The 144,179-nt window shown below is 41.1% G+C and overlaps 1 long non-coding RNA gene across 1 annotated transcript; it reads left to right on the plus strand.

Annotated features, from left to right (window-relative positions):
- Positions 1 to 21,267: 21,267 nt before the first annotated feature.
- Positions 21,268 to 101,946, plus strand: LOC133096299 (uncharacterized). Its single transcript, XR_009701762.1, has 3 exons — positions 21,268 to 21,528; positions 92,008 to 92,105; positions 101,831 to 101,946. It is a non-coding gene; the product is annotated as an uncharacterized LOC133096299 (long non-coding RNA).
- The last annotated feature ends 42,233 nt before the right edge of the window (positions 101,947 to 144,179 follow it).

The following is a 144,179-nucleotide window of genomic DNA, read 5'->3' on the forward strand; positions in this document are numbered from 1 at the left end:
GAACTTCTGCTGCCAGTGTCCTTGTCCCCATGGTGAGACACAGCCACCCCCCGCCTCTGCAGGAGACCCTCCAACACTAGCAGGTAGGTCTGGTTCAGTCTCCCCTGGGGTCACTGCTCCTTCCCCTGGGTCCCGATGCGCACACTAGTTTGTGTGTGCCCTCCAAGCGTGGAGTCTCTGTTTCCCCCAGTTCTGTTGAAGTCCTGCAATCAAATCCCACTAGGCTTCAAAGTCTGATTCTCTAGGAATTTCTCCTCCCGTTGCCGGACCCCCAGGTTGGGAAGCCTGCTGTGGGGCTCAGAACCTTCACTCCAGTGGGTGGACTTCTGTGGTTTAAGTGTTCTCCAGTCTGTGAGTCACCTACCCAGCAGTTATGGGATTTGATTTTACTGTGATTGTGCCCCTCCTACTGTCTCATTGTGGCTTCTCCTTTGTCTTTGGATGTGGGGTATCTTTTTTGGTGAGTTCCAGCGTCTTCCTGTTGATGATTGTCCAGCAACTAGTTGTGATTCTGGTGTTCTCACAAGAGGGAGTGAGAGCACGTCCTTCTACTCCGCCATCTTGGTTCCTCTCTGCTGATTTCTTTAACGTTTACATCTGCTCATGGAGTGAAATTATCATGTGGGAGCAACTGCTAGGAACTCCAACTCTTTCCTTCAGTTGATCTGATACCTAGAAAAAGATTAAACTAACTGTTGAACTGACCCAAAGAACTTACAGGGAAAGTACAAAGAGCTTGATTTGGAATGCTTTTGCTCAACTTTTAAAATAATAGCAATAATTATAATGCTGATTAGCATTTATTAATTTGGCTGCTACTCTAAATGCTAATGCTTTACATACACTATTCCATTGATTCTGAGAACATACGTATGAGGGAAATAATAGTATCTCTTTTATTATACAAATGCACATATGTAATATAGAATAATATTATTGGATGAAAAAACTAAGGCTTAGAAGATTAAATGGCTTTCAGTGGCCCACACTGCTCTTTCAAATCTAAGTCCACCTGACTTTGGAGCATTCACTAACAGTGATTATATCATAGGATGTAGGGCCTTACTTTTCAAAAAATGTAGAGAAATACGAAAATGTGAACTGTACCCTAGCAAATGTAAGTAAAAAGTTACCTTCAAACTAACAATTCTTTGTGCATATATGTTCATCAGTCACTACTTTCCATTTAATATTAAAGGTATTTTTACAGTAATAGGAAAGGAAACTAAAATGATATTTTTTGTGTTTCAAGTAGATAAAAGGGAGCAATGGTTGAATCCATTTGGATTCCATTCTGCTGCAGCCAAGCCAGTACAGCAATGAGGCTGTAATATAAATGAATCTACCCTTGTACTAGAGGGAAACATACATAGTTTTTAAAGTTATTCAATTTATATTGCTACTCAGTTGTTAAAATGTTGGTGAATATAGCATGTATATAAATATGACACCAATGACAACTATAAAGATAAAACTTTTACGTTGTAAGTTCTCAATTTAAGCACACAAGACTAAATTTGGGGAATAAATCATGGTAACGGGTAGCCACTACATTTACATGAAAATGAATAAATGTCTTATACTATCAGCTTATTAACCTATAATGAGTAGATACTTTATCATCACTTTGTAGATTTTTTGAAATACCTTGGCACAGTTGTGTTATAGGTAACGCAGACTCATCTAGTTGCTAAGAAATTAATTTTATTACCTAAGAAATTGATTTTCTCAGCACTCAATAGTAGATTGGACTGAAAGAATGCGTGACTGAACCAACACATTAGCCAGCTATGTGACAAACCCAGGGGGAGTATGCTCAGTTATATTCTTCCTTTCTCTGGAGGAGATAAGAAGGGATAAAGATCATACATAGGCAGGGAGGGAGATTAAAGGCAATAAGAGCCCTCAGGGCACAGTGATGAGGCACCTCCAGGAGCAAGTTCCCAGGATTCTTCCATCTAATAGATGTTATGGGAATGCTTCCTATATAGGGCGGGAGGGGAGGGATCCACAGGCAGCCCCTCATATGGTATCTTGTGGTCAGCCATTTCTGCAGTGTGAAATGAGGGTCAGCACAAGATCCTTTGGCCCCATGTTTGCCACTATGACATACCCTGTTGCTTGATGGTCCCATTAATTTGGTTTTGCCTAGAGATGAAGGTTTTGATATCCGGAAGCTCTGAAGTGCAAACACAGAGCTTTTGAAATAAGAAGATTGTTCAAAGAATGACCCCAGGACATTCTCTGGGTTGCATGGCAACAAGCTAGCTGAGACAGTGAGTCCCCTTCCCTCTAGCTGGAGAGGCTGCTCCCCAACTTCACTTTCAAAGAACAGGACCCAAGATCTCCAAGTGTGGGGCAGCTGGTACTGCTCAGCATCCTCTAAAATCTAGTACCCCAGTATGACTGGCACCTGAGTCTAACGTTTCCTGTGCAAGAACTCTCATATTCACCCTGGTAAAAGGAAGAACAACAGAGAGGGTGGTCCCGCTCCTGGAGCGTAGCCCCCAGTACACCCAGCCCACCTCTCTGCAAGGGGCTAAGAGAGTAAGGGACACCTGCCTCTGCCGCCTCTTCTGTCCACACATTCCAGTCAGGTTTTCCTCTTTCCACTCAGAGCCAAATTCATGCCCCCCATACCCACCTCAATCAAATTTATAGGGCTTTATGGCACATATTCTGTGTATCTCTTCCTACCCATATCCTTTCCTTCATATCCTTTAATCCTATAATCTTTACATCAATTTTGGAACGCAATGGGGTAAAAATTTACAAGACACAAAAGTTTCATTTTCATAGATATATAAGAAGAGTCTCTCATCACATTTCTGGGGAAAGGAAAAGCCTCCACCTCAACCTCCCAAGTACTTCTAGCCGCATTAGAGCCTGGTGGATGCAGGGAGGGAAGGGCTGCTGTGCTGGGTGCCAGGAGAATCAGAACAGCACATTCCAGAGAAGAGCCTTGTACCTCTTGAGCAACACATGAGCAGGAGCCACGCTGCATTCCCACGCACAACAGTCCCTGGCACATAGTAGGTGCCCAATAAAAATTTGATGAATGACTTGAATGCCTTACATAGGAAGAGCCTACTCCGTGAAATGCAAAGGAACACAGTGCAGAAGGAATCCTGGCTTCCCCTGGATCCTTTCTCATCTCCACTTACGCTCACAAGTTCCCCTGGAGATGATGCAACTTAGTTACCTGAAACAACAACAGGCCTGGCCTCCCAGGTAATGACTGACTAAATGAGCAAGTTGTGAGTTTGTAAACCGTTAACCAAAAGGTTGGTCCATAACCCCTTCAGTCATCTGCAGATCCATGAGGGTGATTAATTGGAACCAACCGACCACGTCTGAATTGTTTTTTCATGTCAAATTTGGAGGTAGCCCCACCTCCTGCCATTGAAAACCATAGCCAGAAGGCCTTTTTCAGAAGGCATCCTGTCTGTGTTACCCTGAGATGCTGAAGGAAGGCTGAGAAAATGAGCCCCGACTCTTTGCCAGCTGACTTCAAACATATTCAATCTCAGCTCACTGGGGTCGGCAGGATTTAGCAGCTGAAGTGCAGTCAGAGGTCACTGCAAATCAGCAATCTCTGCACAGAGACCTTCCAGGCTGGCTGCTCCTGGCATCCATCCACATCCATCCAAACAGATATGCAGACAATGTGAATGACATCTCCCGCTGCCCTTTAAAATGCTTTGGTTACCAGAGCTCTCAGCATCCCCATCTTAAGCCACTCAGGTACACACAAGTCCGTCAGCAGTTCCAATTAGGGCATCAGAAAAGAAATGAGTAAGACTTCTCCCAGATGGCTCTAGTGTGAGAAGTGAATGGCATGGATCTCACTAACAGATTTTCCCCCATCTTGGGATGAGGAGCCAGACAGGCACAAAGTGCCCATTAAAGGGCGAGCTGGCCTTACAACTCCCTGCCTTCTCATCAAGACAATTTGGCCACACATCGCTCTGGAGCCACTTTGCTTGCTGAGCTCCCAGCCTTTATTTTATCACCACCAGCAAACAAGGTCTGTGAGACCTTGCAGAGAAATTATCTGCAGGCTGTGATCCGAATTCTGCTATTTCCCCCGAGTCCTCCACTTTGCAAAGATTTTCTGGGAGGTGATGCCCAGAGAAGATTTGAGCAACCATGCCAATTAGCACTGACCTTCAGCCTCGGGAATGAAGAGGAGTAATGCTATGGGTGAAGGGAAAAATCGCTTATCGGAACGGAAAACACATCTTGCAGCACAAATGGTGCCATTAGTACTCATATAAATAGAAACTTTATACCTTGGTATGAAAGAGTAGAGAGAAGAGGTCCCCAGACGGTGAGTCAAGCCCTATCCCTAATTTATTTACCAGGGTCATGCCTCCCCAACCCTTTTAGAGGAAGGAGGGACAAAAAGGAAATATAATAAATATTGGCAAGAGTATTAGCTAACCATTCTGAATAACAAACCTTCTAAAATTTTGTAGTTTAACCAACAACCATTAATGATCTCTCCCAAGCCTAAGGGTTGGGTAAGTGATTCTGCTGGTGGTCAGGGCTTGGCACACCTCAGCTGGACTTGGTCGTGCTTCTGCCGTCAACTGCCAGGCTGGCTGGGGCCGGTGGGGGGGTGGGGTGCTGTTCTAGAATGGCCTCAGAGGGGATGACTTGGCAATCTCCCACTTGGTTTCTCTTCTTGCAGCCCAGGCTTGTCCTCATGACAGAGGCAAGGTTCCAGCAGGGAACTGAGGGCTAGGCTTGGAACTTGCGTGCCAGCACCTCCAATGATTTCTAATGGCCAAAGAGAGGCACGTGGCCAAGCCGTATCAAGGGGTGGGGAATTACATCCAGCCTCCTCTTCATGCCACAGCTCACATGGCAAAGGGCATGACAACAGAGACAGGTGGAGAATTGGGGCCATCAGGGTAACTCATTTGCCATGATGGGAGAAGGCAATGAAAGAAAGAATTCGGGGAAAAGGAGAAATAGCTCCAAGGTGTTTAAAAGAATGGGATTGCATCTAACTCCCGCTGCCCTTCTTTCTTCTCTGCCCATGCCGTCTTTTCAGCCGTCTCCTCAAGCATTGGAAGGTTTAATGCATATTTGCCTAGGAAAAATTTGACCAGGTCTCATGACCTGGGTTATCATCCAGCTCCTCTCTGAGAAATGCTGTTGGCTTCCCCCAGGCACAGGGCACATATCTCAGCAGGCAACATTGAAGCCAAACAAGAGAAAGTCCCCTGGGGCAAAGAGGGATCTCTGACCTGCGGAGGATACTCAGGCCACTTTTAGGGAGGAGTGGGAGGGCGAGGGGGAGAATCTTAGCATCACCCCGTGAGATCTGACCCCTGCCTACCTGTTCTGCATCATCATTTGCCATTTCCTCTCATAGGCACCTGCCACCTGGCAGGCAGCATTACCTTCAGTTCCTGAAATATGCTGTGAAAACAGCCCCACATCTGCACATACACTCTTGTCTAGAACAACTCTACCCACCCAGATGTCTCTACTTCACCCTCCAAGTTTCAGTGTGAAGGTCATACCTAGAAGTGCTTCTCTGTGTTTCCAGAACTTACCTCAACCAGAGCACTCATCACTCTGTTGTAATTGCTGACTCTTCTGTATTCCTTATGATTTTGTCAGTTCCTTTAGAGCTGACAAAAAAAGTTTTTAGTCCTCATATTCCCAAGGTGAACCAAGCCTTTAGTCTCCATATTCCCAAGGTGAACCAAGCCTTTAGTCTCCATATTCCCAGGGCTTAATTCAGAGCCCACAGCATAGAAGTGCTTAATAAACACAGCTTCACTTTCTCCTCAGGAAACAATATAACCTCTATTTATGGAGCAAATGCAGGTTTGTAAAAGACTTAATTTACTTTCCCTATGCCTCTGCAGCAGAGCTGACTTGTCTCATTCCAGCTTTGTAATTGACTTGGGCAAATTTTAACTAATTTGCCTAAAATCGACTAGCTCCTAAGTGACAAAGCAAGAACTGAAATCTCCGTCTTCTAAATCTTAGCCCAGTGTTTTTTCTTTTTAACCCCAGGTTTAAAATGTATATACTTAACTTTTAATGTCCTTACTTCACTCCAAAAGAGAATTTATTCAACAGACATTTAAGCATCAACCATATATTGGGCACTGTTCTTCAAGCTAAGAATATAGTCATACATAAGACAGAGCAAGTGGGGGTTAGACAATAAACAGTATTTAATTTAATTATTTACAGTGAGATACTTAGCATTTAGTATGTGCCAGGCACTATTTTGTATGTTTTTCATTTACAGATGAAGAGATTGAAGCACAGAGAAGTGAAATCACTTGTCCAAGGTCACACAACTGGTAAGTGGAAACGTTGGAATATGAACGCAATCTGCTTCCCGAGTCTGTGCTCATAACCACTCCTCCAGTCTGCCTGATATAAAATTTTCTATAATGTTAGGTCATGATAAAGATTCTAAAATAAGAAAAGCAGGGTAGGAGGCAAAAGGAATAGGGGATGCTGCTTTAGACATGGTGAACAGAAGCAGCCTATCTGAAGAGGTGGCACTGGAGCAGAGGCCTGAATGAAGGGAGTGGTGAGCCTTGATGGGGAAGAACATGGCAGGAAGAGGGAACAGCAAGTGCAAAAGCTCTGAGATAGAACAGTGCTTGGTGAGTGTAAGGAACAGCAGCAGCCAGTGTGAACAAGGGGAAAGGTGATGGAGGATGCGTTTAGAGGGGTGATCAAGGGCAACGAGAGAGAGGTTGGTTTTTGCCATACTAAAGAGTTTGGATTTATGACTTATGGTAGCTTACATAATTACAAATGATATAAAGAATAAAACAAAATCAGATAAGTGAGAAAAAGATTGGAGATTGGGAAAAAGGTAGATAAAATTAAGCAAGGGTAAGGTTAGATATAAAATTTAGACCTTACATTTTGCTACCGTATGTAGATCATACACTTTGCCACCAGCATCAGTCTGCAAATTTGAGCTTGAGCTTCCTTGTGGCCATTGCAAGAGGGAAATATGGGCCAGTCCATGCTTCTTAGTATCAAAAGATAAAAAGAAAGATGTTGTTTAGAAGCACACCTATTCCTAGTACTGAGACCTTAGGGAATTCACTAGCTGACAGAGAAAGTGAGTTGGAATCCTGAATTGATCAAAAGAAAAATTAAGGCATTTTGTAACTAAAAAGAGGTATTTTATAACTACACTGAGATGTACAAAGTTTGAATGGTTTACCCATGGTGGAAACATCAAAACTGAATATTAAAATCTTCCTGTGTTTCTTTATATACAGAAGTTTCAGTCCACACAATTTACAAAGACCACATTTTGAGGCTCAGATCATGTCCATGATAGTAAAGTGGTTGATCTAGGAAATGGTTGATTCATTGGTTTAGGCCGATGCAAAGGTTGGGGTGGCAGGCCAGTGATGGTTGAGAAAAAGAAACGGACCACATTGTAGCCCTATAGAGGCCAGGCAAGGACACACTGTTTCTCATATCTAGCATATGAGGAGAGAGAGGAATCTGCTCTTTTACTGTATTCTCTTGACAATCATTACTGAAAGCCAACTTTTTTTCTGCTTAGTAAAAAATGGAGAGAACAGGCAGATTGGTTGACAAGGCCATGAGGGGGACGTTTCTCCACTAACCTGTGGGCTCGTTAATACTCATAACAGCTCCTGTGCTTTGGGCATTTACTCCATTCAGACAGGCTTGATTTCTTTCCATGCATTCCTAAGTAAAGCTCTTTACCTTCTGGAGGCAGGCACTTGATAGGATTTAATGGGACGAGGAGCCTCACAAGCCTTGGGTGGTGTGCCTTTATTAAGTCCCAAAGTTTTGACGACATGACAGAGAGAACATTTGAAAGCCATGCAAATTTTTCAGGCTATTCATGAACTACATTACAAATTGTAACACCAGAGCCCTAATGGTCTCTAGTGACTAAAGAAAGGCCAGGGCTGAGGATGGAGAACCTGGGATCATGCACAGAGGCTACTGTTGATGACTGCTCCAAGGAAGAGAGGAAGAGAAAGGAACCCAGGGCCATGAGTAAACCCACACTCTTGATGCAGTCCTCTTCAGGCCCCTTCTGATTCTTTGCATTGCCTCAGTCTTTGGTTCCCCTTCATACATTCTTTCTCTTGTCAGAGAGGAGAGGAACTGAGAAAATACCTTTGGGTTTGTTGTTAAAAAGTCATGGAGCCTTTCTTAAGGGCAATCTCAGTAGCAGGAGAGGTGGGAACCAGACGCAGAGAAAGCCGGTGGCGAGGAGGTGGAGGTGGGGAGGACTCACCCAGAAAGTGGCAGAGATGGGAAGGAGAGAAATCACATGTGGGTTAAAGATGCAGTGGGGTCCAGAGCTATGCTCTTTCCAAAATAGAGGAGATCTGCTGTGCACGGACAAAAGGTAGAGTTCCAGAGGATAAATGAAGGACCAAGGCTGGAGTCAAGAAGGAATGAACAGGAATTAGCCTTATGTTTATCCTCAGAAGAGAAACAAGACACTTCTGAGACAGGTTCAATAGAAGAGGACACAAGAGCTGTTATTTTGAGGAGAAAGGAACTCTTGTTGTCCATGCAGCCTGATTCTTCTCAGGAAAAATAGGAGTGTGGTTGTGTGTGTGTGTGTGTGTGTGTGTCGGCGGGGGGTGTTCACCTACCAAGCATGAGGGAGGGGAGATAAGAATAGGGACTAGGGCTGGGGGGAAAATGGAAAAATGCTGAGATGGCTTCTGTCACATTGCACAGAGCTCTTAGGAAAGGGCTGGATGAGAAGCAGTTTCTCAGTACAGATGTCTGGAGGTATCTTGGTACTGTTGAGAAATAAAGAATAAAACTCAACCCTGACTGGGTATAGAAACGAACAGATTTTCTCTGCTGAGGACTCAGGTGTGAGCAGAGTGAGGGGGAAGAAAAGGCCTTAGCAGATTTGGGAAAGATCTCAACAAATACTAGCTCCAGTCAAAAGCAACAACAAGGAAAGTAAGTTTCTAAACCTTCTAGCTATATTCAAGTATATAATGCATTTTCCTCCAAATAATTGATTTACTCTTCCATAAATATATCATTTCTCACTCTATTTCTTCTTTCCATTCTCCTGCATTTATTAAGTACCATTGGACTGTGAACTGCACCAGAGACTATTTCTAATAATACTCCTGCATGTGTAGGGCACTTTCTTTCCTATTCACTTTCTCATTTCATCCTCTTGAAACCCCTAACAGGACAGTAGGAAGGGCAGTTGTGTCCATCTCATTTTAGATGAGGAAAGAGACTAAAGACAGTCTCAGGAAAGTGACTTCTAGCCCTCCAGTTCCCTACATGCTCCCCTAGCCCTGACTTTCCCCTTCACAGCTCTATCACGTCATAATTATTTATTTGTGTAATTATTTACTTAAAGTCTGTCTTCCCTGCTGGGTTGTAGCTCCATGAGGGCAGACTAGGGGTCTTGTTCACTATCATTTTCCTAATGGATCCTGTTATCACTGAATTTTCAATGTCTAGACTCACAGTAGATAATCAGTAGATTTGCTGTTGGAGGGTCCCCCTAATCTTTTTTGAACAAATCCTTTTCTTTAAAGATATTTTACAACTAAAAGACCCTTATAAAGCTATATGAATTGAGATTCTTGAGCTTTTACATTTTCCCCAATATTTTACAGTGGTGTCGCTTAAACTTAATTTAACAGCATATCTGACATGTAGCAGATGGTCAATAATTTTTGCTGTGGTTCAAGAGTGATTATATCTGTGAAAGAGCCAGAACCTGAGCCTCGTGCCCTGACTCAAGTTTGCATTTGTCCTACTTTTCTCTGCTTCCGCAGTATAACTAGAACAGTCCTGGAACATAGCAGACAACCAATAGATAACTATTTAATGAATCAATGAACTAGTATCACTTGATACGGAATTAATGTCTGTGCAATTAATTGTTTGCTGGTTCATTGTGTTTGAGTATCTACCAGTGACACCTGTGATTTTTAAACTCCATTGTTATTGTAGCCAAGAATGATTTTGTTCGCAGTAGAAAAATAGGAAATGGACATAGGCAATAATAAAATGGAACCAGAGAGCTGAAAAGTGCTTCTCCCACCAGGGACATCATTAACCCGAGGGAGAGGACTTCAGTTATCTTTGTTTACCTCTTTGATATTAGAGAAATAAGATAATGAATGTATTTTTAAAAATTATATAGCAAGCAATGGATTATTGCTCAGCTGAAAACAATCACTAGACTAAACTTTTAAGACTTGCCACACTTTCCCCAGTTGGCCTAACTTTGCCCCTACTAACTTCCCGACCTCAATTTCCCCATCTGCAGAATGGGATGCTAGTGTCTGCATTACCTGCCTCTCTGAGTCAAATAAGATGGATGTTTAGTAAAAGCCGTGTTTTACCAAGCTTGGTGGCAACTCAAAGGATGACTTGTTAACTGAAAATTTCCTTATGGCAGAGAATCATAGAAAAGGATAAATATATACCACAGGCATTTTATCTAAGTGTATATATCTAAAACATAAACCTGTATCTTCAATGACCAAGCTTTTCTCTAGGACATAGGTCTCTTCTTCCAGTATGGATTTGCCAATAGGATGTTCCCATGGTCTTTATGGCTTGGATCCATTTCTTATAAAGAAGTTAAAACTTAAAGACCCTTGTAAAATGATATAAATTAAGAGTCCTGAATTTTTAAAACATTTTTCACCAGTATTTTACAGTGGTCTCACCCAAACTTAACCTGACAGATAGCACGTGTTTTGGCAACTCATTTTATGAAATCTTCCCAAATCATTCAGCTCTATTTTTGTGGAAACAACTCTCTGCCTCTTCACATTCATAGCTCATCAGTTTTAAATTAATCAAGTTAAATTAGTATAAATACTAATATAAATTAAGTACAACTGCTAAAATTAAGTTGAGAAATAACTGTAACTTGGTATACCACACAACAGATAGGAATAGAGGCGCATGGCATTTTAGAGCAGTAGCTTTCAAACTATTTCAGTGCACATCCAGAGTAGGAAAGACATTTGCTGTTGCAGCCCCATAGACATGCACACATACACATGCACACACACACACACACACTCATACACATACAAAACACACAAGCTCCTCAAACAAAATTTCAGAAAACACACCTAACCTTGCCGTTATCATGTGTCATGTACTTTGACGTTTCTTCTTCTATTTTACCTATTGACTTGAAAAAAAATTCTGGATACAACCTTCTAAATTGTTTTCATGATGCACTCATGGATCTCAACATGGAGTTTGCAAAGACCCTGTCCTACAGAGTCAGTTTTAATCAAGAGTTTTGAGTATGATATGGTCCTCAGCCAACACCTTATATGAAGGAGGTGGAGAGAGTCAGTGGGACTGGCAAGCAGATAGAGTGGAGGTTGGCTAAGAGACTTTCTAGTGTGTATGGAAATGTGTTGTAAATGTGTGAGGAGCTCTGCCAGTGTGAGCCTTGGTTTTCCTCTAGAACAAGGCTCCCTGGTAATTGTTCTTAAACCCTGTGCTAGGGCCCCCAGTTGTCCTGATAACTGGGTATGAGATGGATTTTCTGTGCCCCCCTCAGGGTAGTGGAAATCAATCCAAGTAGAAGTGGTGTGCTCTCAGCCAGTCCACAGAGAGACCAAGGATGGTGCTGGAGACAGTGCTGCCAGCTTTTTACCTGCCTGCACATCGCGCTCCTCCCCTTGAACATGGCAGTTCACGAGTGTATGTCACACGCTGAGACGACTGTCAGCTGGACCAGGGCGACTCATGGACCTCTCACCTTTAAACCTTTAACTCACTCATCAACCCTGATGGAATGATCATTCGGCTGTTTGTCTTTCTTGTCAGGCCATACTGAAGCCTGCAAGATATAATCCTAACACTTCCTACCAAGTCTGTGATCTGTGATAGAAATATGGTTTAAATCCCAAAATACAGTAGGCACATTGGCCAGGAAAGACTGAACTACACTATATTAACCAATGCCTCCAAAATCTCAGTGGCTGACAACTACTAATGTTTGCTTCTTCTTCATGCTTTATGCCCCTTACTGGTCACCAGGGGGGCGCCCCACTTATCCAAACTGAGAAATTCAGCCAGTATCTTGAACCCAGCATTGTGGGTTGCCATGATGAGAGCAAGGAGTGCTTCAGGAAAATCTTGACCCAACAGTTAAGTGCTCAATTTTGCTCAAAATGTATTGGTCAGAACAGGCAGGTCACATGACCCCACTCAATCACAGGAGCCATAAAATTAAATTCTAGCATACGTCTGGAAGGCAGAGAGCTGCAACTGTTGGGTGAGATACTAATGCCTGCAACAGTAAGCTTTGTCACCACATTACAGGTGTTACCAACTTTCTGGCCAGGAGAAAGGGAATCCTCAGCATTCCATCCCCCATCCTGACTTAACCAATTTCATGTTATGTTCATCCCTTGCAACTCCCCACCTCCAGGTGTTAATATCTGCAATATTGAGGATTATTCTGGTTGCAAGTGACAGAAAACCACTTTAAATTGGCTTTTGAAAATATGGAAATTTTTGTTTACATAATTAAGAAATCCAGAGCTGCATTGAGCTTTGGGACTAGCTGTAGCCAATAACCCAAATAATATCTTTAGGAGAGTGGCTTTCTCCATTTAATTTTTTTGGCTTTGCTCTTCTCTTTGTTGGTTTCATTCTCAAGAAAGATCCTTTATAGGGTGGCAAAAATGGGCACACATACCCCTAGGCTTATTTTCTAGCTATCTTTGTGGAGAGAATGTACTGATTTTCCAGTAGCATTAGCAGAAGTCACTGATCCAGCTTAGAACACATACATATCACCTGTCACTGTAGCCAAGGAAGTATGGTGCCCTGATTGGAAGTTCTGAGTCATGTGTCCAACCCCAAGCCTAGAGGGAAGTGGGCTCCACCAGGACTTTATGGGCCAAGAACAGGAGAGGGACAGTTCCTGAGGAAAAGGAAATGACCTGGTCTAGAAGAAAAGAAAATGCATGACAGATGGGCCAAGACAATAGATATTCACTACAATTACATGTCATTTGTATCCCCATTTTCTGGTTGAGGATATTGAGACTTCGTAAGATTAAGTAACAAGTCCCAGATCTTGCAGTGTAGACCTGAAATTCAAACTCAAGTCTGATTGCAAATGACATTTGATTATTTGCTGTGCTCAGTTGCCTGCTATACATTCCTTTTACTAATCTAATAATCTGGAAAGTATGACAAAAATGTAGCATGAGCTTTTGTGAATGTTTAAATTAAAAAATGAGATCTACAGTACTTCTCAATATTTAGAAAATGTTGATGAAAAAGATGACTATAATATGATATGAAACCCCAAGCAATCTAAATCTTTCTACAAATAGAAAAAAAAAACATGAATTTTTTTAAGTTCATGATCTCCTTTAGAAAAATTAAATGGTGAAAATGAGTTAATTGATAAATACAAATTCCTTTTTAGAAAGGACACAGATTTAATATAAAGTAATTGCCTCTTTATGACTGATTTATCTTAAGCCTGACTGCTTTCAAATTATATTTTGCCCTTATTCAGACCTTATCTAGGAAAATAAATGAACCTTTCATTCTGGAAGGAGATAGAATGGAGAATGCCCCATGAGGAGACAAAGAAGAAATAGTCTGAGTTCTTAAAAGATGAATTGAGATCCTTTTTTTTTCTCCTCCTGGTTGGTGAGGAAGACATACATATCCCACTGCAATAAATCCTGAGTCACTCATAACACAGTCCTTTCTAATGTAGATCTATTTGGAATGCCTTCCCCCAACCCCCCAGAGTCCACCACCGCTGTCTTGTCCGTCTGAGCCTCCCCTGGGAGTCTGATGTGCAGTCATCTGCTCCAGGGCCCATGGAGAGACCATTTTGGTTGCTGTCTGTTAAGACAGGGTGCAGCTTGCTTGGCTCCTAAAACTCCATTTTCATGCTGTGCATTTTCCTTTGAAGTAAAATATGTGACATTCTAGACCTTGGGCCTTTCTCCCCAGGAAAAGGGAAAGCAAACACTGAGACCATCGCTAACATCCTTCAAGGTCAAATAGCTCCAACTGAGGCCAGGAGGGTGGGGGCCAGCGGAAGCAGAATGTCTCGGTTATTTTACCTCTTTGCCTAAACAGTCCAAAGTTACTGGATAGTTGCCGATGAACCCCTTTGTATGTGTAGACCTAGAAAAATTTACATTTTCAATTGAATGGACTTAATTGTCTCATAAAATTGCATTGTACAAAATAAGGGCTAGATATGCAGCATTATCAAATTTGGGGAGCACATGGGTAAAATCTCTTTCCTTCCATTTGTGATAGCCTGAGTATTTCACAAACAGGAAGTTTAGGGACAGGTCTCAGAGGGGCAATAGATGGCATACCTTAGGCTGGGTACGTAGTTGTGGTAACCAGCATGGCCTTCATTGGTGGCCTTGACCAGAGCTATTTCTCCAGAGTAGTGGGGGTGAAATCCTGGTTGCAGTGGATTCAAAAGAGAATGAGAGGAGCAGAAATGGACCCTTGAGTGTAGAGACTACTCTTTCAAGGAGTTTTGCTGTAACTGAGAGCAGAGAAATCTGATAATAGCTAGAGGGTAATCTGAGATCAAGAGCGTGTTCTTTGCTTTGTTGTACAGTGGAGAGATAATGGTACAGTTGCATGCTGATGGGAACAATTAGGTATAGAGAGAAGAGCTTGAGTAAAAAGAGGAGGTTGCTGGAGTTGTGTCCTTGAGTAGGAGAGAAGGAATAAGACCTAGTGCATGAGTGGAGGGATTGACCTTGGACAGTTCACTCATCCTAACCAGAGGGCACATGATACTGACAGTATTGGTGCAGAGAGATGGGAGGATATGGTGATAGGAGCCTGTGAAAATTCTCTTCAGATTGCTTCAATTGATTAGTGAAATAGAAAATAAGCTATTTATCTGAGATGAGGATGAGGGAAGGGGCATTGGAATTTGAGGAGGGAGGAAAATATGAAAGATATGAAGTAGTCATCTAGTTGAATGGCAGAATGAAAGACTTAGATGAACAACCCAAAGCAGCCTATTTCTGGATTTTTAGGTGATAAAGTTAAACATGACCCCGCACAGACTCAAGCTGTCAGTACGCGCTTTGAATTCTGATTGGAATTGTCATGTGGTAATGAAATAATGCCTGACGCACAGTGGGGGAAGGTCTACAGGTGGTGGATTTAACCTCACAGTCTTTCATTAGTCTATAAAACAAAAGTATTCTGAATTAAATAAGATAAAGACAGTCTCCCTAGACAAGGATAGACCTGAAATAGAACGCTTTGGAAGATGCATTAAGAAACATTTCAGGCTTGAAGAAAAATCACTGCAAGCAAAGAAGCCAAAAGATAATGCAGCTTCCAAAGGAGGAAACATAATCTAAATCAGAATGTTGTTTAAATGCTGGGGGAACAAAGCCCATCAAGAATATTTTTACAGTATAATTTTGGAAATGCAGAACACATTAATATTTAAAGCAACATTTATAAATAAACTTTTAAATAGTGTTTTTGACCTGACTTGCTCACTCCCCTAGGATGGCATTCAGATGGTCTGCACTCCCTGAATTTGCACACCGAATGTTGTATGTATATGAGTATGTGCATATTTCTGGAAGTGAGCACATAACTGTCATCGAATTCGCAAAATAGACTCTGATTCCAAAAGAATAATGACTTCCTTAAAAAAAAGAATGATCTACGTCAGAAACTTATTATAGAGGCAGAATATTTTACATCAAAAAATTTCTGAAATGAAGATTTAGAAACAGCTTGGAGTAGTAGGAAACACAATGGACCGGGATTCAAGAGTTTGGATTTTAGTTCTAGCTTTGCTTCTTTGCTTCTAATAAGCTGTCTGATAATGGACAAATCTCCTCACTCATCAGGGCATCAGCTTCCTCCCCTGTGAAATAAAGGAACTGGAATGCCTGATTGCTAAAATCTCTTCCGGTTCTAACATGGTAAGATTCCATGAACGTGTACCACACTGCATCTTTTTTATTAATAAAAATGAGAAGGACTATCTTTATCTAAAATAAAGACTGTGGAAGGGCCTCATGGCCCCCTGGGTCTTCCTTTTCTTCTCCCAGTAAGTCACACTGACAAACCACCCCCTAAATAAAGAGAAAAAACAAGTTGATATCTAGAGGATGCCTTGGCTGAGATGGTAGCACTAAGTGACACTTGACACATTACCCTCTCAGGTGCTTACCAAGAACAGATTTCTAAATATTTACATCTGACATAACAAAATGACAGAGGGGGTTATTTGTAATTCCAAGACTGAAGAACATGAAGAGACTGTGAGTAAGAGTATTTCCACATGAGAAACATTTGAGTTCCTCCTAATCTTAAGTCCTCTCCACAGTGCATATATTATTGCAACTTTCACTGACAGAGCAGTGAATTTGGTGATGGTGCATGGATTGCTGTAAATTGTCTGCTGGGTTATCTGTTCCTACCATCTTAGAGCACACACACCTCAGTTACTATGGAAGCCAGCCTCCAAGATGGATCCCAGTGATCCTTGTCTCCTCATATTTGCACCTTTATATAGTCCCCTCCCACAATGCATCAGGGTTTGATTGTGTGACCAATAAAATATAGCAGAAGTGAGAATATATGGCTTCCAAGACTAGTTCATAAAGGCACTGGAGTTTTTGCCTTGGTCTTTCGGATCACTTACACTGCAGGAAGCCATCTGCCATGTCATAAGGACACTCAGGCAGCTCTGTGGAGGATGAGGTGACCATCAGGCTATGACACGCCTGGTCACAGGTAGATTCATCAACCTCAGCCACTCAGTGACAGATTCAGTGAAGTCCTAGAGAATATCCATCCCAATGCCAGGAGGATACATGGGTTTTCCCTGCAACTAACCAAATGCCTCTTTGTGCAGGAAGATGTAAGGGAAGCCCTTGAGAAGAAAGAAAGTAATTATTCCAAAGAGGCTATTATTATTATCAGAAGAGACTGATGGAGCTTGAATTGAGAAGATCAAGTGTTTTCTACCATCAACAGGAATAGGGCCTCATAAACAAACACAGCACTCCACTGAAGGCAAGCCCATCACAACTCTCGGTCTCATCTCTGTGAGGCTCTGAGTTTCCACTACTGTGCCCTAACCTCCCACAGCTCTCAGTGCTCCAGATCTTTCCAGTTGGAACTGGAGGAGGGAAAGGATTATAAAGGGATTTTACTTTGGAGGCCAATGCACTGGTCCATGTTAGATATGTCACTGCCCCCATTCATGACCTAATCCAAAGCCACAGCCAAAGAGTAACCAAACAACAAATGTGTTTGGGTTTTCACGGCAGCCACTGGGTCCTCTGTACCAGCCTTCTGAGCCAAGCCCCAGCTCTGCTGTTCACATGCTGGGTGACCCCTCATACTCTTGGCCTGGGTTTCCTCATTTTTAAAGTATGCTGGAGGTAATAGTGGGAGGGGGTGGTGGAAGATTTTGTTTCTGTTCATTTGTTTGTTTTGTTTGCTTTGTTTTTTGATCTGGGCATGGGGAAATGGGGGAGAGGATGGGACCAGATTAGGTTCTCTCAAATGATTATCCAGCCATAAGACTCTAAGGCTTTGTGTTATAGCATTTTCTCGTGGGAATGCTGTAGCTTCCAGAGACCACTGCATAATCTACACTTTAATTACTTTATAAACATAACCTGAAGATGTTCAGCAAGTAGACCAAAGGCAGGAAAGCAGCCCCTTAAACTCTAGCCGCTGATGGTCTTCATGGTAGAACAATGAGGACATACCTTGTTTCTAAACTTAATTAACAAAACTGTTAACTATGGAAATAGGCAAAATTACTCCCTAATAGCTGGTCCCTAAGTAGCTAGTCTAATGTAGTCTCTCACAGATGGGAAAGGCCAACAAATAGAACCTAAGTGAGTATCCCAGCAGGTGGCCCGCCCTGCTAGGTCTTTCTGTACCCTACAATCTAGCCGTTGTAATAACAGCCAACCAAGCCCAGCACTCAGATCACAGCCCAATGCAAACAAACTCACAGACTGTCTAAATCTTCTAAAGAAATAAAGATGAATGAAAATCAACTGACTTCTTCAAACTTTAAATAGAGAGGTAGGTAGGGGAAGGAGCAAGATAAAATATTTTATCATTTGTGACCAAACGTAGTCATGTAGGAAAATATTTTTGCTATATCAGTGGCTAGGCTCGGTAGTGTAGTATCCGTTTTAACTTTTTTTTTGCCAGTTCTCCCAAAGGTAGTTTTATTTTGCTGAAAAGGCAAAGAAAGGGGTTAGAAAAATTAGCATTAATTAAACTTTATTTCCCTTGGCCACAGGCCACACAGTTCAAAGAAAGTGCAGCCTCTAGCCAAGTCCCCTCACAAGCAAACTTCAGAATGCAGGGCTTAATTCATGTATATTTCATTTGTCTGATAAGAAAAAAGAGGAAAAGGGGGATAAGGATAGAAACAGTAAGAAGGTGAACAGGAAGTATGTCTTCTGTTTGGCATCCTTTAGTTTTCTGCTTTTAGAGTAAACAAGTGGTGGGTGGGGCAGAGCAGGATATAAAATTATTTTCAACTATATAAAAACATATGCAGGTATGTAAATAAACAAATATAATATATTCAGTGAACGAAAGCTCCATTCAAAATGTTATCTTCTGACCCCTGCCTCACACATCTCTCCAAACTGCTTTGGAAATGGATCCAGATCTGATTGCTTCTCACCACTTCACCACTACCCTACAGTCCAAGCCACTATCATCTCTTCAGCAGAATATTTAAACAGCCTCCTAAACTGGTCTCTATGTGTCCTTCCAAGGATTTGTTCTCTAATAAGTCTGATCTGGCTCCCTCTCCTTCTATGACTTCATCTGCTATTCTCCCCTTCACTCCTTCTGTTCCAGCCATGAGCTTCTGTTCCTCAAACATGCTAAGCCTTCTCTCACCCCAGGGCCTTGGCACTTGATTCGCCTTTGCCTAGAACACTCTTTCCCTGGGCTTGCTTCATGGCTTGCTTCCCTACTCTGTCAAGGCTCTACTGAATGCCTCAGGTTATCAGAGGTCTTTCCAGACCACTCTACATAAAATGGCAAATCTCCATCCAGTACTTTACAGCTCGCTTGCCCAGTTTTATTTATTTTGCCCATAGCACACGCTGCCACCCAACATACATCTACTTGTTTATTTATTGTCAGAATCTCTCCCGTTAGAATTTACACTCCTTGAGGTACTGTTTTGTTTATTGCTGTTTCCCCACTGCCTACAACGATGCCTGGCATATAATTGATGTTCAATAAATATCAGTTGAATAAATAGATGAATGAATGAATAAATGACTAAATAAAATGCGTACATATGAGAGAAAGTGAGGGAAGGTGGAGGAGAATGAAGAGGAAAAGAGTACACAACCTCCAAATAACATCTCTCTAAGGTAATAGTATAGGTGAACATCTCATGCTTTTCTCAATTTTCCTAAGTGTATAAAATAAAATGTGTTACTTCTATAATAAAAAAATAATTAATATTTATCTTAAAACAATTTTGTCAAATTTAAGGTTTAGCTAAGATTTGAGAACAGAAAGTAAAAATGTTTTTTTTTAAACCAATGTTTCACAGTTCTAGGAAGATAGACAAGTCAAATTGTAGGTAGGCTTCTTGAGATGAAGCCCCAGATTGTCTCAGTGTTCACCCACCGAGCTGTCCAAGCCAGACACACAGGCTCCTTGCCACCAGCTCTGTCTCCCTCTGGGCGCCCACGGTCACTGGTACCGTCTATCCTCTACGGCTGTCATTCTGTCCTTTCCAGTTCCTGCCTCCATCACCTCCACAAACATCCAGGAGTGATTTTCCTTCCTCGCTCACTTCCCACTATAGACGTCAGTCAAATCTTCTCAGTTTTTCTTCCTGCATTTTTCTCCAATCTACCTCTTCTCGTCTCCCCACACTGTCGCCACCTTAGGGCAGTTCTGGATCCTTTTTCCCACTAAATTCCTGCTTCCTCATTCTGCCCCCTGTGCCTAACCTCTCCTTCCCAGGCAGACTCCCTGCTGCTGCTGGAGTGGTTTTTCTATAACACAAATCTAATCATCACATTATCCATACATCTAAAATCCCTCCGTTCAGTACACAGGGCCTCTTCCAGACCTGACCCTGCCTGTCCCACTAGTCTTCCTCCTGCCTGGGCCCGTTGCCTTCATTTCAGCCCAGCCCAGCTCCAGCACTTGTGGCTCGTTGGCCCTGAGCATACCTGTCTTCTTGGAATGTCAATCCTTGTCCTCTCTAGGGGGCACCTACTCTTTAAAACTCACCTCTCTTTCCACCCTCTCTGGAGGATTCTTTCTGATTCCCATGGATCTAGATGCAATTCCTCTGGGTTCTCTGAGGAATGTGTGCTCTATTTTAGTCAGTGATTTACTCTTTGGAATCTTACATTGGACTGTTAGCCTCCTAAGGAAAGGGTCCAAGTCTCAGACTGAATTTTCATTTTTACATTTAACTCAGTGTTTCAAATCTTGTAGAAATGTAATCAATACTTGTAAGAGGAAAGGGCCAGAAAAGAAAGGGAAGTCAGCTAGGTAATTAGATAGATTAGGGATATAAATACGTTGAGGGAAAAGTCCGTAAGATCTTAAGATGTGCACACTAAATCTCCATTGGATGTTTGCAAACCTTGGACCTGAGATATTTAAAATGAATAACATATGATGGTTAAGAACAGACAGGCCGCGTGAATTTCAATTCCAGTTGAACCGCTTAGTAGCTAACTGACCCCAAGCACATTACTTAACCAATTTGAGCCTCAGTTTTCTTATCTAATAAATGAGAAGACTAATATTGTCTCCCTGATAAAGCTGGTGTGAGGTTAAATAGGGTAATTCACGTAAAGGACTCAGCACAGTGCCTGGAAGCAATGAATGTTCAATAAATGTCATTAATGATAACGATGATGATAATCATTAGGAAACAAGACACTGAATGTTTTTAACAGAACAGTAAGAGGAGGCCCAATTATAAAACTATTCAGTATGTCGAACTGGAATTGCAATGAATGGTATTTCAAAGGCCAGCCCCTAAATTAACATCATCATATGAGGGCCTGGGGATGCCAACCAGCTGCTCTTTAGAGCATACAAGCCAGCATTACAAGAAAAGGCAGCAGGCTGTTAAATTTTTGCATGATAAAACAGCAGTTTCAAGACTGTGTATGCAGAATAGTTCCACAGGATGGCAATGTGTGTTACGTGAAACAAAGTGTTCCAGAATCAAATAAGATTTTGAGACTTTGTAAACCAAGTCCAACAGTGATATTTTTCTGCAAGACTCCTCTGAGCATCTCTGAGAAGGGGATGGCAGGATTCACCCACCGCTTTTAACCATAGCATCCTGTGTTTTTCAGATTACCTCCTGGGACTTTTCAAAAATGCCCCAATTAAAGGAAAGCTCCAAGGGTCTAGCACTTATCATCCCAGGACAACTGAGAAGAAGAAAGAGAAGGAAAGAAGAGAAAAGAAAAGAACAACAACCTTCAAATAATAGTAAGGGTGAATATTTTGTACTTTTCTCAGTTTTCCTAAATGTATAAAAGTATGTTACTTCTATAATCAAAAAACCAGGAAACATTTATCTTAAAACAATTTTTTCAGATTTAAGATTTAGCTAAGATTTGAGCACAGAAAATGAAAGTAGACATTTTTTTAAAAAATCAGTGTTTCACAATTTTAGGAGGAGAAATATTCCTGTGCATTGTGAACTAACAGAAACAAGAATGGCCTAGTTAATAAATGCGGAGTCCCAGACAATCTTAAAACAGCTGACTCCGAGGGCTGAGAGGTACTCAGAGACGCCCACAGGGCATATAACCCTACCTGGGCCCCACCTGGGAGGGGAAAGGCCAGGTCTCAGCAGACGCCTCAATGGGTAGATCTTCAAGAGAGAGCTGTGCTGGTCCTAGGATCCCAGCACGCCTTGACTTTTCCCCCTTAACCCTCACAGCCTCCAGGAGGGCACCTCTGATGGCCTGGAGTCAGGCTACTGCAGGGTGGCGCTGAATTCAAGCTGGGCCAGCAAAGGCTGCTCACCTTCATCATTGCTGAGGTTCTGAGCTCTCTTCTCTCGTATTCATTTGCTTTCAAGTATCTTTGGTGACTCTGCAAGTTTCTCCCTTTCTTTGCGAATTGGTTTCCTGTCATTTTTATGAGAAGGAATTTACTGGTGCTTTAAAAATATATAAAAATGTCTTTATGCCTAAATCTTTTCTTATCAGGCTTCTCTACACTGTTTGTTCTCTATCCTGGGTTTTTGGGTTGTTTTTTTTTTCCTTTTCTGAATTCAGTGCTTCTGGGCTCAACCAAATGGAAATGGATCTGGTAAAGGCTGGAGCATGGATGTGGATGGGGTGGGGGGGGGGGGGGAAGGATAGCCAGGCCCTGGGGCTGCCAGCCGGGAGCTGCTGCCCTTGCTAAGGCCCATTACTCACTCAGTCACTTGGCAAGACTCTGCCCCCAGGCAGCTCGTCCCCCTGCCTCTCTCTGAATAATACACACACCTAGCAGGGAGCCATCACTTACACAAATAGCTGAGAGCACCTCCGGACTACTGTTCAGCTATTAAGAGTTCAGATGCCCTGGGGAGGCCAGATGGAAAGTGCCAGCTTGAGGTCTGAGCCCGAATCTGCAGGCACCTTTCTAACTGGCCTCACAGGTGTTTCCTCTGCAGGGCAAAATGCCGGTCGTATCGGTGCCAGGGCTGCCCTCCACATCCTAGGGAAGGGGATGTGCACTTTGCCAGGGCTAAGCAAGCGGCCTCCTCAGGGTCATGGCAAGTGGTGGGTTCACCACTGGTGCTGGGGTGAGGGGGGTGTTTGGGGGGTGCATGCCAGTGAGCAGTGCCTTGTCCACTCCGCGGCTCCTTCAGGCAGACCTGGCAACAATCTCAAAGGAAGAGTGCATGGCGTGTGGCCCGCTCCCCAGCCCCACCCAGGCATCACACACTTATATTTATGAAGACTCCTAGGAAGGAATACATAGGGAGGCTTAAAATCATTTTGACAAATATAGGGAAAATGCCTTCCATAAGGCTGAATGGAAATGAGCAGTTTTCAGAATTGTGTATACCACAATTCTGACTATGTAAAAACGATACCTCTACGATATACATGAGGAAAACAGGAATGGATAAAGCAAAACAGTTTACTCTGTTTAGTGAGATTGTCAGCAATATTTATTTTTCTCTTCACAAATTTCAGCTTCTAATTTTTCTACAATGAGCATTCTTACCTTTATTAGCAGAAAAGGTCACTAAGCCATTTGTTCAAAAATCTGCCGAACACCTCTTTACAGAGTGACAATTATGGATAAGACAGGTATGTGTGTGTGCGCGTGGGTGGGTGTGTGTGTGCGTGATGCTTATATAGATACATATACCATGCACGTATATAAATAAATGTGAACAAATGAATATGCTCGTGTCTATGACTATATAAATTTTACATATATATATATATATATATATATATATATATATAATTTCATGATTATCTTCAGAGATCCACCAATACAGAAAATTGACCTACTGGTAAACCCACAGAAATATGTCACACGCAGGAGGCCATCAACAGATCAGACAAAGAGACACAACCACTAGCTGTGATAGGGTCTGTCTTCATTTTCTGGGGTTAAGTGACTGTTGCAAAATAATCTATTTACTCTTTGTGAAGATGGCCATCTTGACAGAATAAAATGGGGAAGATCCTGCCTGGAGCAGAAGCTGTGTGCCACCATGGTGACAGTGATCTTAACAGATACTTATGCCCAGGGCTGGCTTCTCTCTCCTCTTCCTCTTCCCAAGTGAGAAACTGCACTTCACATGGATGGAACAGGGTAGGGTGTTTTCTCTCAGAGCAGAGCAAGCCCAGTGCCAGGTACAGAACACCTTGTGTGCTCGGCTGGCCTGGCTGCCCCATCCACCTATTCTGCGGGTCACCGACCAGTGCTCCCTCTGACAGGTACCCATGTGGCACCCCCCAAGGATCCTGTTATGGGAAAGAGCCTTGGGACTGCCTTGGCCAGCAGCCTCGAGCACTCAACCTCCACACCTGAGAGCTCTCAGGACTTGCACCTCAGTATATGCCCCACTCTCATCCTGGAGGCTTTGTGCAGAGCGGGGTGGAGCCTATGAGGAATAGGCTCATTACGCATGACCTGATCCTTAGAGACACAGCGGGAAAAGGGGGGACCTCAGAGGGAAAGGGGAAGGGATGCTGAGCCAGATGTCCGAATTTCCCCTCTGGAGTTTCTTCTTCCCTTTGGAGTTCTTAAAATTTGATCCCACCTTTGTTATTACCTATGGGGGAATGGCATGCTTCCTTAAACAACATGTTAAACAATCATTCCAAATATTTTCTTCAGAGAGCTTTTGCTTTTTTTCTGGTTAATCCTTGTAGGACAGTGTTGGGGTGCGTGCGTGTGTGTGTGTGTGTGTGTGTGTATCTTCATGCATGCATGGTTAAGAAAAATAGTTGTTCACTTCAGTAACTCATTGGCAAGATGGAGGCTTCCAGTAGGTGCTGGGTGATATCTGAAAGACTTATAGCCCATCTGTCTGTTCAATCATTTGTTCATTCATTCTAAACATATGATGCAAAGATTGGTTGTAACTAGGTGCATAATGGGCTTGGAAATCCAAGTTATAGTCAAAAGATATGTTTACTTTCTGCTATATAAAGTACTATAGGCCTTTGTTACTAGCAAAAGCTAGTAATTATAAAAATGAATTTATAATCCATTATAAATATTTCAATTTTGGCCAAAATTTAAATCAGAGCAAGCCCAATGAAAAGCCTTAGTTTTTGTCAGGACTTTGAGTAGTAAGAGAGATTCTATCCAACTAGTTTAGAGTACAAGAGGGAGTCCATCCATTCCCATAATTGGGAAGTCCACAGTTATGGGATTTAAAAAGTCAGGTTCTGCTGGATCCAAGGGCTTAGATGACATATAGGGTTTCTTTCTCCCTCAGTCTCTCTTTCCTCTCTCTCTTGCTCTTACTCTTTCCCTCCAGTTGGGAAGATAGTACCGGCAGCTCAAAAACCATATCCTTACAGCTATTGCTCCAAATTGATCAGGCGTGCACACTCTCTCTCAGCATCCATATAGCAAAGTTCAAGAAGAATGACCATTTCAATGCCAGTCATTCTGGTTTGGGAATAGAGGACCTGGACTGGCCCATCAGGATCACAGCCCCTTCTGCATTTGGGGTCACGGGGAGTGCTAGTGGCGTGGATTGCTGTGGGATAGGGTGCTGGTGGGCTGGGATGCTGCTCTGGGATTTGTAGATATATAGGATTCTGTGGAAGTGTGGAATCACAGTTCTCTAAAGGAAAAGTAAGCTGTGCTTACCTGAAGAAGGGGAAGGGAATGCCAGATGGACAAATAATTTCTCAAAGCATTACTATAAAATGTACCTGGAAAGAGGTTGATCCTGATGAAAATAATCTCAGGAAACTAAAAGTGGGAACAGAGAAAAAACTGAGATGATTTAACAGTGTTGACTAGAATATTATCATTCAATTATTATTGGCTCAAGAGAGTTTGCTTCAGAAAATACCTTCACAGTGAAAATTCAGGAAAAATGGTATCTTGATTAAAGTGTTTGTTTTCATAAAACAAAGTCCAAATAGCCTCAGAGTCAAAACAACTTTTCCTGGAACTGAGGTATTTTTTCTCCCAAAGAAGTCCAAATTTAATTAAGATGGGATAAACAGCATCTGGACATTCCTGATCTTATATCTTGACATAATTTAGCCTCAGAGGCAGTCACATTTTTCTAAGAAGATGATCCATTCATTCCTTAGGATGTGCTTTGCCCTTGAGTGGAGGAGAGAGGAGAGTTGCTGGGATGTGTCACAGGCTTGTCACCACTGCCCATCTTCTCTGCTTCAGGGGACTCTGCACTGGAGGCAGAGAGACCCAGTACTTCACAGAAGTATTCAAAAGGCTCTTCAAAGTCATGGGACTCTGAAGGGGGGGTGTCTGTCACCAGCTGACTCTTGGCTGTCCTGCTTTGCAGTTTTATGACTTCTATTTCCATCAGTTATCTTGTTTTATGGCTGTAAATGATAAGATAAACTGGGTTCTCTCTCTCTCTCTCAGCTGGTCTGTAAACCAAAACAAATCATTCCACAAACCCATGCCCTCTCAGATCTCTTGTAATCTCACCCATAACAACTCATGCAGGCAGAATATTGAACTCCAAAGCCTGTCTCAAAGGGCAAGAGACTAAGCTGATGCCAATTTTGAAATAGGTTTAGCAAAGCTGTCTCCCTCAGAGATCCCATCATGCCTCTTTGACAAAGCCAATCTCCCTTCTGGTCCTGTGTGAGCAACTTCTCCTTAAGTCTAAAGCCCATCAGCTGCGTGACTTGAACGAGTTACTTCACCTCTCTGGGCTCATCTATGAAATGAACAGACAGGATTAGGTGATTTCTGTGGCCCTTCCAGTTCTAACAGCCTGCAATGCTGTGACATCTGGATGCTATATACCACCACCATGATGTAGGGAAGTTCTCTACAACCATAACTCTTCCTGGTGTCTCTCAGATAAAGGCCAGCCCTAACCTCACCCGCAAAGGGTATGTCTGCAATTGCAGGAACAAAAGCAAGGACAGACAGGGGGCCAGGCACCAGCTATATTCAGATTAAAATTGGTAAGGTTACATCAGTAGCATCCTTAATAGTGTGGCCATTTCTTTCTCCTTCTCGCCTCTGGGATTAAAGCTTGTGTGCTGACTGTTGAAAAATCAGTCATTAACAGCCAGGAAATGACTTCCTCATCCATCAGAACACTGCTCAGCCATGTTTCAGCTTTTTCCCCCTTTCCCTGTGTAATTATTCTCATCCACCACTGATTACAGTTTATAATAGCCATAATTCTCTCCGAATCAATCATTACTTCACTTTACCACGAGGTTACCAGAAGAAACATGAGGGAATGCAGATAGCCCCGGCTGGGTTTTATTTTTTGGAAATTGCCTGCTTTTGTCTGGATCTCATTTAATCATCTGGATGTTCAAAGAAAAGCTAAGATTTTAATTCAAAGGCACTTTTTTTCTACTTGCCCTTAACTCTTTTTTTTTTTTTTTTAAGAGGAAATGATGGCTGGTTAGCGGAGGCTAATGCTGTGCAAAATCTGCCACTGGTATTGTTTGGAGTGACTGGTGGGGGACACAGTGGGGATTCTTGTCATGCATCCATATGCTTCTTTGGCACTTTACCTTCCTGAATGTGGTTCAGGCTACCCATCCTGAGTGGTTTCCTGGAAGGTTCAAGAATTGTTATTTCCCTCCTTGGACCAATTAGAGCAAAAATTCCTACTGGGAAAAACAAAGTTTTTTCTTACACATTCTGGAGAGGTATGACAATCAGTCATGTACAACTTAGTGAGAATTTAAGACAGTTCAGTTTTATTTAGTATTTACCAGACTTACTATGTTCAATATAATCTGCCAGTGCTTCGGTAAGTTAAAAGAAAAAAAGAATACCATGTAGTCCTCACATCCAAAGCTCACATGGTAATGGGAAGTGGTAGGAAGATAAACATAAAAATAACCATTTCAGCATTCATCACATGTGCCTTGGATTTGGGGGTTACAGAGTGCATCAGGAAAATGAGGAGAAGAGGCTATTTTTATGCTAGGGATCTTAGAATTCCTAGAGGAAATGTGATTTGAGCTGAACCTTGGAGGAGGGGAAGGATTTGAACAAGTAATCATTCCAGGAAGGGGCAGCAGAAATTAATCACAAAGGCCTGGGAGGTGAAGAAAAGATGAGGGAGACCGGTGCCCAGGAGGAAAAGCCCAGAATAGTAGAATGACTGGGGGACATGGGATGGTGTGAAGGCCCAATGGCTGGCTGCAGCATCACGTTACCCCCAGGAAAGCTTCAGAGAACCACATACGCTCTTCTCAGGGAGTTCTAGAAATACTTGCTGAAGCAGCATTGGCAAACACGAGAGGATAGTGCAAAACATCACGTAATTCAGAATATATTACTGGAAATGTGACGTCATGGTTAGTGAAGTTTGGGACCTACTAGTTATGATGATGAAAGGAGTAATTTTACAATATTGGACCCCCACCAAAAAAAAAAGTGGTCTTTTCTAACCCAAACAAAACCAGGTTGAAGTTGAAGCTCTAATGAAAGACATTTTATTTTTGAAGTTTTAAAATATTAACATAATGTTTTGGAAGTACTGGATCAGCATCAACAGCGAATGTTCTCAGGCCTATTTACACAAAGGAAAGGTTGAATCAGTGGTGGGAGTGGAGGCAGCACACTTGACCTTGCATCCCTCCTTACTAGTACACTGTTGGTTTACTGGGGGAACCTATGAACTCTCATAAAGCTCCTTTCACCCTCATTTGCCATATTCACATGTATAAGAGACATGAAATAATTTATGCAGCAAAAGCCCAGGGGTCTGTGGTCTGGGGGAAAATGTTCCAGGTAGCTGCTAATATGGAAGTTATTTACTTTCCCCAAACAGCCTGGGTGGTCCATGTCAGTGGTTTCCAGCTTTTTTATTTCATGAGCTGGTAAAAATAACTTAAAAAAAAAAATTGAGTGTTAGTTGGGGGGGAACATGGGTTTGCCTACTTTTTATTTTTCCAAGTCAGGCCATAAAAATAAAAAACCACTCCCATCTACTCTCTCTATTGTTTCACACACACAAAAAGCACATCTTGATACCCCAAACATAAGGAAACCATAATCTCAGCACAGAGGATAATCCTTTCAATTAAAAGCTTTGTTGAAAAAAATCTCACTTCATCATCCTTACTTATCTCATTTTGCAACAGAATGCTCAAAGATGCGTTTTTGAAGGGCTTGTGCTCCCTGAGAAATTCTGATCTGTGTGAGTTCTCTCTCTGGCTGCTAGAAGGTAGCTCAGAGAAACACAGTTCTGAGGTCTCTTCTGTGGACATGCATAGGAAGAAATAAAAGGAACCACCTCATTTTCCAGCATTGTCCAAATTGATGAGGAAGCAAATCTGGACTGCATTCTCAATTCAAACTCCCAATGTGATATTTGAAAACAGCAGGAGACAGAGGCTGAGAAATAGGTCTTTTCATTAATATATCGGCCCTGTTATGGAGCCTGTTATGACCCAGGCTTTTAGTCTTTTTGTGGATGAGGGCCTGTGGGGCGTAGAAGACAAGCCAAGTACACGAAATTAGGACAAGAACGTCTTAAAAGGTTGGAACAGAACCTGGCCAGAAACATCTCCTTTTTTTTTTAACATCTTTATTGGAGTATAATTGCTTTACAATGGTGTGTTAGTTTCTGCTTTATAACAGAGTGAATCAGCTATACATATACATATATCCCCATATCTCCTCCCCCTTGCGTCTCTCTCCCACCCTGCCTACCCCACCCCTCTAGGTGGTCACAAAGCACTGAGCTGATCTCCCTGTGCTATGCGGCTGCTTCCCACTAGCTATCTATTTTACATTTAGTAGTGTATATGTGTCCATGCCACTCTCTTACTTCATCCCAGCTTACCCTTCCCCCTCCCCGTGTCCTCAAGTCCATTCTCTACGTCTGCGTCTTTATTCCTGTCCTGCCTCTAGGTTCTTCAGAACCATCTTTTTTTTTTTTTTTTTAGGTTCCATATATATGTGTTAGCATATGGTGTTTGTTTTTCTCTCTCTAGGTCCATCCACCTCACTACAAATAACTCAATTCCATTTCTTTTTATGGCTGAGTAATATTCCATTGTGTATATGTGCCACATCTTCTTTATCCATTCATCTGTTGATGGACAATTAGGTTGCTTCGATATCCTGGCTTTTAAATAGAGCTGCAATGAACATTGTGGTACATGAGTCTTTTTGAATTATGGTTTTCTCAGGGTATATGCCCAGGAGTGGGATTGCTGGGTCATATGGTAGTTCTATTTTTAGTTTTTTAAGGAATCTCCATACTGTTCTCCATAGTGGCTGTATCAATTACATTCCCACCAACAGTGCAAGAGGGTTCCCTTTTCTCCACACCCTCTCCAGCATTTATTGTTTGTAGATCTTTTGATGACGGCCATTCTGACCAGTGTGAGGTGATACCTCATTGTAGTTTTGATTTGCATTTCTCTAATGATTAGTGATGTTGAGCATCCTTTCATGTGTTTGTTGGCAATCTGTATATCTTCTTTGGAGAAATGTCTATTTAGGTCTTCTGCCCATTTTTGGACTGGGTTGTTTGTTTTTTGGATATTGAGCTGCATGAGCTGCTTGTATATTTTGGAGATTAATCCTTTGTCAGTTGCTTCATTTGCAAATATTTTCTCCCATTCTGAGGGTTGTCTTTTCATCTTGTTTATGTTTTCCTTTGCTGTGCAAAAGCTTTTAAGTTTCATTAGGTCCCATTTGTTTATTTTTGTTTTTATTTCCATTTCTCTAGGAGGTGGGTCAAAAAGGATCTTGCTGTGATTTGTGTCATAGAGTGTTCTGCCTATGTTTTTCTCTAAGAGTTTGATAGTGTCTGGCCTTACATTTAGGTCTTTAATCCATTTGGAGTTTATTTTTGTGTATGGTGTTAGGGAGTGTTCTAATTTCATTCTTTTACATGTAGCTGTCCAGTTTTCCCAGCACCACTTATTGAAGAGGCTGTCTTTTCTCCATTGTATATTCTTGCCTCCTTTATCAAAAATAAGGTGACCATATGTGCATGGGTTTATCTCTGGGCTTTCTATTCTGTTCCATTGATGTATATTTCTGTTTTTGTGCCAGTCCCATACTGTCTTGATTACTGTAGCTTTGTAGTATAGTCCGAAGTCCGGGAGCCTGATTCCTCCAGCTCCGTTTTCCTTTCTCAAGATTGCTTTGGCTATTTGGGGTCTTTTGTGTTTCCATACAAATTGTGAAATTTTTTGTTCTAGTTCTGTGAAAAATGCCATTGGTAGTTTGATAGGGATTCCACTGAATCTGTAGATTGCTTTGGGTAGTATAGTCATTTTCACAGTATTGATTCTTCCAATCCAAGAACATGGTATATCTCTCCATCTGTTTGTATCATCTTTAATTTCTTTCATCAGTGTCTTATAGTTTTCTGCACACACGTCTTTTGTCTCATTAGGTAGGTTTATTCCTAGGTATTTTATTCTTTTTGTTGCAATGGTAAATGGGAGTGTTTCCTTAATTTCTCTTTCATATTTTTCATCATTAGTGTATAGGAATGCAAGAGATTTCTGTGCATTAATTTTGTATCCTGCCACTTTACCAAACTCATTGATTAGCCCTAGTAGTTTTCTGGTAGCATCTTTAGGATTCTCTATGTATAGTATCATGTCATCTGCAAACAGTGACAGCTTTACATCTTCTTTTCTGATTGTATTTCCTTTTATTTCTTTTTCTTCTCTGATTGCTGGGGCTAAAACTTCCAGAACTATGTTGAATAATAGTGGTGAGAGTGGACAACCTTGTCTTGTTCCTGATCTTAGAGGAAATGCTTTCAGTTTTTCACCATTGAGAATGATGTTGGCTGTGGGTTTGTCATATATGGCCTTTGTTATGTTGAGGTAAGTTCCCTCTATGCCTACTTTCTGGAGGGTTTTTATCATAAAGGGGTGTTGAAGTTTGTCAGAAGCTTTTTCTGCAACTATTGAGATGATCATATGGTTTTTATTCTTCAATTTGTTAATATGGTTTATCACATTGATTGATTTGCATATATTGAAGAATCCTTGCATTCCTGAGAATAACCCCACTTGATCATGGTGTATGATCCTTTTAATGTGCTGTTGGATTCTGTTTGCTAGTATTTTGTTGAGGATTTTTGCATCTATGTTCATCAGTGATATTGGCCTGTAGTTTTCTTTCTTTGTGACATCTTTGTCTGGTTTTGGTATTAGGGTGATGGTGGCCTCATAGAATGAGTTTGGGAGTGTTCCTCCCTCTGCTCTATTTTGGCAGAGTTTGAGAAGGATATGTGTTAGCTCTTCTCTAAATGTTTGATAGAATTCACCTGTGAAGCCATCTGGTCCTGGGCTTTTGTTTGTTGGAAGATTTTTAATCACAGTCTCAATTTCAGTGCTTGTGATTGGTCTGTTTATATTTTCTGTTTCTTCCTGGTTCAGTCTCAGAAGGTTGTGTTTTTCTAAGAATTTGTCCATTTCTTCCAGGTTGTCCATTTTATTGGCATGTAGTTGCTTGTAGTAATCCCTCATGATCCTTTGTATTTCTGCAGTGTCAGTTGTTACTTATCCTTTTTCATTTCTAATTCTATTGATTTGTGTCTTCTCCCTTTTTTTCTTGATGAGTCTGGCTAATAGTTTATCTTCTCAAAGAACCAGCTTTTAGTTTTATTGATCTTTGCTATTGTTTCCTTCATTTTTTTTTCATTTATTTCTGATCTGATCTTTATGATTTCTTTCCTTCTGCTAACTTTGGGGTTTTTTTGTTCTTCTTTCTCTAATTGCTTTAGGTGTAAGTTTAGGTTGTTTATTTGAGATGTTTCTTGTTTCCTGAGGTAGGATTGTATTGCTGTAAACTTCCCTCTTAGAACTGCTTTTGCTGCATCCCATAGGTTTTGGGTCATCGTGTTTTCATTGTCATTTGTTTCTAGGTATTTTTTGATTTCTTCTTTGATTTCTTCAGTGATCTCTTGGTTATTTAGTAGTGTATTGTTTAGCCTCCATGTGTTTGCATTTTTTACAGATTTTTTTCCTGTAATTGATATCTAGTCTTATAGCGTTGTGGTCGGAAAAGATACTTGATACGATTTCAATTTTCTTAAATTTACTAAGGCTTGATTTGTGACCCAAGATATGATCTATCCTGGAGAATGTTCCATGAGCACTTGAGAAGAACGTGTTTTCTATTGTTTTTGGATGGAATGTCCTATAAATATCAATTAAGTCCATCTTGTTTAATGTATCATTTAAAGCTTGTGTTTCCTTATTTATTTTCATTTTGGATGATCTGTCCATTTGTGAAAGTGGGGTATTAAAGTCCCCTACTATGATTGTGTTACTGTTGATATCCCCTTTTATGGCTGTTAACATCTCCTTTTTAAGTCACTCTTGGCAAAGTATTTCATTAATCCCAAAAGTGGGGGCAGAGGGAAGGAAAGGATTGTTGGGTAATAATAATTAGTATTGAATACTTACTGTGTGCCTACTACATAGTATATATGTATATATACTGAATACCTACTATGTTCTATGCTAAGACTTTTACCTACACCTTCTCATTTAATCCTCAAGACAAATTTATAAAATAGGTGTTCAACACAACTTTTTTTTTTTTAACATCTTTATTGGAGTATAATTGCTTTACACTGTTGTGTTAGTTTCTGCTGTATAACAAAGTGAATCAGCTATAAGTATACATATATCCCCATATGCCCTCCCTCTTGCGTCTCCCTCCCACTCTCCCTATCCCACCCCTCTAGGTGGTCACAAAGAACTGAGCTGATCTCCCTGTGCTATGCAGCTGCTTCCCACTAGCTATCTGTTTTACATTTGGTAGTGTATATATGTCAATGCCACTCTCTCACTTCGTCCCAGCTTACCCTTCCCCCTTCCCGTGTCCTCAAGTCCATTCTCTATGTCTGCATCTTTATTCCTGTCCTGCCCCTAGGTTCATCAGAACCACTTTTTTTTAGATTCCATATATATGTGTAGGCATGCGGAATTTGTTTTTCTCTTTCTGACTTACTTCACTCTGTATGACAGACTCTAGGGCCATCCACCTCACTACAAAGAACTCAATTTCATTTCTTTTTATGGCTGAGTAATATTCCATTGTATATATGTGCCATATCTTCTTTATCCATTCATCTTTGATGGACAGTTAGGTTGCTTCCATGTCCTGGCTATTGTAAATAGTGCTGCAGTGACCGTTGTGGTACATGACTCTTTCTGAATTTTGGTTTTCTCAGGGTATATGCCCAGTAGTGGGATTGCTGGGTCATATGGTAGTTCTATTTTTAGTTTTTTAAGGAACTTCCATACTGTTCTCCATAGTGGCTGTATCCATTTACATTCCCACCAACAGTGCAAGAGGGTTCCCTTTTCTCCACACCCTCTCCAGCATTTACTGTTTGTAGATTTTTTGATGATGGCCATTCTGACTGGTGTGAGGTGATACCTCATTGTAGCTTTGATTTGCATTTCTCTAATGATTAGTGATGTTGAGCATCCTTTCATGAACACAACTTCTTTTTTATTTAGAGATAACAAGTCTAAGAGAGGTTAAGTTCTCTGTCTCTGAGTACACAGAGGTAGGAGCAGAACTCATATCTGCCCAACCTGAAAGTCTGTTCTGACCACTGCAACAAGAACCTCCCTGCAGGATTTGTGGTTTGTTTTGTGTAATCACCTATCTATACATATGTATGGCCTGCAGTTATATATTTAGCAAACTGTTTATGGTGTATTACATCATATGGCTTTTCTAAGTCTCAGTGAATCCTTTGTCATTTTTATAAAGTTCTGGATTGAAGGACGGTCTTCAGACATTAAGGGATGAGTTTGCCAGGGGTCTGGCATCAGTAAGGCTGATGAGGTAACAGTGGTCCTCATAAAATGGGCCACACTGGGTCTCTCTGCAGACTCGTCTGAGTAGATTGCCCTTGCCATCAGGACTGGATGGCTAATGATTTCCAGGGTTTTGAGAAAGCCTCTACAGTCCTGCAGGCTCTGGCCTCCTCTGTCTGCTGTGTCTCCCGGGTTGGCTGCAAATTCCCCAAAACATGAATCACCTTCTTTCCTGTAGGGCTTTGCTCCATCTTTGGCCCCAAGTATTTCATAGCAGCCAGCGCCAAAAAGAAGCCCTGGGAGAGAGGAAAGCTTGCATATTAATTCCGGAGGCGACATAATGAGAATTTTATTCGCTTACTCTGAATTCCCTTGTGTACCCCATCCTCCCCTTGGTTCATTAACTCTCTGTACCTTGCCCAGCTGCTGAATCTCAAGAGAACAAATGCACTCTCTGTTCCTCCAGCAGATCACCAGGTCCTCTCCTCCCTGAATTTCCCCCAGGACCACACACGTGCATCTATTCCTGCCCCTCACAGAGGTCTTTATCCAGGCACGGAGTGTGCATTCCCCTCTTCAGGAAAGGATAGCCTCCTTACCTCCTTACCACAAGGCTTATTCTCGGGTTCTGTAATCCTTATAGGTTCTACCGGGCTTTCCTTCTCTGATATTGGGGTGTGTGTGTGTGTGTGTGTGTGTGTGTGTGTGTGTAGTTCTTACCACCCCCCAACAAAGCAGACGTAGTCATTTCAGAGAGGGACCTAACTCAGTTGTAGTCAAAAGGGCAAAATGCTTCCCAGTAATCTGAGTTACAATTCTGGATAAGATTTAGAAGTATGAGAAATTGTGCAGGGATGGTTGGAGAGTTGTGGTCTGGGGAGAGAGCATAAACTAGAATTTAAAATCTAGCCAACGTAGGTTAGAGTCAAAAGGTGACAGTTTCATTCTTAACTTAGATAAAGAAGCAAACGTTGTTTTCACATTAGAAAAACCTCATTTAATCTCTGCTAAACATTTCTACCAGGGGGTGTCTCTGAACTACCTATCCAGGTGTGTGTGTTTGTGTCTGTGAATGGCCCCATAAACTAGGGCATGTAGAGGAAGGCACAGTTCCTCCCCATCCTGCAGACATGCTCCGTGCTGCTCTCAGGGTGGCTGCAGCACTGAATGCGCTCTCCAGGCTCTTAAGAGGCAGGGTTGACTTCATAGGCATGTGCATTGGGCACCTACACTTGGGCTCTGTGCTTGGTTTAACGCTCTGCTGCCGCCATCTTAAAATTCTTAATAATGTATGACAAGGGCTCTGCATTTCCCTTTTGCACTAGGCCCCACAAGTTATGTAGCTGATCCTGTTGAGAAGCACATCACAGATAGAACAAGGCTGCACCTTCGAATCACCTGAGAGGCTTTGGAGAAATATCAGTGTTCTAGAATCCATTTGGAAAGGGGCCCAGCATTGGTATTGTTTTGAAAGTTTCCTTTGAAGTTCTTCAGGTGATCGGATGCACAATCATTTCTGAAAACACAGGCTAGAGGATCTCTAAGATCTAAGAGCTGGCTTCTGTGATCAGGTGTTCATTTTCTTTTGTACTTGTTAGCATTCCTGTGACTGCTATATTCCATTCCATAACACAGTCAAGCTTGTTTTAATATAAAACTAACACTTAAAATTTTTTATTACCTAGTAAAATTGACACTCAGGAAGGTGCACCATGTTTAGTTTCTACATAACTCGTGTGGCTTTGTGCTCTCAGATGTGTATGCAGCCCACTTTGAGAGGGCCAGGACTAGACTAATGATAATCTTTAAAAACCCTTATTTCTCCAGTATTCTTCTGCATCCATGATCTGTCTCCTATAGATCTTTCCACAGAGGGCCACGTTCATGTGAGAAATTAATTCCTTAGGTGTGTGTCTTGACCTGCTAACATCACTAACCCTGGGCCCTCGAAAAGTTCAATGCATATACCAAAGGTTAAGGTCAAAACAGGGAGTGATTGGTGTAGGACAAAGGGAGGAACGTGAGTTCTCAGCTACTCCAACAAGTTAACAAGATTCCCACCTTCAGTCACACTGGGAAACACCAAGACTGTTGAACAGTTAATACCAAGTTAGATCTCTTGCTACCCTGGGATTACTCTAGACAGAGACATGGCAAAGGGAAGTTTGCCTTCCATGTCCCTTGTTCTCTGAAGGATCCTTCGAAATGACCAAGGCATATTCTGCCAGCCTAACCAGACCTTCCCACTAGGGGGTTAGTATATTACATGCCCCAAACCATCTTTCTTCTCTCACATAGCTGCCCTTAGAATAGGATTTGATACACTAATTCTCACTACAGTGTCAGTGACTGATGTGGTCTACTTAGTTCTTTCCAAGTGTAGTGTGTTGCAACAGGGCTGCTATTTACTTAATCCAAAAGAATATGGTTTAAGGTAGAATTTCAGGCATGAGTAGTAAGCAAGGAAGGGTATAGTCAGACCTAGAGCAGGCTTCCTGGACCCCCTTGAATAACACAGCTCCTCTGGCAGCGGGCCATATGTTTGTCATTTAAGCAACAAATAATGCTATCAGCAAACAAGTCTTTGAACATGTGAAAGCATGTATTAAAAAATCAACCAACCTGAGTTCTCAGCTACTCCAACAAGTTAACAATGAACAGAAAAGCCCAAAGATGTCATTTGAATTCCTATTCAGATTGCTCAAAGATGGAAAGATGCATTAAGGGTGCTTCAGTAAACCTGGCATATAAACAAGGAGTTTAACATTAATGCTGTGAAAAAGAATAAAGGAGAAAAAAGTGAACTGCAATTGAGAAGGATCTAAGCAAATCACTCGTGTCCCCAAAACACTTTGGCCCCAAGAAACCAGCTAAGGGAGACATGTGAAAGATTTAAGAGAGAAACTAACCAAGGTGCCCTATGGAGAGGGAGTAGGTGCTGAAATGCAGCCCACGTTCGCCTCGCCAGACCCTGGATCCTCGTACACAGATATGTTCACCCAGAGGGGCTCCTCTTTCTAATATGTCCATCTGGAGGGAATGCTGCATTCTAATTAGTCTGTCAGAAGAACACTCTCCTAATTTCGACAAAGATTACTTTTAGGCCAGCAGCAGCCCTGGAATCTATCCCACTTAATCTGTGGTCGGTACACAGAAAATTTTAAGGCAAAAATAGCCAAAGGAAGCAGAATCTCATAGGAATTCGGACCTAGACTCAACAAAGAAGGCATCAAAAAAAAAAAAAAAAAAAAAAGCAAGCAAAGGAATAGAGACTGGTAAAACAAACACATTTAATGGGTCTCTGAAAAATTTTCAAGGTATCAGGTCACCAATTACCAGTCAACTCTTGCCTGGAACAGACGAAAAAGAAGTGACCTGTCTCTCCTTCCTGCAAGGACTGACCTGTAATTTGGGAACAATGTAAAAGAAATCAGAGTGTAGGGCTAAAGGGGTATCTCTGGAAATCTACATGTCAAAGAAGCCACCCTTTTTAATTTTGCTAATTTAATGTGAAAGTGAAATAGGTTCCTTTGCAACCTTGACAGCTAGCTTTCTGGAAAGGTGTCTGATATTGGACATAAAATGGAGACATCAATCGATGAGACTCATTAATATTCATAGACAGCAGATTAAGGTTGGTGGAAAAATTATTTATGAAACAAGGGTATTGTCTTCCTCTCACCAAAAGGATTTTGTTTAGAGAGGATTGGGTTGGGTGACAGAGCTATGACAGATTAAGTATGAATTTGCAGATTTCTTGGTTTATCTCCCAAGGAAAAGAATCTAAAGCAAAGAATGTGCAAGCAAAGAATGTGCTGGTCTGAGAACAGTAAATGCTTCAGCACCACGCACCAGTAGGTGTAATGAGCTTCAGACACCACCACCGTGATGGAAAGCACTCGGAAGGAAATGAAAGGATGGATTGCGAGTGTGGTTATGTAACAAAGGAACAGGCTGAAAGCAAAACAGGGCTCAGTTGATGTCGAGAAAGCTGGGGGTATAAAACATGGACGGTTTATTTTTTATTTATGTATGTGGTGGGGGAGATAGCATACAAGTCAATAATGTAATATGTAATTTACTATTTCTTTTCTCACATTGCATATGTATTTGTGGTGCTGCATAAGAAACCTTTGTGTTATTTCTGACTGTAGTTAGTGGGTGCTATTTTATAATCTAATAAAAACGAGAGTGAAAGTCCGTGAGTTAAGAAGTAGTCTGAGATCCTCAAATGAACTCTGTTAACAGTACTCTATACTTACACAGTTTGAGGATTTATTGCTAGTCCCTTATTTCCATGAGCCCTTTCCTCCTTTGTCTTCCAATCCAGTGGAAATAAGCTGTTGTGATCTGCTGAAATTTTAAAGTGACAGGTGAAAAAAAATTTTTTTTCTGAGAGTGGCATAGTGAGAACCTTAGAATAAGACCTTGAGTTGTTCCCTAGGGCATACAAAGTGCCATGGCATTTTTTCTGTTGATTGCACTTCAGAAAATTCAGTCTCCTATGCATGGGCCCAGCCCATCATAGTTTCATTGGTTGCTATAATGTTGTAAACAGAAATTGGAGAAGAGAATGTAGCATTCTATTTTAGATCATTGACACACAATGCTTAAATTAGATAATATCTCCAAACCAATTTAAAAACATTTTTGGTGGACTTAAACAGATGGAATTTAAAAACACATGTCAGGAATTGGACAGGTCAGTTGTTTTTTTTTTTAATTTATTAATTTATTTATTTCTTCGTTGCTGCATGCGGGCTTTCTCTAGTTGCAGCGAGCGGGGGCTACTCTTCGTTGCGGTGTGCGGGCTTCTCATTGCGGTGGCTTCTCTTGTTGCAGGGCATGGGCTCTAGGCGTGCGGGCTTCAGTAGTTGTGGCTCGTGGGCTTCAGTAGTTATGGCTTGTAGGCTCTAGAGCGCAGGCTCAGTAGTTGTGGCACACGAGCTTAGTTGCTCTATAGCATGTGGGATCTTCCCGGACCAGGGCTCGAACCCACGTCCTCTGCATTGGCAGGCAGATTCTTAACCACTACGTCACAAGGGAAGCCTGACAGGTCAGTTTTTGAGGACGGGAGACCTGGAACTGAGTCTAAGCAGAACTTTATGCAGAACGACACAGCAGGGCTAAAAGGAGGTGCAGCAACAGGGTTTGAAAGCTGGAAGAAACCTTGGCCATAATCTGCCCTAATCTCTTCATTTTGAAAGTGTAGACACGAAGACTGAAAAAAGGACTTGGCCAAATGGATAAAGAGTATGTGGTACATCCATACAATGGAATATTACTCAACCATAAAAAGGAATGAAGTGTTGATACATGCCACAATATGGATGAACCTTGAAAACATGCTAAGTGAAAGAAGCCAGACACAAAAGGCCACATATTTGACAGCTCCGTTGATAAGAAATGCCAGAACAGGCAAATCCATAGAGACAGAAAGCAGATTAGTGGTTGCCAGGAGCTGGGGGCGGGAGAATGGCAGTGACTACTAACAGGTATTGGGTTTCTTTTTGGGGTGATAAAAATATTCTGGAATTAGATAATAATTCTTGCACAACCTTGTTAATATGTTAAAGCCCACTGAATCATATACACTAATGCAGTGAATTTTATCTTATATGAATTTTATCTCAATTTATTTTAATTGCCCAAAAAAAGGGCAAAAGGAAAAAGGAGGTGGGGGGACTTGACCAAAGTTTTCCGTCAAGGACCATAATCCAGGCCTCTTCATCTGAAAGGAATGCCCTTTCTATTCAAAGAGTTTCTTTTCAGAATCATGTTTTTAACGTAAAAAATACCATACATGGAATGACAAAGAAAATGCCGTTATCAAAATATTATTTTAAAACCAAATTTGTGATCTAGTAATATATGTGCTTCTATAACAGCACATTAAATAACAAGAACTAGCAGCTGGTCTGAGAACTACTGTAATTTCAAAGTCGTGATGAACATATATGATTTTATAAGATGTCTGCAATGACTGTTATTTGATATGAAATCTGTGATTTCTATTAATGACAAAATCACAAGTACTAATATTGGTTTGTTGCTGACACTCAATTGAAGGAAATGCTAAATTTCAGGTAAGAAGTAGCAAAAATAAAAAAATATATATATTTTTTACAGCCAAGATCATAGACCCTCAAATTCTATGCATGGACCGCTTGGGGGTTTATAGACCCCAAGATCAGAAGCCCTATATTGCACCACTTTGGGGGACATCTGGGAGTAAGTGCAAAGGACTCAAAATGTTTAATAAGCCATTATCGTTTAATTAGGGAGATGATTTCCAATCTCAACAGCTAGCAAATAGCAAAAGTAATATCTAAGTAGACTTTTTTGTCATTCTATGCAGAACGCACAAAAAACTACCCAATTTAGTAGGCAGATAAGTCCCTTAAATGGAAATAGTTTCATTGTGTTTGTGTCAACTGCTCTCAGGTTGTAGGGAAGGCTAGTGTGCTGTCTTGAGAACAATTTTGAGGTTCTGTTCCCTGCTAGGGGTGTTGGTGACTTCTGCGATGGGTTAGTGTGATTATTGATGTCTGCTCCTGAGCCCGGAAGGGGCGGAGTGGTGACCACCTGATCCTATTAACTCCCAGCCCTAAATGCTGAGCCTCCTTCCTAGACCTGCAGCCTATCACTTAATGCCCCTTGCAGGCAGGTGCCTTGGCTCAGCAATTCAGGCCTGCTGAGTAAATTCTACACCAAATGTGTGAAGTTAACACATAAAGTAGATTAGCCAAAGCAGACATTCGGTGTGGCTTTTCCTTTTAAAAAGCAAATCCCAGTGTTTTGTATCACAATATACTACCTACTAGTGAAGTGCAATTTATTAAGAAGCTGTCATTTGGAGAAAGATATTAACATGTAGAGTTACCTCAGAAATGTGACACCTTCTTATTTAAGATACTGTTAAGGGACGTCCCTGGTGGTCCAGTGGTTAAGAATAAGTCTTGCAATGCAGGGGATGCTGGTTCGATCCCTGGTTAGGGAACTGAGATCCCACATGCTGCAGGACAACTAAGCCCATGCCTCAACTAATGAGCCTGGGTACTCTAGAGACCGCGCACCGCAACTAAGACCTGATAGAGCAAACAAATATTAAAACAAACAAAAAAAGATACTGTTAAGCTCCATTTTTTAATTTACTCAAGCCCTGCAGGTCCAAAACCAATCAAAACTCATGGTGAAGCTTCCAGACACCACCAACATCCAGGTTTTGATCTGCTCAGAGCCACTAGGCGAGTTGCTTCCCCAACTCTGTGGCTTTCACTCTGAGGCCTCAGAGAGTCAACAACTTCCCCTGAAGTCAGTTTTGAGGTACCTGACCAACAGGTGGCTGCTGTCTAATCTGGGGTGTTGGTTCACTGCCTTTGGTCATTTGTCTTCAATTAGTTAGTGAAGATAACAACTACCCCACCCAGACCTACAAGGGAATATGGCCTCTGGCACTACATTCTCTAAATTGTTCTCCTCCGTTTCCAAAATAGATGATGCAAATGGATGTGTATGATCTGTGTGTGTGTATATTATGTGTGTGTATGTGTGAATGTGCGTGCACATATATATCCCTCTCCATCTTCTTTCTACCTTTGGAATGCTTTCCCTTCACTGTTCATCATGGGAAGAAAAAGAGCATTAGCTAGCTCATCTCTGGTGAGTAATAGTCCCAATTGCCTGACCCTTAACTTTAAATCAGGTTAACTGGACAACTTAGTTTGGCCTCTGGCTTCTGCTTAGCCCTTCTTCAGAGCCTCCATTCCTCATACAGCCTTATTAGCAGTGAATTGCAGTCAGTGCTTCCAAAGCCTGAAATGGTAGTGTGTTTTGAGATTGGCAGGACGCTCTCCTCCACCTACTTATCTCCCTCATTGGTGAGTCTGAGGTTTTCTTGACTTTTGACACTTCACCCAGCTCCACTTAAAGTGCAAACACCTCAGTGGGTGCAGTCGAAGGGTGGAGATGCAGCGGGGTATAGCAACTGCCCTCCTCCCTCCCTCATCCAAGGCAGACCAACTGAATGCAAGACTCTTCCTCATGAACCTGGATCTAGCCTCAGAGTCCTTCTGAACACATCGAGCCAAAATATGGTAGTTGACACATAAGGGGAATCCTACTTACCGACCTTGCATTAAACCCTTGTTAATGAACAGGGAAGGAGCGAGGTTTACATCACTGACAACTAGCTCTTCGTGCAGTGAAGGGCTGCGTCCCCCAGCTAACGCTTGAAAGTCAGTATGTGTTCTTCCTAAGCAAGCAGCCTAGGTGAGCCTGTTTAAGAGCTTCTCTTAAACCACAGCAAAATGTCCCCATTGTCCATTAACATACGTGGGAGTGGAGGGGGCTATTGGAGGAATAGGAGCCAGAAGAAATGTGTCAATCCCCTGTGCATTGGGAGTGTCACTGCCGTTCCCCTGGCAGGTGGAGCAGGTCCTGGCACAGGACAGGCCCTGTGTCCCCCTCGTTCAGTGCACTGCCTCCTGGCCCCTGGGGTTGGCCTGCCTGCATCGGCCCAGTAGTGCCAGCTCTCCCATTTTCCCCTAGACCTCCCCTGCCTTCTCCTTCTGAGCATCATTTGTCCACCTTCACATGAACCTTGATCTCTTCCGTTTCCCCACTATCTTCAGTTGCAAACTTAGTTTTCTAGCACTTCAGGCATTGTTTTAATCACTAGCATGTTATGATATCATTTCATTATCACAAAACACCCCCTTCCCTCTGGTCTGTTTCCACCTCTCTTTACAGCATTCCTGACCATCAAGTCAGCCATTGGAAGGCATCCCCTTGCTTAAGAGAGGTAATCCCCTTGCTTAGCAGAAGTATTCATTTATACTTTTCTACTCAATAACCCTTTGTCATAGATGACTCTCCTGGAAACGGATTCTTCTCTCCAGTCCAAAAACATGCCACAGCACAAACTCTCCACCCTGCACCATAAACTTCTTGACTGTCAGATATTTCAGGCAGCAAAGGATCAGCGCCACTGCTGAAAGCAAGCCAGGCAATAGGGTCAGCCCCATAAATGAATGGCTTATCTTAGCTGCAGCTGTATCATCTGTACAAAAACCCTTCTCTCTCAATGTTATAGGCTTCCCAGTGCAGGGAAGAGAATAAGGAATTCATTCTCCTTCCCTTGGCTCTCACTCAGGCAAAGAAGGAATTTGAACGGCAATTTCTACTCTCAGCTGTAGTCTTCTGGAACACCATTTAGTCTGGGGTCTCCTGAGCCTCCTAGCCAGTGAGCCTAACTTGGGAATCTGAGAATCTGTTTGTGGGGTGCCACCCACCACGCTTCTCCCCCTGGCAGCCCAGAGAGGTGAAGCAGGCTCAAGACAATCAGCCAAAGGGATCAACTGCCTGTTTCCCAGACGCAACTCTAGTAAATGCTGCAGCAAAATGTAAAGATGTCAGGCAGCGAAGAAAAACATGGGTAATCCTGAATGTTCACATTTCCTCAATTTCAAATTGTTCACAGTGCCTTTCCCACGACTGCTATTCAACAAGCAAGGGACTGCTGGGCCATGGAAATGGCCCTGGCTTTGGCATGAGAAGACCTGGGTTGAGTCTTGTTCCTGCACTTGCTGGTGGTGTGACCTTGACCAAGTCCTGGGCAGAGCAAGCTTGTGGAACCCAAGGGCCCCATTAGTAAACGGGGATCATTAGAATGTCCTGCTCTTGATGGCTTTGCGGTTCCAATAGCACAATATAGACTGCAAAGCTGATTATATGCTGTAATGGCATTACAGAAGCAAGGAGGACTTTTCCTTTCTTTCCATAATTCAACAGCCCACCATCCACCCGGGAGAGTGCCTCTCCCCACAGCGCTCCTGCCTCGCTGTTCCCAGCATCTGTGGGGCCACCGAAGGCCTGGGTAGTGGGGTGCTCAGTGGGGTGAAGTGGGGAGGGTGAGTTCGTGATGCCTCCATCTCACCCATGCGGATGGGTAAGGCAGCTGAAATTAATGACATTCTGAGCCACTGCGGTGCTCATCTGCTTAACAATCCAATTTCTAGGACGTTTTAGAAGTTGTTAGCTGACTGCCAAAAATGAGGATCATTAAAAATAGATTCACAGCTGTTCAGGAAGCCAGAGATATAATTTCACCTTCATTATGCCTTATTGCAGGTGTTATTGATTTAATCTCATTGCATTTTACCGTGTAATATCAATTCACACTGTCTTTGACTTGGAAATCGGGAACTGTATTTATTCTTCTTATTCTCATAGCAGAAGATATGCTGAGACTGACAGCCACAGTGACAGGCTCCAAGGTAGTGACACTATTTAGGCAAGGCCTAATTTGGGGTGTGCAGAGTTGATCAAATGTAGCTGGCTGAGAGAAAAATAATCTAAAAACAGGGCCATGATTCCTTTTAAGTGTGGGTCTACACACACAAATAGTTTAAATAAATAAATCAAAAGAACCCTTGGTTTTGCTCAGGTCACAAAAAAAAGTTGTTTCAATGACTCTTTTGCTTTTCTGTCAATTCTTTTATCCTGAAAATTTCACACTGAGAATTGCTAAAGTAGAATTTAATCTGAAATAAATTAGGATGCATTAGGATATTGTTTTCCAAAAGGTGTTTCTCAGAACATTTGTCTTGAGGTACTCTATGATTTAAAAAAAAGGTTCTGAACCCAAAAATTGTGGGAAATCCTACATGATAAACCCTCCTTATAACTCCTTAAGGAGTTGTAATATACGGTGGCATATTAAAGGTTCCAGGCAGGAAAGAGATTTGGTTGACACCAGCATTTTGCAAACTAATCTAATGCAGAAACATTTGTTCTCCCCATCCATTAACATCCCTGAGGGCCAGTGTGCTGAGGAACACCCTTTGGGAATCAGTGCTCTTAGATCTGGAAAAAGGAAGGCCACTTCATTCCTAGAAGTCCCACACCTTTGTGGATGGCCACTGTTGCCACCATCTTGAATCGAAATGAGCCATTCCTGATTTACAAAGGTTTTGTTCATGAACTTTTGCTCCTGAGTGTCTGCTGCTTCATCTGTATCCCTTTCCCTTGTTTCACGGTCTCAGCCTCCAAACCCAGGTTCTAGCCCACTCAGTTCCAATTTCCCACTTCCCCACGCCTCCCTACCCCCAACCCTGCCCCAGGAGAACTTGTCACATCACCAGGCTCATCTCTCACAAGTGCAGTGGGGCTCAGGGAGGCCCATGCCTACTCTATTTTTACTAGGTTCAGCCACTTTTTCAATTAAGTAACTCTCACTAGTGAGAAAATTTGTTCACACCATGTATTCCAAAGCCTGTATGACATCAGGTACAAAATGATTCCAAGTTTGCCTGCTTTTTTGTAACACTAATATGTTCCATGGCCTTCAGCGGGTCATTTAGCCACTCTGTTGTGGTGAACAGTTGGCATCGCATCCATAAAGATGCACAACTCTTTCCGCCTGCATTTAGAAGAGTTGAGAAAAGAGGCCCATGTTGCCAACGTTGCGTTTGAAGGGGTTCCATATGAACGGCTGGGTTTGATGAGCTCACACTGGCGGTTTTACCAACTCCTGTGGACATCATCAGGGATGGCGTGACTTCAGGATTTTTACTCCGTTTCTGCCCACTGCCTTTCAGACTTCCAGACACTAGCTTCCAGGCTGGTGAAGGTCCGTGGGAACCTAATATACTTATGTCAATGCCATTTTCTTTTGTTTCATAGAAAATATAACCCTTCTGATATCTAACATTTGCTTCCAGTTGGCAGAGAATGTTAGACAATTTCATTACTACCTCTCTCTAGCCCCTCCCTGCTCTTTCCTGCCCCCAACTTGCTGATTTCTCCACAATCACCCAGTCCTCAGTAGTGATTTCACTTCTCAGGATGACAGCTGTGGGCAAAAGCATGGCCAGGGTTTAGGCCAAAGGCACAGACCTGATCTCATTTGTCACTTATTCCCCATTACCAAGTCACTAATAACAGACAACTTGAGTCCCCCGTAGATTGTGACCTACCCAGTGCCTGGCCTTTTACTTCTCCACACATGCATCATGGTGTCTAGCTATTTGCTAATTAATGGATTAGCATCTCCCAGCCAGTAAGGGATGGAGCCAGAGTTGGATTCAGTCTCCTGATAGGCAGGTCCAGCATGCTGAACTAGGTTTGTTCCATGGGTGTGATTCTGCCCGAGCAGTCAGCTTATGCCTCCGTGTTCAGACTTCATTCTCACAGGACTCCTGTAGAGTAACGTGGATTGGAAAGCTAGATGGGGCTTATAACTGCATGCATTGTGCCACTGAGAATTATTCAGATTTTTTTTTTAAGTCGTAGCTTATGCATGTATATTTGGGGCAAGCAGGGGGCACAACTATGTTTATATACTCATAAAATCATAACTATTCAAATTTGAAAGAGGAGTTTGAGGACATTTGGAAGAACTTCCTTATTTTTATAATTAGGAATTTGAACTCCAAAGAGGGGTTCAGACACACAGCTAATTAACTAAATAATGCTGGCGAATTCCTCTTTACACAAACCCAAGGAGGAGAATCCATTTTCAGTTCCTGTAATGATACTTACTTTTCTTTTCAGCATTTGAGTTTTGTTCCATTTTTGCAGCTCTGATATGATTCAGAATTATGTCTCTTAAAATCAAACCAAAATGAAATCTCCAACACAACTCTAAAGAATCTGGGACAAAGACAGACCAAAAAGGAAAACTTAATTTGGACTCATATTTGAATGTCCAGAAAATTACTGCAAAAGCAAAATATACTATAAGGAAAATATACTGATGAATACAATAACTAGTTCTACTTTCTTTATCACACTTTTATAAAGGCATAATGACTGACCCAAACATATTAAGAAAAGGATAGAAAAATAAAAATGCTTTTTTACATGACTACAGCTAACCTATTCACATTGTTCCCAAACAAAGGAATAAAAAATAAGAATTTAAAAACAGACGTGAAGAAAACTAGCAGAGCGGCGCCACCTAGTGTCGGTTATCTGAAAAAGCATCGGACATTTCCTGCGCCCTCCTGTGGTAGAATTTAGCATTCCTCACAGGCAGGAAATCTGGTTTCTTCGCTTTGAATGGGAGATGAAAAGAGATAGCATCCCCACATATTTTCTAAGCAAAATATACCTTCATTCACTATATTTAAAACAGAACAACTACAAAGATCCAGTTTCCCACTGGTCACACAATAGTCTTCCTTTGGACCTAATTTCAAGTGAATCATTTGATTATTAACTTTTAAAATCTGAATTATTGTAAAGGATCTAAGCCTTTTTGTCCCCATGAGATTCTGTTCAACATGAAATTTTATGAACACCATCCCTGTATCAACATCTTGGTAACATTTCAAAGCTAAAACAAACTTTAATTTTTAGAAAACTAATTTAGAAGTAAATGTGAGAGGATTTGAGCCAGGAATAAGAGTCATCTTCCCCTGTGCCGGTTTACCCATCTGTAGTGTGGAAATTGTTCTGACTCCAGTCTACTTTCCTTTAGGGGTTGGGGAGTTGCCATTGACAGGATTAAATGAGATTAATGTCCATGGATGCTACTGAAGAGTAGAAAGTATATGATTTAGACAAAACTGAGATGTTTGTTATTTTTATTGACTTGAAAATATTGGTGTTGGGACTTCTCTGGTGGTGCAGTGGTTAAGAATCCGCCTGCCAATGCAGGGGACACGGGTTTGAGCCCTGGTCCGGGCAGTTCCCACATACCGCGGAGCAAGTAAGCCCGTGCACCACAACTACTGAGCCTGCGCTCTAGAGCCCATGAGCCACAACTGCTGAGCCCATGTGCCACAACTACTGAAGCCCATGTGCCTAGAGCCCGTGCTTCGCAACAAGAGAAGCCACCGCAATGAGAAGCCCGTGCACCCCAACGAAGAGTAGCCCCCGCTCGCCACAACTAGAGAAAGCCTGCGTGCAGCAACGAAGACCCAACGCAGCCAAAAATTAATTAATTAATTAATTAATTAATTTTTAAAAATGTGGTGAACATTTAAAAAAAAAAAGAAAGAAAATATTGGTGTTGAAGTCTAACGTCAGCCCTGGTTATGAGTTGAGGAAAGAGTAGTGAACCAGGAAACTGAAGAACTTTACTAGTTCTAAGTCATTGAAGTCTGGATATCTGCTCTTTTATTCTGTAAAATGAGGATAGTTTGGACTGTATTATCCATAGAGTTTGTTCTGGCTCTAATGTCCTACAGTTAGACCATATAACTGCATTCTCCCTGCCACTGTATCAGCACTGGTGCTCATTACCTCTTATCTGGACTATTGCAGTATCTTAAAAACACATCTCTCCCAGCTCCAATTCAGCAGAATAATGAGGGACAATGGCTATTTCCAGCATAAACTTCTTAAAGTTTAAGTCTAATTCCATTCCACTACCTGAAGCCCTGAAAGCGCTCCCTGGGGCATTTTGCAGGACAACCAGTGTTTATTGGCGTCTACTCGGTGCTAGACAGTATAATTGGTGCTTTCTGATCCTAGTGTCTTTACATGTACCTAATGACACTTTAGATAGGCAGAACATGCCCCGTTTTTATGGAGGAGGAAGCTGAAACTCCTAGAAGTATAGGCAACTGCTTCAAGTCCCAGTAAGGGAGTGAAGAGCGTGGTCTGCAAATCTGGGTTTCTGGTTCCAAAATTCATGGTCTTTGTGAGTGGTTAAGGGGTAGACTTTGGAGCCAGAAGTACTTGGGTTGGAATGCAGGCTCTGCCAAACATTGTTACACATTATGTAACCTTGGGAAATTTCCTAACCTCTCTATGCCTCAGGTTCCTCATCTATAAAATGGGGACAATATTAGTACTTATCTCACAGTAAGTTAATACATGTTAAGCACTGGAATAGCACCTCCCTCTCTTACTGAACTAGGTATAACTGAACTTTCTCCCTTAACATTTAAGGTGCTTCGAAATTTGGCTCCAACTGGCCTTCCTGTCTTTTCTCTTGCTACTTTCCTAAGAGTTCAATACCATTATTCCAATTTCCCCTCCAAATACTCTGAAGTGTATTGACCTTCCTCCAGGTCATTGCTTTTGCTGCCACTGGTGTTCTCCCTATTCAGATAGTCTGTCTCCTCTTCTCTACTGACCCCTAGTGGTGAGCACAGTGATGGGCATAGCAAGCATATAATAAAAGTTAGGTGTTATCGATATTATGGTTATTGTTGGTATTATTATTAATACCCTTCAAGGCCCAGTCCCAAAGCCACCTCTTTCATGAAGCTTTTCCTGAGACAGCGTCATCCTCTGAGCTACCTCAGGTTGTTGCCCAGTCTATCCTTTCACACACTCCCAGGCTATGCTGTTCAAAACAGTAGCTGCCGGCCACATGTGACTATTGAGTACCTGCAGTGTGGCTGGTCCAAAATGAAATCAGTTGTAGTGTAAGATACAGCCATATTCCAAAGACTCTGTATAAAAATTAAAGGAAGTCTTTAAAAAGTACATCATATTTTAATTTTTTATTTTTAATATTTTAATTTTTATTGATTATATGAAATAATATTTGGACATAGGTTAAATAAAATATGTTGTTGAAATTAATTTCACATGATGCTTTTTATTTTTAATTAAAATTGCATGTATGATTTTCATTATATTTCTATTGGAGAGCACTATTCTAAGGTAAAGCTATTTTTAACAACTGTTTTGATTATAAAATGTAATTCATATTCATGGCATAAAGTTGGGAAAATGTACGAAAATGCAGGGTAAAAAAGGAAAATCTTTTTTTTTTTTTTAATTTTTATTTATTTATTTATTTTTGGCTGTGTTGGGTCTTTGTTTCTGTGCGAGGGCTTTCTCTAGTTGTGGCGAGCGGTGCGCGGGCCTCTCACTGTCGCGGCCTCTCTTTTTGCGGAGCACAAGCTCCAGACGTGCAGGCTCAGTAGTTGTGGCTCACGGGCCTAGTTGCTCTGTGGCATGTGGGATCTTCCCAGACCAGGGCTCGAACCCGTGTCCCCTGCATTGGCAGGCAGATTCTCAACCACTGTGCCACCAGGGAAGCCCAGGAAAATCTTTTTATACCACTACTAGAAAAGAAAAGCTAATGTATACTTCTAAGATTTTTATTTTTAAATCTTATTTTTATAAATATATATTTTTTGACAAAACATTTTTTCACAAAGTCAGGATTATAATGTTTTGTTCACTGACTTTTTCATTTAATGTAGAATAAGTTTTTTCTTTTTCATTATTCTTCTACAGGTTCATTTTTAATGGTTGGATAAGTATCCTATTTATGAATATACCATACCTCATTTAGCCAATCTGTGAATGTGCCAGAGATCAGCTCACCAATTCTGTTTTTTTCTTCTTGGGGCTAGTGGATGATTACATTTCCCAGCATTCCTTGCAGTTAGTTGTGGTCACATGACCATTCTGACCAATAGAATGTGGTCAGAATGATGTAAGCCATGTCCAACCGATAACAAATCCAGGCATCCCTCTTTGTGCTCTCTCTCTTTCTCTCTCTCTCTCCCTCTCTCTTCATTCACCTGTTGGATGAGTGCAGGGGTCTACCCCTCTTTTAGAGGTATCTGAAAGATAGTTGAAGTATAAGACAGAGGAGCCAGGATCCCTAAATCACTACATGAAAAGCCACCAGGCAACAACCTCTGACTGTACCATGAGAGAAAAATAAATTTTTTATTGTGTTAAGCCACTGTGATGTGGTATTGTTTGTTAGAGCAAGCTAATGTGTAACTCCCTTAAAGCCTAGTATTGGGCATTTGGATTACTTTATAATCTTTATTTTTAGGATGAATTCCTAGAAGTAGAATTGCAGGGTCAAAGGGTATGTACATTTGTACTACTTTTGGAAACTATTGGCAAAATTCCTTTCAGACTTCTTATATTCCTTACTAGATGGGAAGCCATTTGAAGCATTTCACTTTGATTGCTTCTAAGTATCTAGTAGATCCTAGGTATGTGTTAAGTATTAAACAAATTCATGTATGCTCAAAATACATATGTACAAGGAAATACTGTTATTTTCAAAATAATGACATTGAAGTGTAGATTTCAGCAACTGCCTGAATAGTATAGGCACTTTTAAGAAATAAGGGTTAAAGAAAAATGGCAGCAAGTAACATCTATGTGCTTGGCTGGGAACTTCTATTTTTTTAAAAAGGGGCTTTTAGTCTCCTAATGGTTATGGTGAAGCCATGGATAGAGTCAGCCAGTTTTGGTATATACCTCCCACAGCATGGGTTGCTGATGTGCAGTTGGCTACTTGCAATTTTTTTTGCATCTTTTTGTTCCTCCATGGATTCTGTGTATGTTTCTCACTGCATACATCTGTGCTATGCCATTTTCATGAATCAAGAACTGGTGATTTATTTGTAACTACATTTGGTTCTTTAAGAGACACAAACGTTAGATTTGGGAGGGATGAAGATAAAACTAAATGACTGTTAAGATTCTTTCCAAATCTAAAATTCCATGTGAGAGGTTCTCCAAGGAAATGAATACGATTATCTGGTGCGTGGGCCTACTCTGGAAGAAATCACAGACCTGTCCGGAGGCTAAATTTCAATCTGTTGGGAGTTTAGTTTTCTCGAAGCCCAAGCAGTGACAATAGCTTATCTTTCAACCACAAAGCAGGGCTGTTTCTTCATGTTAAAGATCATTGAAGTAACTTCAACCCTTCATTACTCAACAACCCAAATTTATGTCCAAAATTCTTTCAGAAGAATATGATTTCCCTTTGAATGAAGTTGAGGTTTTTGAGTCCTCAGGATGCTGAGAACAGCAAAGACCTGGATTCTAGTTCTCCTGTAACAAGGAAATTCTCATGTTATTATAGTAAGAACCTCTACTGAGCAGAATGGAAAAACAGGTATATTCTAAATAGATGGGGCCACCATGGCTCTTGATCTTATTTGTGGAAACTTTATTCATGGTTAATGCACAATGACCACAGAGGGATGAAGAACAAAAATCCTTTCATAGTCTTTCTTGAAGAAAATTTGAGTTACAGACAAATGGATTCCAGAACACCCCAAGATAACAAACCAGCTGAAAGGTTAAAAAAATTATCTTTCTATTTGATGCTAAACAACTTGTTGGGTTTGTTTTCTCTGGCTGAATTGACCTGACTGCCCAGCTATTTAGTGTCACAAAGACACTCTTCATTATGGAGGATGAAGAAGGAAATAGTATCTTGTAGCTAAATAACATGCCTCTTGAATGGGTCAGGAAGTGATGGGCTTTGGGGGAACAAAGCTGCTGGCATAAGCATTTCTTTGTTTTGTTTGGATTTTTTTCTATTCTTCTGTGGTTACATGATGGTCTTTAAACTGCTAACCCATCATCTTCTCAAACTGGCCCAATGGCAGGGTTCTAGGTGATGGGTGACATCTACCAACTTTCTTTGCAAATTTCCTCTCTCTCTCTCTCTCTCTCTCTCTCTCTCCCCCTCATACTCCGTAGTTAAGACCAAGGCTAACAAAGGCCTCTCTGGTAGATGAGACCCTAACAGACCAAAGAGCACTAGAGCTGAAACATGACACATGAGAAAATGAGGCACAAAGAAGGATTATCTTGTTTTCTGAATTGACTATCTCCTACCGCCCTACCTGTCCTCCCAGAACGGAAGTTGTATGAACCCAGAGATCTCGTTCTCCGGGGCTTAGAATACACCTGGCATATAAAGCATGCTCCAAAAAAATTTTTTTTGAAAGACAGAAGAGGAGAGCCATGAAATTTGAATTGGAGAAAGTTTTAAAGAAATAACAAAATTGCCAGATCTTCTAACACCTGGGTGGTCAGTATTTATTGACCACCTATAATATGATGGATGCAGCACCCAAAATAGAAACAATAGCAGAAGTAATAACAGAACAAGACTCCAACCATTTTCTAGTCAGAAAGAAGGTTTCTAGCTTATATCAACTTTATCTGAGGAACTGATCTCAAAAAAAGGGCAGGAGGGCTTCCCTGGTGGCGCAGTGGTTGAGAATCTGCCTGCCAATGCAGGGGACACGGGTTCGAGCCCTGATCTGGGAAGATCCCACATGCCGCGGAGCAACTGGGCCCGTGAGCCACAATTACTGAGACTGCGCGTCTGGAGCCTGTGCTCCGCAAGAAGAGAGGCCGCGATAGTGAGAGGCCCGCGCACCGCGATGAAGAGTGGCCGCTGCTTGCCACAACTAGAGAAAGCCCTCGCACAGAAACGAAGACCCAACACAGCCATAAATAAATAAATAAATAAATAAATAAATAAATAAATAAAGGCAGGAAAATACTAATTTGTAATAAAGCGAAGCATGTGCCTCTCATTACGAGCATGTTCTGCTGTTTTGCACCAGCCACTTCCCCATCTCTGTGTCAATGTGTGGTATGAGAACAGCTACCCAAAGTCATGTCAAATGACACGCGCCAGATTTTCTGTACCATTTAGTATACATTTTAAATAATATAGTAGCACTGAGACTTTTTAAATAAGGAAAGCATTCAATAGATCCATTTTGCATTGAGTTCATCATGAGTAGGATGGAAAAGTGGGTCTTGATTGGACAACTGTGGGGACAAAGAATCAAAGCAAAGCAGAATTCTTCTTTTTTATTGGGGACAAGTTTGATCCACAAAAATCACATTGCGTTTCTTATTTCTCCCATGATTGGTGATTCTTCCCCATTTATGGACAGGCATCCAGTGCTAGGCCCTGGGCGGGTATTCAGTAGATTCAGCATTTATTTAGGTTAATAAAATCCTCCATTTCTGGGTTGAGCAGCTATCCCAAAAAGGCTTTTCTTACTCCCTAAACCGAAGCCCCTTCCGCTTCCAGTCTCCTTTCTTTGTCCTGGCCACCTTCATTCTGGCTTTAGCTACCTAAGGTACGTGGGAAAATGACTGCCCTAAACGTAATCTTTAAGATCTCTACAGAAAGTGTCTATAACTGGAATTTCCTCATTACTTTAATGTCCTTCTAGTCATAGCTTCATGGGCCTATTATGTGTAAATTAGAAACACATTATTCCACCAGCAAAGCTTTTCTTTCAAATGCATAGAATTTTATAACCTGTCACAATCTATTAAATTCCAAATTGTTTGTACTGAAACTGACTTTTTTCTGTAAGAAGATGTCAAAGGATCTTAATTTCAGCTAATTCTGGCAACCAAAATGAGTCTCCTCTATTTAATAGCTGGCAGTGGTCTCTGCAGTAAAATGCTTCCAGGAAAAATTGGAAATTACTAAGATAATAGTGTGTTTCTTTAGATTAGTATCACTTCTGAAATGTGAAGCTTTTGCCAATTCCAAGCTCCTTTGCTGTCTTTTTAAAACTGAATTTCCTGAAAAGTTCTTAAATATTAAGAAGAGTTGATGTAAGTAGACAAGAAGACAGCAAATAGGAAAGCTAATGGACAGACTCTGAGTGACCTGCAGAGGGTTCTAGAATTTCATATGAGCTACTTCCAAATAAGGAAAAACTTGGCAGGCATGAGTTTAGAATTCTCTTTAGTTTGTCCCTCCTTTTAGAGCCTGATATTATTTTCATTACTATTGCTTTTCAGCTTCATGGCCATCAATTGGAATATTTCTAGGGATGATATGTTTTGGGTGGGAAAAGCATCATTTCCTTCCCAACAAGCTCATAAAGTATTGATATAATGTAAACTCAGCACTGGTGTGAAGAGTTTGGCATTAAGCAACTAATCTCTGACTTAGGATGTTAACTCAAATATCTAACACCAAGGAGATATTGCTGGGCAAACCAAGAAAAGCTCTATGCTTGATGCTTAATAATAATAGATAATATTAATTAAATGCCAGGCATAGCAGTAAGTGCTTTATACGCTATCTTATTTAATCCCTTAAAAAAGCCCGTAAGGCAGATTGTATTATTATTCCCATTTTACAGAGGGCAACCCTAAGGCTAAAGAGGGAGAGTTCATATTTGAACTCAAGTCACCCTTTATTTTTTTTTTTTTCTTTTTTTTTTTTCACACACACTGTATTTTATTTTTACAAGAGATAAATAGACTGACACCAAGCATTGTACATGGATGACCACAACAAAAGCAACAATGATTGCAATTACCAAACATGAAACACACTCATACTATGTCATAATATTGACATTCAGTCCAGTAATCCTCCACTGCAACAGCTCCTTTACTTTGCAGTGAAAATTGATTTGTATATTCTTTGCCTCTGAGTTCTTGTGGGATTTTTTCTTTTTTTAAATTCAACCAGAAAGTCACAAAAATTATACTCATCCTCATCAGTTCACTCAGTCCCATGTAATTAATTTTTTTTTTTCATCTTGATCTTTTGTTAGCACTTTTATGAGCTCATCAGTTTTTCATTAGAGTTCTGAAAATGCTTATTCATTCAGTTCAGCAGTACAGTCAGGTACCAGAAACCTGTACTTGTCAGAGTCTTTTCCATGAATTTCCTGAAGATGAAACCCTTTTATAGGAGCATATTTACAAAAGCATCAGAGTACACCCAGAACTGTCTGTAAATGACAAAAGACTTAAAAATGACCACAGTTAAAGATTGGATGAAAGTTCATAATAATGCAGTTGACAAGAAAATTAGTTATTTCTGAGATATACATTTTAAAGTAATAACTAGGATTATGACTTATAACATTCTACCAGAACATATAAGATTTTTAGAAATTTCATGTAATGTCTGAAACATTTATATTAACATATTTCTGTACAAATAACCCAATGAAAGTTTAGTATTAGTTGTTTTGTTTGTTTGTTTATACTGCAGGTTCTTATTAGTCATCAATTTTATACACATCAGTGTATACATGTCAATCCCAATCGCCTAATTCAGCATACCACTATCCCCACCCCACCGCAGTTTTCCCCCCTTGGTGTCCATATGTCTGTTCTCTACATCTGTGTCTCAACTTCTGCCCTGCAAACCGGCTCATCTGTACCATTTTTCTAGGTTCCACATACATGCGTTAATATACAATATTTGTTTTTCTCTTTCTGACTTACTTCACTCTGTATGACAGTCTCTAGATTCATCCACGTCTCAACAAATGACTCAATTTCGTTCCTTTTTATGGCTGAGTAATATTCCATTGTATATATGTACCACATCTTCTTTATCCATTCGTCTGTTGATGGGCATTTAGGTTGCTTCCATGACCTGGCTATTGTAAATAGTGCTGCAATGAACATTCGGGTGCATGTGTCTTTTTGAATTACAGTTTTCTCTGGGTATATGCCCAGTAGTGGGATTGCTGGGTCATATGGTAATTCTATTTTTAGTTTTTTAAGGAACCTCCATATTGTTCTCCATAGTGGCTGTATCAATTTACATTCCCACCAACAGTGCAAGAGGGTTCCCTTTTCTCCACACCCTCTCCAGCATTTGTTGTTTGTAGATTTTCTGATGATGCCCATTCTAATTGGTGTGAGGTGATACCTCATTGTAGTTTTGATTTGCATTTCTCTAATAATTAGTGATGTTGAGCATCTTTTCATGTGCTTCTTGGCCATCTGTATGTCTTCTTTGGAGAAATGTCTATTTAGGTCTTCTGCCCATTTTTGGATTGGGGTGTTTGTTTCTTTAATATTGAGCTGAATGAGCTGTTTATATATTTTGGAGATTAATCCTTTGTCCGTTGATTCGTTTGCAAATATTTTCTCCCATTCTGAGGGTTGTCTTTTCGTCTTGTTTATGGTTTCCTTTGCTGTGCAAAAGCTTTGAAGTTTCATTAGGTCCCATTTGTTTATTTTTGTTTTTATTTCCATTACTCTAGGAGGTGGATCAAAAAAGATCTTGCTGTGATTTATGTCAAAGAGTGTTCTTCCTATGTTTTCCTCTAAGAGTTTTATAGTGTCCAGTCTTACATTTAGGTCTGTAATCCATTTTGAGTTTGTTTTTGTGTATGGTGTTAGGGAGTATTCTAATTTCATTCTTTTACATGTAGCTGTCCAGTTTTCCCAGCACCACTTATTGAAGAGACTGTCTTTTCTCCATCGTATATCTTTGCCTCCTTTGTCATAGATTAGTTGACCATAGGTGCGTGGGTTTATCTCTGGGCTTTCTATCTTGTTCCATTGATCTATGTTTCTGTTTTTGTGCCAGTACCATATTGTCTTGATTACTGTAGCTTTGTAGTATAGTCTGAAGTCAGGGAGTCTGATTCCTCCAGCTCCGTTTTTTTCCCTCAAGACTGCTTTGGCTATTCGGGGTCTTTTGTGTCTCCATACAAATTTTAAGATGATTTTTTCTAGCTCCGTAAAAAATGCCATTGGTAATTTGATAGGGATTGCATTGAATCTGTAGATTGCTTTGGGTAGTATAGTCATTTTCACAATGTTGATTCTTCCAATCCAAGAACATGGTATATCTCTCCATCTGTTGGTATCATCTTTAATTTCTTTCATCAGTGTCTTATAGTTTTCTGCATACAGGTCTTTTGTCTCCCTAGGTAGGTTTATTCCTAGGTATTTTATTCTTTTTGTTGCAATGGTAAATGGGAGTGTTTCCATAATTTCTCTTTCAGATTTTTCATCATTAGTGTATAGGAATGCAAGAGATTTCTGTGCATTAATTTTGTATCCTGCAACTTTACCATATTCATTAATTAGCTCTAGCAGTTTTCTGGTGGCAGTTTTAGGATTCTCTATGTATAGTATCATGTCATCTGCAAACAGTGACAGTTTTACTTCTTCTTTTCCAATTTGTATTCCTTTTATTTCTTTTTCTTCTCTGATTGCCGTGGCTAGGACTTCCAGAACTATGTTGAATAATAGGCAGATTGTATTATTATTCCCATTTTACAGAGGGCAACCCTAAGGCTAAAGAGGGAGAGTTCATATTTGAACTCAAGTCACCCTTTATTTTTTTTTTTTATTTTATTTTTTTTAATGAGAGCCTCTGGGAACTACATTTTTGTCTTTTTTTTTTTTTTTTTTTTTTTTATGTCTGTGTTGGGTCTTCGTTTCTGTGCAAGGGCCTTCTCCAGTTGCGGCAAGCGGGGGCCACTCTTCATCGCGGTGCGCGGGCCTCTCATTATCGCGGCCTCTCTTGTTGCGGAGCACAGACTCCAGACGCGCAGGCTCGGTAATTGTGGCTCACGGGCCTAGTTGCTCTGCGGCATGTGGGATCTTCCCAGACCAGGGCTCGAACCCGTGTCCCCTGCATTGGCAGGCAGACTCTCAACCACTGCGCCACCAGGGAAGCCCCTCAAGTCACCCTTTAAAATGTAAAGGTCATGTTAAAAAAATTTATTTTAGAAAAGACCATCAATTTCTCCAGTATGAGCTGGCCTGGATCATAAAGGAGTTCCAGTGTAGTCAGTTTCTTGTTGGTACTCCTAGGTGTCCTTGAATTTAGGGTCCCACAGAACTTCCATTCTCCATTAGGGAGGGCTGGCGTGTAACTGAAGACAATCCGAAAGGAGGCAAGGCATCGTATTCAAGACACACATGATGAGGATGGATCCTCCAGGTGCTCCAACTGACCAGTCAGTTCAGTTAATTCAGGACTGAACTGTTCAGATTGATGGGTTGTCTTAGCATTGTGCCGATGACGTTGTAGACAAAGAATTAGTCAATTTCTGTGAATCCATCATTCCAACTCTTTGGTCCTCTGTATACAAACGAGTTGGTAGACTTTTTTTACTTTTCTCTGATTTTTTTTTTTACATCATATGATTTTCCTTGCTTAATTTTCCGATTTCTGTTTGACAAATCCTGCCTAAACAACTCTGAGCTTGTTTTAGAACCATTTTACCAATTATGCTCATGGGAATACCAAATGCGGCTGGGCTTAATTTAAGTATTAATAATAAAAAGAATTACATTTCACCCAAAATAATGACATATGTTTGCTACACTTCAGGGGCTATAATCCCTTTATTTGCTTTTCTCTGAATGTGGCTTCCAATAAAATTCATTCTCAATAATAAAATTTTTAAAAATAGAATTCTCAAATTTACTATTTCATGTGACCCAAGAAAGTTGGCCATCTCCTTTAGGATAGACGTAATTTGGATGCATCACACTTGAACAGGACTGTCTTTCACTCAGGTGATCATTGGATTTGCATTCAATCAAACAAAGGTGAAAAACAAAATGCACTTTTTCAGGGAAGTGTTTCAAAAATAAGAACCAGAACAAAATAGATATACAATTAACCAGAAAGTTCAGTTAAGCAGGACTTCCTTTCACAAAGTGTTCTAGCTCATCAAATTTCATTCTTCCTTTTATTCACTCATCCACTCATTCATTCCATTAAGATAGACTGAGCATCTACAATGATCCAGGTACTGGAGACACACAAACAGGGGCTCCAGGATCCTTGCTCTCAGGGATCCTCATCCTCCCTCCCTAGATATCCCTTCCCTTCCTTGATTCCTTCTGAGCATCTCTGTGTGTGTGCTATTGAAGAGTTGCTGAAGAATGGTACAAAAGATAGGAGTGGGGTGAGGAGTAGCTATAAAATGGTCACTCACTCTTAAATCTGTTAAAGATTAACTTTGGAAACCCAAATTGTGGGCTTGGTTAAGATGAGTACATAAGTAAATTTCTGTGGAATTGCACTACTCACTGACTTCAGGGTGGTTACATTTCAAAGCTTTAAAAATTGAGCTCAGTAATCACTAAGGCAGACATAATTTCCTTTGAATGATGCTTAAGGCTCTAATAGAAGAAGTCTCCCAACATACCTGTTGTGTTGCTGCTCTTTCCCCCCATCCAACTGCCTGAGTGATGGTTCTCCACCTTGGCACAGATCCTGCCTCACCCAGAGAGCTGGTAAAAGTCCAGATTTCTGGGCTCCATCTCCAGACTTTCTGATTACTTAAGTCCAGGAGGAGGGAGCTAAAGAATCTGCATTTCTAGCAAGTTCCCAGGTGACACTGGTGCTGCTAGTCCGGGGACCACATCGTGAGAACCATTGGTGTAAATAAATGTTACTCAAAGTGCCAAGTGCAGATGTGAACTATTTGCTACATGTCTGTGACAAGATAAGTACAGAAACGGAAAGGAAGCGTTGGAATTTTTTTATAATTTGACATTGCCATGACATCAAGTGCATGATCAGTGGGCATATCTTACTAAATAAAGTATGGGTGAGCTCAGGGATGTCAAATTTGCACTGTGAGTCACATGTGGTACAAGCTACATGCTAGTATGCACAGGGAGCCCACATTTTATTGTGTGATAGATTGAAGGTATTAAACACTGGTTGTTCACCACAGATGGTTTGAGAAACAATGCTCTCTAAACCATTGTGTTATACTGCCTCATTTTTTAAAAAGTGGTTAACACACAAATGAGTCAGGGCCATTCCTTCTCATATAATGTGGGGCAGTTGGGAGGGAAAAGGGACCAGGCCTTGGTCTGGCACCCTCTACCTGGAGAGGCCCAGGGGAAACAGACAAGGCTGTAGAGATGGGCCCTGGGTATGACACCATACCTCAGTGGGGTGAGTCAGCCCAGGGGCCAAGGAGATCAGGCTTTTTTTGTGGCTGGAGGTCTATCAGAGAAACTGACCTGTCAGAATTTAGGATGCCTAGTCCTCTGCAAGGGTCAAACTAGGTAAGCAAGAAGGCTGGATGCTTCCCAGTGAGGTCAGTATGGGTCCCTGAATTGCAGGCAGCCAAGGAGACTCCATACCCAATGCAGAAGATTCTTAATTGTCACAGAGTCACCTGAATCCCAGGTCTGGGAAATTGACTTAATATTTAATAGACGCCTGGACATGACTAGGTCTGCAGGTGGAAACCAAGAGCAATCCCCACCATGGGTGCCCCAAGGAAGGCCTAGCCCAGGAAAAGGGAAAGCAAAAAATCATCCTCTTGATCTCAGCTTCTTGGGCTGGCATTTTCTTTGATCTCTTTAAATATTCTTATTAAAATTTCCAGTGATCTGATTCCTAGTTGTCAGGTTTCAGCCGTTCTCTTCCTTAAATTCTAGTATCCTCTCGGGTTGGCTAGAAGGAAGCCCATGTGAACAGAGCCTCCTCCATGATTTCAAAGCTTGCTGAATATGCCTCAAATTGACTTTGCTAACTGTCTTTTCAAATGGATCTCCTGATAGCTCTAGGATTTCACTAGCAGTGATTTATTTTTTAATATTTTGCACTTTGAGCTCTGATAAATTCAGTGTTCTTTCTAAGCACTTGTACAAATTCGACTGCAGTTGGAGGAGGTTAGCATTTTTACATGTTCAATACATCGAGGCCTGATAAGCAGCCATTTCAGCTGTCTGTTTGCTTTTCTAGTCCCACTGAAGTCTGTGCTTCTCTAACACCTTCCTTGGCTGGAGTCACCCCAAGAAGAGGTTTTCATTACTTTGTATGTAGAAATAACCATGTGCTTTGTTCTAATGGCCTCCAGTCACTAATTTTTTTTTTTTTTTTTAGATTTTTTTTTTTTTGATGTGGACCATCTTTAAAGTTTTTATTGAATTTGTTACAATATTGCTTCCGGGTTTTTTTATGTTTTGTTTGTTTGGCTCCGAGGCATGTGGGACCTTAACTCCCCAACCAGGGATCGAACCTGCACCCCCTGCATTGGAAGGCGCAGTTTTAACCATTGGACCGCTAGGGAAGTCCCTCCAGTCACTAATTTGAAAGAGTGACCTTAAGTGCCCACCAGCAACCTGCTGGGGCATCAGCCTTCCAGCCAGAAAACTAACAGCCCCAGAAATGCTGCAAATGGGCTGGGACACAGTGATGATCCAGGCTGCTGATAAATGTGAGTTTCAAGACCATTAGCTGGAGAAGTGAAAAGCAGTGTCACATAGGGGGTACCCACTGGTCATGGGTCAGACAGATCTGGGTTTGATTCCTAGTCTATCATTTAGAATGCTTTTAATTGCAAGTAACAGAAAAACCAAGTCAAAATGGTTAACGGCAAAGGAAATTTAATGGCTCATTTTGGATCCGAGACAGACAGGCTTCTGAGTTGGTTGTTCCAGGGACTCAAGGATGTCGGTGGCTTTTCTCTACACTCTACTGTTTCAGCTTCATCCTAAGACTGATTCCCTAATTACCCTCAAGTTTGCAAGATGGCTGCAGGCTACAATTAGGGCTTCCTCATTAGGGGCCAGCAGGGAAAGAAGAGGGAGAATTGGTCTCCCCCAACAAGTGAAAGAGAATCAGTCACTTCAATATGATTGGCTAGAGAAATGCCCTGCACTGATTGGGTCGGGTCTGGTTTATCTAAGCCAATCACTATGCAAACGGGGTAAAATACTGTGGTCGATTTAAACCAATTAGAGTCACTCATTGGAGTTGGGGATGGAGCTGATACACCAAAACCAAAAGTATGCTACACCAGAGGGGAGGAAAGAATAGATGCTGGGAGACAACCATCATGTTCATGATGCTGGCTCTGCTACTTGCATTCCCTTGGCATTGTCATTTAACCTCTCTGAACCTGTTTTCTCATCTATAAAATAAAGATTATCCACTTCCCTGGCTGAGGTAGAGATTAGGAATAAGATAAAGATAATAAAGAGCTTTGTGCTGTGACTGGCACACCAAGTGCTCAGTAGAGATTTTGAAGGAGAAGATAAACTAAAGTAGGTACCCATTGTATTTGTATGTTACATTCTTTCATAGGCTTGTTTCAAATGCATCTTCCTCCTTAGTGCCTGCAAGTGAAATGACTATACATGGATGATAAAGACTGTTCACAGAGACCATTTATATGCTGATTCATCTGGACATTATTTAGGTGAAAAAATTCAAACTAGACAGTTCTAAAACATGCAGAGGGTATCTCTGAGTAGTGAGTTTAATAATAATAATAAAGCAAAGAAGATGAAATGAAGAAAAGAAAATGAAGACAGAAGAGGAGAAGAAGTTAGTTACAATTTATTGAGCACTTCTGGGTGTTCCACTCGGCACTTTACATGAGTTGTGAGCACTTGATGTTGGTTTTGTTTTACTTATTTGTACGCGCGAAACAGAAACTTACAGAAACAGAAACTTACAGAAACAAAAACTTAAGGATTTTGCCTGAATCAATAGCCATTAAGTGACAAAACCTGGATGTGAACCCAAATTAATGACTCCCAGGTTAATTTCATGTTCTCTGTGCCAAAACTACTTGCAAAGGAGGTGCCCTTATTCATTCATTCATTCACTAGTTCATTCATTCCCTCAGTTGTGCTCTCAGTAGATGGCCCCTGAGCCCCTGCCACACTTGGGGTTGGGGGAAAGAAAGATGAATAGGACACAGCAGCGCCTTTGAGAACCAGACAGTGTCCAAGTCTTGGGATTCAAGGTTTATTTTAGGAGTTCCCTGGGGTGAGGTTTTGCGGGGCAGAGTTTTTCGCCCTTTCTCAGTCCAATGAGAACTGAGAAATGGTGGCACAGCGTGCTCCAAGGCCTGTAAGACACAGGGGGCTGCTCTCTCCCCCAGCTCCCTCTGCCATCTGCTCTCCTCAGTGAGACAGTTTAATCTTGAGCTATCTCAGGGCGAAGGTGGTCAGAACATCCAGAGGTCACCTTAACTCTCCATAACTCTGCTCCAAAGAAATAACTGTTTCAGAGGAAAATAGCTGTGACCAGTCAGATTCCTCTTCTTTCAGAATCTGGACTAGAAGAAGAGAATGGGTCTGGGTGTTTATATTGTTGATTCTGTTCAATTCATCCAACTGTATTGAGATGGCCTGTGTGCTGGAGATTGTGCTGAGTGCTGGGGATATGCAAATGAGTGACTGTCACAGTGCCTCTGGCCTTGGGTACACAAGCTGGCAGAGAAGACAGATGCACATAGGATGTAGTACATATTGTAGAATAGTCTGGTATGCTCCGGTATGGCTGAACAAGTTGTTAAACTTTGGAAAGAGCAAACTGGTAAATATTCACTGTCCTGACTGCCCTTCCACCTGCCCCACACTATCCACTATTTTACCCTTTCTGCCCTGACCCTTCCTCAAGCATCTCCTTCACCCCCAATGTCCCCCAACTTCCCCATGATCCAAATATAAGGACCTCCAAGACCCAGCCTCAGCACTACAGTCCTTGATTAGTCTGCATCTGAGCATAGCAATTGTCAAATATTTTGAGTGTCATCTCTGAATAAAGGCACATACCATGTGCTTCCCAGGAGTAGAGGAATGGGGAGAAAATGTTGGAATCAGTTAAAGGGAGAATATACCCCAAGGACATACGTTGATTGAACGTCTGTTGTCTCCTTGGACCTCTGGCCACACTTCAGTCATGCTCCCCAGAACTCCCCTAAAGTCTTCTGCCTCTACCCCATCCTGCAGTCATCCTGCTCTGAGTCCCAGGGCAGCTACTTATTGCCGAATTCAGACAAAAGAAGTAGACATGGGTCATAAATATGGGGCTCCAAGAAGCTGGGGTCTGCCTCCTGGGAATCAGCTTCAGTGTCCTCTGAACTGCCAGTTTGGTTATTGTAGGAATAAAGGGCTTTTAATTTGTTTTTTGTAGGAATAAAGGACTCAACAACCAAATGGCTAGGTCCTTTCAGCTGATGATTGGAACTCTATTCTATTCATTAGGATGTTTCTGGTTATTAGTTAAAAAAAAAAAAAAAATCAAACTAGCTTGAACAAAAGGAGAAATTCAAAGGAAGAACAGTATGGATCCCATGCATGGTTCTATCTCCATGCCTGAGTGATCCCAGTGACCTCAGTGTCTGTGTGCTGCTGTCCTCAGCGTTAGCTTCAGCCTCAGGTAATCCCCCTTCATTGTTGCAGGGTGGTGGACAGCAAACAAAGTCAGCAAAAGACTGTATGTTCTGGTGTTTCTGTTCTCAGAAAAAAAGGAAATCTTTTCCCAAAGACTTCCAGTTGGCCCACCCTCCTATCTCATAATCAGAAACAAGTCAAGTGTTCACTCCAGCTCAATGACCAATGAAGAGAGTGCAGCCACCATTGCTGGCTTTTTCAATCAAGATTTGCCCCCTAGAGTTGGGATAGGGACCCCAACTCTTCATTTGCCAGCAATTGAATATCAGTGGGCAACCAGAGATGTCTGCTGCTGGAAGCTACTGGAAAGAGAAAGGTGGGATTGGAGAAGATGGTGCTCGTGAGTGAGGTGGGAGTGTGTCATTAGATGTTAGAAGTTAAATGGCAAAAGACTTTGGAGTAAAGAAACCTGGTTTGGAACGCTAGTATTACGTGGGTCATTGTTTCAGTTATTAACTGCTGTGTAATAACCACCCCCCCAAACTTTGTGGCTTAAAACAATCACCATTTATTATTGCATACTGGTCAACAGATCAGCTTGGTGGTTCTGCTCATCCGAGCCAGGCTGGTCTGAGCACATTTGGACCCTTTCAAGTGTCCGCAGGAGGCTGGCTGGTCTAGGATGGTCTCAGTTGGGATAGCTTATCTCTCTCTGCTCCGTGTGGTCCCTCATCCTCCAGCAGGCTAGTCTGGGCTTGTTCATCCAACAGCCTGGCCGGAGTTCTGAGGTCTAGGCTCAGAACTGAGAGACTATCAGCAAAGCCTGATTCTGTTGGACAAAAGCAAGACATGAGACCAGCCAAAAGCTGCAAAGTCATGCTGCAGAGTGTGGACTCTGGGAAGAGTGAAGAATTGTGACAACTTTGACAATCAGTCTACCACCGTGACCTTTGCAAGTCATTTCTTTTCTCTACACCACAGTTTCATCACCTCTAAAATGAAGCTAATCATAGTATCTACCTCAAAGTCTTGTTTGAGGATTAAATGAGAAAATGCATGTAAAGTGCTTCACACAGTGGTGGCACAGAGTAAGCATTAAATAAGTATTAGCTTTTATTATGCTTGCATTTATGATTGTGGCTAATATTATTATCATCATTATTGTAGTTGTTATAATGATTACTGTGATTCTGAGTATCTGTCTGCTGGGTTATGACTCCCCCTAGGATACAAGTCTAGTGAAATGCTTTCCGAAAGTCCAAAAGTCTAGGCTTGTAGAAACCCTAGGTGGCTTCCCAGGAGCCGGCTAATCAAAGGAGGATGATTTCATAGAGCTCCCTGTCTGCCTTCCTATGGCTGTTTGGTGAGTGCTGTTCTCTCTGAGTTTTTGCTGTGCTGGCTGCTTGGAGGTCCCAGAGCTCCATCCCTCACTTGGAACCCTCCAAGGAACCAGGGTTAGCTGCTGTTTCAACAGAAACCACTAGTTCTGGCCAGTGTGGCCCCCTGGAGGAACGGAGCAGGCTTCACTCCTGGGATGGCTGATTTTCTGCTCCTTTCCGCTGTTCCATCTGTGCCCAATATCAAACCCTCCTGAGGTGACAGTGTAGCCCAGGGTGCCCAGGGTCTCATCTCATTCTTACTCCAACCCAAGCCTCCAAGAATTGAAACCAGTTGGCCATCTCCTGGAAAAGGAAATTTGTCTCTTAAGTCTGCAAAAGGGAAAAGGGTTGTTGTTCTTGGGTTTTTTTAATGGTTGTTTTGTGCATGATGGAAAAACCTCCTGATAATGGTCCTGGCATTTATACCCCATGCAGACTCTCGAAGCATCAAGGAGGAAAGGCACAGAAGCTTTTTCCACGAGGCAGCCTGCTAACTTCATTTGCCACCGTGGTTTTCCCATCTGCTAAGGGATGGGCCCAGGCAATTTTCCATGTATAATTCACAGTCCTTTGTAATTTAGGCTCAAAGAGAATCAACAGCTTGATCAAGACGCCATGGTGAGGACTCAGAGGGTGGCACTCCCATTTTCTGTCCTTGCTCAGAACCGATGCTGGCCCTGCTCCTGTGAGCACCTCTTCTCTCCGTTCCACTCTCTGAGTCTCCGTTTACCTCTCTTCCTACCTTGTTTCATAGTCCCTCACAATTTTTCTTTGTCCCTCCCTTTTATCAAACACTATATTTCTACCTTGCAAATGTGCTGGTCTAACTGGACACCTCCCACAGATAATATTGCAGCAGTGACCACGTGTCAGGCCTCGGCTAGCTGATTGTGGCCCACGCTTCATCTGGCCAGGGCGAAGATGGATGCTCAATTTGCATTATTTATGTCTTTTCTCTGTGTTCCCGTGATGTGCTTTTACATAACATATGTAAAATTCTGCTGACATTGAGAATTCATTTGGCTAGAGATGCTCAAAAAGAGGGGTGGGAAGAGACCTGGTTTGTGTAAATTCAAAAGATGTCAGACAGCTTTGCCTTTTTTGTTATCCTGAGAATTGGAAGATGGCTTCTCAGGAGAGTTCTATGGATTACACTTGACAGTCAGGTGAGCTCTTTTGCTTAAAGAGCTTTGGTTCCATTTAGGCTATCAGTCTCCTGCTTTCAAATGGGTGGGAGTAAGGACTGAGGCCCATTTTAAAGTTCAAATGCAGATCTGTCACTGCATTGCAACTACAGGCAGAGAATAACAGAGCAGTGGGGAGGACTTAGAGCATCTGACTTAAACTCTTCATTTGTAAAGGAAGAAACTGAGGCTCAGAAACATGAAATGGCTTGTCAAAGAGCTAGTCATATCATGTTATCCGGTCCTTAAATTCCTTCCAATAAAACAACATTGTTACAGGGGGGGCAAGCACTTTTCTAAGTACTTTACATATTATCCCATTTAATCCTCATAGAAGACTCATACACTAGGACTTGTTGCTATTATCCTCATTTCATATGAGGAAACTGAGGCACAGAGAGGTTAAGTAACTTGTCCAAGGTCACACAGTACTAAGCAGCAGAGCTAGGATTCAAACCCAGGTAGTTTTGCTTGAGGGTCCCCATTTAACCATGCTGTTCCTCTGTTCTAAGGCTTCTTTGAACTGCCCCTTTGCTTACAGAATAATGCCCCAAAACGTTACTTTGCAACATAAGGCCTTCTATGATCCTGCCCCTCCTGACTTTCTCAACTTCATTTCTGCCACTCCCCAAAATATGGCCAGCTGTTGGAAAAGGCAGTCTCTTTCAACCCCTGCTCAGCCACAGAAGAATAGGCCCTGGGCCTGAAACCCTCCTTACCAAGAGATGGGGGCCCACACGGCCTGCACTGGCCTATCGCCTAGCATGGGACTAGCTTTCCCTATTCCAGGGTTTCACAGTGAGCCCAGATGGAATGAGGTTTGCAGCTACCTTTGTTTCCTTACTCAGTTTCAACTGAACCTGACTTCCCTACAGTATTGAAGCAGCATCAGAATATTGTGAATCAAATATTATGAATATTATGAGTTAGGATTGAATAATGAACCATGATTTTCTTTGGTGACTTATAATAACACATTTTCTAGTATTACCATATTAAGAGGCAATAGTGATCTTACTAAGGAAACTCCTGGGAGATAGTACCTAAGTATTATATATGAGATATATTTCATATGCATAATTCTGACATACTTATACATCATATCATGGGATATATTCAGAAATTCTAAGTGATAACTGTATGCTCTAAGCCAGTTGTTTCCAAATGCCAGTTGATAAAAAAGCTTTTATGGACCCAGAAAAATAAGGGCAGTGATATAATGTGTGTGTGTGTGTGTGTGTGTGTGTGTGTGTGTGTGTGTGTGAGAGAGAGAGAGAGAAAGATTATAAATTTGTTCATGTTCTTTCTTGGGAAGAAATGTCAATTATTCAATGATTATAGGCTCTTGCTCTTTTATTTTTATCAAGGGCAAGAGGGAAGGTCAAGAAATGTCCTTTCCTTCCCTGGTGGCCTAGTGGTTAGGAATCCGCCTGCCAATGCAGGGGACACGGGTTCGAGCCCTGGTCCGGGAAGGATCCCACATGCCGCCGAGCAACTGAGCCCGTGTGCCACAACTACTGAGCCTGCACTCTAGAGCCTGCGAGCCACAACTACTGAGCCCACGTGCCACAACTACTGAAGCCCGCACGCCTAGAGCCTGTGCTCCACAAGAGAAGCCACTGCAATGAGAAGCCAGCGCACCGCAACAAAGAGTAGCCCCCGCTCAATGCAACTAGAGAAAGCCCGCGCACAGCAACGAAGACCCAACACAGCCAAAAAAAAAAAAAAAAGAAATGTCCTTTCTTCTATGAAATAACAGTGTTTGTCATACTGGGAAAATCTTGTGATACTAGATTTCAGTATCCTCAACCTTTTGGCATTTTACTGGATTCTTGGTTTATTTATTTTATTTAATTAGCTCATTCAAAAGCTAAGCAAATTCTGTCTCACGTCACTGAGAAGATGATCCATGCCCTAAACCCTCCCGTCCAGAACATCTGCCCAGAGCTGGTGGGGCTCAACCCTATCAGAAGTGCAGAGACCTCTGTCTCTTGAGTAGCCCTGCCTTCTACCCAGGGCTTTCATGCTTTGACACAGTCCACAATGGGCCTAGTCCTGACATGGCCTGGCAAGAAGTGATCATACTCCAAATTACCCCCAACTTTTCCACTCTTCTAGCACTGGGTCTCACCTTGCCCTAGGAGGGAAGGCATAGGCAGCTGTGAGACTTCACTGCAATCCATCTCTCATTATAAAACAGGATGCTGATATTACCAAAGGGTAATTTCCTATCATGGAATTTCAGGCAGTGAGGCCAAGTATGGTAAAGAATCCCGGGCAGCATGGGAGAGCTAGTCTTGAGCACTTTAAATTAGAACCATCAGGTGGCCTCCTGAATGTCTATCCTTGACCTGACCATGCTGCTGGAAACACCAGAACAGTAGTGTGATGATGCCCCAGGAAACTCAGCCCTTCCCATGAAGTCAGAAATGGAAAGCATTTAAATATCTGTCAAGGAAGTGGATCTAAGGAATAATGATCATCTACTAGTTGTAACCATGGATTTCTTCCGTCTCTTTTCACTTCACTCCCTTTATAACCCCATCTCCCTTTCCATTCTTAATTCTTTATCTTCCTCTTGCTACAAAACATTTTATCCACATAGTTGAAAAATATATTTACATTATGCATCCACACACTGATATTCTCTGTAGGTTCTGTGATCTCTTGTGCAATTTGGAGAATGGATTTTTAAACTGTTATAAGGAAGAACTAGGAGGAGAGCAAGAACTCTTGGCTAAAAATATAGCAAGCCTTATTAAAATAGTAATCTTCAAATTTTCTTTTGAAAATTTAGGGAGTAGCCACCAAAGACCCGAAGGGGAGGAAGAATGTGTGGAGGAAGGGATACGAAGGAAAGAACCAAGTAACATGACTTAGGAAACCCATAGCGATAGAGTATCTATCAGATTACAGTCCAGGAAATGTTTCTGCTCTTCTTTTTTTGTTGTTGGGTTTTTTGTTTGTTTTTTTTGTTTTCTTAAACATCTATTGGAGTATAATTGCTTTACAATGGTGTGTTAGTTTCTGCTTTGTAACAAAGTGAATCAGCTATATGTATACATATATCCCCATATCTCCTCCCTCTTGCATCTCCTGCTCTTCTTGAGGGGTTCAGTTATACAAGGATAAGAATCAATACTTGTCTTGGGAGATGTGTGCATTTAGGGCAACAGACATGCCAGACATTCAAGCTGTTGAGGAGATTCAAGAAAATGAGCCCATGCTCACCCAGGTATGTTTTACATGCCACTCCACCCCCCAGTACTACTCTTCTATGGGACTTGGGTTGGCAATGCCACCATTCATTGTACTATTAAAGGCCAATGCTTCTTTACTTCTCAGATTTGGGGATATATACAGATAGATGTAGAACAGAGAATCCAAACCTCAATCCCCACTTCTTGTAGTTGGTCAGGAAGCCCAGCTTGGCAATCACAGCAGCCGCTTCCACCACCCTTTCCATGTTCCCCTATCCTCTGCAAGCAACCCCCTTGGAGAGGTTCTTTATCTGATGGGATTACCAAACCTTCAGCCCAGATGATCTGAAAACTTGATAACCTCACCTTTACTGGGTTGCCTCAGTTCCCCATTGTCAGGGATTATTGGGCAAAAAAGTACTGGGACATGCCCCAATGAATCCCTTCAGTTTCAAACAGCATCCTCCCTGCTCCAACATCTAGTTGAATCTTTTTTTTTTTTAACATCTTTATTGGAGTATAATTGCTTTACAACGTTGTGTTAGTTTCTGTTGTATAACAGAGTGAATCAGCTATACGTATACATATATCCTCATAACTCCTCCCTCTTGCGTCTCCCTCCCATCCTCCCTATCCCACCACTCTAGGTGGTCACAAAGCACCTAGCTGATCTCCCTGTGCTATGCAGCTGCTTCCCACTAGCTATCTGTTTTACATTTGGTAGTGTATATATGTCCATGCCACTCTCTGACTTCATCCCAGCTTACCCTTTCCCCTCCCCGTGTCCTCAAGTCCATTCTCTATGTCTGCGTCTTTATTCCTGTCCTGCCCCTAGGTTCTTCAGAACCATCTTTTTTTTTTTTTTTTTTTTTTAGGTTCCATATATATGTGTTAGCATATGGTGTTTGTTTTTCTCTTTCTGACTTACTTCACTCTGTATGACAGTCTCTAGGTCCATCCACCTCACTACAAATAACTCAATATCGTTTCTTTTTATGTCTGAGTAATATTCCATTGTATATATGTGCCATACCTTCTTTATCTATTCATCTTTGATGGACACTTAGGTTGCTTCCATGTCCTGGCTGTTGTAAATAGAGCTGCAATGAACATTGTGGTACATGACTCTTTTTGAATTATGGTTTTCTCAGGGTATATGCCCAATAGTGGGATTGCTGGGTCGTATGGTAGTTTTATTTTTAATCTTTTAAGGAACCTCCATACTGTTCTCCATAGTGGCTGTATCACTTTACATTCCCACCAACAGTGCAAGAGGGTTCCCTTTCCTCCACACCCTCTCCAGCATTTATTGTTTGTAGATTTTTTGATGATGGCCATTCTGACCAGTGTGAGATGATATCTCAGTGTAGTTTTGATTTGCATTTCTCTAATGATTAGTGATGTTGAGCAACCTTTCATGTGTTTGTTGACAATCTGTATATCTTCTTTGGAGAAATGTCTATTTAGGTCTTCTGCCCATTTTTGGATTGGGTTGTTTGTTTTTTGGATATTGAGCTGCATGAGCTGCTTGTATATTTTGGAGATTAATCCTTTGTCAGTTGCTTCGTTTGCAAATATTTTCTCCCATTCTGAGGGTTGTCCTTTCGTCTTGTTTATGTTTACTTTGCTGTGCAAAAGCTTTTAAGTTTCATTAGGTCCCATTTGTTTATTCTTGTTTTTATTTCCATTTCTCTAGGAGGTGGGTCAAAAAGGATCTTGCTGTGATTTGTGTCATAGAGTGTTCTGCCTATGTTTTTCTCTAAGAGTTTGATAGTGTCTGGCCTTACATTTAGGTCTTGAATCCATTTGGAGTTTATTTTTGTGTATGGTGTTAGGGAGTGTTCTAATTTCATTCTTTTACATGTAGCTGTCCAGTTTTCCCAGCACCACTTATTGAAGAGGCTGTCTTTTCTCCATTGTATATTCTTGCCTCCTTTATCAAAGATAAGGTGACCATTTGTGCGTGGGTTTATCTCTGGGCTTTCTATCCTGTTCCGTTGATCTATATTTCTGTTTCTGTGCCAGTCTCATACTGTCTGGATTACTGTAGCTTTGTTGTATAGTCTGAAATCAGGAAGCCTGATTCCCCCAGCTCTGTTTTTCTTTCTCAAGATTGCTTTGGCTATTTGGGGTCTTTTGTGTTTCCATACAAATTGTGAAATTTTTTGTTCTAGTTCTGTGAAAAATGCCAGTGGTAGTTTGATAGGGATTGCATTGAATCTGTAGATTGCTTTGGGTAGTATAGTCATTTTCACAAAGTTGATTCTTATAATCCAAGAACATGGTATATCTCTCCATCTTTTTGTATCATCTTTAATTTCTTTCATCAGTGTGTTATAGTTTTCTGCATAGAGGTCTTTTGTCTCCTTAGGTAGGTTTATATCTAGGTATTTTATTCTTTTTGTTGCAGTGCTAAATGGGAGTGTTTCCTTAATTTCTCTTTCATATTTTTCATCATTAGTGTATAGGAATGCAAGAGATTTCTGAGCATTAATTTTTGTATACTGCTACTTTACTAAATTCATTGATTAGCTCTAGTAGTTTTCTGGTAGCATCTTTAGGATTCTCTATGTATAGTATCATGTCGTCTGCAAACAGTGACAGCTGTACTTCTTTTCCGATTTGGATTCCTTTTATTTCTTTTTCTTCTCTGATTGCTGTGGCTAAAACTTCCAAAACTATGCTGAAGTATAGTGGTGAGAGTGGGCAACCTTGTCTTGTTCCTGATCTTAGTGGAAATGGTTTCAGTTTTTCACCATTGAGAATGATATTGGCTGTGGGTTTGTCATATATGGCCTTTATTATGTTGAGGTAAGTTCCCTCTATGCCTACTTTCTGGAGGGTTTTTATCATAAATGAGTGTTAAATTTTGTCAAAAGCTTTTTCTGCATCTATTGCGATGATCTTACGGTTTTTATCCTTCAGTTTGTTAGTATGGTTTATCACATTGATTGATTTGCATATACTGAAGAATCCTAGCATTCCTGGGATAAACCCCACTTGGTCATGGTGTATGATCCTTTTAAAGTGCTGTTGAATTCTGTTTGCTAGTATTTTGTTGAGGATTTTTGCATCTATGTTCATCAGTGATATTGGCCTGTAGTTTTCTTTCTTTGTGACATCTTTGTCTGGTTTTGGTATCAGGGTGATGGTGGCCTCATAGAATGAGTTTGGGAGTGTTCCTCCCTCTGCTATATTTTGGAAGAGTTTGAGGAGGATGGGTGTTAGCTCTTCTCTAAATGTTTGATAGAATTCTCCCATGAAGCCATCTGGTCCTGGGCTTTTGTTTGTTGGAAGATTTTTAATCACAGTCTCAATTCCAGTGCTTGTGATTGGTCTGTTTATATTTTCTGTTTCTTCCTGGTTCAGTCTCGGAAGGTTGTGTTTCTCTAAGAATTTGTCCATTTCTTCCAGGTTGTCCATTTTATTGGCATATAGTTGCTTGTAGTAATCCCTCATGATCCTTTGTATTTCTGCAGTGTCAGTTGTTACTTCTCCGTTTTCATTTCTAATTCTGTTGATTTGTGTCTTCTCCCTTTTTTTCTTTTTGAGTCTGGCTAATGGTTTATCTTCTCAAAGAACCAGCTTTTAGTTTTATTGATCTTTGCTATTGTTTCCTTCATTTCTTTTTCATTTATTTCTGATCTGATCTTTATGATTTCTTTCCTTCTGCTAACTTTGGGGTTTTTTTGTTCTCTTTCTCTAATTGCTTTAGGTGTAAGTTTAGGTTGTTTATTTGAGATGTTTCTTGTTTCCTGAGGTAGGATTGTATTGCTGTAAACTTCCCTCTTAGAACTGCTTTTGCTGCATCCCATAGGTTTTGGGTCATTGTGTTTTCATTGTCATTTGTTTCTAGGTATTTTTTGATTTCTTCTTTGATTTCTTCAGTGATCTCTTGGTTATTTAGTAGTGTATTGTTTAGCCTCCATGTGTTTGCATTTTTTACAGATTTTTTTCCTGTAATTGATATCTAGTCTTATAGCGTTGTGGTCGGAAAAGATACTTGATACGATTTCAATTTTCTTAAATTTACTAAGGCTTGATTTGTGACCCAAGATATGATCTATCCTGGAGAATGTTCCATGAGCACTTGAGAAGAACGTGTTTTCTATTGTTTTTGGATGGAATGTCCTATAAATATCAATTAAGTCCATCTTGTTTAATGTATCATTTAAAGCTTGTGTTTCCTTATTTATTTTCATTTTGGATGATCTGTCCATTGGTGAAAGTGGGGTGTTAAAGTCCCCTACTATGATTGTGTTGCTGTCAATTTCCCATTTTATGGCTGTTAGTATTTGCCTTATGTATTGAGGTGCTCCTATGTTGGGAGCAGAAATATTTACAGTTGTTATATCTTCTTCTTGTATTGATCCCTTGATCATTATGTAGTGTCCTTCTTTGTCTCTTGTAATAGTCTTTATTTTAAAGTCTTATTTTGTCTGATATGAGAATTGCTACTCCAGCTTTCTTTTGATTTCCATTTGCATGGAATATCTTTTTCCATCCCCTCACTTTCAGTCTGTATGTGTCCCTAGGTCTGAAGTGGGTGTCTTGTAGACAGCATATATATGGGTCTTGTTTTTGTATCCATTCAGCCAGTCTATGCCTTTTGGTTGGAGCATTTAATCCATTTACATTTAAGGTAGTTATCGATATGTATGTTCCTTTTACCATTTTCTTAATTGTTTTGGGTTTGTTTTTGTAGGTCTTTTCCTTCTCTTGTGTTTCCTGCCTAGAGAAGTTCCCTTAGCATTTGTTGTAAAGCTGGTTTGGTGGTGCTGAATTCTGTTAGCTTTTGCTTGTCTGTAAAGGTTTTAATTTCTCCATCGAATCTGAATGAGATCCTTGCTGGGTAGAGTAATCTTGATTGTAGGTTTTTCCCTTTCATCACTTTAAAGATGTCCTGCCACACCCTTCTGGCTTGCAGAGTTTCTGCTGAAAGATCAGCTGTTAACCTTATGGGGATTCCCTTGCATGTTATTTGTTGCTTTTCCCTTGCTGCTTTTAATATTTTTTCTTTGTATTTAATTTTTGATAGTTTGATTAATATGTGTCTTGGCGTGTTTCTCCCTGGATTTATCCTGTATGGGACTCTCTGCGCTTTCTGGACTTGATTGACTATTTCCTTTCCCATATTAGGGAAGTTCTCAACTATAATCTCTTCAAATATTTTCTCAGTCCCTTTTTTTTTTCTCTTCTTCTTCTGGGACCCCTATAATTCGAATGTTGGTGCGTTTAATGTTGTCACAGAGGTCTCTGAGACTGTCCTCAATTCTTTTTATTCTTTTCTCTTTTTTCTGCTCTGTGGTAGTTATTTCCACTATTTTATCTTCCAGGTCACTTATCTGTTCTCCTGCCTCAGTTATTCTGCTAGATTGATTCCTTCTGGAGAATTTTTAATTTTATTTATTGTGTTGTTCATCATTGTTTGTTTGCTCTTTAGTTCTTCTAGGTCCTTGTTAAACGTTTCTTGTACTTTCTCCATTCTATTTCCAAGATTTTGGATCGTCTTTACTATCATTACTCTGAATTCTTTTTCAGGTAGACTGCCTATTTCCTCTTCATTTGTTTGGTCTGGTGGGTGTTTACCTTGCTCCTTCATCTGCTGTGTATTTCTCTATCCTCTCCTTTTGCTTAACTTACTGTGTTTGGGGTCTCCTTTTCACAGGCTACAGGTTCGTAGTTCCTGTTGTTTTTGGTGTCTGCTCCCAGTGGGTAAGGTTGGTTCAGTGAGTTGTGTAGGCTTCCTGGTGGAGGGGACTAGTGCCTGTGTTCTGGTGGATGAGGCTGGATCTTGTCTTTCTGGTGGGCAGCACCACGTCCAGTGGTGTGTTTTGGGGTGTCTGTGAACTTATTATGATTTTAGGCAACCTCTCTGCTAATGGGTGTGGTTGTATTCCTGTCTTGCTAGTTGTTTGGCATGGGGTGTCCAGCACTGGAGCTTGCTGGTCGCTGAGTGGAGCTGGGTCTTAATGTTGAGATGGAGATCTCTGGGAGTGCTCTCGCCGATATTACATGGGGCTTGGAGGTCTCTGGTGGACCAATGACCTGAACTCGGCTCTCCCACCTCCGAAGTTCAGGCCTGACACCCGGCTGGAGCACCAAGACCCTGTCAGCCACACGGCTCAGAAGAAAAGGGAGAAAAAAGAAAGAAAGAAAGAAAATAATAATAAAATAAAATGAAGTTATTAAAATTTAAAAAAAAATTATTAAAATAAAAAAAGTAAAAAAAAAAAAGAAAGAAGAGAGCAACCAAACCAATAAACAAATCTACCAATGATAACAAGCGCTAAAAACTATACTAAAAAAAAAAAAAAAATGAGCAGACAGCACCCTAGGACAAATGGTAAAAGTAAACCTATACAGACAAAATCACACAAAGAAGCATACACATACACACTCACAAAAAGAGAAAAAGAAAAAAAATATATATATATATATAAAAGGAGGAGAGCAACCAAATCAATAAACAAATCTACCAGTGATAATAAGCTCTAAATACTAAACTAAGATAAACATAAAACCAGGAACAAATTAGGTGCAGAAAGCAAACCCCAAGTCTACAGTTTCTCCCAAAGTCCACCGCCTCAATTTTGGGATGATTCATTGTCTATTCAGGTATTCCAGAGATGCAGGGTACTTCAAGTGGATTGTGGAGATTTAATCCGCTGCTCCTGAAGCTGCCCAGAGAAATTTCCCTTTCTCTTCTTTGTTCACACAGCTCTTGGGGTTCAGCTTTGGATTTGGCCCTGCCTCTGCATGTAGGTCGCCCTCTGGCATCTGTTCTTTGCTCAGACAGGAGGGGGTTAAAGGAGCAGCTGATTAGAAGGCTCTGGCTCACTCAGGCCAGGGGGAGGGAGGGGTACGGAATGCGGGGTGAGCCTGCAGCGGCAGAGGCTGGCATGACATTCCAACAGCCTGAGACGTGCCGTGTGTTCTCCCGGGGAAGTTGTCCCTGGATCACGGGACCCTGGCAGTGGCAGGCTGCACAGGCTCCCAGGAGGGGAGGTGTGGATAGTGACCTGTGCTTGCACACAGGCTTCTTGGTGGCTGCAGCAGCAGCCTTAGCGTCTCATGCCCATCTCTGGTGTCTGCGCTGATAGCCACGGCTCGCGCCCGTCTCTGGAGCTCATTTAGGCAGTGCTCTGAATCCCCTCTCCTCGCACACCCCGAAACAATGGTCTCTTGCCTCTTCGGCAGTTCCAGACTTTTTCCAGGACTCCCTTCTGGCTAGCTGTGGCACACTAGCCCCCTTCAGACTGTGTTCACGCAGCCAACCCCAGTCCTCTCCTTGGGATCTGACCTCCGAAGCCAGAGCCTCAGCTCCCAGCCCCAAACCGCCCTGGCGGGTGAGCAGACAAGCCTCTCAGGCTGGTGAGTGCTGGTCGGCACCGATCCTCTGTGCAGGAATCTCTCCGCTTTGCCCTCTGCACCCCTGTTGCTGCGCTCTCCTCCGTGGCTCCGAAGCTTCCCCGCCCACCCCCATCTCCACCAGTGGAGGGGCTTCCTTGTGTGTGGAAACTTTTCCTCCTTCACAGCTCCCTACTGGTGCAGGTCCCGTCCCTATTCTTTTGTCTCTGTTGTTTCTTTTTTCTTTTGCCCTACCCAGGTACGTGGGGAGTTTCTTGCCTTTTGGAAAGCCTGCGGTCTTCTGCCAGCGTTCAGTAGGTGTTCTGTAGGAGTTGTTCCACATGTAGATGTATTTCTGATGTATTTGTGGGGAGGAAGGTGATCTCCATGTCTTACTCCTCCACCATCTTGAAGGTCCCCCCCCCCATCTAGTTGAATCTTATTTGACATCATTATCTCCCATCCTTTTGGTAGGAAGATGTTTGTTTACCCATCTCATAGCTTGGCTATAAAGGCAGATACAGACTTAAATTTAAAAAGCCCAGGGGATTCCCTGGCGGTCCAGTGGTTAGGGTTCTGCACTTCCACTGCAGGGGGCCCGGGTTCGATCCCTGGATGGGGAACTAAGATACCTCAAGCCGCCTGCGGTGCGGCCACAGAAATAAAAATAAATAAATAGTCTAAGAAAGGTACACAAATGAAGTATTATTGGCTAAAATATAATAGTGTTGTCAAAAAGTTGAACTCGAATCTTATCAAGCTTCTAGATTTAACTAATAATTTATAGGAAATCCAGGGTAAAGCATCCTGATATCTCTAATAAATTGGAGAGAGAGAAACAGGAGAGAAAGAAAGAGCCTGAGATTTAAAGACTGAAGGAGACTTAAGAGACACAGCAACCATGTAATTGCCGTGTACAGACCTTACTTGAATTCTGATTTGAACAAAAACTTATTGCATCTCATTGAGGTGAATATTTAGTAACTTTTGCTTTCATGTTTAATAATTTAAATCAAAGTTTATAATAGATGTTCATTTGTTAAATATCAATAGTAGAATTTTTAATATAGAGCATTAAAGACACAATAAATTAAAATATTTATTTCAAATCATATACATATTTTTGGTGCAAAGAAGTAAAATAAAATGTTCAATAACTAGACTTTTAAGCAGAAAAATAATTCCATTAGGATGAAATTATGGAGGGAGAGTAGAAAATACATAATGCATTTATGGAAATAAAGAAATGTAAAATTTCAAGAGTTTCCATATTTTTAAAAAATGGTAAGATGGGTATCAAATTGCTGTGGGACCTAGATTCTGTGGATACATTTAAAACGGTTTTATTTTGTAATGTCAGTATTTAAAATAAGCTGGAAATTATATTTGTAACTGTTACAACTTGTGATGAAAAAATTTAGATGCCAGCCTAAAAGTGTGATAAGGGTACATAGTCTCGAAATTCTTTCGGGGAGGGGAAACAAGCAAAAGAATTTGAAAACCTCTGTCAAATTCACCACGCCTCAATATTTTTTAACACAAATCCCTTTTCTTGCACAATACTTATCCATAGTCTTCAGCATGCATTTCAGGAAACAGAACTTTAGATATGCTTGAAAATCTTAATTGCTGCACTGTAGTACCAGGAGGTGTGTGCTCTCGACATCATTCATTCATTCATCTATTCATTCACTTAATAAACATTAATTGAGAGGGTACTAGGTTCAAAAACCTGGGCCAGGCCCTTGGGAAATACCCACTCGAATCACATACAATGATTAAATCCTTTAAGTAAATCCTTTCATTATAGGGCCTAACAGTGATCAAATTCTTAAGCTCTGGCCTTGGTTGACACTCTGCTGGATGAAAATAATAAGGTTCGTGCAGTATTCTCCTGAAAATAGCACAAGCATATAAGAATAAAAAAGAGTATTTCAGAAGTCAGGTCATTGTTCCAAAACAATGAGAATTCTATCCTTAATTAAAATGGCTTCTTGGTTCTCTTGCAGGACCCCTGAAAAGAACTAGAAGCCAAGTCATAAGGAGGTTTATATCAGAGAACACATCTTTATTACAGTTGGGAAAAAAAAAAAACCCAAACTCAAGTAGGACAGGCTAGGAAGTGATGGCAATATTCTGGATCTGTCACTCTGTGCCCCTAGACTTTGCAAATGCTCAGAAGATTATGTGTACATGGAGTTCTGATCCAGAGATGATTTACCTGCCGCAGTGTGACCAGCTCTGTCGGACAGAGTCAGCTATATTTCTGGGGACTTAGAAGATGACATTAATATTGCCCATATTTATCACAGAGAGGAGGCACAGGTGCAAGCTGCAATTCTGAGATCTGTGGGTTCAGTCATGAGTGTGTGCTGCTTTCTGATGTATATGTTAAACCCAGCAAGCTTTTTTTAGGGAATTTTTTATTCTCTGTTATGTATTTATATCAACCTGCCTTCCTTAACTTACACACACTCATTCACACATTCTTACACACTTCAGTGATTCCTATACAAACGATCTCTTCTTTGACTGTTCAGAGAAAAATCCCTTTTGACAGGGACGGGGGGGATGGAAAACTCACTCTTCTTATTTGAAAAACACACGAGGTCTAACTCCTCTGGGGGTAGTTTTGCAGGATGCAGTCTGCAACCTAGTTTTTTGTTTGTGTTTTGTTTTATTTTTAGCAATCAGAGAGCAGTCTTCTGCCTTTTTTCAGTGATTACTTAAAACCTCAAGAAGAGATCTAGTCCACTGTTCTCAGAGGCTGATTGTAGGCATCAATAAAACCCAAGGATTTCTTCCTGTCATCTTTGTTTACCCACTCATTCAACAAATATTTATTGACCACCTATAGCATGCAAAGCTCTGGGCCAAGCATTAGGCAGAATTATCTGTTATCTGTTATCTATTTCATAGATTCTAAGACATGCATTTTTCAACACTTAATGTCTCTGAATTCAGGATGTTTCCATGGCATTGCCTTTTTCTTTCTTAGTGGTACCAAAAACAACTCCATGTCTTACAACCAATGGCCTTTTAGATTTGATGGAATACCACATTGTCCATGACCTGTCTGCTTTCACCAAAAGAAGGAATATGCAAAATAAGAGGAGTCAAAACTCACAAATCAGAAAGCTTTTCACTTATCATCAGCTTTTGGAGCAAAAGAAGAGGTCTTGGAGCTTGTGTGATTTGAAGATGATCTGCATGTTTCATTAATTCAAGCTCTCCTTGGCCTTAGAAACATATCATAACTAAGTATGGATTATCTATTGTTATTCTATAGTTTTTAAATTCACAGGTGACTTTTTTTTATTATTGTAGAGAGTGTGTGTGTGTGTGTGTGTGTGTGTGTGTGTAGTGCTTTCTACTGAAAAACTCATTTGGAAATTGATTTTTGATCCATTGTTGAAGCCATAATTTGAGGAGACTGTTTCCTAGGATATATTATCTATAATATGTCAGTAGAAACTAGTTAGAAATATTTTTAATTGAGCAAAAGAAACGTTTTTCAGTTCCTTTATTCATCCAAACATTTATTGAGTCCCTAAGATGGGTCAGACACTAAAAAGTGCTGTTAGAGGATAGAAACAATGGGATGTTATTTTTGCCTTCAAGAGACTTACAGTCTAAACAGGGAGAGGAAAACCTGTAAACCACGAATGCTCACATAAGAAAGAATGAAATGAATCCTCTAACCAAGACCCAGCGATGTCTACATGCAGTCCGCATCACTTCACAGTGTTACATTGACCTTTAAATATAACAGAATGAAGGCTCTTCTCCCCCTTCCTCTGAAACATGACTGTTTCAGAAAAAAAGACCCCCGGGGGTGGGGGAGCTCAGAACAGTGTCCCAAAGTAGCCCTTCCATCATTGATTTAAAGAGATAACTGCCATCCACTGGGGGATAGCAAGGACTACATATTTTGAAAGCTTCACAGTCAGCCGAAATTTCCAGGCCTCATACAATTGCTATCATTGGTTTCTACCCAAAGATAGGGCCTACCATTAATGTGTTTATCCCATTCTAATTCCATGATGGTGCTATCCTTTTTCTTCCCTACTCAGGTCCTCCTTGACTCCTCTCAACACTTTCAATTGCCTTCAAAGTCCTTCATCTTCAGTCTCCTCATAAAACGTTCCCCCCTCCTTTTTTTGGAACTAGAAGCTCTTCAAGGGCAGGAACCAAGGCCATGTTGACACAGAGTAGACCCCAAAAATAAACTTTACTGTAGCATGGAAGAAGGAAAGGAAGAGAAAGAAAGGAAGATAGCTTCTCTTCTTGAATTTGTGAGTTTAATAAACTGTAGGAAATTGTGGGGGCCATCACAAGAAGGAAATTGTATCTTGGAGTGCTGAGAAAATTCAACTCTGGGTTTTCCCTCCAGGAAGTATCCTCTGAGAGCAGTGAATCTCAGCCTAACCTTTGCCCCAGCACATATGACAGCTGATAGTCACATGAATGACAGATGGCTGGGGGCTTAGTCAATTTACCTGAAATTCTCAGGGCATTGACTTGCAAACTACCTTTCTCTCCTACCTGGTATGCAAGTGATTAGAAGTGAAGTTATTAAAGAGATAATATCAAATTCACTCTAATTTACTGGGCAGGGGAAGCAGATTACTTGCAAATTTTGCCAGTTTATTTGTAGTAACAGACTTCTTGAGACAAACCAGTCTGTGGAAGCCCCATCACCACCAGCAGCTCCCACCCCACACGCCCTCCACCAGTTTGCCTGCCTCCACCCTCAATTCAGACCCAGAAGTCAGAGTCCACAGTAACAGGGACTCTGCCCTCAGCCAGTTCCCAAAAAGGCCCTGCTTTCCTCTTTTAACTCATAAAATACCCATAAGACCTGTAAACAAAAGCAAAAGTAGAAATATCACCAATTTAAGAAGAAAATCACCCATTCTAAATATGTTCGTCTTATTGAAAAAGAAAGCACACAAACAAAAACCTTTATTTCTAGTGTGCCCAAGTTTGTGATGTTTAATTTTTTTTTTTTTTTTTAATTTTTATTTATTTATTTATTTATTTATGGCTGTGTTGGGTCTTCGTTTCTGTGCGAGGGCTTTCTCTAGTTGTGGCAAGTGGGGGCCACTCTTCATCGCGGTGCGCGGGCCTCTCACTATCGCGGCCTCTCTTGTTGCGGAGCACAGGCTCCAGACGCACAGGCTCAGCAATTGTGGCTCACGGGCCTAGCCGCTCCGCGGCATGTGGGATCTTCCCAGACCAGGGCTCGAACCCGTGTCCCCTGCATTAGCAGGCAGATTCTTAACCACTGTGCCACCAGGGAAGCCCCCGATGTTTAATTTTTAGACCATCAAATTCCAAGGGTTGAGACTTTAATAAAGGGTAAAATGGACTGGCCCATCGCCCTTCTCCCACTTATGTGGAGGTGACCATGTTACAATATAATTTTCCCATCCTTCCCACCCAAGAGATCCCTTACCCATATGCCATACATTGGTGGTCACTAGATAGGGGTGCCAAATTTAGCAAATAAAAATACATGATACCTGGCTAAATTTGAATTTCAGTTAACAGCAAATAATTTTTTAGTATGTGAGTGTCATATGCAATATTTGGAACATATATGTGCTAAAAATTGTTTCTCTGGATTTCAAATTGAGTTGGGTGTTCGTATTTTGTCTGGCTTGCTTGGGACTCACCAAACACTTTTATATCCACTATTCCGGTCAAAGGAATTTGAAGTAATAAGTACCTAATAATGGTAGCAGTTCAAGTATTGGGCAGTCTATCAAAAGAGAAGTATTTGGGGATTTCTTAGCATTTCAGAAATCACAATATAGGCAAAGGTCCAACTTACTTGTGAGAAAGGAGACCAGTCATAGTTATAAGGGAGGGAAGGAAGGCAGCCATTAACAAAGTAAAAGATCCGAGGGGAGATATATATATTTTTCAGATTATTTTCCATTATAGGTTATTACAAGACACTGAATATTGCTCCCTGTGTTATACAGTAAATCCTTGTTGCTTATCTGTTTTATATATAGTATAACTGAATCATTTTGCTGTGCACCTGAAACTAGCACAATACGGTAAATTGACTATACTTCAATAAAAAATAAATTATAAAAACATCCAAGGGGAATGGAGCATCTGCTGGGGACCACAGCAGGCACAATGTGCCGGGCTCCCCAGTGCCACCCCAGGGACAGCCAAATCTGCGCAGTCCTGTTGCCTCCCTCCTGGGCCTCCATAGAAAGTGGAGAATGAGGCCCAGTTCAGTGCTTTAGAAACCATAATATTCTGACAGAGGAACCCAACTGATGTTCAGCTTCCTTCCTTTGCATCTCAGCCCCGGACTTTCACACAGTTCTCATAAAGGCGAGACAGATATTTACAGATAGAAAATGGTAATAGGTGCCTTGATAAGCTCAAAGAAACAGTCAAGTCTGTGTGTGGATCATTTAATCACAGTATCTGGAATATATAAACATGGCACATATTATATCCCCCCTCTTTTTTTGTGGCCTCAAAATTTGATCCAAGTCTGGGAGTTTAAAAGTCCCATTTTGTGTAATCAGGTTCTGGTTGAACATGATTGCTGAATTATTTTAAATTGAAGACACATGTCTGGAGCCTGAGCTGTATGTATTATTTCAGGATGGTGTCCATTAGGTCTTATCCACAGGGGCTATCTTCAACTTTTGCTACATTCAATACATTCTTTATACATCAGTATTTGCAAAACGGTGAATCATATATAAGGGAAAATTGGAGGGAATATGGTACTCGTTAAAGGGTGATTTTTTGAAATTATCTTGAATGCATTATTCAGACCTGTTCCCAGTCTCCCCTGGTAAGGGTCCCAGTGCTGGTTGGAAATTTTCTGGGGAAGAAAAGAATATTTTAAAGACAATAACAATGCATAAATAAATAAAACCCTGTAGTTGTGCAAGACCCTTCTGCAAAGTTATGGCTTTGAAAACTTTACAACTGAATCAACATTTACTTTAACTCCTTGTCAGCCCTAAACACTTTAAGTGTCTTAATTGAAGATTTAATTGTTGCCACTGCCATGGACTTTTCCCTTTGAATGCATTTTTCCCTGAACTGAGCCTTTTGTCAGACTTCACCTCGAAAGGGCAGCCAGTTGATTTTGTAAATTGTTGCATCATGTCAAGGGTGCCTATTCTGATTTGAAGGTGGCTGGTTCTCCATGAGTGGTGGTTGAGTTTGGGGAAATCCTAATGCTGGATCAGTCCAGGGACCCAACCACACCAGACATCACTCTACTCCAAAGACGTCCTCCATGCTAAGAGCTGAGACATCTGTTGCATGCTTGTTTGTTTTAACAGCTTTATTGATGTATAATTTCCATACCATAAAATTCACTCATTTGAAGTATACAATTCAATGATTTCAGTAAATTTGTGGAGTTGTGCAACCATCACCACAACCTACTTTGAAAATAATCCCATCATCCCAAAAGAAACTCTGTGACCACTTGCAGTCACTCCCCATTCCCACTTCCAGCCCTTAGTAGTCACACATCTACTTTCTCTTTCTATCAATTTGCCTTTTCTGGACATTTCATATAAATGGAATTATACAATAGGCAATCTTTTCTTATCTGGCTTCTCTCACTTGGTATAAACTTTTCGAGGTTCATCCATATCTCAGCATGGATCAGTACTTTGTCTTTATTGCTGACTAGTATTCCATTGTATAGATATACCACGTTTTGTTCACCCAGTCATCAGTTGACAGATATTCATTAGGTTGCTTCCACTTTGAGGCTACTATGAAAAATGTAGCTGTAAATATTTGTGTGCAAACAGGCATTTTTGAATGAATTTGATGTAGGATTGTTAATGCTATTCATCGTAAAATGTAAGTTGGATTTACTTTTACTTTTTTAAGGGGTTATCCATGGTTTTGTTAAAGCTGTCTATTGAAACATTCCAGAATGAAGTAGGCTTCTGAGTGCTTCGAGAAATAATATTTATCAGAGTGAGAACTCTAGTGATTCCAAGACACGAAGTCGTTAAGAATAAAAGAAGGGAACACTTGGAAATTTCAAGACTACAAGTGACCTCCACAACAGCCTCAGCTCCTTCTGTGCCAGTCCAGACCTGGAGTTTAAGAGCTCAGACCCACTCACGCCGCCACACAGCCCTTCCTCCCGGCAGCCTCAGCACATGCTACCTGATTTCGGAAAGTCCTGCTGACTTAAATAACATGGAGGCTACTCAGAGAGAAGTCAAGTTGGAAGTGGCAGGGAGGTGAACAGGTCATAACACGGGAACAGAGTTGTCAGGCTGTGTTTATTTCATGCCTTCTAAGCCTCCTGCGACTGATGGAGATGCTGGCAATTCTGTCATTGGGGAGTGAGTGTTGAACATGTAGGGAAGCAGCTGTATCAAAAAGTGCCCTTGCACGCTGGCCCCAAATCACCCATCTTGAGCTGTGAAAAAACCATGTCATGAGAAATCCTTTCCCCAGGAATCGTCACAGAAAGCAGGCATACGAAAAGCACCATGGTTTACAAACTGTGATACTGATCAAAGGTAAAGCTAGCATTCTCCTCCTGGCTTTTCACTAACACTCTCTGTGGCCTTGGCCAGGTCACTAACCTCTGCGGGCCTTGGTTTCCTCGTTGTGAAGCGTCGGGATTTGATATCATGATTCTGGCCTAAGGTTTTTTCTACATCCAATACTCTATTTCTCTGATGACTTTGAAAAGTTATACTTCTGAAACTCGCATTTAAAAGTTAAACCAATATCATCATCCTGTTAGCAATCAACTTACTGATGGCAAGAGGCATGACCTGGAAAACCCAACTAGTGAATAATTAGCATTTGGAACACAATTTTTTAAAATGCCACACAGCGTCCCCGTGGCACGCCAACCCTATTTTTGCAGATAGGAAAATTGTTGTTGATTTTTCTACAAATTCTCTTGCAAGTCATTTAGCTTCTTTGTGTCAGAGTTGGGAATTGAACCAGCATTTTAGGGCTTCCAGACCTTTATTGTATCAATTAATCCGGATTGCCTGGGAGCAAAGAAAATAATCATTCAAGAGTTTGTGTAAAATAATCCACCGTTAAAAAATCTCTGACTCACTGGCCAAAAAAAGCCATTTTTTCCTGTTTTTGCTTTATGGTTTATGTTCTTATTAGAATGGTGAGATCTTCCTGGAGAAAGAGGTTGGAGGATGGTTACAGCTTGACAATAGGGGGTGAGGCTTTATTCTCCCAAGAATAAAGAATGCCCCCTGCTGAGAAGAACGCCAACATATCTTCTACTCTCTTTCCCTTGGATGCCTATGTTTTCTCTCTTGCCTGTGGAGCAATCTGACATCTCTTGCCCAGCCTCTCAGACACAAAGCCAGCTCCTGAAGGCTTAACACTGCTTTCATTAGGACTTTCAAAGTATCTCTTAATGGAAGGCAGCAGTCTCTGTCCACTTCCCCATGGCAAGAACCAGCCATGGGGTTCTCAGTGATGCCTGCTCCTTTCAACTTACGCAGAGCATTCCAGAGCCCTGGCATTTTGACTGTTCTCCAAAGTCAGTGACCAGCCTGGTAGTGAAAGAAATCTGGGGACAGATGGTATGAAATTGAAATCACATCATCCCTATTCTCTCCCAAATGCTGGCCTGTTGTTTTGGCAGATCTCCACAAAGCTCCGTGGCATTCATGCTGGTCTGATGGAGGTCTGTATCTTAAACATTGATGCCTGAACATAAGGGCTGATGGCAAGGTGGCACATTAAAGAAGAAATTGCATTAATGTCATGTGGTCCCTTCCTGACAATCAGAACCACATGGAAATTTGAAGAAGTCCACATGCCACCAGACAAGCGAAGAGGTCTCTTTTCACTTATAGACCCATCTGTTGTTGAAAAATAACCTCATATTAGTGAGAAGCCATTCCATGTTTGAAAGGGAGCCCATTCCTTGAGACAAAAATGGCCGCAAAGGTTCTTTCTGATGTTCATCTTTGAATTTAGCTGAAAGGTACTCTTGCAAAGCCATCTGAAGCAAGTGTGGAGCATCATGGGAAGATATGGACATTCTTCCTTGATTTGCTGTAGGTGCCTGACAACTCTTTGCTTCACCTCTTCCATGTGTAAAATAGAAATGGCTAGTGTCCAATTACAAACCAAACATTAACAGCCCAGGTGACTTCTCATGCACCTCTGAAGACACTGAGTAGGGAGTGGAAGGAAGTGACAGGAGGAGGAAGGCCCCCTGGTGTACCCTGGGGGAATGGCAAAGATTCACAGCTCAATCTAGGTGATGCTGGCTCTACTTCTTCCAATCAACAACTTTCAGAAATGCCACCACAACATAGGGAGCAATCAAGATGTTTTGGTTGGTACCAACTCCTGGCCTGATGGTGTGAGTTTATTTTCATAGTGAAGAATTATATTTCCTCCTCTCTTAAATATTTCTAAGTGGTGTGACTATTGTATAAGTCTAAAAAGGCAAAAGTACTTTAAATTCTTCAAGCAAAGGATTTTTAAGACTACACAAAATGGGGAAATTCCCTGGCAGTCAAGTGGTTAGGGCTCTGTGCTTTCACTGTGGAGGGTGCAGGTTCAGTCCTTGGTTGGGGAATTAAGATCCCACAGGCCATGCAGTGCGGCCAAAAAAAAAAAACAAAAACAAAACACTGACAAGAATACACAAAATGGCATATTACATTCCTCCAAGCTCTTACCAAAAAAAGCAAATACAATTTATTAAAAGATGTATGTCGTATTCTGTCCCATTGTCATTCCAAAAGGAGGGAGAAAAGCAGGGAATTTGAGGTTTGATAGTTTGTCTTTAAAAATTCCTACTCTGCTTATTATTGGATGATTAAAAAGAGTCTGAGCATCAGTATTTTTATTTAGAAAAATCAGCATAATAACAATAACTATCATCATTATTATAGCAACTTTAAAGGATTATTGTGAAAATGAAACGTTACATACTTTTAAAATTGGAAAGCCCTAATTGAAAGTTAATTATTACTATCTATAGAGAAGAAAAGAGTAAATTCACCAAACCATCTGGAAAAGGTTTGTCTTTTGTACAGGTTGTTTCTAGAGTGGGATGCAGGGGAAAATTCTGAAAATACCGAGATGAGAAGTGACCTAGTTTGAATAACTTCCTTATCTGCAGTTCTCTCTTTCCGATTATGTCTCCCAAACTTCCTCATGTCTTGAGCATAGTTCTATGTGCTTCATAAACAGGGAGATATTGCTGTCAAAAACTCAAAATTGTGTCAGAGAAAATCCTCCTGCCATCTCATATCTCTTCCAACACCATTTCCTTGGAGCTCACGCACATTTTCCTGGCAAGATGTTCATTATGCAGAAGTTGCTTTGCAGTTCCCTTCAACTTCCGCTCACCTGCAGGTTAAACTGTGCCTTTATTTCAGGGTATAGGAAAAGCTTTGAAGAATGAAAAATTGGAATCAATTGTGGATAAACTTCCGGAATTAGGCTTTGACGTATCATCTCCATCATGGTTGATTGTAAATGATTCATCACTTTCTCACTCATGTTACTGTTAAAAATACTGGAGTCCTGAGTTTCTAAATTAATAAAAACCCTTATAGACAGCACAATATTCCTTAATAACTTATTCCAGACATATATCCATTGTATGAACATATATTGGATCACATTATTAAATGGATCACAGTACTGCATTTCTACCCATAGAGTCAGAATTATCTATGCGTCTGTAAATCAAGAGTACTGTGAGGTTTTCTTTGGCTAATTCAGAGGGAGGAGGTAAAAAAAAAAACTGGGATAGGAGACAAGAAGGTATAATACTCAAAAGAAAGACGGCTTTAGATTTGGAGAAAAGAGGTCTGTTATTTAAAGAACTGTGTCTCCTTAAAATCATACACTGCTAAAACTATGAAAATTATAGTTTTGGGATTGAATTGGGCATCATATGGACAAAACAATTAGATGTTCTTTAAAATCTTCATTTTCATCTAGATGTTATAGAGGTAAGCAGTTAGCCTTAGCAATCCTGCAAGCTAAGAATTCTGAACCTTTTCTGAAGAGAGATAGTCAAGAATACTTTTGAAATTCTGATAAAGATTCCTCTTCCAAGACGATAAATACAAAATTTTGCTCAACAATTCCAGGCATTTCATGGATGTCTGGACTCCATATTACAAGTATCTGAAGTACTTCTGTACCTTCTGAATTTACCCCTTTCTTAGCTATTTGTCACATGAATAATGGACATATTAACAATAGGGAATCTCCTGACGTAGGAAGCCGTATGTCATAAATAGTATGTGATATTATTTATGTGATTAATAGTATTGATAAATAATATAGTTACATATGATAAATAGTAACTTTTTGTTTCCAAAAGTGTTTAGTCCTGAATAGACAGTAGATGATAGAGACATCATCCTTTTATTAATCTTTCAAATATTGTCAAGTTAAAAAATAAAACTATTTTCTGGAAAAGATTCCCCAACTCTTTGCTTTCCAGAAAGAATCTATATCTTTACATCTGTCTGTTTATTTAACTGTCAATCATCACTGCAACAAACTCTTTCTTAGAGAAGAAACAAGTAAAATCAACCTGAGAGAAAATACCAATTAGAAAAATCCTGGATAAAGAAAGAGCCAAAGAATATAGTAACTCCTTTTTTTTTTTTTTTTTTTTTTTTTGACTTATTTTATTTGTTATTTTATTTTTTTAACATCTTTATTGGAGTATAGTTCCTTTACAATGGTGTGTTAGTTTCTGCTTTATAACAAAGTGAATCAGCTATACATATACACGTATCCCCATATCTCCTCCCTCTTGCTGTTTATGGAAAATGGGTCAGGAGTAAAGCTCTTCCGTAAGAAACAAATTTTCCATGCAAATGAAACCTTGGTTTTATTTTTAGAGTACAGTATTCTATTATTTTTGAATAATGATGGAAGATTTAATATGCCAGTGTTTCTTCCCCATTTTATTGAGAATTAAGATACACCATGACTCTTTAATAAGATACATTAAAAACACATAAAGATATTTCAAATTTTATCAACAGTTTTTATTTAATTAAACTAACTTTTTTGAAATAATGTTATCTTAATCAGAAACAAATAGTTGCATAAATTCATACTGTTCTTTGTTAACAATTTTCAAAATTTTTTCTTAATATAAAAAATCAAAAGCAACTTATAGTCAAACTTCAAAAATTAATTTCAAACAACTGAAAATTGTAAAAAGGTATATATTTTGTTCTCTTTGATAACATCACCAAGTAAATTATGATATTAAAATACCTAGGTCAAGGGCTTTACTTATGCCACAAAGCCTCCTCCTGTTACGTCCCAAAGAACCAAAAAAGAAAATAATTACATATGGGCAGATTATATACATGAGAATACTGTATACTTGTACTTTAAAAGGAGTCTCCAAGGTGGCTGATTTACATAAGAAAATAGCCCACAAAACATAAAATTTATAAGTGTACTGTTCTGCATTTTTGTAGAGTAAATGTTTCATTTTCAGAATTACAGATGTATAAAATCATATGTCCCGGCTGGTGAAAGACCAGTAAACTTTCACATGTTTTGTAAAAACCTAAATGCTGGAGACCAATACTCAACAAAATTTAATGATCTTTCTGCTAACGTCCTTAAAAAAATAATAAGGAAAAGAAACAAAACATATACAACTTAAGTGTAGTATTTCCAAATTCTTAAAAAAGGAGAGTGCATAAAATCACCTATTTTACATTTTTAGTTTGCTTATATTTGTTAAAATTCATTCTATTCACAGGAATAAATGGAAATATGAAAGAAATACTGACGTGCCTGGCCTATCTTGTCACACATGGTTTTGAAGGAAGCCAGTTCTGTTTGGGAAATGACAACAAGGTAAAATAAGAATGGGACTGTTTTTTTTTAACATTTATGAAACAAAAAAGAAAAAGAAAAAAACGGGGGGCGGGGGGTGGGCAACAAAAATCGGTAACAACCCACTTTCTTTTAAATATGTTTTACCATTAAACTTGAGGACTTTGTGCAATTGAGTGCTTGATCAGTATCCACAGTGTATACCTTACAAATGAGTAACATCCTAGGTTTCTCTTTCATTATTTGGAACTCAGCACATCTTCTCTTAGAATCAAATATTCCACTGGGTGGGAGGATTCCCTGTCTGGCTCACAAAATTCACAATAACCCACAATTTAGCTTGCTTTATATGAGTAGTGTTTAAATGGCAATCAACCATCATGTAAAATACTTTCTATAGAAAAATGCATTCTCTATCCCATCTCAGGCTTTTAGAAGTACTTCCACCACTGGGACCATAGGTGTAGCTGGGTGATGAAGGGAGGAGGAAAGGACAGGGTAGTTAATTATGACCACCATGAACTCCTAAATTCCCTAGTATTGTTTAAAAAGATAACATCATAACTCTCACACAAATACACAATGAACTCGTGTCAAAGATTTTGTTAACTCATTAACTAGTGAGCCAATAAGTAGGATGTTACCATAGGGTCAAAGAATTCAAGGAACCACGCATATATGGACCACAAGGAATGCTGAGATGAATTTACACAGAAATGCAAAAGGCTCTATCCATATGGCAATGATCAATTACATTCCACCAGACCCAATTAATTTGCTTTCTTACAGATAAGAATCATTTTCATTATTATCAGTTTTCTACAACTTGCAGAATTATGAAGAAGTTTAAAAACAATGAAAAGGGATATGACCACAAGAATGCATTAGATAGGACATGCAGTAACTTCTCTTTTATCTGTTTAAAGTGTTTCACAATTTTTCCCAACAATACTATAACAGTAGTCCTTTCAAGATGGACATATCCTGATATTGTGGATTGGGGAGGAAATACTGAATTCCAGATAGCAATTCCCACACTATCTGTTAATAAAGTCTATACCAGCGCTGTCCAAAAGAAATATAATGCAAGCCACAAATGCAGCCATATATGGCATTTTTAATTTTCTGGAAACCACCAGGGGGTGGTTTCCAGGGGGGTGGCCACCCCGTACCACATTTTAAAAAATCAATTACAATTAATTTTAATAAAATATTTAAACAAACATATGCAGAATATCATTTCAACATGTAATCATATGAAAGAATTATTAATAAGGTATTTTATATTCTTTTTTTCATTCTAAGTTTTCAAAAGCCAGTGTATGTTTTGCACTCACAGCATATCTTAATTCAGACTAGCCTCATTTCAGATGCTTTACTAGCCACATGTGGCCCATGGCTACCAGACAGGACAGGGCTATATAAATCAAACATTCGCGAGCTAGTTAAGTTTTGCATTTCTTGACATATTAATTAAAATATTTAGGTCTGTCTCAGCCCTTCCATGCCCATACCATTACTTTCAAGGTAGCCAGATTCCCAGATTTCCTCATGTGGTAATGAAGCATGATCAGTGCCCAAGGAAACTATAATTTGAAATGTTTGTCTAGTGTGGCCCCATGAATTTTCTCATTAGCAGTCTGCGCCATTGTCTTTTCCCAGGGAGACCATACATACCCCTGTGATGTGAGAGAGAGAGCGATGAGCACACAGGGATGTGGTGGGAACCATGATAATAAACATAATATTGCTTTGCCTGTCACCTGAGTATGACAACACCCGTCAAAACATTAACTTTTTCATTTTCATATCACCCTTGTGAGGTAAAGAAAGGAAGGGACATTTCTCATAATCCCTCTTTCACTGCAGAAAGACAAGAGATATCTTTCTTCTTAGCAAGGGAGTAACTAAGGTGTATCCACTCAGCCTCTTGTGTATTGCACAGGCCTCAACTGGGCACAGATAGATCCAATTCAGAGTCCTGCCTCTAGGAGGGAGAAAGGACCCTCTCCACAGCAGGGCCGCCAGAGCATCCTGCTGGATACAGCAAAACATCACCAGTGCCAGGCAGGGGCTGAGGAAGAGGGAAATAGAAGAGAACCCAGCTCCACTGCTGAGCCAAAGCAGGGAGGGCACTGGGAACCTCCCTCTTTAAACCAGCATGCTCAGAATCTCTATATATTTATTTGCTTCTCTTTGTGGGCCCTCCTCCCCGCAGGGATTTCTGAGAAAAGGATGAAAGTCCCAGGGTCAGACAACCCACTGGGATCCCTGATAAAAAATTTATTTCAGATAATTCTGGAGTAACACTTACTATATTCTGGTGTTTTATATAATCTGAACTAGGAGAATAAACCATAGGACTCTGTGTGTGTGTGTGTGTGTGTGTGTGTGTGTGTGTGTGTAAGAGAGAGAGAAAATAGCTAAAGGCTGCCCTAAGATCCAACATCTTTCCTTCCTCCTCATTTTCTTAGGACCCCAGGGACTAAAATCAGTGTTCCAGGGACTAGTAGCCCCAAAATAGCCTTTCACACCCCTCCCCTCATCCTCTTCTTGAATTTTCAAAAGAATATACAAGCCATTCTGCTCCCCACCCATTCAATCAACTGTTTTGACTTCTGGTGGCCGCCATTTGCAATCGTCACTTCATATGCATGAATGGCACTTTTACACCTGGGCGACAGTCATCCCATTCAACTGGCAAGTGTTCATCTGTATTTAACATTAGCTGCTCAATAATAACCTATTGAAGGACTAGGCCTGTTAATGTTTGTATAAGGAGGGGAGCCGTTAAGAAAAGACTACATGTGCTGAATTCAAGAAGGGGGCTATTTCTTTCCTACTATAAACAGAAATGATTATAAAACCAGAACCCAGAAAGAGTTCCTCACCCTTCACTTTGGCGTGAGGGAGTTTCGTTTCTCTGCAAAGGCCTACTCTCTGAGTGCTGACTTCCCCAGGTTTTTACTGCATTCCAGGGAGGGAGATAGAAACCAAAGCAAACAAAGTGCCCCCAAAGGACCCTCTCCTCCCTCCAAAAAGCTTCTATTTTTAATTCTCTGCAGCTTTTAAAACAGTGGAATGGGAAGGTTTCAACAGTCTGTGGTGGAAGAGAATTCCTGCTTTCTCTAAGGATGCCCAATTTCGATAATCCCTGCTGGCAGCAGGATCCCAGGGCCAGGGCTGGGCAAAGGGGTTTTCTTGGCAGTTTCTTTTCAGTACATTTTGTCATCTCAAAGTAACTTTTAACAACTGTGCTTTCCTCTCTGCACGGGAGTAGAAAGCATGTTTTGAGCTGGCGGCAAAATGTACCTAGTTTTCCCTCTGAGCATCTGTCTCTAATGCTAAAAACACATTTTACTGGTGCTTGGTACTTTGTATGGGCACTTGACTTTAAACCAGGGATCCCTAAGCTCTTTGTAGGATTTCTCATATCCACCCCACATCCACCCCACAAGGTGGGTGGCAAATAGTGAGCCCAGCTTTTTTGTCAGGTGGGGAAACAGGGCAGACCCATAGAACATGGCGAGTAGTTTTCCCAAGCCTGTATGGGGAATGTTAGCAGCAAAAGTACACATTTTTTGCATGGCTCTGTCTGGTTTGTGGCCTCATGGCTACTGCCTCCCAAACACAGATTACAGGGTATCATCCGTAAGCATCAGATGTGCATTTGTCGACCAGCTGCCAAGACATTCATCTGGCAAACATTTCTTAAACTTCAGCTACATGCCACGCACTCTGACTCCCAGAAGCCTGCTCTGCTCCCACATAGGTCTCCTGAGATTGAAGCAGCATTGGACACCCCTGAACACAGGGACCAGAAGGAAGAGCAGAATTTCTTAAAATTTCCTCGACTTCGTCCCAGGCTGCCTTTGCAGAGCTGTCTGTGTACCCGCAGGGCTCACTTTCAGAAAGGCATATTCAAGGCAATTGGCTGTAGAAAGTACTAGACCCAAATAACCTCTCAGGGTTCTTAAGGACAGGACTTGAAGCTTGGGAAGGAAGTGCCAAATGACCTGCAGGCGTGAAGGTGAGGAGAAGGGCTCCGACATAGTGGAGAGCTAGGCAGCCCAGATTTCAAAGCTATTTCTACCTCCTAATGTTACAGCCATTAAATCAAGAATTTAATTCTTTAGCCAAAATGCCCCGTATCCTAATAGTGTTCTTACTTGGCAAAATGCTGCTTATAAATATCTCCCGCTCTTTCCTCTTCTCTCAGCTTTCAGAGTTCAACCAAAGCCCATTTTATATTAAATAAGGAACAAAGCAGTAGAAACTAAAAGAACTAATGTGTCTGGGCTCATCCCTTGTCGCATCATTTCATATCAACTTTGAATCCAAGAAAGCCTAATAGTAATTCAGCCATGAAACTGCTGCATAAACTGGGGGAGATTTGGAGCATATGTTTTCAATTCATTTACATTTGACTCATCACAATAGGTTGCTTTTTTAAAAAAAAAAAAGTTCTATTTGATGTTTAAGAAAATATTTCAACCTTTTAAAATAAACCTTTTAGAGTCTTTCTCCATTCACAACAGGACGCTGCGGAACGCTAAGAGAATTAGGAACTCAAAGACAGGAAGGTTCAGGGACGGTTCAAAATTCAGAGCCATGAATCCAGAGAGGGTTCAAAAGTTGGCAAAGTGAACCCTCTCATCCCTACCCACAAATAATAAATAACAATCACAACAAGGAAAAGGAGAAAGGGGAAAGCCACTGGAAAGCCATAACTTATCCCGTCTCCAGCCTTACAGCTCTCTCCAATTTTAAAGCAGGAGTTCTTCAGAGAACTTAGGTAGTGCTGCCTGCAGGGAGCTGAGATGGTCTTCTGTCGTAAATTACCTTGCTGGGGATAAGCTTTTCTGCAGGTCCAACAGACAGGCAGCTCTGCAAGACCCATCACCCAGCTCCGTGCTTCTTAAATTATCCTTCATCTGGTCGTGACATCTGAAAACCTACAGGGAAAATGATCACCCCCAAATCTGACCTTCCCATACCACTAGGTCTTTTTTTTATAAAGAACTACACCACAAGAGATAGACGCAATAGCATTCGATTTGCAAACAAAAATAGGAGGAAAAATAGAGCTTTCTATGTACTTCTTTGAATAAATAGTACACTTGTTTTCAAACTTGTCCATACTAAAGGTTTTTTTTTCATTGCAATGTGACCCTAAGTCCTTTTCCCAACTAAGATAGCCATAGTGACACGAAAATCATTAGAAGTGAGGACTGGAGGGAGCCTTAACTTTCCCCCTTCGTTCTCACTTTGCAATCAACAGCCTTGCTGCAGCTTTCCAACCGTATTCAGACGTGTACACACACAGACAGACACATGCACGCAAACATCTGAGGACCTAGAATATTTGAGCAAATGGCTGCAATAGGTTGAAATGTGATCAAGACCTGAGAGCAGGTAGCAGGCCAAGAGAAATAACTCCTAGCCATAAAAAATGCCTTAATTAATCAGGAACTCTTTTCTTCTGTATGTCACCTGACGTGTTTAATCTGTCTGCTTTGACGGGATTGTGGCAAGTGGAGCTGGCCGCTGGCGAAATTAGAATGGGCCTTTGTGAAGAAGGGCCGGCCGTCAGGCTTGGGAGGGCACGGTGAAGGGCTACACGGAGTAGGCATCTTATAAATGCCTGTGGGCCAGCTTCGTGTGATGGAGGCTCCAAAAGAAGGAAACAAAGATTTCAGACATTACAGGTTCAAAACACATCAAGCCAATGGGCAGACACAGTAACAGTCATGTCGTCCAAGAAATTTAACTTCTTCCTTCCTTCATTTGCTTCTCCCTGGAATTCAGCCTCTGTCATAAACGCTGAGAAATGAGATAGACCTATTTATTTCCACTTTAGTGTTTTAATTCTGGAACTCAGATTTACACCAGAGAAAGGAAAATGTATTCTTTGCAATGTCTGAATCTTCTGAACAAGGGGAAGCCAGTGGATTTTTTAGCGTCAGCCTGGCTAACCTTGGATCTGGTCATACAGTTTGTTGTGAAGGAAAGAGCTTTTTACCAGAAGAAGGAACACACCTTGATCCTGCCAACAAAATGGCTTTTAAATACCTACACTTTATTTAAGAAAAAGAATCACGGTTACTACCTGTGAAGCCCAGTGAAGCTCCTTCCCCTGCACCTGCTGGGACACCCTAGTCACCCTGATCACCTTGGCATTGAGAGGAGATTATCTCCACTTCCAAGTCTTTATGTAAAGTGATCATTTAATCCTACCCTGCAAAGTAGGAATAAGCTATCCCCAGTTTTGCAGATGAATAAACTGAGATGTGGACAGAGATCAAGTCATTATCCCAAAGTTACCAAGTGGCGAGACCTCCACTCAAATCCAGGCCACCCACTCGGCCACATACACGTGAGACAAATTCCCTCAGAGATGTTTTCGACAAGATTATTTAAGGCAAATGACTATTCAGTCTCCCACTGATGTGTATTTGTGTGTGTATATATATATACCTTAATTCTTTATTTTTGCTCATTTCCTTTTTTCTGTTTTAATACAATTGAAGCGTAATACACATACATAAAAGTACACAAGTATTCAGCTCCACATATTTTCACAAGAAGCCTGGACCCAGCATCTGGATCAAGAAACAGATTATTTCCAGCCCACAAGCCTCTCTTGTGCCCTCCTTCAAGTCATTACTCTCCCATCCCCCCAAAACATTATATTCCTCTATACCCCTGTTTCCTTTTTAGCCAGGGGCGAGGTGTATGTGTGTGTGTGTGTGTGTGTGTGTGTGTGTGTGTGTGGAGTATTTGGTTATGAGCATGTATTTTGGAAATGGGCTGCTTGGGTTGAAATCCTGCTATACGTTTTACAAACTGTACATCCTTGGGCAAGTTACTTAACTCCCCTATGACTCAGTTTTCTCAACTTTAAAATGGGAATATTAACAGAAGCTACCTCACAAGGTCGTGATGAAGATTAAATGCTATAGTACATCTAAAGAGCTTAGATCAAGGTAAATAGAAAAGCTCAGGGTAAGCCCTCAGAAAACACCAGCTATTATTTATGCTGGGACATTTCTCCCCCTCTCAGAGACTGTCTATGAAAGACCAAGAAGGTACAAAGATAGTAGAGCAAGGGAGATGGCAAGGGAGAGGAAGAGAGAGGAATTCCAACCAAGCATGTGCTGTCTGTCAGCATAAGAAACAGACCCATCTCTAGGTTAGGGAGAGGATCAGAGCTGAACAGATGGAGGGAGAGCTAAAGCAGACAGTTCTCCAGTCATACAGAATCAAGTGTTCAGAGTAAAACTGTTATTTGAAACATTATGTATTTTCTCTTCCATCCTATTTATGCTTCCTACATGTGCAAATATACATGCCAAAGATGAATAAGCAGGAATGCTTTTTGAGACCATCCATGAACTTTCCATGACTCCTAATAGTCCAGAATTGAATGCATATTTTTAAATTTCCAACAATATAAAAACAATGAGTGTGAGTTTTTTTTCCTGCCCAATTCACAATTTAATTCCCGACATAACTTTTTAGGTAGAATAGATTCAGGCATTTTTCCATGTCACATTTCTTTGTATTTTTGCACCACTTGAAACATTTTTTACCCATTTAATTTAGAACTTCTCAAAATCATCTGCCGTGTAAATCGAAAGTAAATAGCTCGTTTAAAGCATAGGTTCCAAGAAACCAGAAGCTTCAAAAAAAAAAAAAAAAACAAACCATAAGATTGAGAACTTGCTGGGCAAGTTTCCTTTTTTTTCCCATCCCAAAGAATGCATTTACTGAGACAGCTATATATTTTATGAAATACTTAACGAAGTCATTGGTTAAAAAAGAAAAGAGAAAGAAGAATAAAAATATGTTTCAAGTAATATTAAAAATGACAAACATATAATAGCAATTTGAATAATGAATTGACTACAATAAAGAATTAACACTGCTTACATTTCCAACAAGTATGAAATAGATTGAGGCCTGATATATTGATTCGTTAAGTTTTAATTGGGTTTAGAAAAACTCAAAATTGACAGGGAAAGAGGCATGAGCTTGATTCCATCTGTCTGTCTGTCTCTCTGTTTCTCTCTGTCTCTCTCTCTCTCGCCATTACCCTCCCTCTCTTGCTTCTCCAAGTTTTCTTTTCATACTTGATTTCGAGGTAAGCAGACCAGAGATAACTGTTAAACTCTAATGCTGCACACTTTCCAGTTCTAGACCTTTTTAACACAGCAGAGATAATGTTACTTACAGAGCTTTTCAACAGCGTGGCCACTGGCTAGCCAAGCCCTCTGAAAGGAACAAAATGCTTCCTTCCTGGGTGGCTGGCTGTGAGCTGGAACAGTACATGATATTCAAGATAAGAAAACGGAAGTTCCAAGCACTGAGCGTGTGTGGTTTAACCAAATGAGGTAAAATAAGAAATGGAAGGACAGTGAGAAGCTGCCTTATTTGCAGCACCGTGTCAGAGCCAGTGCAGGGATTTGGAGTTGGATGCATCTTGATTGAGAAATCATAAGTGGGAAGACCTTGTCCCTGCTCCTTAGCTCTGCATAGATATAAATATGAGATGAGGCAGCTTTGTTACCTTTTAGGGATATCATAAATTCCAAAGAGATCGCTATGAAGTGATTCTTAATGCCCTTGAGCTTGCTTTGAAAGATAAAGTAAATTGAGTTTATAAATTCCAGAGCAGCGGCTGAAGATTGTGTCCACTCATTTCTAAAACCAGAGATTACGGTTTGAGCCCTTGGATCCCTCCAACCTTTTAGACAACTGGGCTCACTCTGAACAGGATGCTGGCCATCATCTCAGTCATGACAGCTGGTCTGTAGACTTTAACTCAGGCTGACCCACCCATGGACCACATGACCAACTTCTGTCCAGAACAAGCTCTGGTCATCACAGCCTTCTTCTGAACCTCAGGTTTCTCATCTGTAAAATGGGGATGATAACAATATTAACTCCTGCCACATGGGGGTATTTCTGCTTAGCCTGCTACAACCTATAGGTGAGCAGGGTAATAGACAGACCTGGTCATAATTAGCCCTGTGACCCTCAGCAAGCTGGTCACTTCATACTCGGGTTCTCCATTTCTTCATCTGTAAAACGAGAAGAACAAGACTCACCCACTTCATAGTGAGTTCAACAGCATAAAACTCAATAAATTATCATTTCTGACTTGGCTTCTCTTGTTTTGCCTCGAATTTTTAGTCTCTTTCTTGTTCATGGGAATCCAACAGGAGCCAGTGATGCCCCGGCTTTATCCTTGGCTCACCTCCATGGACACAACTTAAATTCTCCCCCTTGTAAGTCAAGGGGTTCCCATCAACTTAAGTACCACCTGTCTGGCTGAAGCTCACATGGGACTGCTAGTCCCACATCAGGGGAAGGTAGAGTGGGAGTGTGGGCTGACCCCAGTCAGGGTGCTGTCCCATCTCCACATTCTACTCAGCCTCTTCTCTCAGGAAGCCGTTGCTAAGTAATGGCTCAGTCCCCAGACACTCCTCCTTGACTCATTCCTTATGCTGTCTTCTGGGGTGGTGCCTTCCAGTTGGTTTATCCAGTACTCCTTTCAGTAAAACATTTTTGAGTGCACACATCAGTGTATGTTTTTATATGTATAAATTTTATACATGTGATACTCTGCTGATACATTTTATGCATTCTGAAAACACACACACACCACACGGAAATTTTTAAAGAATGAGATAAAAAGTAAGTAGATAAAGGAATTCAATCATTTCCTTTGTGCACCCCAACAGATCACCTCGGGCTCCCTCTGCTGCTGTCCAACCTCCCTGGCCCTGTGAGAAGAGTATTCTCCCTTGGGATCCTGGACGTCCCACCTTTGAGAGAGATTTACATACACGGTAACGAAGAGCAGGTAGGCTGGCCAGAATGAGCCTCCACTGTTAGCACAAGAGCATCACCGCAAGCCAGGCTCAGCTTCGTGGGTATGGAACCTGTGCAGTCGGACAGGACCCCATACTCAGAAGGGCCCCGGGCTTGGTTAAACCGCAGCTGTCGCCATCTTGAAATTCTCAAAAATTTTATCCTTTAACTTGTGAGGTCCAGTGGGATAAGGGAGAATGCGTGTGAACAGAAGAGATATGCACAGTAATGCATGCTCCCCCACCCCCGTGCTGCCCCACTCACATATAGCTTTAGCAATGCCTCACAGCACAGTGTTCCAGTGGACCCATTGCGTGCAGGAGTTTAGCGAGACTCAAAGTGAGTACAAGGTAAGCTTATTATGGGAGCCATCTGCTTCCCAAGTGTGGTAGAATGTACATGTCTCAAGAAGTGAAAAAAAACAACTGAGTTCGTTTTGTGAAGTGTTTCCACTGTTCTGGTAAGAATTAAATTTATATGCATGTATGCACTACAAAAAAGAAATGGCATAATTTCAGTGATTCTGCACGCAAGTTAAATGCTCTTATATTTGCGTTTAAAACTGGCATCCCACACTATAAAGATGAATGGTATAATTCATGCTAATAGTTTAAAATTTTTATTTTTACTTACTTAAAATGACATCAGATAGCAAATGAAAAACACTATGACAAGTTGAGAGACTATGGAAGAAAGGAAGACATTCTATGTTTTACTACTTTTAATGCCCTTTGTTCTTGCTTTTTGAACAAGGGGCCTCACATTGGTATTTTACACTGTAACCATCTCTGCCCCATGGCCCCTGATTCATCTCTAAATTACCAATCTATCTCTATCAAGAGTGAGTCCACCCTACTCCCTTCTCTCACTGGAAGAAAGAGAGAAAATTCTTCCTCCATTTTGCCCTAAGAAAACATCTGTCCTTCCAAGACCATGGTTAGTACATTCAGTTGATTTCATGCTTCAAATTTCATTCATTCAACAAATATTTGTGTATTTATATAGTTAAACTTTAAATAATAAAATGGTAAGTATTTGCCCAAGAGAATAGCTACCTCTTCTACCCTGTTTCTGACACAGCAGAAAATTCCAGCTGAAGTGGGGAGCTCTCAGTTCAAAAGAGTATTGCTGTTGAAACTCGAGGACTGAGCTCTGGCGCAACTACCCTTCATAATTCTTCACCCACACCCAGAAGCTAATGATTTCCAGAGATGGCCACAGCAAAGAATTCACAGGAACATGGGTCACTGTGTCAAGGATCATGTCAAAAAGACAAGGTCCCCAGTTCCAAATATTTCGGGGGTGAAAAGGTCATTCTCATAAATACCGTCTCCTCCACATTCAGCATACCATGGTATGTGCTTTGTCATAATTTGGTGGGTCACCAGCTGTCACCAGCAGAGCCTCCATCCAGGTGAAATTCCTCGGTCCTCACCAGTCAGATGTCAGTCTTACATCTCGGTTGATAGCGTCTTCTAAGACGGGAAACAGTCAGGTTTTGCCTCTAGAATCCACTAAATCAGTGGTTCACAAAGTGCAGTCCAGGGACCCCTGGGGGTTCTGGAGACCCTTCCAATGGGTTCATTCAGCTAAAATTATTTTCATAATAATACCAAAATGTTATTTGCCTTTTTCACTTTTATTTAGTTGACAGTGTAGTTTTCTAGAGGCTATAATCATTGTTCTGTTGGCTAACTAATGGAATGTGTATTTTTGTATTTTAAAAGATTTTTTCATTTTAATTTCCAATACAGTTAATATTTATGAGTATAACCCAGATAAGCATAAGCTCTCTCAGGTCATCACTAATTTTAAAGGATGTAAAGTGGTCCTAAGACCAGAAAGTTTAAGAAGTGCTAGACTAAGTGAGGTAGGTATCCATCGCACTTTGCATTTTCTCAAAGATGAAACTACCCTCTCCTTCCCAAGATAATTCTTTCTCACAGTCCCAGCAGTCACCAGTGATTCTTATAACTCACTAAGATATCGCTATGCCAGTGACCAATGGGTAGATACTATAATTCAGCCTTGGTCACTATGACAAACAGAATACTAAAGGTATACACCTATAGGGCTTTGCAAAATGACTCTTCATATGACATAAACTGCAGCTATGTTTTTGAGTAAGCAACAAGATTTCAAATGTCTTTGCATAAAGAAGGGTCCAGTATATATCAATTTTTAAAGTACATTTAAAAAAATATTACCTTGTTTCCCCAAACCAAAACAATAATCAGTTAAATAAATTGCATCTGACAGAGAATATACGTGGAAAAGGAAATCTCTACTACTTCCTAGAGAGTATCTTCAACACACAAGCGCGCGCACACACACACACACACACATACACACACACCCACACAAAACCCTTGATGAACACATATGGTATTTAATGCATACCTGTTATACAACAACCAATGCTTTTACCTTTACATGAACTATGAGTCATTCCCCTGCTCCAGAGAGGGTTTTCTGAGCTTCATAAATATTGATCATACTCCCTAAATTCTAACAGGCAGTTTCCTCAAATGCGAATGATACTTCTCAACTTCACTCTGCACTTTCTATATTCAGTCACACTGTTGACTACCATGGAAGAAAATATATTCCATACAGATGAATACTCCTGATAACCAGAGCTTAGCCACTTCAAATCCCAAGACATACTTTCATTCATTCATTGATTCATTCATTCAAAAACATTCCTGAACCACAAGTCAGAAATTGTGCTGGGCCTTGAGAATACAATGACAAATAAAGCAAAATGTGCCCTCAAAATAGCTTACATTCTACTGGATGTTGAATTTGTCCTAAAATTTATCCCAAAAGTCTTAAAAAGGGGTGTATGTGAAGAAAATATTAGAACTTCTAATTTTATTTTTATCTTGTGTATGTTTTATGATGTAAACAATATATGAGTTTGTATCACATGCATAGGTTATAAGTAAATAAAAATACACATCTATTGAAAGTGAGTACCTCCCAAATTTTTACTAACGAGGTGTGCAATTTAAAAAGTTTAGAGACACTGATTGAGCATAATTTGGAAGCCCTCCTTTTTGAAAAAAGCACTCAGACTGTCATCCTCATGAACACTTTCTTGGCTGCTCAGCAGCTGCCTGGGAGTGCATCATAAAATTAGTATATGCTCTATGGAATCTAAAAAAAAAAAAAATGGTTCTGAAGAACCTAGGGGCAGGACAGGAATAAAGACACAGACGTAGAGAATGGACTTGAGGACACGGGGAGGGGGAAGTATAAGCTGGGACGAAATGAGAGAGTGGCATGGACATATATACACTACCAAATGTAAAATAGGCAGCTAGTAGGAAGCAGCTGCATAGCACAGGGAGATCAGCTCGGTGCTTTGGGACCACCTAAACGGGTGGGATAGGGAGGATGGGAGGGAGACCCAAGAGGGAGGAGATATGGGGATATATGTATATGTATAGCTGATTCACTTTGTTATAAAGCAGAAACTAACACACCATTGTAAAGCAATTATACTCCAATGAAGATGTTAAAAAAAAAAAAAATTAGTATATGCTCTTAGCCAGTCAGGCTGTAAGGGAATTTAGAGATGATATACTAGACCTTTTCTTTCACATAAGCAGCAAAACCCAGAACAATAAGTGATTTGCCTAAGCCATTTCCCAATTTGGTGAAGGAGTTAGCGATGTTTTTAAAAGTGTGATTCTGAGTCACCAACACTGTGGGAGGGGCCTTGTGAAGATGCAGAATGCTGGACTGAGGATCTGGAGGTTTTCCATCAGAATCTCCCAGGGCAGGGCCTCCGCTCTGGGCTCCGTACTAACAATGTCCCCAGGAGACTCCCAAGCACTCCAGGGATGGAGAACCCAGGAGAGGGGAGATGGACGCTTGGCCAAGGTCTCTGTGTTCCCAGCGCCAGGCTCTCTCCTTCGCGCGGGTTGTCTTTGCTGTTGGAGCAGGAACTGTGGCTCTCAGGAACAGCTGCACCATGCTGTTTGACCCGATGGGGCTGTGGATTGCTGATCTTGCTAATTCTGGGACTGCTTTTTTAGGGGCTTGTTTTTATCTTTTCCTTTGATGTCAGACTGTTTGCCATCATTTCTTACTGCCTTCAGAGTGATCACTAATAATCTCTCTATCCTCCTTCCTTGTCCCCCTCTAATTTTCTGCTTTTAATTCGTTGTGGGCTGGGAGACTACATAAATGGGCTTGTTCGGAGCGTGTGTTAATTAAGAGTCAATTAGACATAGTTAAAGTGCATTGCTTTGTGACTGGTGTTTCCGCTGCTTCGAGCCTGTTTCGCTTCCTTCCTGCTTCTCAACTGAGTTCCAGAAGGCAGATTGAGGGATGCCTGACCTCTGGATAAGTGGGTCACTAGGATATTTACTTTCTTGTCACATTTCACCGCTGTCAAAGCTCAGAGGGTCTGGCCGGCCCCCCGGAGGAGCCAGTGTGCTTAATGATTCAGGACATCTGGGTCTGACCCGCTCTTCTTACGTTTCTCTGGGCTCAGAGTGATTTACGGGAAGAGGGGCTAGGATCCAGGAGGCAAGAGGCAGGGCATGCACTCCAGGGTGGACCAGGAAGTAGGAATTCATTCCTCTGAGAAATACCCTCATTTCCAGTTCACGAAGGGCCTAGGTCTGTCCCCCTCTAGTAGCTGCCTGGAATCACAGCCGTGACACACACCCACAGGGGTATCTGAATGGGGGTTGTAGAGGTGGGGGGAACTAAACGATGGGCATGGGAGGGGGAGGAGGGCCATCTCTAGCCCAGAAGGCATAATCAATATATTTAACACTAAAGTTCACCCCATACAAAAATACTGCTATTTTTTCAAAACCATCAGTGTGTAACAATATCTTTAGAGCCTAAGCTTTGTCTGTGATGCCATTGTTAAATGATGTAAAGACAATCATGAAGATCATAAAGTTTTCATCCTCATCTTGTATTGCGAAATGAAAATTAATTGTCCTCACAATGCCCCAGGATCCTTCACCCTTCCTTTATTATACATAAATATATAATCTTTTGAATGGAGACAACTCTTTTGTCTTTCCAAAGTTATAAAATGACAAAAATAAAAAGGAAATAGGAATCCAAAGTCAATGTTATTTTACTTCATGGGGTTCTGTGCTTCTTATGAGCTAATTTCTTGTTTTTCCCAGAAAAAGTAATATCTTTAGCTAATATCCCAGGTCGGGACATGCATGACTGAAGCTGAAGTGTGTGTTTATTTAAAAAAAAAAAAAAAGGAATTTTGAAAAGAGGCAAAAAGCGAAAGGTACTTGTATGCAGGGAGGGATCATACTGATCCATTTTCAATGCTTAATTACAAATCTGCTCCAACTAATTTCCTTATTGTGCCCACAGCTGCTGTTCTGTTGTCACCAGTTTATTTTTCTTTGGAAATCTGAAAGGCATCAAGGCTGGCCCTGAAAGTCATCAGGAGCAGAACTGGTGTCCCAGATGCCTCGTTATTGGTCCGTTTGCCAGCCTGTTTTGTTGTTTATGTCTTGCATTCAAATCATTTATTTTGTTCAGACCTTCTTTTGCTTTGAAAATGATTTTGGAACACCGAACTGCTTTTATCACTCAACCGTTTGCCTTGCTGGGTAACAGGAACATCATGGTTTAATCAATATCACAATTCCCCATAATCTCTGGGCAGGCCTTGTTTAGTAAATATCAAAAAGTGTAGAGCTCCAAAGACACGTTCACAATGACCCAGGGGTCTGAGTTTCTTTGTTGGAAAGCAAAAAATGTTTTTCATATGAAATCATAGTGATTTTGGAAGATTTTCATCTGTAAGTCTAAATGTCATATGGAATGGTTTGGAACTTGCAATGGTTCTGTTTTCACATCCAAGAAGATTGGCTGCTAAAACCAGTCCAAGACACTTCGGGCAGGGGAGGGGGGCACACTATGGATATTAGTAAAATGCCTTGTACTGCAAGCAGCATGACAGAAAGCTTAAATGCTGGTTTCTGGGGATCAGAAAGACCTAAGTTCAAATCCTGACTTGAGCAAGTTATCTTAACCTCTTGCACCTCAGTGCTCCCAAATGTAAAAGAGAAATGAGTAGCATCTAACTTCTAGAGTTTAATGAGAAATTACATTAGCTAATGCTTGGAAAGCCCTAGGCAAGAAGGCCAGGCAGGTGGTCAGCTTAAAAAACAAGAGCTATTATTATTACCATTATTTGTTTCTTGGAAGAAAAAGAGCTAGTTGTTTGGCTAAATACTTCTGTTGCATTTTTGGTTAACAACTGTATTGTGGGAAACAGTCTAAGCGAATATCAAGGGAAATTGTTGTATTAACTGTTATAGGTAGGGTGACCATATAATATGTGGTTCAAACCAGGATACTTTGAGTGTGAAAATGTGCATTATGAATAATTATGTGAGGACAATAGGCATAAATCAGGACCATTCCAGGCAAACCACAACATGCTGTTCCTTGTTATAGGAATCTCAAACCAACAAATTATTAGAACTGGAAATAACCTTTGATATTTTCTAGTGCAATGCTCCAGTCTTACAGATAAGGAAAATAAAGTCCAGAGAAGCAATGTAATTTCCCAAGGTCACTCAGCTAACAGTTGAAAACTAGGGTCTAGAATGCTGTTCTTTCATTTTAACTCCAGTGACTGTGGTTCTGTTTTCGAATATCTTTAGCAAGTCTGGGCACTTTTCTTCTTCCTTATTTCTTCTACTGCAAGAGTCCCAAGCCATCCTACTCTTTTTGTCTCCATTTCACCCCTGAACAGATGACAGCCTGTACAAAGCAATCCTCTGAAAGGAAGGCTTGTCATTTTTTCAACCTAAATCCCTCATGCTGTTGTTTAAGGCCATTTTCTCTTTCTATTTATTCAGTCCTGGGTTGAGAGAGAAAGAGAGCAACTATTCTCTCCCATCTTCCTATTAAGGAAGTTCTTTTAGGTCCCTCCTGGTTATTCTTTGTTCCATTTTCCTTTGGGATCAGTGAGTTACAATTAGTTCTTAACCAGGATACCCCCTTTAAATAATTTTTCCAAAACATCTCACCAGGATGCATCTGTTTCTAAGCCCCCTGGAAACTGCACATGTGAATACCCATCTTTAATCCCTATTAATTGTACAGTATGTATAACATTTACCTATTCTAGATTTCAGCGGCTTTCGCTTCAGGTGATTTTGTTGCATTATTTAGACAAGGCAAATATTCTATGTAAAGGATTTGACTTTAAAGAGACAAGGGAGCCAGATGATCAGAAATCACATGTGTCAGGCCCTCCTAAGGTACGTCACCAGCCTCTCTTTAATGAAGACCACATTTTATAACAATGCTCCCATGCAAATGCAAATTTATGTAGATTGTTTATTTAGACTAGCGCTTTTGTACATCAATCTCTGTGTACACCCTCCTCTCCTTTTTGCCTTGAAAGAGATAATGTGTTTATTCCAGTCATCTGTCTGCAGGTTTTATGGTCTGGTGTGCCCATAAAGATGACAAGAGGGTGCATTTCACAGGCAGCAGCCTTCCGCTGCCCTTGCCGTTTTGTGTTGAACTAGATGAGGCACAAAGCTAACGCAACGGGATGGGTCCCATGCCCTCCTCCTGGATGTATGGTTCAGTGATGAGCGAGGCACCAGCCTCGACAGTCACGCAGCTCCTGGCTGCTGCGGAGCATCGCTGGGGGAATATCCATGGAACGTTCTTCCACACCACTTGAAGTCAGCCAGCCTGACACAACTGCCGGTCCTCGCTGTTCTTCTCACTTAGATTTACCTCAGGGTGAAATACATGGCGTCTTTCCACTGCTCTGATTAAAAGCCCACCTTTGGAAGAAAGGGCTAAGACATGCAAACGGAAAATTGTGTATTTACCAGGAACCTGGTTAGGAATGAATGAGGCCCCAAAACTCTGCCTGCTGAGAAGATAGCAGTTCAATGATTTCATTTAAGGAAGCAGCAGGAGTCGTGGTTAAGAACACAGACTGACACCAGATCGATTTGAGTTCAAGCCCTGTATCTCCCACCGTATGATAAGGTTCTTAACCTCCTTCTGCCCCAGTTTCTCCATCTGTAAATTGGGAATGGGATCTGCCTGTGGGATTGCTGTGTGGGTTAAATGCAATGAGGCACATGAATCTCTTAGCATAATGATTAGCATGTTGCAAGAACAAAAAAAAAAAAACTTTAGCAACGATTTCATTTTTCATATGGTGCAGTAAAAGGAAGATACCTGATATATTTTGTTTTAAAAAATAGAACACAAAGCTCAAGCAGCAGAGAAGTTCTGACCGTGTGGTCTCTCCCCTGCATGGAGCCCTCGGGGGCTGATCACGCCACATCCACATGCAGAGGGATGAAAGGGAACGTTTATAACCAGGGCTCCTGGTGGCTTGGAGACAGAGGCCAATAAGGCAACTTCTCTACACAGAAAGTACAAGCACCAACCCCTCTGCTCAGCGTTGGAGACTTCCCCACAAGCCCCCGACCACGTTTCCAGGCTCATCATGAATTTCCCCCATTCGTGGTTCCCACTAATGCTGCGTGCTTCCCCACCTCCACACCTTGGCCTTCTGTTCTCTTTATTCTCTTTATGGGGAACACCCTCCCTTCCAACCTTTGTGTCAAACCCAGCTCATTAAAATGCCTTCTCAGTGAAGACCTTTCTTAGCATCTTTTTTCTGTAGGTTAGTGTTATAAACAAGTAATAATAAAAAGCACCTCCTATGAACCCCCCAACCAGAAGGGGTTTACATCTTACATCGCTCCTGGAGAGCACTAACTGTGAGAAGTACCTTGTGGGAGACTATTTGTCTTCTTGTCCTGTTCTCTTTGGAAGACCATAAACTCCACGAAGGCAAGGAAGCATGTAGGTAGCATGAGACGGCTGAGGACAATGGTTTTGGGAACTGGGCAGCAGGCACAATAGGAGACAGAGACAAATGATGCTGCGTGCATGTGACTCCACACGGCCAGACAAAAGCAAAAGGGCAGTAAGAGGGGAGGACACGTTCAAAAATGCCCAGATGATCAGGATTATGTTGACTCTATTTCCAGACCAGGCTTGCCTCTACTTTGACATAGTGGCCTTATCTCTATAGCAAGATCTTGTAACACATCTTATAGCACATCTTATAAAGGGTTGCCATCTTATAAAGGTTGTGGTTCAGGAACCACAGCTTCCAGAACCAAGTGGGAGAAGGGTCCCCTCCCTGGACCATCAGGTGTCCTTCCCTGGGGATATCAGTGAGCAGGATGTATCAGCTCGGGCAGCAAACATTCACTTTGATTCTCAGCCGTAGAGAAACCACAGCCCTCTGTGTTTATGGAAACCCCGGGCCGCAATGCATCTGGTTTTCAACCACTGAGCTGAAAGCAGAGACAGCCCTGCCACACTCACATCGCTCTGCACTCCATCCACAGCCAGAAGAGTAGGTGTGGGTTCAGGTTTCATGGTCAGGCACAGAGGCCCTCCAGGTATATTCCAACTGGTCCATTTGATGTGAAATCTTCCAGCTTGACCAAGAGTCACTGACCTCGAGAGCGGCCGTTTAACCTCCGTTATTTGGTTTATATTGGTAATATTTACACTGGGAACTTGATTAAAGCTGACCTCTTAGTGAAAATGGAATCTGATATGTATTTGCAATCCCCCTGCCTTCTCTACCCAGTGTCAGGTGTCATCTGCTTCACTTCTCCCCTAATTGGCAGACTGACCTCCTCTTTGCCTGCATCCACCTCTCTCAATGAATGTGTGCAATGCCTTCCATTGGGTTCTGTACCTTGGTCCCCCACCAGCATGCTTGAAAGTTAACCAGGTTAGGAGCTGCTGCTTGGGTGAGTTTGAGGATAGAGTTAGTCTGTTGTAAAGAGGTCCTGTTCATCATAAGGTACAGGAAAGACACTGACTATCCCCTGCCCTTCGTGCTCTAAGTAATGTTCTCGGTGTGCAGCCATGGACACTGCACTCCCAGGGAAGAAATGCAGTGGCCCGTGGCTCAGGATAACCCTCCTCTACCTACATGAAAATTTTATCCATATTGCTTTTCAGATCAATAATGTCTGTAAAATTGAAGGAGAAGCTACTTGATAAAATGTTTGCTTGCTGACATGTCCAGGAATTCTTTCTTCCCTCAACTGGCAAGTTTTCATCGATTACCCCCTTCCAAGGCAGGACAGCCTATAAGAAGATATGTCTGAAAGGAACTTTAAATCTGGTGTGGGTGTGGTAGGGGTGGAGGCCTGCATACGAATCACACATGAAAACACAGGAGTTAAATAACACTGTAAGACTCAGGTGGGTAAAACTCTGCTGGCCTATGCGTCTAGAGACCGAGCTTTGCCACGAGCTAGGTTTGGTGCCCGTAGTCAGTCACACAACCTTCTGGGCCTCCTGGGCTTCCCTTCTAAAGTGGAAGCATTGGCCCAGAAGGTAAATTAGGTCAATTTTGGCTTGACAGTATTTGTGGCTCCAACGATAGCAAACAACAACATGAGGGTGTTCCAAGACTGAATGTGATGAAGTTGCAAATGCAAGGTCGAGTCAGAGGAGCGGGATATCATGGGATGCTGGCGCTGGGAACGGGCTACAGTACAAAGCATGGACGACCCGGGAGCACTCATCCTATGGCCTTGGGTTTGTGGTTCCTGCTGTGACTGTGTGGTATGAAGCACGGATGGTATAATATTCCTGGAGGGATGGTTCTCCTTTTGCAGAGATCGGGGTCAGCCTTTCAACTAAGAAGTGTTTTTCCTGTGATTCAGGCATGCAATTTCATGTCATCCTTACAATCCTGTGAAGCTGGAATTATTGTTCCCATTTTATAGATGAAGTTGTAGGCTCAGAGGGTTAGTTTCCTCCTGTCACATAGAAGATAGAAGCAGGATGTGAACCTAGCTTTGTCCATCCACCTGAGCCATGGTGCAGGCCCCCAGTGTCCCCAAGGAGCAGCCCAAAGTGACACCAGTGTGCTTCAGGAAAAGAGCCAACTGTGGCCACACTCATCACGAACACCACACACCAAGGAAATCAAAAGGTACGCACAGCACCCTGAAGAAGCATCCAATCTATCCTGCAAAATGAAAGAGCCTGAGCTTCTCCAGAAGGCAGGAACAAAGCCAAGTGCTTGGAAAGAAAGAAAAATGATGAGCATAGCAACGAGTTAAAAGACTGTCAAAAGGAAAAAAGGCCGCCAGCTGAAAAACATTCGGGCAGCTGATGCATTTTCTTTGAACCCAGGAGAGTGTTAGATGCTCCTTACAGGATGTGAAGAGGCAAGGAGACTTCTCCTTGTTGTGCCCTCTCCTCCACCTGCCGTCCGCAGCTGCTCATGGCTTGGGCTGACCAGGCAGAGGCCTAAAGAAGAGGTAGAGACTCCTCTGTAAGTCACCCGACCACACATTCTCTGGCAAAGCCCCCCCTTGACGGGGCACCCCCAGTGATGTTCACACAGCCAGACTTTACTGTGCCTTTGGGAGCTGGATTGTGAGTGTGGAACCAAGACAGTATGGGGTGGGCTTCAGGCACTGGACAGCCGCTTCCACACACCATAGAAGAAATATCAAATTATTGGTAATTGTGTGATAAATTAAAATTTTTTTTTCAAGATCATGTTCTTGTTTCTATTTCTAGTCAGAGACCCTCTTTCCCTTTATCTAAACAATCAGAGGATTTGGTTCTCTCAAATCCCAACGTTCTCTGCCTGTGAAGGTTATTATTGGCTTGGTTAAACAAAGTACTTGTTTATAATAGATATAATAGATGATGGAGTCATTTTGAAATTACACAGTTGGTGTAATAAAACCAGTTAAAACCTTATTTAAAAAATGTCACAGTTGGTCAAATGTATTAATGGCATATGGTTTAGTTTTCTCTCTTTTTTTTTACCGCCAGAACAATATGTGCATTCTCATTTCACAGAGTGAGTAGAGGATTAATGGGGCAAGATAAACTTTCTCCTGGCTTTTTTTTCTAGACAATCTACACTTTCATTAACTGCCTCGAGCTTTATTTATCCCCTTTCTATGTCTTCCCCGTCTTGTCTTTCTCTTCCCCATAGCACCCAATTATGGAATTCCTAAAATTCTGGGTAGTGTAAGAGATAAATATTATATCATGCAGAGCATGTTTTAGAAGGAAAAGTTAATGCAGAAATCACACATTACATAAACAGAATGCCCGCAACTGGCAGGCGGAATTATTTTTCTCCTGTTGATATTACCAGCTGTAATAATAAAGTTTAAAATGTGCCTCAAAACATAATATTTCAGCTGCATGTAGTCGTCATACCAGCAAAGAACATAATCGCATTATTTGTCTCCTCTGAAAGCTCTCACTCATAGCTATACCTTTTCCAAGATTTCTATTTAGAGAGTTGCTTGGTCATTTCTAGCGATAATGCATCAACTGAAATTTTGAAGTCGGGACTTGCCAGGCTAACCAAGCTGTACCTGGTTAAGTGGGTCATCCCACAATAGTGTGCCAGGGCTTTGCCTGGAGCTTGGAGATGCCATCTCTAATCTACAGCCCTGCCATGAATTTGTTTTTTGTCATAAATGAAGCCTGGGGCTGTGCTTTAATTTTCCTCACTGCCCTCTGTCAAGTAATAACCATAAATATTGTCCTGAATCATTAAGTCACAACCTGAAACGTGATCCTGCCCAGCTCCCAATCAGACGGCCATCTGGAAGATGAAAGAAGTCTATTTGGGTTTCGGAATGATCCAGACTCTAATTTGTAGTAACAGTCTTAACAGGCTGTTTCAGAGACATTAACCAGTAACTTGTCTCAGATTCTCAAGGAAGGTCCATTATCCACAGTTGGAGGTATTTGCTTCAAGCAGAACTGTGAATTGTAACTGGTGGAAAACTACCAGGCTCGCTGGCTTTCAATCAAATGCCATATTCTTCCATGGACACTAGATTTCTACCCAAGGGCAAGAATATATGCATAGAGCAGATGCATATATAATATATCTCCAAATATTCTCTATGTCGTAAGGAAAGCAAATATTTCAAGAGAGGAAAACAAATTACAGCTTCTACAAGCAAACAACAAAGCAACATGATAGATATATAATTTTTCCTATCACCCTGAGGTTACTTTTGCAGAGAAAAATAAATCGTACTCTTATTTTGCTGTAGAAATAATTTTGTAAACACAAAGAGAAAGTCATTATCTAAAGTCTGGAAACATATGCTTAAACATGAGTATACCACTGATCAAAGGGATCAAGAAATTGCTTTAAATATCAGAACTTCCTGGTCATTAGAGAAGCAAGCAATATCAATAGGAGATGCCTTTCCATTTCCACTTGACTTTGGATTGGAAGAACAAAGAGAGAAAACAACAGGGGGAGATCATGTTTCTTCTCTAAGTTACACATAGCATCATTTTCAACAAGGGATTGCGTTGAATTTAATTTTTGAACATTAACAAATACACTTAAAAACAAAATGAAGATATTTATTTACAAATGCATGAAGTAAATATTTTAGACAATGAGTGTGTCGGTGACTCGGAGCAAAACTAAACCAACATTGATGGCCACAAGAGTATTTATCTTTAGCACCTTCAGGGAAGAAAATTTTATGCCAACATTCAGAAACCTTTTTCCTTTGCCTCAAAGTTTGTTCAGCACCTCTCACTTTCAGTAATGAAAAATATGTATTAATTATTCATAAAAATTAATGGCATAAAAAAGATAGATAAAAAGAAATTTAAATGCATTTCTTGGCCTTATTTAATCCTGATTTGAACAAACAGATTTCAAGAAAAGAAAGTCCATGGTTTGTGGCAATCATGGAAATCTGAACATTGACTGAGTATTAGATAATATTAAGGACTAATTATTAATCTTGTTAGATGTGATGCTATTATGATAATGCTTTTTTAAGTTCTTATCTTTTACATACATACCTAAGTATTTAGGAGTGAAATGCCATGTTGCCTGAGATTTGCTTTAAAGTACTCCAGAAAAATAGTAGGTGGTGGTAGTTGAAACAAGATTTACCAAATATTAATAGTTATTGAAGAGGAGTGGTGGATACTTATGGTTCATTACCCCTTCTTTTTTTTAATACTCTTATGTTTGCTTGCAATTTTTTTATAATAAAGTATTTTTAAAGGTATTGATTAAGATTCTAGAGCAGTGGTTCCCAACCAAGGTGTCTTGGCTCCCTTACTCCTCCTAAATTCATGTGGTAAAGTCTGGAGACATTTTTGGTTGTCACAGTTGGAGGGTAGAATGGTACTGGCATCTCATGGAGGGATAGAGGCCAGGGATGCTGCTAAATATCCTACAATGAACAGGACAGCCCCCCAGTAAAGAATTAGCCAGCCCCAAAAGTCCACAGTGCTGAGACTGAGGAACACTGGCCTAGACTATGTCCTGTTAGGATAGAGTTGATAAATAGATAAAATACAGTCCCTGCCTCCATAGAGTTTACCGTCTTCCAAAGAGAACAGGACAAGACAAAGAGCTGTCCTTCAAGGCACCCTGCCCCTGTCCTCTGGCAGGGACAACTTCTCACAGTCAGTGCTGTCCAGGATGAACTCCTTCTAGTTGTGGGGTTCAAGGGTGGAGCCACTGTTATTACTTGTTTATAACACTATCATCCAAAGAGGCTAAGAAAGGTCTTCACTGAGAAGGCATTTTAATGGACTGAGTTGTAGACAAAGGTTGGAATGGAGGGTATTCCCGATAAAGAGAATAAAGAGAACAGAAGGCCAAGGTGTAGAGGTGGGGAAGCACGCAGCATTAGTGAGAACCACCAATGGGGGAAAATCCACGATGAGCCTGAAAAAGTGGTCAGGGAGCTCGTGGGGAAGTCTCCAACGCTGAGCAGAGGGGTTGGTGCTTGTACTTTCTGTGTAGAGAAGTTGCCCTGTTGGCCTCTGTCTCCAAGCCACCAGGAGCCCTGGTTATACACGTTCCCTTTCATCCCTCCGCGTGTGGACATGGCGTGATCAGCCCCCTGCGGGCTGCAGGCGGGGGAGAGAGCAGAAGCAGCGGGGAGAGCTTGAGGGGAGGGCAAGCGTTCACATCCCCGGAGGGCCCGTTACGTGCCAGGCCTGCTTCTAGGCACCTTCCGTGCAGTGTCATCTTTAACCCATAGAACAATCCTGAGAGGGAGGTGGCATCAGCCCCATCGTACAGATAAAGACACTCCAACATGGTGAGAAATGTGGCTTTTCCTAAGGTCCCACAATTCCTAAGCAGCATATGTGGGATTCAGAGCCAGAACTGCCTGATTCTAAAGCCACACAATGAGCCTCACCCTCTCCACCCCATCTGCACAGGGCAGCAACAGCAACTGTGACAGTGAGTGAGATGCTCCAGGCTGGAAGCTCATTGCTGGCCTGGCTGTGGAAGAGGGCGGTCCTGGTGCAAACCCGCACAGGCTGAGACTGAAGCCAGGTGGGCCAGGAGGGAGGGAGCAGGCACCACTGTTTTTTAAGTCAGGCTGCTGGAGCTGTCACCTAACTGAATGAGGGGAAACTGCACATCCTTAGCTGAGGGCTGTGTCATCAGCCCCGGGAGTGCATTGGTCTTGGGGCTTTGAGAGGCTTATGGTACTTGAGTATTTGGCCCAGGGGAGTTATCAGGAGGTAGAGAAGGAGCAGGAAAGCTGCCAACTCCATGTCAGTGTTCCCAAGTGGAGGCCTGGCTAAGAGGCAGTTTGGGTGGTCTAGTATTGGTGCCTTCCCAAAACAAGCAGGAGACGCCTATGTTCCCGGCTAACTCCCACTGTGGCCCTAATCGGCACCCGAGGCCACTGCCTGGGCTTAGAGAGCTCATTAGTGCTCACAGAAAGGAAGCTGTCCCTGTCTGGGCAGAGCGGGCTTTAAGAGCAGGTGGGTGGGATGAGAAAAGCTGGAAGCCACCCACTCTGAGGGACTCAACAGAGCCGACTGTGGGCAGAGGGAAGGATCCCGGAGCAGGAGCCAGGGTGCTGCTCCCCTGGCTGTTTACCTTTAGCAAATCATAAATGCTTTGCAGACAGACTTCAGTGCCTTTGAGCAAGGACTTAGAGTCAGCCAGGCTCTGGCACTAACTAGCTATGTGACCTTGAGTCAGTCACTTGACCTCTCTGAGCTCCCTTTTCCATATCAACAAAATGACGGAAAAAGTGGCTTCTTCATAGGGTTGCTGTAAGGATTAAACAGTGAATACTCATAGACTACTTGGCCCAGTGCCCCACGCATTGCAAGTATTCAATAGATGGGAGGTTTTATTATTGTCATCATCTTTCTCACATGTATAATGCCACAGGCTCTGCTCTGTCTCAGCAAGGGGTTGTTATAATGATGCAATGAGATCGTCTACACATGTGAAAGTACAACTTAGGCCGCAAAGCACCACAAGACAATGGCCAGTCTTCTAAGCAGGGACACGGTGCCTCTGTTCCCTTATGCTCTTTCCTGGGTTCAAGGAAACGCCCATTGGAGCATACACTGAGATGGGGCACCCATTGAGGGTAATTGACTGTCACATGGGGGTGATTATTGAAGTGAATAATTCTAATTTCAGAGAAGTTACCTGCCACGAGCAGCTGGCTTTCTACACATACCTGACATCAGAGAAGAAGCTCTACTCACAGAAGAGGTTGGTTTCAGAGCCTGGGACCCCTTGGGATGGGGCAATTTCTTCGTCGTTCTTATTTTCTTTATCTACCAGCCTTCCCTCCACCTCAGCTTCTAGTCTTAAACAGAGCCTTCCTCCATACATATTTGTTAGACGAATGATTTTTTTTAACTTTTTAACAAATTGCTTGGACATCCTGGTGAGCCAGGCTCGGTGTTGTGTGTGTAACCCTCCCCTGACCCCAACCCTGGGAGGCTCCGGGGGACACAGTGGGGAAGCCCAGGATGCCCAGCCATTTGCCTCTTCAGACCTTTCCAGTCTAGAAACCACAGTGAGAACCTCCGCAGAGAAGAGACCTCGTGGATTGTTTACTCTTCCCTGCTTCCTGTAGGGCCCGCTCCACAGGCTCTCAGATGGCGCCTCTGAGTTTTATTCTAAGACAATTGAACCTTCACAGAAATCTGGAAAGAATGGCATGACAATCTGAAAATGTCTTCTTCTCAGCCTGCTGAAAGTTTGGCTTAGGTTTGGGTCAAAGGTCAGGTCAGTGTTGAAGCTCCCCCTCCCGGGTCACCCCAAGCTGAGAAGGTAGCCCTTCGGGTCTGCTTTGATACAGCCATTGCCAGTCTCCTTGTCATCACCCTGTCCTGCACCTTTGGAGGCTGTGCTATGAATGTTTTGCTTCTGCTGATGTTAGTTAAGCCCTGTGGTCACTGGTCCATTCTGGCCTCCTGCCTACCACATCTGTCTTTATGTCCAGTCTGCCCAAGCCAGTACCCATGCGTCCACCCTCCCATTTCCTGGCTTGTCTCTGTGCCCAAAGCAGGCTTAGCTGCTCCTCGGTTCTGAGAACAATGCCCAGCAGGACTTTTCTGGGCTTTTCTTTGTTATCCCCCAGGTAAAGGTGCTTGATGGAGAAAGTGTTGCCTCTTTAGTCATGGAGAGCTGCCTGGTGATGCTGTAATGTGGGGCGGCTTGTCTTCATCTGGACTAAAGACCAAAGGGATGGAATTAGTACCACAGCTTGCTTTGTCTGACTACAGGAGCTCCCTATATACCTGATTCAACACTCCAAGGTCATTGGGAGCCACAGGGGTCTGAGAGTGGGGAAGGCAGCTGGGAAGGGATTCCAGCACCCTCGTGATGAACTCTAAGGCACCTGGGAGGAGTCTTTGGTCCACACGCTATACACTGTGATGTGTTGCAAACACCCAGCTACCACCCTGTTTCCTGGCTTCCTCATGGCTACTGGATATTCCCCCAAACCCAACAGCACAACTGGCCTTGGCTGCTACCAGGCACCAGGTATAGTGTGCTGGATAAGAGCTGGACTCTGAAGTCAGACTGCCTGGGTTTGAACCCTGGCTCTGCTGCTTATTAGCTGTGTGGCCTCAGGCAAGTTGCTCAACCTCTCTGTGCTTCCATTTCCTCATCCATAAAGTGGAGGTGATAATAGGACTTACCTACCCTAGGTTGTTATAAGAATCAAATGAGTTAACATCTGGAAAGTGCTGTATCAGCAGCTGGCATACAGTAAGTGTTTGTAAAATATAATAAATATTCAGGGATCCAATGTCAATTTTTGCATAGGGTAATAGGGGTAATTACTGGGCAGATGCTCTGAACTTTCTAGATGGTGGGGTTGAAATTCACCTAGAATATAGGGGGAAAAAAATAAACAGTTGACATCCTCAGCACTAGAGAGATAGAGCTGCATGCCTTGGTTTCTTCTACTGTAAAACAGGAAACAGAACCCTCCACCTAGAATTTTTTTTGGAATTAAATAAAATAATCCAAATAACTCTCAGCAGAGTACCTGGAAAAATATTTAATACATGTTTAGCTATACTTATTAGTATTGTTACTACTGTAGCTGAGACAAGCAAAGGAAGGCTAAGAGTTGTTCTCAGATTCCAGCCCTCCAGGGGACAAGGCAATGTCTGGAGTCATTTCTGGTTGTCATAATTGAGGGGTTGCTACTGGTATCCAGTGGATAAAGGCCAGGGATGCTGCTAACCATCCTACAATGTACAGTTCAGCCCCGCACAGCAAAGAGTTACCCAGCCCCAAATGTCCATAGTACCAAGGTTGACTGCTGTGAGCCTAGCTATTGCCACAGAACCCCACATCCCAGACTGCTGCGTAATCACCCTTAGAGCAGAAATAACTCTGAGCAGACTTTCCACACCTTGCACAGAGGAAAGGAGAAAATAATTAGATCCACTGGATTAACTTCAGGCTTTACAAATGCCAGCATCAGGGAAGCCTATGAAAGCGATATTGACTCCACACCATGCTTCTAGAACAGCTGCTTGGTTGAATTCTCCTTGACGATGTTCATAGGTTTATCAGATGTGGGTTCTGGCTCAATGGGCTTCGGTAGGCCAAGCTCTCTCCCTGCTCCTTGCTTAGAAGGGCCCATGCTTGGTTCAATGGATCTCTGTTACTATTTTGAAATTCTTAATATTTTTTAGCAAGAGGCCACACATTTTCATTTTGTATTGGGCCCCCAAAATACGTAGCTAGTAATCAAGAAAAATAAATGCTTGTTATTACAAGCTACTGATTTTTACGTTTTAATTTGTATTCTTTCTGCATAGTATCTATCACCTTCTGAAATTGTGGTTCAGTTGTTTACTTGTTTACTACTGTCTCCTCCAAACAGAACATAAACTCCATAACAGCAAGCACCTTGTTTGTCTTGTGTGTCTTTGTAGACCCAGGGCCCAGTTCATCATAGGCTTTCAAAAATACTTATTGAATAAACAAGCGAACAATTTCTATAGCTTCTAGAATAAGGCAAAGATCTGGGAACGCTTTACACACAAAAGTGTTGGTTCTGCCCAAAAGAAGAAGCTTTACAGAAAAGCAACGTTTAAGCTTGTTCATTTTTCTCACTCACCCTTTCTTATCTCTTATCTATTCAGAGTACCCAGAACCTCAGTGAAACTAGGAACCTCTGTAAAATCATGTTCCTCTGCATTCATCTTCTAGAAAACTAGTTGGAGGAAAGGATAAGAAAGACTTCTTTTCTTGGGTCACTCCAAGAATAAGTTCATTTGCTCAAGTGTGTTTGGAGCAGAGACTGTTCACTGTCCCCGGATTCATTCTTCCTTTTTATTTTAATAACATAATGCCCAGAGTTTTATCTGGGCACCAGCCACTCAGTTTGGACCTCCCTTGTATCTAGCCATGCCATGTGACTCATTCCAGCCAATAAGATAGGAGCAGAAATAAATTGTACAATAGCATTCATTCTACAGAGTTGCTCTAAGAATGCAGTGAGCTGGCATTTCCCACAAAGGATTTAGAGCAGTGCCTGACTCAGTGAGCACTCAATAAATGTCAGTCAGTCATCATTACTATTTGAATTTCCAATTTTGTACTCATTGCAGAAGGATTATGAATCTTCCGCTGTTCTTATAACCATGTGGTATCACGAGTTTCTCATTGCTGATTCAGAAGCTGTTTGTTTATTGTTGTTTATCAGAGTTCATTATCTTTGAGGAGACATTGCAATGGACTAAGTAACTAACAAAGCACCTCCCCATCATAGTCCAATTCCTGTGGGCAAATGTATCTCTGGGACCTGGGAAAACTCGTCCCAGCTCAGATCTGCTGTTAATGCTCTCTTCTCAATGTGAGGCTTTACCTAGCACAGGCATTTCCAAGGGCAATTAGAGCCTCAGTAGAAGTGGCCAGAAGTACGCATTTTAGTAATAACTGGTTCCCTATTTGCAATAATTCCAAAACACTATGCTATAAAACTGGGGCCAGTTATGAGAGAAAAAGAGAAACAGAACAAAATAATATGTTTCCCCTAGAAAGCAATGGATTCTGAATGTACGTGTTATACATTCACGACCCTTTCTTGCATCTGTTTGGCAAATGATGCAGCATTAGTTTGAGCACTTGATCTTGAATTTAGACAACCTGGATTTCAGTCCCAGCTGCACCTCTCCAGCTGGGTGACCTTGGGTGAGTCACAGTCTCACCAAGTGTCCACATGTGGAGTAGTAACACCCACCTCATACAACTGTGGTTGATTTAAGGAGTGAATGAGAGGAGGAATGCAAAGTCTTACAATAGCATCTGGAGCACAGTGGGCTGCCCTGGTTATTACTGTTGCCTAGTCCAGAACTAATTGGTTACCCCAAGTCGTCTCTGCCACATAACTTCCAACAGAGCTTCCCAATGCCAGAGCTGGTTCCACAGGTCACCCACAATCGACAGAGCCAGTGGGCAAGCTATTTCCATTCTCGCCGAGAGAGAGACAATTTCCTGTTGTCCTGGTCAATTAAAGAAGTCATAACCACCTCCTTCCCTCAGTGTTCAGCATTTTACATCACATTCTGTAAATAGAGCACATTCCATCTCCTTGTAGCCCAGCCCCTCCCAGCCAGGGCCATCTTTCTATGGAATGTTCCCATCCATTTCATTGTGTTGTCCAGTTTAGAGTCTGGTTCAGAGCCTTGGGAATCACATCCTCCATCGGTTTCTCACCATAGGTGACTCTCTGGGAACAGGCCTCACAGAGGGACTCCGACAATCTCCTGGGCTAAGATGTGGGCCCAACACATCTTAAGCAGGGAAGGAAATCCCTTTGAGCTGCTGCATAGGCCATGGCAAAGGTTCATGAGAAAGTGCTTTAATACGCAGAGACTCAGGAGACTCCTCAACTCAGAAGGGGCAGGAGCAGAGTTCGTGAGAAATAGGATAAGCGTTCAGGTCTAAGACCCCGCCATACTTTCAGATATCCACACCCTTTCCTGCGTTTTCTCCCATAAAGCAGCAAAAAGCAGTATGTACCACAAGAGTGCCTCAAGCCCAGGCTGGAGACACACACACACACACACACAAAATAACAACTCTCTCGTGGCCCCATTACATAGAGCTGTCCTCTTGACCAGCATGAAAATATCTGTAATAATACAATTCAGGAATAAGTCATCTCATTTTCTACTAGTCTTTGTTATTGAATCAATAAAAGTTTCTCATTTTAAATAACTACAACACTACTCTCCTGAAAATAATGCTCAGAGGGTTTTAAAAATACGTTAAGAATATTCCTCAATCGCACATAAGCCGCCATCCAAAGAAAGCTAGAGGAACCAGGCTATCACTTGGACATGTAGTCACGCGTATACGTGGGTCTCGGTGGGTCTCTCAGCTTCTCTGAGTGCAATAATGAAGGCATTAAATCACGACGTCAGAGGCCCCAGTTCACAAAGAAATAATATCAGTTTATTATTTCTAATCATATTAAGTTAGAAAATAGTCTTGAGATGTAATGTCATCCCAGAATGGCTAAAGTATTGATTATGTGAAGCTGCATTCATGGATAATTCAAGGAGCCTGATTTCATTTAATTTCAGTAATTTTTAAAGCATTCCAACAAATTTCCTATAAAGCAAATAATCCTAAATTATTCCCATAAATAATGTAGATATATGGTCAGATTTACTTAGTATTTACCCGTTACACACTTTACCTTATGAGTTAGAAAAAAAGGATTATTTTTAATCCTGCTTTCCTGATCCCCAGTGTCTTCCTGGAGGCAGATAGGCCTTTAATAGAATATATTGCAATTTAAAAAGATAAATACGGACGTTATCCATATAGGACTTGTGGCAATCCATTGATGCTGTCATTTTCTTATAATTCTATTATGTCTAAAGCTGAAACTCAATACTCTATGATGTAAGATTATGACTGCAAGGAAAAGCATATAGCCGGGTGTCACCGTGTGGACCTGCTTTAGCTAGACTTACAGAGAACACTTAACCCCTCCAGAGCCTCATTCTTCCCTGCCTGCTGGCAAATTCTAACCCGGGGTGGGACAAAAAAGTAGCCTCGGTCTCCCCAGCTGAAAACCACATTCTCCCACACACTCTAGGAAATGACCCCAGAGCCCCAGCATCTGATGAATAGGAAAGCCCAGCTACCAGTGCCAACAGCTTAATCCACATTTAATGAACACCTACTATGTACCAAGATGCAGGCAAGGCTCTGAGGGATCTAAGATTAACCAAATCGTATTTCCTTCCTTCAAGACGTTCCCAATTTGATGCACGTTATAGTGAGAGGCTCAGGGAAGTGATGTGCAGGGTGGCTGGGGGCCTCTTCTCCCTGAGTGGAGACTGCCAGGATGAAAAATTCACCACCCTCTAAAACCACCACCACATTTATGGCATTGCTTTCCATTTCCTTCTTCTCTTGAGCACAGGAATTAATTTTTTTTGCATTTACCAAGCAGCTAGTCAATACCTGCCATGTCCCAGGTACTGCTCTAGGTGTTAGGAATACAGCGATCAATGAGATGCTGACCGGGCCCTTGAGAGACTTACAGTCTAGCAGAGAATACAGACAAGTAAATGGAAACTGTATGGCGCGCTATGCGGTATAAGAGTAAATGCTTGGTGCTATAGGGTTGTGGACGGCCGTCTAGGGGAGGCGACATCTAAGCTGAGTCTCCAAACATGATAATACCATGATGTAAAAGGGGACGTGGGAAAGGGGTACAGCATCCTAGACAGAAAGGAGCAGCACGTGCAAAGGCCCAGAAGTGAGAGAGAGTGACACGGCAGGGAACTCCCTGGTGGTCTGTCGGGAATACCTGGTGTGAGGAGGTGAGAGAGAAACACAGAGCCAGCTCCAGGAAGGCCTGCCATCTTGATGCTGTGCTGTCAGGGTGGCGCCGTGGCTGACTCGCCTGGTTGGCCTCGGCTTTGTTCCACCCACCAACATACCTCCTTGGCCTTTGCCCCGTAGGCCAGAGAATCCAGTGGACACTCTCTCCTTTGTCTCTCACTCACATCCACCAGGTTATTAATTAGACTTGTCCCATCTCTGTTCCCAAGATTTTGTGAGCAATAGGCAAAGTACCTTCACACAATTAATGAGCCTGCAGTTACCGATCTAAACCTGAGACTCGTGCCCTCAAGACTGTTTGCTCTCAGGATATTTATTAGCTTAGAAGACATGTGTGGGCAGAGCATGTTATTTAGTGACCTGTAATGCCGGAATAATGATGACAATAAATCAGACCTCATTATTATGTGCGGGAGAGCTGGACAGCCCAACTAGCTGGGTAATGAGGTCTAATTTAATGCCCTTATATTATTCTCCACGTGTTGGCTGGGAAGTCAGGGGTGGGGGGCAGCAAGTCTCATAGGTCCAGATGCCCTGAATGTGCAGCAGTTACACAGGGAGGCTAGTAGCCCAAGCATGTGTTAGGAGTCAGGAAAAGAGTGCTCTGTTCCTCTGAGTGGCTTACTACCGAGGTCTGGTCCTCTCACACACGCTTAAACAGGAAGAGCTAATTATAACAACCAGCAGCACCCTGGGATCTGTTTCTTAGGAGTAAAAGACAAGTTATAGAGACAAGAAGCCAGCAAAGACAGAGAAATCAGAATCTCCATGAAAAGAAATGCAATCGTCAAAGGGCTTACTTCATGAGCCATGCTTCACCAACAGGCCTCTAATAGTGTCTGTTCAGAGCACCAGAGCCAGGGGAGATGGCTCTGGGTCCAGCCTTCTTTGGACATGACCAGCCCTCACTTATTTCTTGCTGTGAGGAGCAATCCATTATTGTGGTTTTTAATTCTTCATGCACAGCCTTTTCTCATTGATTACTTAACATCATTAGTTTGGGCCCATCCCATACAAAAGTTAATGGAGTGATCAATTTTAACCATATGGTGTACAAAAATTTGCTCTTAAAGCATCCAGAGACTGAAATCATTTATCTTTTGCCCACCAAATCGTAAATCTTTTCCTGATATTGGTTTCTTGTTGGGTAGCAGACATAAAGAAGGAGCCAGCCAGAGACCTTTGTGTAGGTGGCCTTCTCCAGCTCCCTAGGGAGCTATCATCTGTGAAACCTCCAACATCTGATAGCGGTTACAAAATGTAATACCTGTGTGCGACGTCAGGTGCCCGACAGGCTGTAACGCTGGACACTGTAAGCTATAGCTCTCTCACTCCCCTCCTCCTCAATTTCCAACCCTCTCATTTCAGTCGGAACCAGGTTACAGCCAGCAAAGCATCAGGCACCACCACATGTTTGGGGCTCATGGTAGGGCAGCTGGGCTCCCATAAAAAGCAATATTTAGTCAAGTCCTCCTTGTCCTCCACGGCAACAAAATAACAGGGTTCTCCTGCATTTTCCTGAGCAACAACTTGAGCATTTAGTTCTTTGGGGCTCAGAGAAAATGCTTTCTCCATGTTACCTTTGCACTTGACTTGGATTCTTAGGCCTGCTGCTCTTAGACCTCCAGGCTTATAATCAGACAGAAAACCTTTTAATAATACAAACTATGATGCAGGATGGTCATCCCAAGTGTAGGAGGGTAACTGCTAGGAGAAACTCAGTTGTGTTTAAAGCACTCAGAAAAATAGGAAAAGAATATTTGTTCCCTTCAAAAATCCTTTGTGTTGCAGGTCATCTAGCTGGAGTTTTAGCTGAATGTGAGAGGTCTGTGGAACATAAAATGAATCATTGAGAAGGGGCTAAGTGTGTGCTGGGCTACCAAGGCAGTCTTTCTTGATTAGAAGCCAAAACAGTGAGATAGAGGGGCGGAGACTGGTAGAGTAGAATCTGTTGGAGGTTCAAAGTGATCACAATGGGGTGAAAATTGACCATAGGCAAAATGATCCTTGAAAATCACTCAGGATGGTACACACTGGAGATGGACAGCCTGGATCTCAGTAAAGTCAACCAAGCTAGATTTTCTGTGGCATTGAACTACATGACTGTGTCTTCGCTTGAGCTTTTATTTAGGGACTAGTTGGCATGAAGAATTTGTGTCCATGAACACTAGAGTGACACAAAGTGTAAAAAGAGGCTGTTGCTGTGAGGGGACAGGAAGACTGAAGTCACCTGCAAGAGGAGCAAGGTTGTGCTTCGCACTCCGTGTACACTTCAGCACAGTGGCTCTCAAGCTTCGGCCCTCACCAGCATCACCAGAGGCCGGTTGAAGGACAGATGGACCCACCCCCAGAGTTCTGATTCAGTAGGTTTGAGGTGGCCTGAGATCTGCATTCCTAGTGACGCTGCTATCAGTCCGCTGAACACACTTTGAGAACAGTTGCTTTAGGGAGGACCTTGTTTTGTGGCCTGATGGGAGGGAGCTTCTGTTCTAACCACTTCCCTGTGTTGTCATGATGCGTTACTGGCCCATTTACTGCCACAATTCCATCTTCCCCAAGCAGACACCTGTCTCCAGCTGTAGTTTCTACTAGCTTCACTTCATTCTATTATTATTGGTCTATTTTCCCAGGCTGAGGATGAATGTATGACGGCCTTCCCAATGTTGAAAGAGTTCAGTCTTTAATTCCTTGCTGATATTGGCCTGCAGTTTGCTCCATCATTTCACCAACAGTGCCTATATTTGCTAGAACACTCAATGTTTTTATATGTAGAGCAATACTCCTTTTTTTGTTTCTTTGAGCTAAGTCAGGCATTCTCACATGTGTGTATTTCATTAGCCATCATCAGTCAAACTTACCCACAGAAAAAGAAGCCATAAAAGAGTAAATAACACATGTTACAGAATATACTCAACTCAAGATAGAGGGTTAAAGCGCTGGCTTACCACAGGATTCAGAACATGCAGGAGATGTGCATATTAATCAAGTGCAAGTTAGATATATAAAACATTTCAGTGACAAATAATGTTGAAACACATCAGTCCTTCACAGATAGGACTTAAAAATTCATGCTAAGTGTGCATAGTTGAAACATAAACTGTGTCAGTGATGTATTCCATGGAATGTGTTTTACTGTAATAAGGAAAATAGAAGTTATACAGTTCACAGGAATGAAAAGAAGAAAGGCAGAAATCCACCTCACAGCTAGTTCCCTGGCTTCAGTGGGTGACATAGATAAAGCTAAGTGAGCTAATTAAAGGCAATTTACACAATGGAAAGAAATAGACACTGAACAAACCTATTTTACCAATGGCCTCATCAGGACTAGAGGAGTCTCTTTCCCAGAGTCCAGAACTCCCAAACTATGAAAAAATTCAGAATCCGTTTTCATCTTTTGTTTAGAATCATTTAAGAACTTTTAGTTGAGAATGGTTTCGTGCCTGGCTATTTGAACTTTTTATTTAAAAAGTAGCATATATATATGTATTAAATTAAATATACATAAATTTAAAATTAAATTCAATAGGTATACAAATTTAAAATTTTAATAGTATATATACATACTTACATATTTCTTATATATCTCTAATCTTACTAATTTAACAGAAAGTTATAGTGGTTTTTAAATGGAGGATTGTTTTCCTGATGTTTGGAAATGACGATGTTTTCCTTCATGTCTGCCTTTTAGTTTTTCATGCCCAAGGCTGGGAGTATCCCAAACAGAAACCACCACACACGTGGCCGCTACGTCTACAAATTCTGACTTCCCGGAGCACGGCAGCCTCTGGGAAGGCATTCTTGCCAATTCAATCCCATCTTAGGGTTGCAAAGTAATACACCTATTAGAGGATCCAATTATTCAGGAAAGACTTGAGGAATGTTCTACAATAATAATGTCAGGGTAATTCAAGTCCCCACTTCTTTCATACCCACAGTCTCCTCTCTTCCAAGTCAGGAAACTACTGAGAGTTTTTGTGAAAGCATAACTTTCTTCCTACTTTTCTAAGAATATTATAGTCAACATACTGCCACATCCTTTTTCTCTCTCTGTTTTTCTTCCTCCTACTCTGTAATTAAAATGTCCAGCATATAAATCTTTTCTGTTGTTTCCAGCTTTGCATGGGTAAAGGTTGTAATTCTGGGATAGACCTAATTACATACTCCATGTTGCACTCTGTGCCAATTATAAGCTTTAACAAGAATCTTACAGTCTCTAGTTCTGACATTTCCCAAGTGAACATCCACAAGTATCGTTGGCTCCTGATTGCCTGAAGAGTGTCAATACCTCCAAGCTACAAGGATTTAAAGTTTGGAGAACATATGGTGAGCCCTGACTGATTCACACCAGATACTATTCTACTCTGGACATTAATCTACATTGAAGATTGTGGAGGACCTGTGGTTCTTTTTTTCCTCCTTTATCCATCATAAGCACCATTCTCCAGCTCGTATAGGCTGTTCCTAGGCCTTATTTCCTTATCCCCTTCTTTGAGAAAGCCCCAAATTAATGTCTGTATTTTTCAAAACAATACTAACTGCTATAATGGAAGAACCCAGAAATCTCAATGGTTTAAAAAATTTCTTTCTCACTCATGTCACAGCCCAGTGAGCTTGTTCTTGATTAGAAGGCTCCCCTCCATATGACAATTTAGGGACCCAGACTCTTTCCATCTTGTGGCTCATCATTTTCATTAGGCAGCTCCCAAAGTTGTCCTAGAAGTCATTGCCACCTAACCAGCTGAAGGGGCAATAAGTATGGAGAACCTCACGTGGGAAGTGGTGCAAATCATTGCCACTCATGTTGCACTGGCCCAAACCTACTTGGACAGCCACCCAATTGCAACAGAGGCTGGAAATGCAGTCAGCTCTGTAAGCCCAGGAAGAAGAGGAAGCAGGTTTGGGTGACTCCCCAGCAACCTCTGCCACAGTGGCCTTTGGACATTCTCTCACTGATTGAAGATGGAAATAGGAAGGAAACATGGCTGACCTGCTGTCTGCAGCTTCTCTTATTCCTGATTTTTGGACTTCGTGGTAAGGGGAATCCTAGGCCTGCCCATGGGAAGAGTCTTCTAAGAGAAGAGAAGAAAAAAAAAATGACAAAATGAATACCAAGAAATCATAGCTCCTTTGTTGCTATTAATGTATGTGCATGAATTTAAAACAATTTAGCAGACATAACAGGAAGTTAGGCATTCACTGTGAGAAGCTCAGAGAAATAACTGGTAGCCCACAAAATTTTAGCACCTTCTTAGTATACAGCTGGGGATGACTTTTTGCTTCCCATTGTGAGAGGGAGGCTCATCTAAGGCCTTTGATTTTGCTGAGCTACACAATGCAATCTTTTGGTGTCTTCTCATGTGTTAGCAACTGTGAGATGCCAGTGCCATGCATGTTGTGGAAGCAGGCGTTACCTGCTCAGATGCACAGGGAGTGCAGACAGCAAGACATCTGAAGAACTGTGAGAAAGACTCTTTACAACTAATCGCTCTGCATGATGCAAGGAACCCAGTGAATTAACAGTCACCGAGGTCCTGGGGGTAATTTGATTTTTATGGTAAACCCTGGGGGAGCTTTTCCCCTACTGTTCCTATTTTTGGTTAACTTTATCTTGTTTGCTTTTATGAACACGAAAGACTGGAAACCATTAACACTGAGAAAGAGTTCTCAGATTTGATTTGGCCATCATTTCACAAGATCTGCCAATCCAAACCAGATTTGGGGACCCCAGGGAGGGAAGGGATCTGGAAGCTGGGAGAACACACAAATGCACAATCACCTCGTCCTTGCAGACTACATCACAAAGGCCTGGGGAATCAAGAGGAGTCAAGGAAAAGACTGTGTTTCTTCCCTTAGGCCCAGTTTCCATTCTTAGAAGACCTCTGAGAAGGACGACATTATATGGGTTCACTCCTGCTCCCTAAACATAGAGTAAACTAGATCCCAGAAGAGACTAGAGATCTGTCAGAGTTCTTCTCTCACTGATCTGAGGGTCCACAGCCTTCAGCCTACCTCAGAAATATTTCATTGCTTAGGTGAGAGACCTCATGAGAGGTCTACAGTCCCTATGGAGGCAAAGCATCTGGGCCATTTTATGTGGTTCTCAGGAATTAGAATGCCTAGTGCTATTCACATCTTTAGAAAGATTTCCTATGACATTATTACAGCGCTCTATGCAATTCAACTGCTCAAGATCCATTTGAGCATTTGTTAATCTTTGCTTCTTTGTTACGCCTCCTGGTCTCCCATCTCATCTTCCTTTCACTGATTATTATCTTCACAGCCATTGGGCAGGAATAGGAAATACGTATAGCTGATTCACTTTGCTGTACAGCAGAAACTAACATAACATTGTAAAGCAACTATACTCCAGTAAAAAATTTAAAAACCTATCTCTTTTCCCCTGTGAATGAAGTGGGGCTTCCTCCATATTTTCCTTATTATTCAATCCCGAGCCACATTTAATTTCAAGTTGATCATGAAAGTCTTAGTTCATAGTCAACACCCAAGTGCCTATAAAGCAGCATTAAGAAGAAGAGTTTTGTCATCAGTGATGAATAGGAGGCAATTAGGAAACTTCAAGAAGCGCTAATATAGTAGAGGTCACACACTCAAAGGCTGATACGGGTGGGGAGGCTGGGGGGTCAACAAGGTAATAAAGAGTGAAGCTGGCTGGGTGGAGCTTGGGGTCAACTGAACAGCACCTACTGTATCTGAAGTGGCCACCATCCCCAGCTCCTGATGGCTGCCAGGCTCAATGGGGACCCAGTGTTGCCAGATCTACAGATTTTTTCAAGAGAAGCTGGGAATAAATACTTCTATATGAATTTATCCCAATTATGCAATGACGAAAATCAATTCATTTTAAAATACTTTGCTAGTCTAACCAGTCTCATCTGATGGTGGCTGCCCATGGAGCCTCTGGTTTATAACCTCTACAATTCTACCCCTCTACAAATAATTGAGAGCCAGCTGTTTTGTTTTGTTTTTAATTTTTATTGGAGTATAGTTGATTTACAGCATTGTGTAAGTTTCAGGTGTACAGCAAAGTGGAGAGCCAGCTATTACTGAAATGCTCCATTTGTCTATTGGTACAATTCCAGGTCATAGGATTTCCATGTGCAAAATAAAACAATCCACATTCAGGACTTATCACTAGAAATATAGATAAAACAAATGTAATCTACAGTGAGAAGAATCTACAGGCCTTCATGTGCTTTACCTTTTCTAAAAGTATGATCTTTTCTCCACATTTTAAATTATTCAACATGACTAGATATAATTTTCACTGAAAAGAGTTTTTTTTTAAACTGCAGTATAGTTGATTTACAATATTAGTATCAGGTGTACAGCATAGTGATTCAGTAGTAGATAATACTCCATTAAAAGTTATTACAAGATAATGGCTATAATTACCTGTGCTATACAATATATCTTAGTTGCTTATCTATTTTATATGAAGTAGTTTGTATCTCTTAATCCTATACCCATATCTTGCCCCTCTCTCCTTCTCTCTGCCCACTAGTAACCACTAGTTTGTTTTCTATATCTGTGAGTCTGTTTCTGTTTGGCTATATACATCCATTTGTTTTATTTTTTAAACGCCACATATAAGTGATATCATATGATATTTGTCTTTCTCTGTCTGACTTACTTCACTTGGTATGATAATCTCTAGGTCCATTCATGTTGCTGCAAATGGCAATGTTTCATTCTTTTTATGGCTGAGTAGTATTCCATTGTATATACATACAATATATGTATATTGTATGTCCATCTGTCGATGGACACTTAGGTTGCTTCCATATCTTGGCTATTGTATATAGTGCTACTATGAACATTGGGGTATGTGTACCTTTTCGAATTAGTGTTCTTGTTTTTTCCAGATCTGTACCCAAGAGTGGAATTGCTGGGTCATACGGTAGCTCAATTTTCAGTTTTTTGAGGAACCTCCATACTGTTTTCCATAGTGGCTGCACCAATTTACATTCCCACCAACAGTATACAAGGGTTCCCTTTTTGCCACTTCCTCACCAACATTTGTTTTTGTAGACTTTTTAATGATGGCCATTCTGACAGGTGTGAGGTGGTACTGCATTGTGGTTTTGATTTGCATTTCTCTAATAATTAGTGATGTTGAGCATCTTTTCATGTGCCTGTTAGCTATCTGTATGTCTTCTTTGGAAAAATATCTATTTAGGTCTTCTGCCTATTTTTTGATTGGGTAATTTTTTTTTTATATTGAGTTGTATGAGCTATTTATATATTTTGGATATTAACTCCTTGTTGGTCACATCATTTGCAAATATTTTCTCCCATTCCGTACCATAGGTTGTCTTCTCATTTTGTTGATGGTTTCCTTTGCTGTGCAAAAGCTTTTAAGTTTAACTAGGTTCCTTTGTTTATTTTTACTTTTATTTCTTTTGCCTTTTTACTTTCATTAGGAGACAAATCCAAGAATATATTGCTATGATTTATGTCAAAGAGTGTTCTGCTTATGTTCTCTTCTAGGAGTTTTATGGTTTTAGGTCTTACATAAGGTCTTAATCCATTTTGAGTTTATTTTTGTAGACAATGGGAGGAAATGTTCTAATCTCATTGTTTTACATATAGCTGTCCAGTTTTCCCAGAACCACTTATTGAAGAGACCATCTTTTCTTCATTGTATATTCTTGCCTCCTTTGTCATAGATTAATTGACCATAGGTGCATGGGTTTATTTCCAGGCTCTCTGTTCTGTTCCATTGATCTGTGCATCCGTTTTTGTGCCAGTACCATGCTCTTTTGATTACTGTAACTTTGTAGTATAGTCTAAAGTCTGGGAAGATGAAACCTCCAGCTTTGTTCTTTTCTCTCAAGATTGTTTGGCAATTTGGTGTCTTTTGTGATTCCATATGAATTTTAAGATGAGATTGCTTTGGGTGGTATGGCCATTTTAAACAATATTAATTCTTACAATCTAAGGGCACAGGATATCTTTCCATTTCCTTATATTATTTTCAGTTTTCTTCATCAGTGTTTTATAGTTTTCAGAGTATAGGTCTTTCACCTCCTTGGTTAAGTTTATTCCTAGGTTTTTTTTTTTTTTTTTTTGGTGTCATTTTAAATGGGATTTTTTTTTCTTTCTCTTTCTGATTGTTCATTATTAGTGTATAGAAAAGCAACAGATTTCTGTATATTAATCTTGTATCCTGCAACTTTACTGAGTTCATTTATTAGTTCTAATAGATTTTTGGTGGAAACTTTAGGGTTTCCTACATAAAATATGTCATCTGCACAAAGTGACAGTTTTACTTTTTCTCTTCCAATTTGGATGCCTTTTATTTCTTTTTCTTGAGTGTTTGCTGTGTCTAGGACTTCCAATACTGTGTTAAATAGAAATGGCAAGAGTGGGCAAGCTTGTCTTGTTCCTGAATTTAGAGGAAAGCCTTTCAGCTTTTCACAGTTGAGTATATGGTTTTGTGATAAATGGACTTTATTATGTTGAGATATGTTCCCTCTATACCCACACTGATGAGGTTTTTCTTTTTTTTATCATGAGTAGATGTCGAATTTTGTCAAATGCTTTTTCTGCATCTATAAAATCTGATCATATGATTTTTATCCTTTCTTTGGTTAATATGGTGTATAACATTGATTGATTTGCGAATATTGAACCATCTTTGGGTCCCTGGAATAAATCCAACTTGATCATGATGTATGATCCTTTTTACATATTGTTGGATTTGGTTTGCTAATATTTTGTTGAGGATTTTTGCATCTATATTTATCAAAAATACTGGCCTGTAATTTTTTTTCTTTATTTTATTTTATTTTTTTGGTAGTGTCTTTGTCTGGTTTTGGTATCACAGCAGTGGTGTCTCATAGAATGAATTAGGGAGTGTTCCATCCTCTTCAATTTTTTGGAATAGTTTGAGAAGGATAGGTCTTCTTTATGTTTGGTAGAATTCCCCCGTGAAGCCATCCTGTTCTGGGATTTTGTTTGCTGGGAGATTTTTAAGTTATAAATTAAATCTCATTACTAGTTATTGATCAGTTCAAATTGTCTGTTTCTTCTTGATTCAGTCTTGGCAATTTGCACATTTCTAGAAATTTGTCCATTTCTTCTAGGTTGTCCAATTTGTTGGCATATAACTGTTCATAGTATTCTCTTATGATTTTTTTTTATCTCTGTTGTATCAGTTGTTATTTCTCCTCTTTCATTTCTTATTTTGTTTATTTGGGTCTTCACTCTTTTCTTCTTGGTGAGCCTGGCTAGAGGTTTATAAATTTTGTTTATCTTTTTAAAAAACCAGCTCTTGATTTCATTAATCTTTTCTATTGGTTTTTGTTTGTTTGCTTGTTTCTATTTAATTTATTTCCTCTCTGATCTTTATTATTTCCTTCCTTCTGCTGACTTTGGGCTTTGTTTGTTCTTCTTTTTCTAATTCTTTTAGGTGGTAGGTTAAGTTGTTTATTTGAGATTTTTCTTGTCTTTTGAGAAAGGCCTGTATCACTATAAACTTCTCTCTTAGAACTGCTTTTGCTGCATCCCATAGATTTTGGAGTGTTGTGTTTCCATTTGCATTTGTCTCAAGGTATTTTCTGATTTCTTCTTTGAGTTCTTCATTGGCCCATTGGTATTTTAGTAGCATGTTGTTTAGTCTCCACGTTTGTTCTATTCCCATTTTCCTTTCTGTAGTTGATTTCTAGTTTCATACTGTTGTGGTCAGAAAAAAAATGCTTGCCATAATTTCCATCCTCTTAAATTTGTTGGGGTTTGTTTTGTGGCCTAGTATGCGATCTATCCTGGAGAATTTTCCACATGCTCTTGAAAAGAAGGTGTAATCTGATGCTTTTGGATGTAATGTCCTATAGATATCTATCAAGTCCAACTGGTCTTTTATGTTATTTAAGACCACTGTTACGTTATTGAATTTTGTCTGGATGATCTGTCCATTGATGTAAGTGGGGTGTTAAAGACCCCTACTATTATTGTATTATTGTCAGTTTCTCCTTTTATGTCTGTTAGTATGTGCTTTAAATATTTAGGTGCTCCTGTATTGGGTGCATGTATGTTAACAAGTGTAATATCCTATTCTTATATTGATCCCCTTATCATTATATAATGCCCTTCTTTATCTTTTGTTATAGCCTTTGTTTTAAAGTGTATTTTATCTGATATGAATATTGCTTCCTCCACTCTCCTGTCATTTCCATTTCCATACCTTTAGTTTCAGTCTATGTGTGTCTTTAGCTCTGAAGTGAGTCTCTTATAGGAAGCATGTAGATGGGTCTTGTTTTTTTATCCAATCAGCCACCCCATGTCTTTTGACTGGAACATTTAGTACATTGACATTAAAAGTAATTATTGATAAGTATGTACTTATTGCCATTTTAATCCTTGTTTTCCAGTTGCTTTTGTAGTTCTTCTCTTTTCACTTCTTTTTGTTTCTTCTTTTGCGGTTTGATGATTTTCTTTAGTAGTATGCTTGTTTTCCTTTCTTTTTAGTTTTTATGTATCTATTGTAGGTTTTGATTTGTGGTTACCACAGGGCTCATATATTTTGACCTATAAGTATATGTTTTAAACTGGTAGTCATTTAAGTTCAAACACATTCTAAAAGACCTACATTTTTTACTCCCCTTCCTCCCATTTTGTGTTTTTGATGTGATATTTTACAACTTCATGTTTATCCCTTACCTGTTTATTATAGTTATAGTTGCTTTTACAATTTTCTTGTCTCTTAATCTTCACACTGGCTTATTTAAGTAACTGATCCTCAGTCCTTACTATCTAATTGCCTTTTCTAGTGGGATTTTCCCTTTCCTATGGATTCTAACTTCTTTTCCACTTAGAGAAGACCTTTTAACATTTCTTTTAGGTTAGGTTGAGTATTGATGAACTCGTTTAATTTTTGCTTGTCTGAGAAGTTCTTTATCTCTCCTTTGATTCTAAATGATAATCTTGCTGGATGTTGTATTCTAGATTTCAGGATTTTCCCTTTCAGTACTTTGACTACATCATTCAGCTTGCTTCTGGCCTGCAAAGTTTCTGCAGAGAAATCAGCTGATAGCCTTATGGGGATTCCCTTTTATACGACTCTTTGTTTTTCTCTTGCTCCCTTTAGAATTCCCTCTTTATCTTTAACTTTTGCCATTTTAATTATGATATGCCTTGGTGTGGGTCTGTTTGTGTTCATCTTGTTTGGGACTCTCTGTGCTTTATGTACCTGGATATATGTTTCCTTCTTCAGGTTTGGGAGTATTCAGCCATAATTTTCTCAAATACTTTTGATCCCATTCTCTCACTTTTTTCTTTCTGGTACCCCTATAATGTGAAAGTTGGTACGCTTAATGTTATCCCAGAGATCTCTTAAACTATTTGCATTTTTTAAATTTGTTTTTCTTTTTGCTGTTGTGATTGGCTGATTTCCTTTATTCTATCTTCCAGATCACTTATGCATTCTTCTATATCACTTAGTCTGCTATTCATTCCTTCTAGTGTGTTTTTTATTTCAGCTATTGAATTCTTCATTTCTGATTGGGTCTTTTTTTATATTTTCTGGTTCCTTGTTAAAATTTTCACTGTGTATATCTATTCTTTTCCCTAATTCACTTGACATTTTTATTACCAATGCTTTGAATTCTTTATCTGGTAAATCGTTTATTTCTGTTTTATTATTTATTTTTTCAGGTGTTTTCTCTTGCTCTTTCAGTTGAGAGCCATTCCTCTGCTTTTTCATTTTACTGAGCTTTCTCTGCCTCTATAAATTTAGGTAAAACAATTAGCTATTACAGTCTTGAAGGGGCGTTCTTATGTGGGAGTGTCCCTATACAGACTGCATGTGCCCAGTGCCTTTGGTGGGAGAGCTAGATTTGACATGGATGCAAGTCACGTTTTTCCTAAGGGTGTACTGGCAGCTATCGTGGTAAGGGGTGGGGCTGGAAATGTAGGGGTTAGAGCAAGAGTTGGGTATGAGGTGGAACTTCCCCTCTGCTCAGTGGTCATCACCACCCTATTGGGGCAGGGTCTGATCCCAAGTTGCTGGATTAGGCCCAAGCTGGCTATGTTCCCTTTAAGTGTGTGCTTCTCCCTCTCCTCACACTGGGACACTTGCCCCAGGGCGGGGGGTGCTGAAGCAAGGGGGCAATTGTGTACAAATCTCCCTTGTCCCTCACAGCCAATCACTGCCCCTAGCCTCCACTGCCTCCACCCTGTTGTGGAGTTACAACGCAGGGCAGGCGGGGGCCATATGGACTCTCAACATGTATTGGGGATGAGCTATGGTTTTGTGGCTGCTGTCAGAGATCTGGGCTTCTTCTGATGAGTGAGTAAGTTGGCTTGAGAAAGTGCCAGCAATGGTCACCACCACCCCACCCACACTCCATCCCAGGACCAGGTCACCTCTGCATCCCACAGTGGAGTTTCCTGCCTGGTCTTGGCAGCCCTAGATGGGGTAAGCAGGGCTGGGGTGCTGGCCCGGCTGGGGCTGGGGTGTGCGTAGAGGTGGTTGCAGGAAACCTGGAAGCCCTCTCTAGAACATACTGTCTCCACCCTGCCTCGGGGACAAGCCAGTGCACTCCTCACAGCCGAAATCCAGGCTTCCCACAGCTCTCCTGTTAGTCACATTGGCCCTCCCACCAGCCAAGGGGGCTCATCTCCCCCACATAAGACCCCAGGACTGAGGCGCCCTGTCTGTGGCTCTCACCACTCACTCCCCAGGGTGGGTCTCCACCTGTGAATTCTCCCTTTTCCTCTGAGTGCCTCCCAGGGGTTCAGGTCCTGATCCAATTGCTTTTCTTCACTTGCTACCCAATTGCCTGTATAAATTTCTTATAGCCTTAATTGTATAGGAGTCCTTCTACCAGTTTCCAGTTAGTTTTCCATGAGAATTGTTCCACATATAAATGTATTTTTGATACATTCATGGGGAGAGGTGGGCTCCACACCCTCTTGCTCCGTCTTAATTGATCTCCTGAAAGAGAAGATCTTAAAAGGTTAGGCAATGTGAATATACTTAATGCCACTGAACTATATACTTAAAAATGGTTAAAATGGTAATTTTTACGTTATGTGTATTTTAGCACAATTTAGGAGAGAAAAAAGATCATAAAGGTCCAAGATTTTGGTCATTGGAAAAGCCCACAAACATTACTCATCAACAGCCTTGGACAGGGGTGGAGGATTCCACTCAATTAGGCCTCAAGAAAGATCTGTTGATTGATTGGAAGGGGAGAATTGCTTAAATACTGCCTCAGGGGGAAGGGAGAGAGGATTTGATAAAGGTGTTGAAAACCTGAAACAAAGCCAAAGTCCTGTAAACAGCCTAGAGAATGGAGCAGACAGGCCTGTCTGGCTCATGAAGGAACAGGACCCATACACGACCAGTTCCCATGAAAGATGGATGAAACTTTCAACAGGGAAAATTGGTAGACATGCAAGTAGCCATAAGTCCCTTTGGCCGAAACCCTGGGCCAGACCAGCTTATAAAGATAAGAGTTTAGGGATTGATTATTTCAAACATAGGCGCCCAAGTACTGGACAAACTCTTCTTTATTAGAAATGGGCTTTACCTTCATCCCACCACTACCCCACTAGGTTGGGAACCAATAATATAAGTAATTGACCTGAATTCATAGTCACTGGACAAGGTCATTGGACATCAGCTGATTTCATTATCACATTTGTTAAAACTCTAGTTAAAGATTTTAATAATCTAGGTTTTTTTTTTATTGAAGTATAGTTGATTTATAATATTATAGTAGTTTCAGGGGTACAATATAGTAATTCACCATTTTTATAGATTATACTCTGTTAAAAGTTATTATAAAACAATGGTTATATTTCTAATAATCCAGGTTTTAATAAGTTGCATTTCTTTATATCTAAAGAAATAAAACTGGAGAAAAATTGAAAATGCTATCAGAGTGCTTGATAATTTTTTTTTTTTTAACTCTGGATAATCAGAGGGCAAATATTTGTGATTGATAATTTTTAATCAGTATAAATTTAAGATAACTCAGTTGATTGTTGTGTAGCTCTTTGATAGGAGAATGTGAAATCAGGAACACACAAAACAAGACAATTCTCCTTGCACGAAACCTGCTTCTAAGTCTGCATTTTTATTTACTCCTTAATGGAAAAAATGTTCTCCCTTAAGGCTTGTTTATAGTTCCTGTTAATCACTGTAGAGTTTGAGGGTCTGGGAAAGCTGGGATTCAGGTTCCAGCACAGTCTGTGACACCAGCTGATACTGCATCAGCTCCTTTTCCCTTGAGGTCCTAAAGTCTCCAAAGGTCAAGAAGACTTTTACTTCTTCAATTGCGCCTCTGTTGTGATTATGAAAGTGCTTCTCTTGTTTAAAAAAAATCCCCGTGTGGGCTTTCAAAATATGTAATTAGTAATGACTGTAACAGCAATTTTTTTTAAAGTTTACAAAAGGGTAGAAAATATAAGAAATCACACCAATGCAAAAAATAACACCCCCCGAAATATAAATGCATAAAAAAAATACTCTAAGATACTTATAGCAATTTTCCTAGGTCATGGGAGATTTTACAGTTTTCTTTCTATAGCAAATCAAAATGAAATGCCATTTAAATTCACAGAGAGGGTTTTTTTTTTCTATTATGAAAGCAAAGAATGGAAATTAATTAGAGCAGTTAGAATTTTATTGAGTTCAACTTTTCTACGTTGAGCATCAATTCTTTTTATAATAAAAATTTATTTTATAATTTACACATTTTAATTCATGAAGTAGGGACATGCTTGTCACCTGGCCGCAGTCATCTGTAAGGGAGAAGGGGGGCAGGATGTTATGAACTGACTGTCCCCACGGTCCCTGGTGCTCGGAGTCCAGGGGGCCACGGGCGCTGGACATTGGAGCTCGGTGTCAGCGTTGAGCTGCGTGGTCTCTGAGGGGAATGAGTGATAAGAACATTTTCCTCCACCATTTTTAAAAAGCCAAGTTCCTGATTTACACAAGGTGGGAGCGGGGTGGGGGGGAGTTTACCACATCACATTTTCACATTTCATCTATCATAATTTAGATCTTTACATTTCTGGAGTTGGTGATTGATAGCCTCCAAACGCATACACACGCTCCACCTGTACAAAATGCACCAGGGACTTCGCTCTCATAAAGGCAGGATCAAGGTGGGAGTGAATCAAATTCTAAAACCCACTCCTTAGCAGAAGTAAGTCCCAGGATCGGCTGTGGCCACAGAAGGTGACAGTTTCTGGATGCTGTTAGTTTGCAGCAAATTGAAGTTTGGTAGTCTTATCTATTACCAGAAAAGCCTTCCCCCAAAAAAATGTAGTCAGTGGGGGAGAAAGCAAGGAGCCCCACCGTCTCATTTTTAACTAGGACCAGCTGAAAAATGAAGGCAAGCACCACACAAACCATCTTATGTCTGCCAATTCATTTCCTGGCCCCAAAAGAAAAAAAAAAGGAAAAAAAGAAAAAAAAAAAAACTTCGTGTTTCCTCTCATGCAGGCCAAACATGGCAAAGCACCAGGGGAATTCTGAATGGAATCAATTGCACTTGTTACTAACTGAGTTTTCTTTTATTCTTATATTACCAAGGGCTGGGATACTCAGCTGCAAGCAATTATAATGAAGAGTTACTGAGTAATGGTTTCCAGATTGCTCCATGATGGGGCATTAATTGAAAGGGACAATTTAAGAGCTTAGGCCATGTAAATGCATTTCTTATTCTGTCAGATTGAGAAATTTCTGGATGCAAAAGGCTGAAATGCTCACAACTGATAAAGACTTAATAATTCCCATTTAAACCAACATTTTCAAAACGAGTTTCATGTTTTTAAGAGAACAAATATAAAATGGTGAACCTGTCAGCTTGTTCATTCAATCAGAAAAATATTTGAAAATAGCACATTCACATGCCACACTCATTGGCATATGCATTATATAAAATGTTACTTGATTAGTTTGTTGCATTGCGAAGACTGCTTTCAAGTAAACTTTTATTTTTCAGGTTTCTTGCTGATATAATCCACATTAAGTGCTCGCTCTCTCTGTCTCTCTAGGTCTCTCTCTGTCTCTGTCTCTGTCTCTCTCTATAAATATATATGTGTGTGTGTATGTGTGTATATATATATATTTAAAATTTTTAAACAGCATTTAAAACACACAAATGAATTTTATATATGTATACATAATTTAACCTTTAAAACAGCATTTTAAACAGATTTGCATGCGTATGAAAATAGACATCTGCAGATGCTAACTACCAAGCCATATCAGAAAGCTTCATTTTATCTTTTTTAAGGACCTTCATTTCACTGGGCCCCATTAAACAGAAACATTTTCAAAGAGGTTCTCTGATATATCACATTAAGGATAAGTATCAGAAAGAGAGAGTTAAAGCCAAACAAGGAAAAAAACTTCACTCCTCTAAAATAAGAGTAGCACTAGCTTTTAATGTCTAATTTCAGACTTCTGCATTAGTACGAGTTTTATTTCTGAAAAGGAAGGAAAGAAGGAAGGAAGAAAGGAAGGAAGGAAAGAGGGAGGGAGAGAAGGGGAGGAATAAATAGGAAAATAGATGAGAGCTAGCTAGCTAGCTAGCTAGATAGATAGATAGGGATGGTAGACTGATAGAAATAAATGCAGATACATTTTAAGAGTAAAATTCAAAGTTGAAGGTGAAAGAAGTTGTGAGATGGCCGCCACCAATTCTTTCTCATTCTGTTTTCTAAATCTGAACTGCCATCTGAGAATTGAACTTTTACCCTTCTTTCTGCCTAAGCCTGTCTCTTTCCCCTGTCTGGATTTGTGCAAAGGAGCTGTGGTGCTGATGGCAGACTTCCCTGGAGCCTTGACACAAACCATGACATGAAAGGCAAAGTAGGCAGAAGAGAGAAGTTGTCAACCTAGGTAAATTGAGAACATCCAATCAAAAAGACTGAGAGGGAAAGGCCTTACTACTATTATTACTATTATGTTACCCATTTTCACTCATTCATTCATTCAACAAGTGACTTTTCCCCCATCTATCACTTCAAATGCTGGCTAAGCATAAAACCAGGATGAAGACATCTTATCCATTTACTGGCATATCCTGGCCTATTAGGCAACTCCTTGACTATAGCTTAGCCCCAAATCTTCCTTCTTATTGGATTAGTCATTCATAGAATGAAAGCCTTGGATTAATATCTGACCCTTCACTTTGGACTGTTGTTTACTTGGTGGCAGTGAAAGCAAGTTCAGTCAATGGTGAAAAATCTGGTCCTTTTTGTTTCCTCTAAAGTCAAGTTCAAGCCCCATCAGAATGTCCCAGACAGTAATCCTTACACTAAGATGCCTGAAGTCGAAAACAAAACCACTTGAAAAGAGGATGGTCGATTTGGGTCAGGGTTGAGTACTTTCATAAGTAATAAAGTAATCCAAATTAATTATTCAAACAGACTGTCAAGAATCCAAGATGAGAGAGAGGAGAGAATTCTTTGCCACAAGATAAAATAGGGGTGTTTGATGCATTTGCATGGCTGTTACCAAATAACATTGTCTACAATGGTCCCATTTTAGCCAAAAAACATCTATACTATGTATCTGTCCTTTATTTTGCTATGCTTTCTTCTTCTTAAGTTTTTTTCAGTCTTTGTGAAATCTGAAATTTTAACTATGAGGTTCAAAACCCCATTATTTATTTCTAAGACTTGAGGGGGAAAGGTTTCTTTTTAAACATCCTGAATTTAAAAATAAATAAACTGAACAGGAAGACGTAGACAGTCGATCTCAATTGCTCTTGTGATTTTTCATTTTGTGGATTGTACTGATAAATTATCCAAAGTCACATCGTAATTTTGCCTAAGAAATGTAAGCATCATGGGATGTTTCTAAAATATAAGAGGGGCAATCTTTCATCCAGCCAGTTACTGGGCTGCTGCTATTCCTAATAGCAGCCAAACACCTGAACAAACCCAGTGAATTCCAGGCCAAATGGTTCTGATAACAGCAGATCTGGGACAGGATTGATTTAGTGAAATAACTCACT

Source organism: Eubalaena glacialis, chromosome 8 (assembly GCF_028564815.1).
Source record: "Eubalaena glacialis isolate mEubGla1 chromosome 8, mEubGla1.1.hap2.+ XY, whole genome shotgun sequence".
Classification (NCBI taxonomy): domain Eukaryota; kingdom Metazoa; phylum Chordata; class Mammalia; order Artiodactyla; family Balaenidae; genus Eubalaena; species Eubalaena glacialis.